Raw genomic sequence first — 140,053 nt, 5'->3', positions numbered from 1 at the left:
AAAAGTCAGGAGAATGGTAAGGAAATGTTTTCTATCAGTTGGCAAGTTGAGCACACAATCCCAGGGTTGTGCAGCTTCCTTCTTCACCTTTCCGATGCTGCCGCTCTCTCCGGCTCCCGGAGCCCAAGAAGCGGCTTCTTCGCGCAAAGACGATTGTACCGCTCACAGTGCTCTCTTAGTGCGGCTTCTGCCGAACGACGCCCTGGAGCGGCGATTAGTTCCGGAGAGCATCGTCCCTTTGTCTTTAGCGTCTTTTGTGGTCTACATCCTAGCAGAAAACTTTTCCACTCTGTCGGGCAAGGAAAAGCTGCGGGAGCACTGAAAACATCTCCCATCGTGTTCTGGACGTTGCACGGAGGTCTGCCAAGTGTTTGGCATAAAGAAAAGAAAAGCTGTCCAAAACAGCTTCTTATCGAATATTCATGTGAACAGAAAAGTCAGGAGAATGGTAAGGTAATGTTTTCTATCAGTTGGCAAGCTGCGCACACAATCCCAGTGTTGTACAGCTTCCTTCTTCACCTGAGCCGAAGAAGCGGCTTCTTCGCGCAAGGACGATTGTACCGGTCACAGTGCTCTTAGCGCCGCTTCTGCCGAAAGAAGCCCGGGAGCGGCGCTTAGCTCCGGAGAGCGTCGTCCCTTCGCGTTTGGCGTCTTTTGTAGTCTACATTTTACAGATAGCGTTTCCACTCTGTCTGGCAAGGAAAACCTGCGGGAGCACAGAAAACATCTCCCATCGTGTTCTGGACATTGCACGGATGTCTGCCAAGTGTTTGGCATAAAGAAAGGAAAAGCTGTCCAAAACAGCTTCTTATCGAATATTCATGTGATTAGAAAAGTCAGGAGAATGGTAAGGTACTGTTTTCTATCAGTTGGCAAGTTGAGCACACAATCCCAGTGTTGTACAGCTTCTTTCTGCACCTTTCCCATGCTGCCGCTCTCTCCGGCTCCCGGAGCCGAAGAAGCGGCTTCTTCGCGCAAAGACGATCGTACCGGTCACAGTGCTCTCTTAGCGCGGCTTCTGCCGAAAGACGCCCGGGAGCGGCGCTTAGCTCCGGAGAGCATCGTCCCTTCGTCTTTAGCGTCTTTTGTGGTCTACACCTTAGCAAATAGCGTTTCCAGTCTGTCTGGCAAGAAAAACCTGCGGGAGCACAGAAAACATCTCCCATGGTGTTCTGGACATTGCACGGAGGTCTGCCAAGTGTTTGGCATAAAGAAAGGAAAAGCTGTCCAAAACAGCTTCCTATCGAATATTCTTGAGATTGGAAAAGTCAGGAAAGTGGTAAGGTACTGTTTTCTATCAGTTGGCAAGCTGCGCACACAATCCCAGTGTTGTACAGCTTCCTTCTTCACCTTTCCGATGCTGCCGCTCTCTCCGGCTCCCGGAGCCCAAGAAGCGGCTTCTTCGTGCAAAGACGATTGTACCGGTCATAGTGCTCTCTTAGCGCGGCATCAGCCGAAAGAAGCCCGGGAGCGGCGCTTAGCTCCGGAGAGCATCGTCCCTTCGTCTTTAGCGTCTTTTGTGGTCTACATCCTAGCAGAAAGGTTTTCCACTCTGTCTGGCAAGGAAATCCTGCGGGAGCACAGAAAACATCTCCCATCGTGTTCTGGACGTTGCACGGAGGTCTGCCATGTGTTTGGCATAAAGAAAGGAAAAGCATTCCAAAACAGCTTCTTATCGAATATTCATGTGATTGGAAATGTCAGGAGAATGGTAAGGTACTGTTTTCTATCAGTTGGCAAGTTGAGCACACAATCCCAGTGTTGTACAGCTTCCTTCTTCACCTTTCCCATGCTGCCGCTCTCTCCGGCTCCCGGAGCCGAAGAAGCGGCTTCTTCGCGCAAAGGTGATTGTACCGGTCCCAGTGCTCTCTTAGTGCGGCTTCTGCCGAAAGACGCCCGGGAGCGGCGCTTAGTTCCGGAGAGCATCGTACCTTCGTCTTTAGCGTCTTTTGTGGTCTACATCCTAGCAGAAAGCTTTTCCAGTCTGTCGGGCAAGGAAAACTTGCGGGAGCACAGGAAACATCTCCCATCGTGTTCTAGACATTGCACGGAGGTCTGCCAAGTGTTTGCATGAAGAAATTGATAGTTGTCCAAAATAACTTTCTATCGAATACTCTTGTGATGGGAAAAGTCAGGAAAGTGGTAAGGTAATGTTTTCTATCAGTTGGCGAGCTGCGCACACAATCCCAGTGTTGTACAGCTTCCTTCTTCACCTTTCCGATGCTGCCTCTCTCTCCGGCTCCTGGGGCCGAAGAAATGGCTTCTTCGCGCAAAGACGATTGTACCGCTCACAGTGCTCTCTTAGCGCGGCTTCTGCCGAAAGAAGCCCGGGAGCGACGCTTAGCTCCGGAGAGCATCGTCCCTTCGTCTTTAGCGTCTTTTGTGGTCTACATCCTAGCAGAAAGCTTTTCCACTCTGTCTGGCAAGGAAAACCTGCGGGAGCACAGAAAACATCTCCCATCCTGTTCTGGACGTTGCACGGATGTCTGCCAAGTGTTTGGCATAAAGAAAAGAAAAGCTGTCCAAAACAGCTTCTTATCGAATATTCATGTGATTAGAAAAGTCAGGAGAATGGTAAGGTAATGTTTTCTATCAGTTGGCAAGTTGAGCACACAATCCCAGGGTTGTGCAGCTTCCTTCTTCACCTTTCCGATGCTGCCGCTCTCTCCGGCTCCCTGAGCCGAAGAAACGGCTTCTTCGCGCAAAGACGATTGTACCGGTCACAGTGCTCTCTTAGTGCGGCTTCTGCCGAAAGACGCCCGGGAGCGGCGCTTAGTTCTGGAGAGCATCGTCCCTTCGTCTTTAGCGTCTTTTGTGGTCTACATCCTAGCAGAAAGCTTTTCCACTCTGTCGGGCAAGGAAAACTTGCGGGAGCACAGGAAACATCTCCCATCGTGTTCTGGACGTTGCACGGACGTCTGCCAAGTGTTTGGCATAAAGAAAAGAAAAGCTGTCCAAAACAGCTTCCTATCGAATATTCATGTGAACAGAAAAGTCAGGAGAATGGTAAGGTACTGTTTTCTATCAGTTGGCAAGCTACGCACACAATCTCAGTGTTGTACAACTTCCTTCTTCACCTGAGCCGAAGAAGCGGCTTCTTCGCGCAAAGACGATTGTACCGGTCACAGTGCTCTTAGTGCGGCTTCTGCCGAAAGACGCCCGGGAGCGGCGCTTAGCTCCGGAGGGCATCTTCCCTTCGTCTTTAGCGTCTTTTGTGGTCTACACCTTAGCAAATAGCGTTTCCAGTCTGTCTGGCAAGAAAAACCTGCGGGAGCACAGAAAACATCTCCCATCGTGTTCTGGACATTGCACAGAGATCTGCCAAGTGTTTGGCATAAAGAAAGGAAAAGCTGTCCAAAACAGCTTCCAATCGAATATTCTTGTGATTGGAAAAGTCAGGAAAGTGGTAAGGTAATGTTTTCTATCAGTTGGCAAGCTGCGCACACAATCCCAGTGTTGTACAGCTTCCTTCTTCAGCTTTCCCATGCTGCCGCTCTCTCCGGCTCCCGGAGCCCAAGAAGCGGCTTCTTCGCGCAAAGACGATTGTACCGGTCATAGTGCTCTCTTAGCGCGGCATCGGCCGAAAGAAGCCCGGGAGCGGCGCTTAGCTCCGGAGAGCATCGTCCCTTCGTCTTTAGCGTCTTTTGTGGTCTACATCCTAGCAGAAAGCTTTTCCACTCTGTCGGGCAAGGAAAACCTGCGGGAGCACAGAAAACATCTCCCATCCTGTTCTGGACGTTGCACGGAGGTCTGCCAAGTGTTTGGCATAAAGAAAAGAAATCTGTCCAAAACAGCTTCTTATCGAATATTCATGTGATTAGAAAAGTCAGGAGAATGGTAAGGTACTGTTTTCTATCAGTTGGCAAGTTGAGCACACAATCCCAGTGTTGTACAGCTTCTTTCTTCACCTTTCCGATGCTGCCGCTCTCTCCGGCTCCCGGAGCCGAAGAAGCGGCTTCTTCGCGCAAAGACGATCGTACCGGTCACAGTGCTCTCTTAGTGCGGCTTCTGCCGAAAGACGCCCGGGAGCGGCGCATAGCTCTGGAGAGCATCGTCCCTTCGTCTTTAGCGTCTTTTGTAGTCTACACTTTAGCAAATAGCGTTTCCAGTCTGTCTGGCAAAGAGAACCTGCGGGAGCACAGAAAACATCTCCCATCGTGTTCTAGACATTGCACGGAGGTCTGCCAAGTGTTTGCATGAAGAAATTAATAGTTGTCCAAAATAACTTTCCATCAAATATTCTTTTGATTGGAAATGTAAGGAAAGTGGTAAGGTACTCATTTCTATCAGTTGGCAAGTTGAGCACACAATCCCAGTGTTGTACAGCTTCTTTCTTCACCTTTCCGATGCTGCCGCTCTCTCCTGTTCCCGGAGCCGAAGAAGCGGCTTCTTCGCGCAAAGACGATTGCACCTGTACCAGTGCTCTCTTAGGGCTGCTTCTGCCTAAAGAATCCCGGGAGCGGCGCTTAACTCCGGAGAGCATCGTCCCTTCTTCTTTAGCGTATTTTGTGGTCTACACCCTAGCAGAAAACTTTTCCACTCTGTCTGGCAAGGAAAACCTGCGGGAGCACAGAAAACATCTCCCATCCAGTTCTGGACGTTGCACGGAGGTCTGCCAAGTGTTTGGCATAAAGAAAAGAAAAGCTGTCCAAAACAGGTTCTTATCGAATATTCATGTGATTAGAAAAGTCAGGAGAATGGTAAGGTAATGTTTTCTATCAGTTGGCAAGTTGAGCACACAATCCCAGGGTTGTGCAGCTTCCTCCTTCACCTTTCCGATGCTGCCGCTCTCTCCGGCTCCCGGAGCCGAAGAAGCGGCTTCTTCGCGCAAAGACGATTGTACCGCTCACAGTGCTCTCTTAGTGCGGCTTCTGCCGAACGACGCCCTGGAGCGGCGATTAGTTCCGGAGAGCATCGTCCCTTTGTCTTTAGCGTCTTTTGTGGTCTACATCCTAGCAGAAAACTTTTCCACTCTGTCGGGCAAGGAAAACCTGCGGGAGCACTGAAAACATCTCCCATCGTGTTCTGGACGTTGCACGGAGGTCTGCCAAGTGTTTGGCATAAAGAAAAGAAAAGCTGTCCAAAACAGCTTCTTATCGAATATTCATGTGAACAGAAAAGTCAGGAGAATGGTAAGGTACTGTTTTCTATCAGTTGGCAAGCAACGCACACAATCCCAGTGTTGTACAGCGTCCTTCTTCACCTGAGCCGAAGAAGCGGCTTCTTCGCGCAAGGACGATTGTACCGGTCACAGTGCTCTTAGCGCCGCTTCTGCCGAAAGAAGCCCGGGAGCGGCGCTTAGCTCCGGAGAGCGTCGTCCCTTCGCGTTTGGCGTCTTTTGTAGTCTACATTTTACAGATAGCGTTTCCACTCTGTCTGGCAAGGAAAACCTGCGGGAGCACAGAAAACATCTCCCATCGTGTTCTGGACATTGCACGGAGGTCTGCCAAGTGTTTGGCATAAAGAAAGGGAAAGCTGTCTAAAACAGCTTCTTATCGAATATTCATGTGATTAGAAAAGTCAGGAGAATGGTAAGGTACTGTTTCCTATCACTTGGCAAGTTGAGCACACAATCCCAGTGTTGTAGAGCTTCTTTCTTCACCTTTCCCATGCTGCCGCTCTCTCCGGCTCCCGGAGCCGAAGAAGCGGCTTCTTCGCGCAAAGACGATCGTACCGGTCACAGTGCTCTCTTAGCGCGGCTTCTGCCGAAAGACGCCCGGGAGCGGCGCTTAGCTCCGGAGAGCATCGTCCCTTCGTCTTTAGCGTCTTTTGTGGTCTACACCTTAGCAAATAGCGTTTCCAGTCTGTCTGGCAAGAAAAACCTGCGGGAGCACAGAAAACATCTCCCATCGTGTTCTGGACATTGCACGGAGGTCTGCCAAGTGTTTGGCATAAAGAAAGGAAAAGCTGTCCAAAACAGCTTCCTATCGAATATTCTTGAGATTGGAAAAGTCAGGAAAGTGGTAAGGTACTGTTTTCTATCAGTTGGCAAGCTGCGCACACAATCCCAGTGTTGTACAGCTTCCTTCTTCACCTTTCCGATGCTGCCTCTCTCTCCGGCTCCCGGAGCCGAAGAATTGGCTTCTTCGCGCAAAGACGATTGTACCGGTCCCAGTGCTCTCTTACCGCGGCTTCTGCCGAAAGAAGCCCGGGAGCGGCGCTTAGCTCCGGAGAGCATCGTCCCTTCGTCTGTAGCGTCTTTTGTGGTCTACATCCTAGCAGAAAGCTTTTCCACTCTGTCGGGCAAGGAAAACCTGCGGGAGCACAGAAAACATCTCCCATCCTGTTCTGGACGTTGCACGGAGGTCTGCCAAGTGTTTGGCATAAAGAAAAGAAAAGCTGTCCAAAACAGCTTCTTATCGAATATTCATGTGATTAGAAAAGTCAGGAGAATGGTAAGGTACTGTTATCTATCAGATGGCAAGTTGAGCACACAATCCCAGGGTTGTACAGCTTCCTTCTTCACCTTTCCGATGCTGCCGCTCTCTCCGGCTCCCGGAGCCCAAGAAGCGGCTTCTTCGCGCAAAGACGATTGTACCGGTCCCAGTGCTCTCTTAGTGTGGCTTCTGCCGAAAACGCCCGGGAGCGGCGCTTAGCTCCGGAGAGCATCGTCCCTTCGTCTTTAGCGTCTTTTGTGGTCTACATCCTAGCAGAAAGCTTTTCCACTCTGTCGGGCAAGGAAAACCTGCGGGAGCACAGAAAACATCTCCCATCCTGTTCTGGACGTTGCACGGAGGTCTGCCAAGTGTTTGGCATAAAGAAAAGAAATCTGTCCAAAACAGCTTCTTATCGAATATTCATGTGATTAGAAAAGTCAGGAGAATGGTAAGGTACTGTTTTCTATCAGTTGGCAAGTTGAGCACACAATCCCAGGGTTGTACAGCTTCTTTCTTCACCTTTCCGATGCTGCCGCTCTCTCCGGCTCCCGGAGCCGAAGAAGCGGCTTCTTCGCGCAAAGACGATCGTACCGGTCACAGTGCTCTCTTAGTGCGGCTTCTGCCGAAAGACGCCCGGGAGCGGCGCATAGCTCCGGAGAGCATCGTCCCTTCGTCTTTAGCGTCTTTTGTAGTCTACACCTTAGCAAATAGCATTTCCAGTCTGTCTGGCAAAGAGAACCTGCGGGAGCACAGAAAACATCTCCCATCGTGTTCTAGACATTGCACGGAGGTCTGCCAAGTGTTTGCATGAAGAAATTAATAGTTGTCCAAAATAACTTTCTATCAAATATTCTTGTGATTGGAAAAGTCAGGAAAGTGGTAAGGTACTAATTTCTATCAGTTGGCAAGTTGAGCACACAATCCCAGTGTTGTACAGCTTCCTTCTTCACCTTTGCGATGCTGCCGCTCTGTCCGGCTCCCGGAGCCGAAGAGGCGGCTTCTTCGCGCAAAGACGATCGTACCGGTCACAGTGCTCTCTTAGCGCGGCTTCTGCCGAAAGACGCCCGGGAGCGGCGCATAGCTCTGGAGAGCATCGTCCCGTCGTCTTTAGCGTCTTTTGTGGTCTACACCTTAGCAAATAGCGTTTCCAGTCTGTCTGGCAAAGAAAACCTGCGGGAGCACAGAAAACATCTCCCATCGTGTTCTAGACATTGCACGGAGGTCTGCCAAGTGTTTGGATGAAGAAATTAATAATTGTCCAAAATAACTTTCCATCAAATATTCTTTTGATTGGAAATGTAAGGAAAGTGGTAAGGTACTCATTTCTATCAGTTGGCAAGTTGAGCACACAATCCCAGTGTTGTACAGCTTCTTTCTTCACCTTTCCGATGCTGCCGCTCTCTCCTGTTCCCGGAGCCGAAGAAGCGGCTTCTTCGCGCAAAGACTATTGCACCTGTACCAGTGCTCTCTTAGCGCTGCTTCTGCCGAAAGAAGCCCGGGAGCGGCGCTTAACTCCGGAGAGCATCGTCCCTTCTTCTTTAGCGTATTTTGTGGTCTACATCCTAGCAGAAAGCTTTTCCACTCTGTCTGGCAAGGAAAACCTGCGGGAGCACAGAAAACATCTCCCATCCTGTTCTGGACGTTGCACGGAGGTCTGCCAAGTGTTTGACATAAAGAAAGGAAAAGCTGTCCAAAACAGGTTCTTATCGAATATTCATGTGATTAGAAAAGTCAGGAGAAGGGTAAGGTAATGTTTTCTATCAGTTGGCAAGTTGAGCACACAATCCCAGGGTTGTGCAGCTTCCTTCTTCACCTTTCCCATGGTGCCGCTCTCTCCGGCTCCCGGAGCCAAAGAAGCGGCTTCTTCGCGCAAAGACGATTGTACCGCTCACAGTGCTCTCTTAGTGCGGCTTCTGCCGAACGACGCCCGGGAGCGGCGATTAGTTCCGGAGAGCATCGTCCCTTTGTCTTTAGCGTCATTTGTGGTCTACATCCTAGCAGAAAACTTTTCCACTCTGTCGGGCAAGGAAAACCTGCGGGAGCACAGAAAACATCTCCCATCGTGTTCTGGACGTTGCACGGACGTCTGCCAAGTGTTTGGCATAAAGAAAAGAAAAGCTGTCCAAAACAGCTTCTTATCGAATATTCATGTGAACAGAAAAGTCAGGAGAATGGTAAGGTACTGTTTTCTATCAGTTGGCAAGCTACGCACACAATCCCAGTGTTGTACAGCTTCCTTCTTCACCTGAGCCCAAGAATCGGCTTCTTCGCGCAAGGACGATTGTACCGGTCACAGTGCTCTTAGCGCCGCTTCTGCCGAAAGAAGCCCGGGAGCGGCGCTTAGCTCCGGAGAGCGTCGTCCCTTCGCGTTTGGCGTCTTTTGTAGTCTACATTTTACAGATAGCGTTTCCACTCTGTCTGGCAAGGAAAACCTGCGGGAGCACAGAAAACATCTCCCATCGTGTTCTGGACATTGCACGGAGCTCTGCCAAGTGTTTGGCATAAAGAAAAGAAAAGCTGTCCAAAACAGCTTCCTATCGAAAATTCTTGTGATTGGAAAAGTCAGGAAAGTGGTAAGGTAATGTTTTCTATCAGTTGGCAAGCTGCGCACACAATCCCAGTGTTGTACAGCTTCCTTCTTCAACTTTCCGATGCTGCCGCTCTCTCCGGCTCCCTGAGCCCAAGAAGCGGCTTCTTCGCGCAAAGACGATTGTTCCGGTCATAGTGCTCTCTTACCGCGGCTTCTGCCGAAAGAAGCCCGGGAGCGGGGCTTAGCTCCGGAGAGCATCGTCCCTTCGTCTTTAGCGTCTTTTGTGGTCTACACCTTAGCAAATAGCGTTTCCAGTCTGTCTGGCAAGGAAAACCTGCGGGAGCACAGAAAACATCTCCCATCCTGTTCTGGACGTTGCACGGAGGTCTGCCAAGTGTTTGGCATAAAGAAAAGAAATCTGTCCAAAACAGCTTCTTATCGAATATTCATGTGATTAGAAAAGTCAGGAGAATGGTAAGGTACTGTTTTCTATCAGTTGGCAAGTTGAGCACACAATCACAGTGTTGTACAGCTTCTTTCTTCACCTTTCCCATGCTGCCGCTCTCTCCGGCTCCCGGAGCCGAAGAAGCGGCTTCTTCGCGAAAGACGATCGTACCAGTCACAGTGCTCTCTTAGTGCGGCTTCTGCCGAAAGACGCCCGGGAGCGGCGCTTAGCTCCGGAGAGCATCGTCCCTTCGTCTTTAGCGTCTTTTGTGGTCTACATCCTAGCAGCAAGCTTTTCCACTCTGTCGGGCAAGGAAAACCTGCGGGAGCACAGAAAACATCTCCCATCGTGTTCTGGATGTTGCACGGATTTCTGCCAAGTGTTTGCATGAAGAAATTAATAGTTGTCCAAAATAACTTTCTATCAAATATTCTTGTGATTGGAAAAGTCAGGAAAGTGGTAAGGTACTCATTTCTATCAGTTGGCTAGTTGAGCACACAATCCCAGTGTTGTAGAGCTTCCTTCTTCACCTTTCCGATGCTGCCGCTCTCTCCGGCTCCCGGAGCCGAAGAAGCGGCTTCTTCGCGCAAAGACGATTGTACCGGTCATAGTGCTCTCCTAGCGCGGCATCTGCCGAAAGAAGCCCTGGAGCGGCGCATAGCTCCGGAGAGCATCGTCCCTTCGTCTTTAGCGTCTTTTGTGGTCTACATCCTAGCAGAAAGCTTTTCCACTCTGTCTGGCAAGGAAAACCTGCGGGAGCACAGAAAACATCTCCCATCGTGTTCTCGACGTTGCACCGACGTCTGCCAAGTGTTTGGAAAAGAAAAGAAAAGCTGTCCAAAACAGCTTCTTATCGAATATTCATGTGATTAGAAAAGTCAGGAGAATATAAGTTACTGTTTTCTATCAGTTGGCAAGTTGAGCACACAATCCCAGTGTAGTACAGCTTCCTTCTTCACCTTTCCCATGCTGCCGCTCTCTCCGGCTCCCGGAGCCGAAGAAGCGGCTTCTTCGCGCAAAGACGATCGTACCGGTCACAGTGCTCTCTTAGTGCGGCTTCTGCCGAAAGACGCCCGGGAGCGGCGCTTAGCTCCGGAGAGCATCGTCCCTTCGTCTTTAGCGTCTTTTGTGGTCTACATCCTAGCAGAAAGCTTTTCCACTCTGTCTGGCAAGGAAAACCTGCGGGAGCACAGAAAACATCTCCCATCGTGTTCTGGACGTTGCACGGACGTCTGCCAAGTGTTTGCATGAAGAAATTGATAGTTGTCCAAAATAACTTTCTATCGAATATTCTTGTGGTGGGAAAAGTCAGGAAAGTGGTAAGGTAATGTTTTCTATCAGTTGGCGAGCTGCGCACACAATCCCAGTGTTGTACAGCTTCCTTCTTCACCTTTCCGATGCTGCCTCTCTCTCCGGCTCCCGGAGCCGAAGAATTGGCTTCTTCGCGCAAAGACGATTGTACCGGTCCCAGTGCTCTCTTACCGCGGCTTCTGCCGAAAGAAGCCCGGGAGCGGCGCTTAGCTCCGGAGAGCATCGTCCCTTCGTCTGTAGCGTCTTTTGTGGTCTACATCCTAGCAGAAAGCTTTTCCACTCTGTCGGGCAAGGAAAACCTGCGGGAGCACAGAAAACATCTCCCATCCTGTTCTGGACGTTGCACGGAGGTCTGCCAAGTGTTTGGCATAAAGAAAAGAAAAGCTGTCCAAAACAGCTTCTTATCGAATATTCATGTGATTAGAAAAGTCAGGAGAATGGTAAGGTACTGTTATCTATCAGATGGCAAGTTGAGCACACAATCCCAGGGTTGTACAGCTTCCTTCTTGACCTTTCCGATGCTGCCGCTCTCTCCGGCTCCCGGAGCCGAAGAAACGGCTTCTTCGCGCAAAGACGATTGTACCGGTCCCAGTGCTCTCTTAGTGCGGCTTCTGCCGAAAACGCCCGGGAGCGGCGCTTAGTTCAGGAGAGCATCGTACCTTCGTCTTTAGCGTCTTTTGTGGTCTACATCCTAGCAGAAAGCTTTTCCAGTCTGTCGGGCAAAGAAAACTTGCGGGAGCACAGGAAACATCTCCCATCGTGTTCTGGACGTTTCACGGACGTCTGCCAAGTGTTTGGAATAAAGAAAAGAAAAGCTGTCCAAAACAGCTTCTTATCGAATATTCATGTGATTGGAAAAGTCAGGAGAATGGTAAGGTACTGTTTTCTATCAGTTGGCAAGCTGCGCACACAATCCCAGTGTTGTACAGCTTCCTTATTCACCTGAGCCAAAGAAGCGGCTGCTTCACGCAAAGACGATTGTACCTGTCACAGTGCTCTCTTAGCGCCGCTTCTGCCGAAAGAAGCCCGGGAGCGGCGCTTAGCTCCGGAGAGCATCGTCCCTTCGCGTTTGGCGTCTTTTGTAGTCTACATTTTAGGAGATAGCGTTTCCACTCTGTCTGGCAAGGAAAACATGCGGGAGCACAGAAAACATCGCCCATCGTTTTCTGGACATTGCACGGAGGTCTGCCAAGTGTTTGGCATAAAGAAAGGAAAAGCTGTCCAAAACAGCTTCCTATCGAATAATCTTGTGATTGGAAAAGTCAGGAAAGTGGTAAGGTAATGTTTTCTATCAGTTGGCAAGCTGCGCACACAATCCCAGTGTTGTACAGCTTCCTTCTTCACCTTTCCCATGCTGCCGCTCTCTCCGGCTCCCTGAGCCGAAGAAGCGGCTTCTTCGCACAAAGACGATTGTACCGGTCATAGTGCTCTCTTAGCGCGGCATCTGCCGAAAGAAGCCCGGGAGCGGCGCATAGCTCCGGAGAGCATCGTCCCTTCGTCTTTAGCGTCTTTTGTGGTCTACATCCTAGCAGAAAGCTTTTCCACTCGGTCGGGCAAGGAAAACCTGCGGGAGCACAGGAAACATCTCCCATCGTGTTCTGGACGTTGCACGGAGGTCTGCCAAGTGTTTGGCATAAAGAAAAGAAAAGCTGTCCAAAACAGCTTCTTATCGAATATTCATGTGATTAGAAAAGTCAGGAGAATATAAGGTACTGTTTCCTATCAGTTGGCAAGTTGAGCACACAATCCCAGTGTTGTACAGCTTCTTTCTTCACCTTTCCGATGCTGCCGCTCTCTCCTGTTCCCGGAGCCGAAGAAGCGGCTTCTTCGCGCAAAGACGATTGCACCTGTCCCAGTGCTCTCTTAGCGCGGCTTCTGCCGAAAGAAGCCCGGGAGCGGCGCTTAACTCCGGAGAGCATCGTCCCTTCTTCTTTAGCGTATTTTGTGGTCTACATCCTAGCAGAAAGCTTTTCCACTCTGTCTGGCAAGGAAAACCTGCGGGAGCACAGAAAACATCTCCCATCCTGTTCTGGACGTTGCACGGAGGTCTGCGATGTGTTTGGCATAAAGAAAAGAAAAGCTGTCCAAAACAGCTTCTTATCGAATATTCATGTGATTAGAAAAGTCAGGAGAATGGTAAGGTAATGTTTTCTATCAGTTGGCAAGTTGAGCACACAATCCCAGTGTTGTACAGCTTCCTTCTTCACCTTTCCCATGCTGCCGCCCTCTCCGGCTCCCTGAGCCGAAGATGTGGCTCCTTCGCGCAAAGGTGATTGTACCGGTCCCAGTGCTCTCTTAGTGCGGCTTCTGCCGAAAGACGCCCAGGAGCGGCGCTTAGTTCCGGAGAGCATCGTCCCTTCGTCTTTAGCGTCTTTTGTGGTCTACATCCTAGCAGAAAGCTTTTCCACTCTGTCTGGCAAGGAAAACTTGCGGGAGCACAGGAAACATCTCCCATCGTGTTCTAGACATTGCACGGAGGTCTGCCAAGTTTTTGCATGAAGAAATTGATAGTTGTCCAAAATAACTTTCTATCGAATACTCTTGTGATGGGAAAAGTCAGGAAAGTGGTAAGGTAAGGTTTTCTATCAGTTGGCGAGCTGCGCACACAATCCCAGTGTTGTACAGCTTCCTTCTTCACCTTTCCGATGCTGCCTCTCTCTCCGGCTCCCGGAGCCGAAGAAACGGCTTCTTCGCGCAAAGACGATTGTACCGGTCACAGTGCTCTCTTAGCGCGGCTTCTGCCGAAAGAAGCCCGGGAGCGACGCTTAGCTCCGGAGAGCATCGTCCCTTCGTCTTTAGCGTCTTTTGTGGTCTACATCCTAGCAGAAAGCTTTTCCACTCTGTCTGGCAAGGAAAACCTGCGGGAGCACAGAAAACATCTCCCAACCTGTTCTGGACGTTGCACGGAGGTCTGCCAAGTGTTTGGCATAAAGAAAAGAAAAGCTGTCCAAAACAGGTTCTTATCGAATATTCATGTGATTAGAAAAGTCAGGAGAATGGTAAGGTAATGTTTTCTATCAGTTGGCAAGTTGAGCACACAATCCCAGGGTTGTGCAGCTTCCTTCTTCACCTTTCCGATGCTGCCGCTCTCTCCGGCTCCCGGAGCCGAAGAAACGGCTTCTTCGCGCAAAGACGATTGTACCGGTCCAGTGCTCTCTTAGTGCGGCTTCTGCCGAAAGACGCCCGGGAGTGGCGCTTAGTTCCGGAGAGCATCGTCCCTTCGTCTTTAGAGTCTTTTGTGGTCTACATCCTAGCAGAAAGCTTTTCCAATCTGTCGGGCAAGGAAAACTTGCGGGAGCACAGGAAACATCTCCCATCGTGTTCTGGACGTTGCACGGACGTCTGCCAAGTGTTTGGCATAAAGAAAAGAAAAGCTGTCCAAAACAGCTTCTTATCGAATATTCATGTGACTGGAAAAGTCAGGAGAATGGTAAGGTACTGTTTTCTATCAGTTGGCAAGCTACGCACACAATCCCAGTGTTGTACAGCTTCCTTCTTCACCTGAGCCGAAGAAGCGGCTTCTTCGCGCAAGGACGATTGTACCGGTCACAGTGCTCTTAGCGCCGCTTCTGCCGAAAGAAGCCCGGGAGCGGCGCTTAGCTCCGGAGAGCGTCGTCCCTTCGCGTTTGGTGGCTTTTGTAGTCTACATTTTACAGATAGCGTTTCCACTCTGTCTGGCAAGGAAAACCTGCGGGAGCACAGAAAACATCTCCCATCGTGTTCTGGACATTGCACGGAGCTCTGCCAATGTTTGGCATAAAGAAAGGAAAAGCTGTCCAAAACAGCTTCCTATCGAAAATTCTTGTGATTGGAAAAGTCAGGAAAGTGGTAAGGTAATGTTTTCTATCAGTTGGCAAGCTGCGCACACAATCCCAGTGTTGTACAGCTTCCTTCTTCACCTTTCCGATGCTGCCGCTCTCTCCGGCTCCCTGAGCCCAAGAAGCGGCTTCTTCGCGCAAAGACGATTGTACCGGTCATAGTGCTCTCTTACCGCGGCTTCTGCCGAAAGAAGCCCGGGAGCGGGGCTTAGCTCCGGAGAGCATCGTCCCTTCGTCTTTAGCGTCTTTTGTAGTCTACATCCTAGCAGAAAACTTTTCCACTCTGTCTGGAAAGGAAAACCTGCGGGAGCACAGAAAACATCTCCCATCGTGTTCTGGTTGTTGCACGGAGGTCTGCCAAGTGTTTGGCATAAAGAAAGGAAAAGCTGTCCAAAACAGCTTCTTATCGAATATTCATGTGATTAGAAATGTCAGGAGAATGGTAAGGTACTGTTTTCTATCAGTTGGCAAGTTGAGCACACAATCCCAGTGTTGTACAGCTTCTTTCTTCACCTTTCCGATGCTGCCGTTCTCTCCTGCTCCCGGAGCCGAAGAAGCGGCTTCTTCGCGCAAAGACGATTGTACCTGTCACAGTGCTCTCTTAGCGCCGCTTCTGCCGAAACAAGCCCGGGAGCGGCGCTTAACTCCGGAGAGCATCGTCCCTTCTTCTTTAGCGTATTTTGTGGTCTACATCCTAGCAGAAAGCTTTTCCACTCTGTCTGGCAAGGAAAACCTGCGGGAGCACAGAAAACATCTCCCATCCTGTTCTGGACGTTGCACGGAGGTCTGCGATGTGTTTGGCATAAAGAAAAGAAAAGCTGTCCAAAACAGCTTCTTATCGAATATTCATGTGATTAGAAAAGTCAGGAGAATGGTAAGGTAATGTTTTCTATCAGTTGGCAAGTTGAGCACACAATCCCAGTGTTGTACAGCTTCCTTCTTCACCTTTCCCATGCTGCCGCCCTCTCCGGCTCCCTGAGCCGAAGATGTGGCTCCTTCGCGCAAAGGTGATTGTACCGGTCCCAGTGCTCTCTTAGTGCGGCTTCTGCCGAAAGACTCCCGGGAGCGGCGCTTAGTTCCGGAGAGCATCGTCCCTTCGTCTTTAGCGTCTTTTGTGGTCTACATCCTAGCAGAAAGCTTTTCCAGTCTGTCGGGCAAGGAAAACTTGCGGGAGCACAGGAAACATCTCCCATCGTGTTCTAGACATTGCACGGAGGTCTGCCAAGTGTTTGCATGAAGAAATTGATAGTTGTCCAAAATAACTTTCTATCGAATAGTCTTGTGATGGGAAAAGTCAGGAAAGTGGTAAGGTAAGGTTTTCTATCAGTTGGCGAGCTGCGCACACAATCCCAGTGTTGTACAGCTTCCTTCTTCACCTTTCCGATGCTGCCTCTCTCTCCGGCTCCCGGAGCCGAAGAAACGGCTTCTTCGCGCAAAGACGATTGTACCGGTCACAGTGCTCTCTTAGCGCGGCTTCTGCCGAAAGAAGCCCGGGAGCGACGCTTAGCTCCGGAGAGCATCGTCCCTTCGTCTTTAGCGTCTTTTGTGGTCTACATCCTAGCAGAAAGCTTTTCCACTCTGTCTGGCAAGGAAAACCTGCGGGAGCACAGAAAACATCTCCCAACCTGTTCTGGACGTTGCACGGAGGTCTGCCAAGTGTTTGGCATAAAGAAAAGAAAAGCTGTCCAAAACAGGTTCTTATCGAATATTCATGTGATTAGAAAAGTCAGGAGAATGGTAAGGTAATGTTATCTATCAGTTGGCAAGCTGAGCACACAATCCCAGGGTTGTGCAGCTTCCTTCTTCACCTTTCCGATGCTGCCGCTCTCTCCGGCTCCCGGAGCCGAAGAAACGGCTTCTTCGCGCAAAGACGATTGTACCGGTCCAGTGATCTCTTAGTGCGGCTTCTGCCGAAAGACGCCCGGGAGTGGCGCTTAGTTCCGGAGAGCATCGTACCTTCGTCTTTAGAGTCTTTTGTGGTCTACATCCTAGCAGAAAGCTTTTCCAATCTGTCGGGCAAGGAAAACTTGCGGGAGCACAGAAAACATCTCCCATCGTGTTCTGGACGTTGCAGGGACGTCTGCCAAGTGTTTGGCATAAAGAAAAGAAAAGCTGTCCAAAACAGCTTCTTATCGAATATTCATGTGACTGGAAAAGTCAGGAGAATGGTAAGGTACTGTTTTCTATCAGTTGGCAAGCTACGCACACAATCCCAGTGTTGCACAGCTTCCTTCTTCACCTGAGCCGAAGAAGCGGCTTCTTCGCGCAAGGACGATTGTACCGGTCACAGTGCTCTTAGCGCCGCTTCTGCCGAAAGAAGCCCGGGAGCGGCGCTTAGCTCCGGAGAGCGTCGTCCCTTCGCGTTTGGTGGCTTTTGTAGTCTACATTTTACAGATAGCGTTTCCACTCTGACTGGCAAGGAAAACCTGCGGGAGCACAGAAAACATCTCCCATCGTGTTCTGGACATTGCACGGAGCTCTGCCAATGTTTGGCATAAAGAAAGGAAAAGCTGTCCAAAACAGCTTCCTATCGAAAATTCTTGTGATTGGAAAAGTCAGGAAAGTGGTAAGGTAATGTTTTCTATCAGTTGGCAAGCTGCGCACACAATCCCAGTGTTGTACAGCTTCCTTCTTCACCTTTCCGATGCTGCCGCTCTCTCCGGCTCCCTGAGCCCAAGAAGCGGCTTCTTCGCGCAAAGACGATTGTACCGGTCATAGTGCTCTCTTACCGCGGCTTCTGCCGAAAGAAGCCCGGGAGCGGGGCTTAGCTCCGGAGAGCATCGTCCCTTCGTCTTTAGCGTCTTTTGTAGTCTACATCCTAGCAGAAAACTTTTCCACTCTGTCTGGAAAGGAAAACCTGCGGGAGCACAGAAAACATCTCCCATCGTGTTCTGGACGTTGCACGGAGGTCTGCCAAGTGTTTGGCATAAAGAAAAGAAAAGCTGTCCAAAACAGCTTCTTATCGAATATTCATGTGATTAGAAAAGTCAGGAGAATGGTAAGGTACTGTTTTCTATCAGTTGGCAAGTTGAGCACACAATCCCAGTGTTGTAGAGCTTCTTTCTTCACCTTTCCCATGCTGCCGCTCTCTCCGGCTCCCGGAGCCGAAGAAGCGGCTTCTTCGCGCAAAGACGATTGTACCGGTCACAGTGCTCTCTTAGTGTGGCTTCTGCCGAAAGACGCCCGGGAGTGGCGATTAGTTCCGGAGAGCATCGTCCCTTCGTCTTTAGCGTCTTTTGTGGTCTACATCCTAGCAGAAAGCTTTTCCACTCTGTCGGGCAAGGAAAACTTGCGGGAGCACAGAAAACATCTCCCATCGTGTTCTGGACGTTGCACGGACGTCTGCCAAGTGTTTGGCATAAAGAAAAGAAAAGCTGTCCAAAACAGCTTCTTATCGAATATTCATGTGAACAGAAAAGTCAGGAGAATGGTAAGGTACTGTTTTCTATCAGTTGGCAAGCTACGCACACAATCCCAGTGTTGTACAGCTTCCTTCTTCACCTGAGCCCAAGAACCGGCTTCTTCGCGCAAAGACGATTGTACCGGTCATAGTGCTCTCTTACCGCGGCTTCTGCCGAAAGAAGCCCGGGAGCGGGGCTTAGCTCCGGAGAGCGTCGTCCCTTCGTCTTTAGCGTCTTTTGTGGTCTACATCCTAGCAGAAAGCTTTTCCACTCTGTCGGGCAAGGAAAACCTGCGGGAGCACAGAAAACATCTCCCATCCTGTTCTGGACGTTGCACGGAGGTCTGCCAAGTGTTTGGCATAAAGAAAAGAAAAGCTGTCCAAAACAGCTTCTTATCGAATATTCATGTGATTAGAAAAGTCAGGAGAATGGTAAGGTACTGTTTTCTATCAGTTGGCAAGTTGAGCACACAATCCCAGTGTTGTACAGCTTCTTTCTTCACCTTTCCGATGCTGCCGCTCTCTCCGGCTCCCAGAGCCGAAGAAGCGGCTTCTTCGCGCAAAGACGATCGTACCGGTCACAGTGCTCTCTTAGCGCGGCTTCTGCCGAAAGACGCCCGGGAGCGGCGCTTAGCTCCGGAGAGCATCGTCCCTTCGTCTTTAGCGTCTTTTGTGGTCTACACCTTAGCAAATAGCGTTTCCAGTCTGTCTGGCAAGAAAAACCTGCGGGAGCACAGAAAACATCTCCCATCGTGTTCTGGACATTGCACGGAGGTCTGCCAGGTGTTTGGCATAAAGAAAGGAAAAGCTGTCCAAAACAGCTTCCTATCGAATATTCTTGAGATTGGAAAAGTCAGGAAAGTGGTAAGGTACTGTTTTCTATCATTTGGCAAGCTGCGCACACAATCCCAGTGTTGTACAGCTTCCTTCTTCACCTTTCCCATGCTGCCGCTCTCTCCGGCTCCCGGAGCCGAAGAAGCGGCTTCTTCGCGCAAAGACGATTGTACCGGTCATAGTGCTCTCTTAGCGCGGCATCTGCCGAAAGAAGCCCGGGAGCGGGGCTTAGCTCCGGAGAGCATCGTCCCTTCGTCTTTAGCGTCTTTTGAGGTCTACATCCTAGCAGAAAGCTTTTCCACTCTGTCTGGCAAGGAAAACCTGCGGGAGCACAGAAAACATCTCCCATCCTGTTCTGGACGTTGCACGGATGTCTGCCAAGTGTTTGGCATAAAGAAAAGAAATCTGTCCAAAACAGCTTCTTATCGAATATTCATGTGATTAGAAAAGTCAGGAGAATGGTAAGGTACTGTTTTCTATCAGTTGGCAAGTTGAGCACACAATCCCAGTGTTGTACAGCTTCTTTCTTCACCTTTCCGATGCTGCTGCCCTCCCCGGCTCCCGGAGCCGAAGAAGCGGCTTCTTCGCGCAAAGACGATCGTACCGGTCACAGTGCTCTCTTAGCGCGGCTTCTGCCGAAAGACGCCCGGGAGCGGCGCTTAGCTCCGGAGAGCATCGTCCCTTCGTCTTTAGCGTCTTTTGTGGTCTACATCCTAGCAGAAAGCTTTTCCACTCTGTCGGGCAAGGAAAACCTGCGGGAGCACAGAAAACATCTCCCATCGTGTTCTAGACATTGCACAGAGTTCTGCCAAGTGTTTGCATGAAGAAATTAATAGTTGTCCAAAATAATTTTCTATCAAATATTCATGTGATTGGAAAAGTCAGGAAAGTGGTAAGGTACTCATTTCTATCAGTTGGCTAGTTGAGCACACAATCCCAGTGTTGTAGAGCTTCCTTCTTCACCTTTCCGATGCTGCCGCTCTCTCCGGCTCCCGGAGCCCAAGAAGCGGCTTCTTCGCGCAAAGACGATTGTACCGGTCATAGTGCTCTCCTAGCGCGGCATCTGCCGAAAGAAGCCCGGGAGCGGCGCATAGCTGCGGAGAGCATCGTCCCTTCGTCTTTAGCGTCTTTTGTGGTCTACATCCTAGCAGAAAGCTTTTCCACTCTGTCGGGCAAGGAAAACCTGCGGGAGCACAGAAAACATCTCCCATCGTGTTCTGGACGTTGCACGGAGGTCTGCCAAGTGTTTGGCATAAAGAAAAGAAAAGCTGTCCAAAACAGCTTCTTATCGAATATTCATGTGATTAGAAAAGTCAGGAGAATATAAGGTACTGTTTTCTATCAGTTGGCAAGTTGAGCACACAATCCCAGTGTTGTACAGCTTCTTTCTTCACCTTTCCGATGCTGCCGCTCTCTCCGGCTCCCGGAGCCGAAGAAACGGCTTCTTCGCGCAAAGACGATCGTACCGGTCACAGTGCTCTCTTAGCGCGGCTTCTGCCAAAAGACGCCCGGGAGCGGCGCTTAGCTCCGGAGAGCATCGTCCCTTCGTCTTTAGCGTCTTTTGTGGTCTACATCCTAGCAGAAAGCTTTTCCACTCTGTCTGGCAAGGAAAACCTGCGGGAGCACAGAAAACATCTCCCATCGTGTTCTGGACGTTGCACGGAGGTCTGCCATGTGTTTGGCATAAAGAAAGGAAAGCATTCCAAAACAGCTTCTTATCGAATATTCATGTGATTGGAAAAGTCAGGAGAATGGTAAGGAACTGTTTTCTATCAGTTGGCAAGTTGAGCACACAATCCCAGTGTTGTACAGCTTCCTTCTTCACCTTTCCCATGCTGCCGCTCTCTCCGGCTCCCTGAGCCGAAGATGTGGCTCCTTCGCGCAAAGGTGATTGTACCGGTCCCAGTGCTCTCTTAGTGCGGCTTCTGCCGAAAGACGCCCGGGAGCGGCGCTTAGTTCCGGAGAGCATCGTACCTTCGTCTTTAGCGTCTTTTGTGGTCTACATCCTAGCAGAAAGCTTTTCCACTCTGTCGGGCAAGGAAAACTTGCGGGAGCACAGGAAACATCTCCCATCGTGTTCTAGACATTGCACGGAGGTCTGCCAAGTGTTTGCATGAAGAAATTGATAGTTGTCCAAAATAACTTTCTATCGAATAATCTTGTGATGGGAAAAGTCAGGAAAGTGGTAAGGTAATGTTTTCTATCAGTTGGCGAGCTGCGCACACAATCCCAGTGTTGTACAGCTTCCTTCTTCACCTTTCCGATGCTGCCTCTCTCTCCGGCTCCCGTAGCCGAAGAAACGGCTTCTTCGCGCAAAGACGACTGTACCGGTCCCAGTGCTCTCTTAGTGCGGCTTCTGCCGAAAGAAGCCCGGGAGCGACGCTTAGCTCCGGAGAGCATCGTCCCTTCGTCTTTAGCGTCTTTTGTGGTCTACATCCTAGCAGAAAGCTTTTCCATTCTGTCTGGCAAGGAAAACCTGCGGGAGCACAGAAAACACCTCCCATCCTGTTCTGGACGTTGCACGGATGTCTGCCAAGTGTTTGGCATAAAGAAAAGAAAAGCTGTCCAAAACAGCTTCTTATCGAATATTCATGTGATTAGAAAAGTCAGGAGAATGGTAAGGTAATGTTTTCTATCAGTTGGCAAGTTGAGCACACAATCCCAGGGTTGTGCAGCTTCCTTCTTCACCTTTCCGATGCTGCCTCTCTCTCCGGCTCCCGGAGCCGAAGAAACGGCTTCTTCGCGCAAAGACGATTGTACCGGTCACAGTGCTCTCTTAGTGCGGCTTCTGCCGAAAGACGCCCGGGAGCGGCGATTAGTTCCGGAGAGCACCGTCCCTTCGTCTTTAGCGTCTTTTGTGGTCTACATCCTAGCAGAAAGCTTTTCCACTCTGTCGGGCAAGGAAAACTTGCGGGAGCACAGGAAACATCTCCCATCGTGTTCTGGACGTTGCACGGACGTCTGCCAAGTGTTTGGCATAAAGAAAAGAAAAGCTGTCCAAAACAGCTTCTTATCGAATATTCATGTGAACAGAAAAGTCAGGAGAATGGTAAGGTACTGTTTTCTATCAGTTGGCAAGCTACGCACACAATCCCAGTGTTGTACAGCTTCCTTCTTCACCTGAGCCGAAGAAGCGGCTTCTTCGCGCAAAGACGATTGTACCGGTCCCAGTGCTCTCTTAGCGCGGCTTCTGCCGAAAGAAGCCCGGGAGCGGCGCTTAGCTCCGGAGAGCATCGTCCCTTCGTCTTTAGCGTCTTTTGTGGTCTACATCCTAGCAGAAAGCTTTTCCACTCTGTCTGGCAAGGAAAACCTGCGGGAGTACAGAAAACATCTCCCATCGTGATCTGGACATTGCACGGAGGTCTGCCAAGTGTTTCCATAAAGAAAAGAAAAGTTGTCCAAAATAACTTCCTATCGAATATTCATGTGATTAGAAAAGTCAGGAGAATGGTAAGGTACTGTTTTCTATCAGTTGGCAAGCTGCGCACACAATCCCAGTGTTGTACAGCTTCTTTCTTCACCTTTCCGATGCTGCCGCTCTCTCCGGCTCCCGGAGCCGAAGAAACGGCTTCTTCGCGCAAAGACGATTGTACCGGTCCCAGTGCTCTCTTAGTGCGGCTTCTGCCGAAAGACGCCCGGGAGCGGCTCTTAGTTCCGGAGAGCATCGTCCCTTCGTCTTTAGCGTCTTTTGTGGTCTACATCCTAGCAGAAAGCTTTTCCAGTCTGTCGGGCAAGGAAAACTTGCGGGAGCACAGGAAACATCTCCCATCGTGTTCTGGACGTTGCACGGACGTCTGCCAAGTGTTTGGCATAAAGAAAAGAAAAGCTGTCCAAAACAGCTTCTTATCGAATATTCATGTGATTGGAAAAGTCAGGAGAATGGTAAGGTACTGTTTTCTATCAGTTGGCAAGCTGCGCACACAATCACAGTGTTGTACAGCTTCTTTCTCCACCTTTCCGATGCTGCCGCTCTCTCCGGCTCCCGGAGCCGAAGAAGCAGCTTCTTCGCGCAAAGACGATTGTACCGGTCACAGTGCTCTCTTAGCGCGGCTTCTGCCGAAAGACGCCCGGGAGCGGCGCTTAGTTCCGGAGAGCATCGTCCCTTCGTCTTTAGCGTCTTTTGTTGTCTACATCCTAGCAGAAAGCTTTTCCAGTCTGTCTGGCAAGGAAAACTTGCGGGAGCACAGAAAACATCTCCCATCGTGTTCTGGACGTTGCACGGAGGTCTGCCAAGTGTTTGGAATAAAGAAAAGAAAAGCTGTCCAAAACAGCTTCTTATCGATTATTCATGTGAATAGAAATATCAGGAGAATGGTAAGGTAATGTTTTCTATCAGTTGGCAAGCTGCGCACCCAATCCCAGTGTTGTACAGCTTCCTTCTTCTCCTGAACCGAAGAAGCGGCTTCTTCGCGCAAAGACGATTGTACCGGTCACAGTGCTCTCTTAGCGCCGCTTCTGCCGAAAGAAGCCCGGGAGCGGCGCTTAGCTCCGGAGAGCATCGTCCCTTCGCGTTTAGCGTCTTTTGTAGTCTACAATTTAGCAGATAGCCTTTCCACTCTGTCTGGCAAGGAAAACCTGCGGGAGCACAGAAAACATCTCCCATCGTGTTCTGGACATTGCACGGAGCTCTGCCAAGTGTTTGGCATAAAGAAAGTAAAAGCTGTCCAAAACAGCTTCCTATCGAATATTCTTGTGATTGGAAAAGTCAGGAAAGTGGTAAGGTACTGTTTTCTATCAGTTGGTAAGCTGCGCACACAATCCCAGTGTTGTACAGCTTCCTTCTTCACCTTTCCGATGCTGCCGCTCTCTCCGGCTCCCGGAGCCGAAGAAGCGGCTTCTTCGCGCAAAGACGATTGTACCGGTCATAGTGCTCTCTATTACCGCCGCATCTGCCGAAAGAAGCCCGGGAGCGGCGCATAGCTCCGGAGAGCATCGTACCTTCGTCTTTAGCGTCTTTTGTGGTCTACATCCTAGCAGAAAGCTTTTCCACTCTGTCGGGCAAGGAAAACCTGCGGGAGCACAGAAAACATCTCCCATCGTGTTCTGGACGTTGCACGGAGGTCTGCCAAGTGTTTGCATGAAAAAATTAATAGTTGTCCAAAATAACTTTCTATCAAATATTCTTGTGATGGGAAAAGTCAGGAAAGTGGTCAGGTACTCATTTCTATAAGTTGGCTAGTTGAGCACACAATCCCAGTGTTGTACAGCTTCCTTCTTCACCTTTCCGATGGTGCCTCTCTCCCCGGCTCCCGGAGCCGAAGATGCGGCTTCTTCGCGCAAAGACAATTGTACCGGTCACAGTGCTCTCTTAGCGCGTCTTCTGCCGAAAGACGCCCGGGAGCGGCGCATAGCTCCGGAGAGCATCGTACCTTCGTCTTTAGCGTCTTTTGTGGTCTACACCTTAGCAGAAAGCTTTTCCACTCTGTCTGGCAAGGAAAACGTGCGCCAGCACAGAAAACATCTCCCATCGTGTTCTGGACGTTGCACGGAGCTCTGCCAAGTGTTTGGCATAAAGAAAAGAAAAGCTGTCCAAAACAGCTTCTTATCGAATATTCATGTGATTGGAAAAGTCAGGAAAGTGGTAAGGTAATGTTTTCTATCAGTTGGCAAGCTGCGCACACAATCCCAGGGTTGTACAGCTTCCTTCTTCACCTTTCCGATGCTGCCGCTCTCTCCGGCTCCCGGAGCCCAAGAAGCGGCTTCTTCGCGCAAAGACGATTGTACCGGTCCCAGTGCTCTCTTAGCGCGGCTTCTGCCGAAAGACGCCCGGGAGCGGCGCTTAGCTCCGGAGAGAATCGTCCCTTCGTCTTTAGCGTCTTTTGTGGTCTACATCCTAGCAGAAAGCTTTTCCACTCTGTCTGGCAAGGAAAACCTGCGGGAGCACAGAAAACATCTCCCATCCTGTTCTGGACGTTGCACGGAGGTCTGCCAAGTGTTTGCATGAAGAAATTGATAGTTGTCCAAAATAACTTTCTATCGAATATTCTTGTGGTGGGAAAAGTCAGGAAAGTGGTAAGGTACTGTTTTCTATCAGTTTGCGAGCTGCGCACACAATCCCAGTGTTGTACAGCTTCCTTCTTCACCTTTCCCATGCTGCCTCTCTCTCCGGCTCCCGGAGCCGAAGAAACGGCTTCTTCGCGCAAAGACGATTGCACCGGTCCCAGTGCTCTCTTAGCGCGGCTTCTGCCGAAAGACGCCCGGGAGCGGCGCTTAGCTCCGGAGAGCATCGTCCCTTCGTCTGTAGCGTCTTTTGTGGTCTACATCCTAGCAGAAAGCTTTTCCACTCTGTCTGGCAAGGAAAACCTGCGGGAGCACAGAAAACATCTCCATCGTGTTCTGGACGTTGCACGGAGGTCTGCCAAGTGCTTGGCATAAAGAAAAGAAAAGCTGTCCAAAACAGCTTCTAATCGAATATTCATGTGAACAGAAAAGTCAGGAGAATGGTAAGGTACTGTTTTCTATCAGATGGCAAGTTGAGCACACAATCCCAGTGTTGTACAGCTTCCTTCTTCACCTTTCCGATGCTGCCGCTCTCTCCGGCTCCCGGAGCCCAAGAAGCGGCTTCTTCGCGCAAAGACGATCGTACCGGTCCCAGTGCTCTCTTAGTGCGGCTTCTGCCGAAAGACGCCCGGGAGCGGCGCATAGCTCCGGAGAGCATCGTCCCTTCGTCTTTAGCGTCTTTTGTGGTCTACAATTTAGCAGATAGCCTTTCCACTCTGTCTGGCAAAGAAAACCTGCGGAAGCACAGAAAACATCTCCCATCGTGTTCTAGACATTGCACGGAGGTCTGCCAAGTGTTTGCTTGAAGAAATTAATAGTTGTCCAAAATAACTTTCTATCAAATATTCTTGTGATTGGAAAAGTCAGGAAAGTGGTAAGGTAATGTTTTCTATCAGTTGGCAAGTTGAGCACACAATCCCAGTGTTGGACAGTTTCCTTCTTCACCTTTCCGATGTTGCCGCTCTCTCCGGGTCCCTGAGCCCAAGAAGCGGCTTCTTCGCGCAAAGACGATTGTACCGGTCATAGTGCTCTCTTAGCGCCGCTTCTGCCGAAAGAAGCCCGGGAGCGGCGCTTAGCTCCGGAGAGCATCGTATCTTCGTCTTTAGCGTCTTTTGTGGTCTATATCCTAGCAGAAAGCTTTTCCACTCTGTCTGGCAAGAAAAACCTGCGGGAGCACAGAAAACATCTCCCATCGTGTTCTGGACGTTGCAAGGAGCTCTGCCAAGTGTTTGGCATAAAGAAAGGAAAGGCTGTCCAAAACAGCTTCCTGTCGAATATTCATGTGACTGGAAAAGTCAGGAGAATGGTAAGGTACTGTTTTCTATCAGTTGGCAAGTTCAGCACACAATCCCAGTGTTGTAGAGCTTCTTTCTTCACCTTTCCCATGTTGCCGCTCTCTCCGGCTCCCGGAGCCGAAGAAGCGGCTTCTTCGCGCAAAGACGATTGTACTGGTCACAGTGCTCTCTTAGCGCGGCTTCTGCTGAAAGACGCCCGGGAGCGGCGCATAGCTCCGGAGAGCATCGTCCCTTCGTCTTTAGCGTCTTTTGTGGTCTACACCTTAGCAAATAGCCTTTCCAGTCTGTCTGGCAAAGAAAACCTGCGGGAGCACAGTAAAATCTCCCATCGTGTTCTAGACATTGCACGGAGGTCTGCCAAGTGTTTGCATGAAGAAATTAATAGTTGTCCAAAATAACTTTCTATCAAATATTCTTGTGATTGGAAAAGTCAGGAAAGTGGTAAGGTAATGTTTTCTATCAGTTGGCAAGTTGAGCGCACAATCCCAGTGTTGTACAGCTTCCTTCTTCACCTTTCCCATGCTGCCGCTCTCTCCGGCTCCCGGAGCCGAAGAAGCGGCTTCTTCGTGCAAAGACGATTGTACCGGTCACAGTGCTCTCTTAGCGCGGCTTCTGCCGAAAGACGCCCGGGAGCGGCGCATAGCTCCGGAGAGCATCGTCCCTTCGTCTTTAGCGTCTTTTGTGGTCTACACCGCAGCAAATAGCGTTTCCAGTCTGTCGGTCAAAGAAAACCTGCGAAAGCACAGTAAACATCTCCCATCGTGTTCTAGACATTGCACGGAAGTCTGCCAAGTGTTTGCTTGAAGAAATTAATAGTTGTCCAAAATAACTTTCTATCAAATATTCTTGTGATTGGAAAAATCAGGAAAGTGGTAAGGTAATGTTCTCTATCAGTTGGCAAGTTGAGCACACAATCCCAGTGTTGGACAGCTTCTTTCTTCACCTTTCCGATACTGCCGCTCCCTCCGGCTCCCGGAGCCCAAGAAGCGGCTTCTTCGCGCAAAGACGATTGTACCGGTCATAGTGCTCTCTTAGCGCGGCATCTGCCGAAAGAAGCCCGGGAGCGGCGCATAGCTCCGGAGAGCATCGTCCCTTCGTCTTTAGCGTCTTTTGTGGTCTACATCCTAGCAGAAAGCTTTTCCACTCTGTCTGGCAAGGAAAACCTGCGGGAGCACAGAAAACATCTCCCATCTTGTTCTGGACGTTGCACGGAGGTCTGCCAGGTGTTTGGAATGAAGAAAAGAAAAGCTGTCCAAAACAGCTTCTTATCGAATATTCATGTGATTAGAAAAGTCAGGAGAATGGTAAGGTACTGTTTTCTATCAGTTGGCAAGTTGAGCACACAATCCCAGTGTTGTACAGCTTCTTTCTTCACCTTTCCGATGCTGCCGCTCTCTCCGGCTCCCGGAGCCGAAGAAGCGGCTTCTTCGCGCAAAGACGATTGTACCGGTTCCAGTGCTCTCTTAGCGCGGCTTCTGCCGAAAGATGCCCGGGAGCGGCGCTTAGCTCCGGAGAGCATCGTCCCTTCGTCTTTAGCGTCTTTTGTGGTCTACATCCTAGCAGAAAGCTTTTCCACTCTGTCTGGCAAGGAAAACCTGCGGGAGCACAGAAAACATCTCCCATCGTGTTCTGGACGTTGCACGGAGGTCTGCCAAGTGTTTGCATGACGAAATTGATAGTTGTCCAAAATAACTTTCTATCGAATATTCTTGTGGTGGGAAAAGTCAGGAAAGTGGTAAGGTAATGTTTTCTATCAGTTGGCGAGCTGCGCAAACAATCCCAGTGTTGTACATCTTCCTTCTTCACCTTTCCGATGCTGCCTCTCTCTCCGCCTCCCGGAGCCGAAGAAACAGCTTCTTCGCGCAAAGACGATTGTACCGCTCACAGTGCTCTCTTAGCGCGGCTTCTGCCGAAAGAAGCCCGGGAGCGGCGCTTAGTTCCGGAGAGCATCGTCCCTTCGTCTTTAGCGTCTTTTGTGGTCTACATCCTAGCAGAAAGCTTTTCCACTCTGTCTGGCAAGGAAAACCTGCGGGAGCACAGAAAACATCTCCCATCCTGCTCTGGACGTTGCACGGAGGTCTGCCAAGTGTTTGGCATAAAGAAAAGAAAAGCATTCCAAAACAGCTTCTTATCGAATATTCATGTGATTAGAAAAGTCAGGAGAATGGTAAGGTACTGTTTTCTATCAGTTGGCAAGCTGCGCACACAATCCCAGTGTTGTACGGCTTCCTTCTTCACCTGAGCCGAAGAAGCGGCTTCTTCGCGCAAAGACGATTGTACCGGTCACAGTGCTCTCTTAGCGCCGCTTCTGCCGAAAGAAGCCCGGGTGCGGCGCTTAGCTCCGGAGAGCATCGTACCTTCGCGTTTAGCGTCTTTTGTAGTCTACATTTTAGCAGAGAGCGTTTCCACTCTGTCTGGCCAGCAAAACCTGTGGGAGCACAGAAAACATCTCCCATCGTGTTCTGGACATTGCACGGAGGTCTGCCAAGTGTTTGGCATAAAGAAAGGAAAAGCTGTCCAAAACAGCTTCCTATCGAATATTCTGGTGATTGGAAAAGTCCGGAACGTGGTAAGGTATGGTTTTCTATCAGTTGGCAAGTTGAGCACACAATCCCTGTGTTGTACAGCTTCCTTCTTCACCTTTCCGATGGTGCCGCTCTCTCCGGCTCCCGGAGTCCAAGAAGCGGCTTCTTCGCGCAAAGACGATTGTACCGGTCATAGTGATCTCTTAGCGCGGAATCTGCCGAAAGAAGCCCGGGAGCGGCGCATAGCTCCGGAGAGCATCGTACCTTCGTCTTTAGCGTCTTTTGTGGTCTACATCCTAGCAGAAAGCTTTTCCACTCTGTCTGGCAAGAAAAACCTGCGGGAGCACAGAAAACATCTCCCATCGTGTTCTGGACATTGCACGGAGGTCTGCCAAGTGTTTGGCATAAAGAAAAGAAAAACAGTCCAAAACAGCTTCTTATCGAATATTCATGTGACTGGAAAAGTCAGGAGAATGGTAAGGTACTGTTTTCTATCAGTTGGCAAGTTGAGCACACAATCCCAGTGTTGTACAGCTTCCTTCTTCACCTTTCCCATGTTGCCGCTCTCTCCGGGTCCCGGAGCCGAAGAAGCGGCTTCTTCGCGCAAAGACGATTGTACCGGTCACAGTGCTCTCTTAGCGCGGCTTCTGCCGAAAGACGCCCGGGAGCGGCGTTTAGCTCCGGAGAGCATCGTCCCTTCGTCTTTAGCGTCTTTTGTGGTCTACACCGCAGCAAATAGCGTTTCCAGTCTGTCTGGCAAAGAAAACCTGCGGGAGCACAGTAAACATCTCCCATCGTGTTGTAGACATTGCACGGAGGTCTGCCAAGTGTTTGCTTGAAGAAATTAATAGTTGTCCAAAATAACTTTCTATCAAATATTCTTGTGATTGGAAAAGTCAGGAAAGTGGTAAGGTAATGTTTTCTATCAGTTGGCAAGTTGAGCACACAATCCCAGGGTTGGACAGTTTCCTTCTTCACCTTTCCGATGTTGCCGCTCTCTCCGGCTCCCTGAGCCCAAGAAGCGGCTTCTTCGCGCAAAGACGATTGTACCGGTCATAGTGCTCTCTTAGCGCCGCTTCTGCCGAAAGAAGCCCGGGAGCGGCGCTTAGCTCCGGAGAGCATCGTATCTTCGTCTTTAGCGTCTTTTGTGGTCTACATCCTAGCAGAAAGCTTTTCCACTCTGTCTGGCAAGAAAAACCTGCGGGAGCACAGAAAACATCTCCCATCGTGTTCTGGACGTTGCAAGGAGCTCTGCCAAGTGTTTGGCATAAAGAAAGGAAAGGCTGTCCAAAACAGCTTCCTGTCGAATATTCTTGTGATTGGAAAAGTCAGGAAAGTGGTAAGGTAATGTTTTCTATCAGTTGGCAAGCTGCGCACACAATCCCAGTGTTGTACAGCTTCCTTCTTCACCTTTCCGATACTGCCGCTCTCTCCGGCTCCCGGAGCCCAAGAAGCGGCTTCTTCGCGCAAAGACGATTGTACCGGTCATAGTGCTCTCTTAGCGCGGCATCAGCCGAAAGAAGCCAGGGAGCGGCGCATAGCTCCGGAGAGCATCGTCCCTTCGTCTTTAGTGTCTTTTGTGGTCTACATCCTAGCAGAAAGCTTTTCCACTCTGTCTGGCAAGGAAAACCTGCGGGAGCACAGAAAACATCTCCCATCCTGTTCTGGACGTTGCACAGAGGTCTGCCAAGTGTTTGGCATGAAGAAAAGAAAAGCTGTCCAAAACAGCTTCTTATCGAATATTCATGTGATTAGAAAAGTCAGGAGAATATAAGGTACTGTTTTCTATCAGTTGGCAAGTTGAGCACAAAATCCCAGTGTTGTACAGCTTCTTTCTTCACCTTTCCGATGCTGCCGCTCTCTCCGGCTCCCGGAGCCGAAGAAGCGGCTTCTTCCCGCACAGACGATCGTACCGGTTCCAGTGCTCTCTTAGCGCGGCTTCTGCCGAAAGACGCCCGGGAGCGGCGCTTAGCTCCGGAGAGCATCGTCCCTTCGTCTTTAGCGTCTTTTGTGGTCTACATCCTAGCAGAAAGCTTTTCCAGTCTGTCGGGCAAGGAAAACTTGCGGGAGCACAGGAAATATCTCCCATCGTGTTCTGGACGTTGCACGGACGTCTGCCAAGTGTTTGGCATAAAGAAAAGAAAAGCTGTCCAAAACAGCTTCTTATCGAATATTCATGTGATTAGAAAAGTAAGGAGAATGCTAAGGTACTGTTTTCTATCAGTTGGCAAGCTGCGCACACAATCCCAGTGTTGTACAGCTTCCTTCTTCACCTGAGCCGAAGAAGCGGCTTCTTCGCGCAAAGACGATTGTACCGGTAACAGTGCCCTCTTAGCGCCGCTTCTGCCGAAAGAAGCCCGAGAGCGGTGCTTAGCTCCGGAGACCATCGTCCCTTCGCGTTTAGCGTCTTTTGTAATCTACATTTTAGCAGATAGCGTTTCCACTCTGTCTGGCAAGGAAAACCTGCGGGAGCACAGAAACATCTCCCATCGTGTTCTGGACATTGCACGGAGGTCTGCCAAGTGTTTGGCATAAAGAAAGGAAAAGCTGACCAAAACAGCTTCCTATCGAATATTCTTGTGATTGGAAAATCAGGAAAGTGGTAAGGTGATGTTTTCTATCAGTTGGCAAGCTGCGCACTCAATCCCAGTGTTGTACAGCTTCCTTCTTCACCTTTCCCATGCTGCCGCTCTCTCCGGCTCCCGGAGCCGAAGAAGCGGCTTCTTCGCGCAAAGACGATTGTACCGGTCCCAGTGCTCTCTTAGCGCGGCTTCTGCCGAAAGACGCCCGGGAGCGGCGCTTAGCTCCGGAGAGCATCGTCCCTTCGTCTTTAGCGTCTTTTGTGGTCTACTTCCTAGCAGAAAGCTTTTCCACTCTGTCTGGCAAGGAAAACCTGCGGGAGCACAGAAAACATCTCCCATCGTGTTCTGGACGTTGCACGGAGGTCTGCCAAGTGTTTGCATGAAGAAATTGATAGTTGTCCAAAATAACTTTCTATCGAATACTCTTGTGGTGGGAAAAGTCAGGAAAGTGGTAAGGTAATGTTTTCTATCAGTTGGCGAGCTGCGCACACAATCCCAGTGTTGTACAGCTTCCTTCTTCACCTTTCCGATGCTGCCGCTCTCTCCGGCTCCCGGAGCCGAAGAAACGGCTTCTTCGCGCAAAGACGATTGTACCGGTCCCAGTGCTCTCTTAGCGCGGCTTCTGCCGAAAGAAGCCCGGGAGCGGCGCTTAGCTCCGGAGAGCATCGTCCCTTCGTCTTTAGCGTCTTTTGTGGTCTACATCCTAGCAGAAAGCTTTTCCACTCTGTCTGGCAAGGAAAACCTGCGGGAGCACAGAAAACATCTCCCATCGTGTTCTGGACGTTGCACGGACGTCTGCCAAGTGTTTGGCATAAAGAAAAGAAAAGCTGTCCAAAACAGCTTCTTATCGAATATTCATGTGATTAGAAAAGTCAGGAGAATGGTAAGGTACTGTTTTCTATCAGATGGCAAGTTGAGCACACAATCCCAGGGTTGTACAGCTTCCTTCTTGACCTTTCCCATGCTGCCGCTCTCTCCGGCTCCCGGAGCCGAAGAAACGGCTTCTTCGCGCAAAGACGATCGTACCGGTCCCAGTGCTCTCTTAGCGCGGCTTCTGCCGAAAGACGCCCGGGAGCGGCGCTTAGCTCCGGAGAGCATCGTCCCTTCGTCTTTAGCGTCTTTTGTGGTCTACATCCTAGCAGAAATCTTTTCCATTCTGTCGGGCAAGGAAAACTTGCGGGAGCACAGGAAATATCTCCCATCGTGTTCTGGACGTTGCACGGACGTCTGCCAAGTGTTTGGCATAAAGAAAAGAAAAGCTGTCCAAAACAGCTTCTTATCGAATATTCATGTGATTAGAAAAGTCAGGAGAATGGTAAGGTACTGTTTTCTATCAGTTGGCAAGCTGCGCACACAATCCCAGTGTTGTACAGCTTCCTTCTTCAGCTGAGCCGAAGAAGCGGCTTCTTCATGCAAGGACGATTGTACCGGTCATAGTGCTCTCTTAGCGCGGCATCTGCCGAAAGAAGCCCGGGAGCGGCGCATAGCTCCGGAGAGCATCGTCCCTTCGTCTTTAGCGTCTTTTGTGGTCCACATCCTAGCAGAAAGCTTTTCCACTCTGTCTGGCAAGGAAAACCTGCGGGAGCACAGAAAACATCTCCCATCCTGTTCTGGACGTTGCACGGAGGTCTGCCAAGTGTTTGCATGAAGAAATTAATAGTTGTCCAAAATACCTTTGTATCGAATATTCTTGTGGTGGGAAAAGTCAGGAAAGTGGTAAGGTAATGTTTTCTATCAGTTGGCGAGCTGCGCACACAATCCCAGTGTTGTACAACTTCCTTCTTCACCTTTCCGATGCTGCCTCTCTCTCCGGCTCCCGGAGCCGAAGAAACGGCTTCTTCGCGCAAAGACAATTGTACCGGTCCCAGTGCTCTCTTAGCGCGGCTTCTGCCGAAAGAAGCCCGGGAGCAGCTCTTAGCTCCGGAGAGCATCGTCCCTTCGTCTTTAGCGTCTTTTGTGGTCTACATCCTAGCAGAAAGCTTTTCCAGTCCGTCGGGCAAGGGAAACGTGCGGGAGCACAGGAAATATCTCCCATCGTGTTCTGGACGTTGCACGGACGTCTGCCAAGTGTTTGGCATAAAGAAAAGAAAAGCTGTCCAAAACAGCTTCTTATCGAATATTCATGTGATTAGAAAAGTAAGGAGAATGCTAAGGTACTGTTTTCTATCAGTTGGCAAGCTGCGCACACAATCCCAGTGTTGTACAGCTTCCTTCTTCACCTGAGCCGAAGAAGCGGCTTCTTCGCGCAAAGACGATTGTACCGGTAACAGTGCCCTCTTAGCGCCGCTTCTGCCGAAAGAAGCCCGGGAGCGGCGCTTAGCTCCGGAGAGCATCGTCCATTCGCGTTTAGCGTCTTTTGTAGTCTACATTTTAGCAGATAGCGTTTCCACTCTGTCTGGCAAGGAAAACCTGCGGGAGCACAGAAAACATCTCCCATCGTGTTCTGGACATTGCACGGAGGTCTGCCAAGTGTTTGGCATAAAGAAAGGAAAAGCTGACCAAAACAGCTTCCTATCGAATATTCTTGTGATTGGAAAATCAGGAAAGTGGTAAGGTGATGTTTTCTATCAGTTGGCAAGCTGCGCACTCAATCCCAGTGTTGTACAGCTTCCTTCTTCACCTTTCCCATGCTGACGCTCTCTCCGGCTCCCGGAGCCGAAGAAGCGGCTTCTTCGCGCAAAGACGATTGTACCGCTCACAGTGCTCTCTTAGTGCGGCTTCTGCCGAAAGACGCCCGGGAGCGGCGCTTAGCTCCGGAGAGCATCGTACCTTCGTCTTTAGCGTCTTTTGTGGTCTACATCCTAGCAGAAAGCTTTTCCACTCTGTCTGGCAAGGAAAACCTGCGGGAGCACAGAAAACATCTCCCATCGTGTTCTGGACGTTGCACGGAGGTCTGCCAAGTGTTTGCATGAAGAAATTGATAGTTGTCCAAAATAACTTTCTATCGAATACTCTTGTGGTGGGAAAAGTCAGGAAAGTGGTAAGGTAATGTTTTCTATCAGTTGGCGAGCTGCGCACACAATCCCAGTGTTGTACAGCTTCCTTCTTCACCTTTCCGATGCTGCCGCTCTCTCCGGCTCCCGGAGCCGAAGAAACGGCTTCTTCGCGCAAAGACGATTGTACCGGTCCCAGTGCTCTCTTAGCGCGGCTTCTGCCGAAAGTAACCCGGAAGCGGCGCTTAGCTCCGGAGAGCATCGTCCCTTCGTCTTTAGCGTCTTTTGTGGTCTACATCCTAGCAGAAAGCTTTTCCCCTCTGTCTGGCAAGGAAAACCTGCGGGAGCACAGAAAACATCTCCCATCGTGTTCTAGACGTTGCACGGACGTCTGCCAAGTTTTTGGCATAAAGAAAAGAAAAGCTGTCCAAAACAGCTTCTTATCGAATATTCATGTGATTAGAAAAGTCAGGAGAATGGTAAGGTACTGTTTTCTATCAGATGGCAAGTTGAGCACACAATCCCAGTGTTGTACAGCTTCCTTCTTCAGCTGAGCCGAAGAAGCGGCTTCTTCGCGCAAAGACGATTGTACCGGTCACAGTGCTCTCTTAGTGCCGCTTCTGCCGAAAGAAGCCCGGGAGCGGCGCTTAGCTCCGGAGAGCACCGTCCCTTCGCGTTTAGCGTCTTTTGTAGTCTACATTTTAGCAGATAGCGTTTCCACTCTGTCTGGCAAGGAAAACCTGCGGGAGCACAGAAAACATCTCCCATCGTGTTCTGGACGTTGCACGGAGGTCTGCCAATTGTTTGGCATAAAGAAAAGAAAAGCTGTCCAAAACAGCTTCCTATCGAATATTCTTGTGATTGGAAAAGTCAGGAAAGTAGTAAGGTAATGTTTTCTATCAGTTGGAAAGCTGCGCACACAATCCCAGTGTTGTACAGCTTCCTTCTTCACCTTTCCGATGCTGCCGCTCTCTCCCGCTCCCGGAGCCCAAGAAGCGGCTTCTTCGTGCAAGGACGATTGTACCCGTCATAGTGCTCTCTTAGCGCGGCATCTGCCGAAAGACGCCCGGGAGCGGCGCTTAGCTCCGGAGAGCATCGTCCCTTCGTCTTTAGCGTCTTTTGTGGTCTACACCTTACCAAATAGCGTTTCCAGTCTGTCTGGCAAAGAAAAGCTGCGGGAGCACAGAAAACGTCTCCCATCCTGTTCTGGACGTTGCACGGAGGTCTGCCAAGTGTTTGGCATAAAGAAAGGAAAAGCTGTCCAAAACAGCTTCTTATCGAATATTCATGTGATTAGAAAAGTCAGGAGAATGGTAAGGTACTGTTTTCTATCAGTTGGCATGTTGAGCACACAATCCCAGTGTTGTACAGCTTCTTTCTTCACCTTTCCGATGCTGCCGTTCTCTCCTGCTCCCGGAGCCGAAGAAGCGGCTTCTTCGCGCAAAGACGATTGTACCTGTCACAGTGCTCTCTTAGCGCCGCTTCTGCCGAAAGAAGCCCGGGAGCGGCGCTTAACTCCGGAGAGCATCGTACCTTCGTCTTTAGCGTCTTTTGTGGTCTACATCCTAGCAGAAAGCTTTTCCACTCTGTCTGGCAAGGAAAACCTGCGGGAGCACAGAAAACATCTCCCATCGTGTTCTCGACGTTGCACGGACGTCTGCCAAGTGTTTGGCATAAAGAAAAGGAAAGCTGTCCAAAACAGCTTCTTATCGAATATTCATGTGATTAGAAAAGTCAGGAGAATATAAGGTACTGTTTTCTATCAGTTGGCAAGTTGAGCACACAATCCCAGGGTTGTACAGCTTCCTTCTTAACCTTTCCCATGTTGCCGCTCTCTCCGGCTCCCGGAGCCGAAGAAGCGGCTTCTTCGCGCAAAGACGATTGCACCGCTCGCAGTGCTCTCTTAGCGCGGCTTCTGCCGAAAGACGCCCGGGAGCGGCGCATAGCTCCGGAGAGCATCGTCCCTTCGTCTTTAGCGTCTTTTGTGGTCTACACCTTAGCAAATTGTGTTTCCAGTCTGTCTGGCAAGGAAAACCTGCGGGTGCAGAGTAAACATCTCCCATGGTGTTCTAGACATTGCACGGAGGTCTGCCAAGTGTTTGCATGAAGAAATTAATAGTTGTCCAAAATAAATTTCTATCAAATATTCTTGTGATTGGAAATGTCAGGAAAGTGGTAAGGTAATGTTTTCTATCAGTTGGCAAGCTGCACACACAATCACAGTGTTGTACAGCTTCCTTCTTCAGCTGAGCCGAAGAAGCGGCTTCTTCGCGCAAAGACGATTGTACCGGTCACAGTGCTCTCTTAGTGCGGCTTCTGCCGAAAGAAGCCCGGGAGCGGCGCTTAGTTCTGGAGAGCATCGTACCTTCGTCTTTAGCGTCTTTAGTGGTCTACATCCTAGCAGAAAGCTTTTCCAGTCTGTCGGGCAAGGAAAACTTGCGGGAGCACAGGAAACATCTCCCATCGTGTTCTGGTCGTTGCACGGACGTCTGCCAAGTGTTTGGCATAAAGAAAAGAAAAGCTGTCCAAAACAGCTTCTTATCGAATATTCATGTGAATAGAAAAGTCAGGAGAATGGTAAGGTACTGTTTTCTATCAGTTGGCAAGTTGAGCACACAATCCCAGTGTTGTACAGCTTCCTTCTTCAGCTGAGCCGAAGAAGCGGCTTCTTCGCGCAAAGACGATTGTACCGGTCACAGTGCTCTCTTAGCGCCGCTTCTGCCGAAAGAAGCCCGGGAGCGGCGCTTAGCTCCGGAGAGCACCGTCCCTTCGCGTTTAGCGTCTTTTGTAGTCTACATTTTAGCAGATAGCGTTTCCACTCTGTCTGGCAAGGAAAACCTGCGGGAGCACAGAAAACATCTCCCATCGTGTTCTGGACGTTGCACGGAGGTCTGCCAATTGTTTGGCATAAAGAAAAGAAAAGCTGTCCAAAACAGCTTCCTATCGAATATTCTTGTGATTGGAAAAGTCAGGAAAGTAGTAAGGTAATGTTTTCTATCAGTTGGAAAGCTGCGCACACAATCCCAGTGTTGTACAGCTTCCTTCTTCACCTTTCCGATGCTGCCGCTCTCTCCGGCTCCCGGAGCCCAAGAAGCGGCTTCTTCGTGCAAGGACGATTGTACCCGTCATAGTGCTCTCTTAGCGCGGCATCTGCCGAAAGACGCCCGGGAGCGGCGCTTAGCTCCGGAGAGCATCGTCCCTTCGTCTTTAGCGTCTTTTGTGGTCTACACCTTACCAAATAGCGTTTCCAGTCTGTCTGGCAAAGAAAAGCTGCGGGAGCACAGTAAACATCTCCCATCGTGTTCTAGACATTGCACGGAGGTCTGCCTAGTGTTTGCATGAAGAAATTAATAGTTGTCCAAAATAACTTTCTATCGAATATTCTTGCGGTGGGAAAAGTCAGGAAAGTGGTAAGGTAATGTTTTCTATCAGTTGGAGAGCTGCGCACACAATCCCAGTGTTGTACAGCTTCCTTCTTCACCTTTCCGATACTGCCTCTCTCTCCGGCTCCCGGAGCCGAGGAAACGGCTTCTTCGCGCAAAGACGATTGTACCGCTCACAGTGCTCTCTTAGCGCGGCTTCTGCCGAAAGACGCCCGGGAGCGGCGCTTAGCTCCGGAGAGCATCGTCCCTTCGTCTTTAGTGTCTTTTGTAGTCTACATCCTAGCAGAAAGCTTTTCCACTCTGTCTGGCAAGGAAAACCTGCGGGAGCACAGAAAACGTCTCCCATCGTGTTCTGGACGTTGCACGGAGGTCTGCCAAGTGTTTGCCATAAAGAAAGGAAAAGCTGTCCAAAACAGCTTCTTATCGAATATTCATGTGATTAGAAAAGTCAGGAGAATGGTAAGGTACTGTTTTCTATCAGTTGGCAAGTTGAGCACACAATCCCAGTGTTGTACAGCTTCTTTCTTCACCTTTCCGATGCTGCCGTTCTCTCCTGCTCCCGGAGCCGAAGAAGCGGCTTCTTCGCGCAAAGACGATTGTACCTGTCACAGTGCTCTCTTAGCGCCGCTTCTGCCGAAAGAAGCCCGGGAGCGGCGCTTAACTCCGGAGAGCATCATACCTTCGTCTTTAGCGTCTTTTGTGGTCTACATCCTAGCAGAAAGCTTTTCCACTCTGTCTGGCAAGGAAAACCTGCGGGAGCACAGAAAACATCTCCCATCGTGTTCTGGACGTTGCACGGAGGTCTGCCAAGTGTTTGGCATAAAGAAAAGGAAAGCTGTCCAAAACAGCTTCTTATCGAATATTCATGTGACTGGAAAAGTCAGGAGAATGGTAAGGTACTGTTTTCTATCATTTGGCAAGTTGAGCACACAATCCCAGTGTTGTACAGCTTCCTTCTTAACCTTTCCCATGTTGCCGCTCTCTCCGGCTCCCGGAGCCGAAGAAGCGGCTTCTTCGCGCAAAGACGATTGTACCGGTCACAGTGCTCTCTTAGCGCGGCTTCTGCCGAAAGACGCCCGGGAGCGGCGCATAGCTCCGGAGAGCATCGTCCGTTCGTCTTTAGCGTCTTTTGTGGTCTACACCTTAGCAAATTGTGTTTCCAGTCTGTCTGGCAAGGAAAACCTGCGGGTGCACAGTAAACATCTCCCATGGTGTTGTAGACATTGCACGGAGGTCTGCCAAGTGTTTGCATGAAGAAATTAATAGTTGTCCAAAATAAATTTCTATCAAATATTCTTGTGATTGGAAAAGTCAGGAAAGTGGTAAGGTAATGTTTTCTATCAGTTGGCAAGCTGCGCACACAATCCCAGTGTTGTACAGCTTCCTTCTTCACCTTTCCGATGCTGCCGCTCTCTCCGGCTCCCGGAGCCCAAGAAGCGGCTTCTTCGCGCAAAGACGATTGTACCGGTCCCAGTGCTCTCTTAGCGCGGCTTCTGCCAAAAGACGCCCGGGAGCGGCGCTTAGCTCCGGAGAGCATCGTCCCTTCGTCTTTAGCGTCTTTTGTGGTCTACATCCTAGCAGAAAGCTTTTCCCCTCTGTCTGGCAAGGAAAACCTGCGGGAGCACAGAAAATATCTCCCATCGTGTTCTGGACGTTGCACGGAGGTCTGCCAAGTGTTTGGCATAAATAAATTAAAGCTGTCCAAAACAGCTTCCAATCGAATATTCATGTGATTGGAAAAGTCAGGAAAATGGTAAGGTACTTTTTTCTATCAGTTGGCAAGTTGAGAACACAATCCCAGTGTTGTACAGCTTCCTTCTTCACCTTTCCGATGCTGCCGCTCTCTCCGGCTCCCGGAGCCGAAGAAACGGCTTCTTCGCGCAAAGACGATCGTACCGGTCACAGTGCTCTCTTAGCGCCGCTTCTGCCGAAAGAAGCCGGGGAGCGGCGCTTAGCTCCGGAGAGCACCGTCCCTTCGCGTTTAGCGTCTTTTGTAGTCTACATTTTAGCAGATAGCGTTTCCACTCTGTCTGGCAAGGAAAACCTGCGGGAGCACAGAAAACATCTCCCATCGTGTTCTGGACGTTGCACGGAGGTCTGCCAATTGTTTGGCATAAAGAAAAGAAAAGCTGTCCAAAACAGCTTCCTATCGAATATTCTTGTGATTGGAAAAGTCAGGAAAGTAGTAAGGTAATGTTTTCTATCAGTTGGAAAGCTGCGCACACAATCCCAGTGTTGTACAGCTTCCTTCTTCACCTTTCCGATGCTGCCGCTCTCTCCGGCTCCCGGAGCCGAAGAAGCGGCTTCTTCGTGCAAGGACGATTGTACCCGTCATAGTGCTCTCTTAGCGCGGCATGTGCTGAAAGAAGCCCGGGAGCGGCGCATAGCTCCGGAGAGCATCGTCCCTTCGTCTTTAGCGTCTTTTGTGGTCTACATCCTAGCAGAAAGCTTTTCCACTCTGTCGGGCAAGGAAAACCTGCGGGAGCACAGAAAACATCTCCCATCCAGTTCTGGACGTTGCACGGAAGTCTGCCAAGTGTTTGGCATAAAGAAAAGAAAAGCTGTCCAAAACAGCTTCTTATCGAATATTCATGTGATTAGAAAAGTCAGGAGAATGGTAAGGTACTGTTTTCTATCAGTTGGCAAGTTGAGCACACAATCCCAGTGTTGTAGAGCTTCTTTCTTCACCTTTCCCATGCTGCCGCTCTCTCCGGCTCCCGGTGCCGAAGAAGCGGCTTCTTCGCGCAAAGACAATCGTACCGGTCACAGTGCTCTCTTAGCGCGGCTTCTGCCGAAAAAGCCCGGGAGCGGCGCTTAGCTCCGGAGAGCATCGTCCCTTCGTCTTTAGCGTCTTTTGTGGTCTACATCCTAGCAGAAAGCTTTTCCCCTCTGTCTGGCAAGGAAAACCTGCGGGAGCACAGAAAACATCTCCCATCGTGTTCTGGACGTTGCACGGAGGTCTGCCAAGTGTTTGGCATAAAGAAAGGAAAAGCTGTCCAAAACAGCTTCTTATCGAATATTCACGTGATTAGAAAAGTCAGGACAATGGTAAGGTACTGTTTTCTATCAGTTGGCAAGCTGCGCACACAATCACAGTGTTGTAGAGCTTCTTTCTTCACCTTTCCGATGCTGCTGCTCTCTCCGGCTCCCGGAGCCGAAGAAGCGGCTTCTTCGCGCAAAGACGATTGTACCGGTCACAGTGCTCTCTTAGTGCGGCTTCTGCCGAAAGACGCCCGGGAGCGGCGCTTAGCTCCGGAGAGCATCGTCCCTTCGTCTTTAGCGTCTTTTGTGGTCTACACCTTACCAAATAGCGTTTCCAGTCTGTCTGGCAAAGAAAAGCTGCGGGAGCACAGTAAACATCTCCCATCGTGTTCTAGACATTGCACGGAGGTCTGCCAAGTGTTTGCATGAAGAAATTGATAGTTGTCCAAAATAACTTTCTATCGAATATTCTTGCGGTGGGAAAAGTCAGGAAAGTGGTAAGGTAATGTTTTCTATCAGTTGGAGAGCTGCGCACACAATCCCAGTGTTGTACAGCTTCCTTCTTCACCTTTCCGATACTGCCTCTCTCTCCGGCTCCCGGAGCCGAAGAAACGGCTTCTTCGCGCAAAGACGATTGTACCGCTCACAGTGCTCTCTTAGCGCGGCTTCTGCCGAAAGACGCCCGAGAGCGGCGCTTAGCTCCGGAGAGCATCGTCCCTTCGTCTTTAGCGTCTTTTGCAGTCCACATCCTAGCAGAAAGCTTTTCCACTCTGTCTGGCAAGGAAAACCTGCGGGAGCACAGAAAACGTCTCCCATCCTGTTCTGGACGTTGCACGGAGGTCTGCCAAGTGTTTGGCATAAAGAAAGGAAAAGCTGTCCAAAACAGCTTCTTATCGAATATTCATGTGATTAGAAAAGTCAGGAGAATGGTAAGGTACTGTTTTCTATCAGTTGGCAAGTTGAGCACACAATCCCAGTGTTGTACAGCTTCTTTCTTCACCTTTCCGATGCTGCCGCTCTCTCCGGCTCCCGGAGCCGAAGAAGCGGCTTCTTCGCGCAAAGACGATCGTACCGGTCACAGTGCTCTTTTAGCGCGGCTTCTGCCGAAAAAGCCCGGGAGCGGCGCTTAGCTCCGGAGAGCATCGTCCCTTCGTCTTTAGCGTCTTTTGTGGTCTACACCTTAGCAAATAGCGTTTCCAGTCTGTCTGGCAAAGAAAAGCTGCGGGAGCACAGTAAACATCTCCCATCGTGTTCTAGACTTTGCACGGAGGTCTGCCAAGTGTTTGCATGAAGAAATTAGTAGTTGTCCAAAATAAGTTTCTATCGAATATTCTTGCGGTGGGAAAAGTCAGGAAAGTGGTAAGGTAATGTTTTATATCAGTTGGAGAGCTGCGCAACAAAATCCCAGTGTTGTACAGCTTCCTTCTTCACCTTTCCGATACAGCCTCTCTCTCCGGCTCCCGGAGCCGAAGAAACGGCTTATTCGCGCAAAGACGATTGTACCGCTCACAGTGCTCTCTTAGCGCGGCTTCTGCCGAAAGACGCCCGGGAGCGGCGCTTAGCTCCGGAGAGCATCGTCCCTTCGTCTTTAGCGTCTTTTGTAGTCTACATCCTAGCAGAAAGCTTTTCCACTCTGTCTGGCAAGGAAAACCTGCGGGAGCACAGAAAACGTCTCCCATCCTGTTCTGGACATTGCACGGAGGTCTGCCAAGTGTTTGGCATAAAGAAAGGAAAAGCTGTCCAAAACAGCTTCTTATCGAATATTCATGTGATTAGAAAAGTCAGGAGAATGGTAAGGTACTGTTTTCTATCAGTTGGCAAGTTGAGCACACAATCCCAGTGTTGTACATCTTCTTTCTTCACTTTCCGATGCTGCCGTTCTCTCCTGCTCCCGGAGCCGAAGAAGCGTTTTCTTCGTGCAAAGACGATTGTACCTGTCACAGTGCTCTCTTAGCGCCGCTTCTGCCGAAAGAAGCCCGGGAGCGGCGCTTAACTCCGGAGAGCATCGTACCTTCGTCTTTAGCGTCTTTTGTGGTCTACATCCTAGCAGAAAGCTTTTCCACTCTGTCTGGCAAGGAAAACCTGCGGGAGCACAGAAAACATCTCCCATCGTGTTCTGGACGTTTCACGGAGGTCTGCCAAGTGTTTGGCATAAAGAAAAGGAAAGCTGTCCAAAACAGCTTCTTATCGAATATTCATGTGACTGGAAAAGTCTGGAGAATGGTAAGGTACTGTTTTCGCTCATTTGGCAAGTTGAGCACACAATCCCAGGGTTGTACAGCTTCCTTCTTAACCTTTCCCATGTTGCCGCTCTCTCCGGCTCCCGGAGCCGAAGAAGCGGCTTCTTCGCGCAAAGACGATTGTACCGCTCGCAGTGCTCTCTTAGCGCGGCTTCTGCCGAAAGACGCCCGGGAGCGGCGCATAGCTCCGGAGAGCATCGTCCCTTCGTCTTTAGCGTCTTTTGTGGTCTACATCCTAGCAGAAAGCTTTTCCCCTCTGTCTGGCAAGGAAAACCTGCGGGAGCACAGAAAACATCTCCCATCGTGTTCTGGACGTTGCACGGAGGTCCGCCAAGTTTTTGGCATAAAGAAAGTAAAAGCTGTCCAAAACAGCTTCTTATCGAATATTCATGTGATTAGAAAAGTCAGGAGAATGGTAAGGTACTGTTTTCTATCAGTTGGCAAGCTGCGCACACAATCACAGTGTTGTAGAGATTCTTTCTTCACCTTTCCGATGCTGCTGCTCTCTCCGGCTCCCGGAGCCGAAGAAGCGGCTTCTTCGCGCAAAGACGATTGTACCGGTCACAGTGCTCTCTTAGTGCGGCTTCTGCCGAAAGACGCCCGGGAGCGGCGCTTAACTCCGGAGAGCATCGTCCCTTCGTCTTTAGCGTCTTTTGTGGTCTACACCTTAGCAAATAGCGTTTCCAGTCTGTCTGGCAAAGAAAACCTGCGGGAGCACAGTAAACATCTCCCATCGTGTTCTAGATATTGCACGGAGGTCTGCCAAGTGTTTGCATGAAGAAATTAATAGTTGTCCAAAATAACTTTCTATCGAATATTCTTGCGGTGGGAAAAGTCAGGAAAGTGGTAAGGTAATGCTTTCTATCAGTTGGCAAGCTGCGCACACAATCCCAGTGTTGTACAGCTTCCTTCTTCACCTTTCCGATACTGCCTCTCTCTCCGGCTCCCGGAGCCGAAGAAACGGCGTCTTCGCGCAAAGACGATTGTACCGCTCACAGTGCTCTCTTAGCGCGGCTTCTGCCGAAAGACGCCCGGGAGCGGCGCTTTGCTCCGGAGAGCATCGTCCCTTCGTCTTTAGCGTCTTTTGTAGTCTACATCCTAGCAGAAAGCTTTTCCACTCTGTCTGGCAAGGAAAACCTGCGGGAGCACAGAAAACGTCTCCCATCCTGTTCTGGACGTTGCACGGAGGTCTGCCAAGTGTTTGGCATAAAGAAAGGAAAAGCTGTCCAAAACAGCTTCTTATCGAATATTCATGTGATTAGAAAAGTCAGGAGAATGGTAAGGTACTGTTTTCTATCAGTTGGCAAGTTGAGCACACAATCCCAGGGTTGTACAGCTTCTTTCTTCACCTTTCCGATGCTGCCGTTCTCTCCTGCTCCCGGAGCCGAAGAAGCGGCTTCTTCGCGCAAAGACGATTGTACCTGTCCCAGTGCTCTCTTAGCGCCGCTTCTGCCGAAAGAAGCCCGGGAGCGGCGCTTAACTCCGGAGAGCATCGTACTTTCGTCTTTAGCGTCTTTTGTGGTCTACATCCTAGCAGAAAGCTTTTCCACTCTGTCTGGCAAGGAAAACCTGCGGGAGCACAGAAAACATCTCCCATCGTGTTCTGGACGTTGCACGGAGGTCTGCCAAGTGTTTGGCATAAAGAAAAGGAAAGCTGTCCAAAACAGCTTCTTATCGAATATTCATGTGACTGGAAAAGTCAGGAGAATGGTAAGGTACTGTTTTCTATCATTTGGCAAGTTGAGCACACAATCCCAGGGTTGTACAGCTTCCTTCTTAACCTTTCCCATGCTGCCGCTCTCTCCGGCTCCCGGAGCCGAAGAAGCGGCTTCTTCGCGCAAAGACGATTGTACCGCTCGCAGTGCTCTCTTAGCGCGGCTTCTGCCGAAAGACGCCCGGGAGCGGCGCATAGCTCCGGAGAGCATCGTCCCTTCGTCTTTAGCGTCTTTTGTGGTCTACACCTTAGCAAATTGTGTTTCCAGTCTGTCTGGCAAGGAAAACCTGCGGGAGCACAGTAAACATCTCCCATGGTGTTGTAGACATTGCACGGAGGTCTGCCAAGTGTCTGCATGAAGAAATTAATAGTTGTCCAAAATAAATTTCTATCAAATATTCTTGTGATTGGAAAAGTCAGGAAAGTGGTAAGGTAATGTTTTCTATCAGTTGGCAAGCTGCGCACACAATCCCAGTGTTGTACAGCTTCCTTCTTCACCTTTCCGATGCTGCCGCTCCCTCCGGTTCCCGGAGCCCAAGAAGCGGCTTCTTCGCGCAAAGACGATTGTACCGGTCCCAGTGATCTCTTAGCGCGGCTTCTGCCTAAAGACGCCCGGGAGCGGCGCTTAGCTCCGGAGAGCATCGTCCCTTCGTCTTTAGCGTCTTTTGTGGTCTACATCCTAGCAGAAAGCTTTTCCACTCTGTCTGGCAAGGAAAACCTGCGGGAGCACAGAAAATATCTCCCATCGTGTTCTGGACATTGCACGGAGGTGTGCCAAGTGTTTGGCATAAATAAAAGTAAAGCTGTCCAAAACAGCTTCCAATCGAATATTCATGTGATTGGAAAAGTCAGGAAAATGGTAAGGTACTTTTTTCTATCAGTTGGCAAGTTGAGAACACAATATCAGTGTTGTACAACTTCCTTCTTCACCTTTCCGATGCTGCCGCTCTCTCCGGCTCCCGGAGCCGAAGAAACGGCTTCTTCGCGCAAAGACGATCGTACCGGTCACAGTGCTCTCTTAGTGCAGCTTCTGCCGAAAGACGCCCGGGAGCGGCGCTTAGTTCTGGAGAGCATCGTACCTTCGTCTTTAGCGTCTTTAGTGGTCTACATCCTAGCAGAAAGCTTTTCCAGTCTGTCGGGCAAGGAAAACTTGCGGGAGCACAGGAAACATCTCCCATCGTGTTCTGGTCGTTGCACGGACGTCTGCCAAGTGTTTGGCATAAAGAAAAAAAAGCTGTCCAAAACAGCTTCTTATCGAATATTCATGTGAATAGAAAAGTCAGGAGAATGGTAAGGTACTGTTTTCTATCAGTTGGCAAGTTGAGCACACAATCCCAGTGTTGTACAGCTTCCTTCTTCAGCTGAGCCGAAGAAGCGGCTTCTTCGCGCAAAGACGATTGTACCGGTCACAGTGCTCTCTTAGCGCCGCTTCTGCCGAAAGAAGCCCGGGAGCGGCGCTTAGCTCCTGAGAGCATCGTTCCTTCGCGTTTAGCGTCTTTTGTAGTCTACATTTTAGCAGATAGCGTTTCCACTCTGTCTGGCAAGGAAAACCTGCGGGAGCACAGAAAACATCTCCCATCGTGTTCTGGACGTTGCACGGAGGTCTGCCAATTGTTTGGCATAAAGAAAAGAAAAGCTGTCCAAAACAGCCTCCTATCGAATATTCTTGTGATTGGAAAAGTCAGGAAAGTAGTAAGGTAATGTTTTCTATCAGTTGGCAAGCTGCGCACACAATCCCAGTGTTGTACAGCTTCCTTCTTCACCTTTCCGATGCTGCCGCTCTCTCCGGCTCCCGGAGCCCAAGAAGCGGCTTCTTCGTGCAAGGACGATTGTACCGGTCATAGTGCTCTCTTAGCGCGGCATCTGCCGAAAGAAGCCCGGGAGCGGCGCATAGCTCCGGAGAGCATCGTCCCTTCGTCTTTAGCGTCTTTTGTGGTCTACATCCTAGCAGAAAGCTTTTCCACTCTGTCGGGCAAGGAAAACCTGCGGGAGCACAGAAAACATCTCCCATCCAGTTCTGGACGTTGCACGGAAGTCTGCCAAGTGTTTGGCATAAAGAAAAGAAAAGCTGTCCAAAACAGCTTCTTATCGAATATTCATGTGATTGGAAAAGTCAGGAGAATGGTAAGGTACTGTTTTCTATCAGTTGGCAAGTTGAGCACACAATCCCAGTGTTGTAGAGCTTCTTTCTTCACCTTTCCCATGCTGCCGCTCTCTCCGGCTCCCGGAGCCGAAGAAGCGGCTTCTTCGCGCAAAGACGATCGTACCGGTCACAGTGCTCTCTTAGCGCGGCTTCTGCCGAAAAAGCCCGGGAGCGGCGCTTAGCTCCGGAGAGCATCGTCCCTTCGTCTTTAGCGTCTTCTGTGGTCTACATCCTAGCAGAAAGCTTTTCCACTCTGTCTGGCAAGGAAAACCTGAGGGAGCACAGAAAACATCTCCCATCGTGTTCTGGACGTTGCACGGAGGTCTGCCAAGTGTTTGGCATAAATAAAGGAAAAGCTGTCCAAAACAGCTTCTTATCGAATATTCATGTGATTAGAAAAGTCAGGAGAATGGTAAGGTACTGTTTTCTATCAGTTGGCAAGCTGCGCACACAATCACAGTGTTGTAGAGCTTCTTTCTTCACCTTTCCGATGCTGCTGCTCTCTCCGGCTCCCGGAGCCGAAGAAGCGGCTTCTTCGCGCAAAGACGATTGTACCGGTCACAGTGCTCTCTTAGTGCGGCTTCTGCCGAAAGACGCCCGGGAGCGGCGCTTAGCTCCGGAGAGCATCGTCCCTTTCTCTTTAGCGTCTTTTGTGGTCTACACCTTAGCAAATAGCGTTTCCAGTCTGTCTGGCAAAGAAAAGCTGCGGGAGCACAGTAAACATCTCCCATCGTGTTCTAGACATTGCACGGAGGTCGGCCAAGTGTTTGCATGAAGAAATTAGTAGTTGTCCAAAATAACTTTCTATCGAATATTCTTGCGGTGGGAAAAGTCAGGAAAGTGGTAAGGTAATGTTTTCTATCAGTTGGAGAGCTGCGCACACAATCCCAGTGTTGTACAGCTTCCTTCTTCACCTTTCCGATACTGCCTCTCTCTCCGGCTCCCGGAGCCGAAGAAACGGCTTCTTCGCGCAAAGATGATTGTACCGCTCACAGTGCTCTCTTAGCGCGGCTTCTGCCGAAAGACGCCCGGGAGCGGCGCTTAGCTCCGGAGAGCATCGTCCCTTCGTCTTTAGCGTCTTTTGCAGTCCACATCCTAGCAGAAAGCTTTTCCACTCTGTCTGGCAAGGAAAACCTGCGGGAGCACAGAAAACGTCTCCCATCGTGTTCTGGACGTTTCACGGAGGTCTGCCAAGTGTTTGGCATAAAGAAAAGGAAAGCTGTCCAAAACAGCTTCTTATCGAATATTCATGTGACTGGAAAAGTCAGGAGAATGGTAAGGTACTGTTTTCGCTCATTTGGCAAGTTGAGCACACAATCCCAGGGTTGTACAGCTTCCTTCTTAACCTTTCCCATGCTGCCGCTCTCTCCGGCTCCCGGAGCCGAAGAAGCGGCTTCTTCGCGCAAAGACGATTGTACCCCTCGCAGTGCTCTCTTAGCGCGGCTTCTGCCGAAAGAAGCCCGGGAGCGGCGCATAGCTCCGGAGAGCATCGTCCCTTCGTCTTTAGCGTCTTTTGTGGTCTACACCTTAGCAAATTGTGTTTCCAGTCTGTCTGGCAAGGAAAACCTGCGGGAGCACAGTAAACATCTCCCATGGTGTTGTAGACATTGCACGGAGGTCTGCCAAGTGTTTGCATGAAGAAATTAATAGTTGTCCAAAATAAATTTCTATCAAATATTCTTGTGATTGGAAAAGTCAGGAAAGTGGTAAGGTAATGTTTTCTATCAGTTGGCAAGCTGCGCACACAATCCCAGTGTTGTACAGCTTCCTTCTTCACCTTTCCGATGCTGCCGCTCCCTCCGGTTCCCGGAGCCCAAGAAGCGGCTTCTTCGCGCAAAGACGATTGTACCGGTCCCAGTGCTCTCTTAGCGCGGCTTCTGCCGAAAGACGCCCGGGAGCGGCGCTTAGCTCCGGAGAGCATCGTCCCTTCGTCTTTAGCGTCTTTTGTGGTCTACATCCTAGCAGAAAGCTTTTCCCCTCTGTCTGGCAAGGAAAACCTGCGGGAGCACAGAAAATATCTCCCATCGTGTTCTGGACATTGCACGGAGGTCTGCCAAGTGTTTGGCATAAATAAAAGTAAAGCTGTCCGAAACAGCTTCCAATCGAATATTCATGTGATTGGAAAAGTCAGGAAAGTAGTAAGGTAATGTTTTCTATCAGTTGGCAAGCTGCGCACACAATCCCAGTGTTGTACAGCTTCCTTCTTCACCTTTCCGATGCTGCCGCTCTCTCCGGCTCCCGGAGCCCAAGAAGCGGCTTCTTCGTGCAAGGACGATTGTACCGGTCATAGTGCTCTCTTAGCGCGGCATCTGCCGAAAGAAGCCCGGGAGCGGCGCATAGCTCCGGAGAGCATCGTCCCTTCGTCTTTAGCGTCTTTTGTGGTCTACATCCTAGCAGAAAGCTTTTCCACTCTGTCGGGCAAGGAAAACCTGCGGGAGCACAGAAAACATCTCCCATCCAGTTCTGGACGTTGCACGGAAGTCTGCCAAGTGTTTGGCATAAAGAAAAGAAAAGCTGTCCAAAACAGCTTCTTATCGAATATTCATGTGATTGGAAAAGTCAGGAGAATGGTAAGGTACTGTTTTCTATCAGTTGGCAAGTTGAGCACACAATCCCAGTGTTGTAGAGCTTCTTTCTTCACCTTTCCCATGCTGCCGCTCTCTCCGGCTCCCGGAGCCGAAGAAGCGGCTTCTTCGCGCAAAGACGATCGTACCGGTCACAGTGCTCTCTTAGCGCGGCTTCTGCCGAAAAAGCCCGGGAGCGGCGCTTAGCTCCGGAGAGCATCGTCCCTTCGTCTTCAGCGTCTTCTGTGGTCTACATCCTAGCAGAAAGCTTTTCCACTCTGTCTGGCAAGGAAAACCTGAGGGAGCACAGAAAACATCTCCCATCGTGTTCTGGACGTTGCACGGAGGTCTGCCAAGTGTTTGGCATAAATAAAGGAAAAGCTGTCCAAAACAGCTTCTTATCGAATATTCATGTGATTAGAAAAGTCAGGAGAATGGTAAGGTACTGTTTTCTATCAGTTGGCAAGCTGCGCACACAATCACAGTGTTGTAGAGCTTCTTTCTTCACCTTTCCGATGCTGCTGCTCTCTCCGGCTCCCGGAGCCGAAGAAGCGGCTTCTTCGCGCAAAGACGATTGTACCGGTCACAGTGCTCTCTTAGTGCGGCTTCTGCCGAAAGACGCCCGGGAGCGGCGCTTAGCTCCGGAGAGCATCGTCCCTTTCTCTTTAGCGTCTTTTGTGGTCTACACCTTAGCAAATAGCGTTTCCAGTCTGTCTGGCAAAGAAAAGCTGCGGGAGCACAGTAAACATCTCCCATCGTGTTCTAGACATTGCACGGAGGTCGGCCAAGTGTTTGCATGAAGAAATTAGTAGTTGTCCAAAATAACTTTCTATCGAATATTCTTGCGGTGGGAAAAGTCAGGAAAGTGGTAAGGTAATGTTTTCTATCAGTTGGAGAGCTGCGCACACAATCCCAGTGTTGTACAGCTTCCTTCTTCACCTTTCCGATACTGCCTCTCTCTCCGGCTCCCGGAGCCGAAGAAACGGCTTCTTCGCGCAAAGATGATTGTACCGCTCACAGTGCTCTCTTAGCGCGGCTTCTGCCGAAAGACGCCCGGGAGCGGCGCTTAGCTCCGGAGAGCATCGTCCCTTCGTCTTTAGCGTCTTTTGCAGTCCACATCCTAGCAGAAAGCTTTTCCACTCTGTCTGGCAAGGAAAACCTGCGGGAGCACAGAAAACGTCTCCCATCGTGTTCTGGACGTTTCACGGAGGTCTGCCAAGTGTTTGGCATAAAGAAAAGGAAAGCTGTCCAAAACAGCTTCTTATCGAATATTCATGTGACTGGAAAAGTCAGGAGAATGGTAAGGTACTGTTTTCGCTCATTTGGCAAGTTGAGCACACAATCCCAGGGTTGTACAGCTTCCTTCTTAACCTTTCCCATGCTGCCGCTCTCTCCGGCTCCCGGAGCCGAAGAAGCGGCTTCTTCGCGCAAAGACGATTGTACCCCTCGCAGTGCTCTCTTAGCGCGGCTTCTGCCGAAAGAAGCCCGGGAGCGGCGCATAGCTCCGGAGAGCATCGTCCCTTCGTCTTTAGCGTCTTTTGTGGTCTACACCTTAGCAAATTGTGTTTCCAGTCTGTCTGGCAAGGAAAACCTGCGGGAGCACAGTAAACATCTCCCATGGTGTTGTAGACATTGCACGGAGGTCTGCCAAGTGTTTGCATGAAGAAATTAATAGTTGTCCAAAATAAATTTCTATCAAATATTCTTGTGATTGGAAAAGTCAGGAAAGTGGTAAGGTAATGTTTTCTATCAGTTGGCAAGCTGCGCACACAATCCCAGTGTTGTACAGCTTCCTTCTTCACCTTTCCGATGCTGCCGCTCCCTCCGGTTCCCGGAGCCCAAGAAGCGGCTTCTTCGCGCAAAGACGATTGTACCGGTCCCAGTGCTCTCTTAGCGCGGCTTCTGCCGAAAGACGCCCGGGAGCGGCGCTTAGCTCCGGAGAGCATCGTCCCTTCGTCTTTAGCGTCTTTTGTGGTCTACATCCTAGCAGAAAGCTTTTCCCCTCTGTCTGGCAAGGAAAACCTGCGGGAGCACAGAAAATATCTCCCATCGTGTTCTGGACATTGCACGGAGGTCTGCCAAGTGTTTGGCATAAATAAAAGTAAAGCTGTCCGAAACAGCTTCCAATCGAATATTCATGTGATTGGAAAAGTCAGGAAAATGGTAAGGTACTTTTTTCTATCAGTTGGCAAGTTGAGAACACAATATCAGTGTTGTACAACTTCCTTCTTCACCTTTCCGATGCTGCCGCTCTCTCCGGCTCCCGGAGCCGAAGAAACGGCTTCTTCGCGCAAAGACGATCGTACCGGTCACAGTGCTCTCTTAGTGCAGCTTCTGCCGAAAGACGCCCGGGAGCGGCGCTTAGTTCTGGAGAGCATCGTACCTTCGTCTTTAGCGTCTTTAGTGGTCTACATCCTAGCAGAAAGCTTTTCCAGTCTGTCGGGCAAGGAAAACTTGCGGGAGCACAGGAAACATCTCCCATCGTGTTCTGGTCGTTGCACGGACGTCTGCCAAGTGTTTGGCATAAAGAAAAAAAAGCTGTCCAAAACAGCTTCTTATCGAATATTCATGTGAATAGAAAAGTCAGGAGAATGGTAAGGTACTGTTTTCTATCAGTTGGCAAGTTGAGCACACAATCCCAGTGTTGTACAGCTTCCTTCTTCAGCTGAGCCGAAGAAGCGGCTTCTTCGCGCAAAGACGATTGTACCGGTTACAGTGCTCTCTTAGCGCCGCTTCTGCCGAAAGAAGCCCGGGAGCGGCGCTTAGCTCCTGAGAGCATCGTTCCTTCGCGTTTAGCGTCTTTTGTAGTCTACATCCTAGCAGATAGCGTTTCCACTCTGTCTGGCAAGGAAAACCTGCGGGAGCACAGAAAACATCTCCCATCGTGTTCTGGACATTGCACGGAGCTCTGCCAAGTGTTTGTATGAAGAAATTGATTGTTGTCCAAAATAACTTTCTATCGAATACTCTTGTGATGGGAAAAGTCAGGAAAGTGGTAAGGTAATGTTTTCTATCAGTTGGCGAGCTGCGCACACAATCCCAGTGTTGTAGAGCTTCTTTCTTCACCTTTCCCATGCTGCCGCTCTCTCCGGCTCCCGGAGCCGAAGAAGCGGCTTCTTCGCGCAAAGACGATCGTACCGGTCACAGTGCTCTCTTAGCGCGGCTCCTGCCGAAAAAGCCCGGGAGCGGCGCTTAGCTCCGGAGAGCATCGTCCCTTCGTCTTTAGCGTCTTTTGTGGTCTACATCCTAGCAGAAAGCTTTTCCCCTCTGTCTGGCAAGGAAAACCTGCGGGAGCACAGAAAACATCTCCCATCCTGTTCTGGACGTTGCACGGAGGTCTGCCAAGTGTTTGGCATAAAGAAAGGAAGAGCTGTCCAAAACAGCTTCTTATCGAATATTCATGTGATTAGAAAAGACAGGAGAATGGTAAGGTACTGTTTTCTATCAGTTGGCAAGCTGCGCACACAATCACAGTGTTGTAGAGCTTCTTTCTTCACCTTTCCGATGCTGCTGCTCTCTCCGGCTCCCGGAGCCGAAGAAGCGGCTTCTTCGCGCAAAGACGATTGTACCGGTCACAGTGCTCTCTTAGTGCGGCCTCTGCCGAAAGACGCCCGGGAGCGGCGCTTAGCTCCGGAGAGAATCGTCCCTTCGTCTTTAGCGTCTTTTGTGGTCTACACCTTACCAAATAGCGTTTCCAGTCTGTCTGGCAAAGAAAAGCTGCGGGAGCACAGTAAACATCTCCCATCGTGTTCTAGACATTGCACGGAGGTCTGCCACGTGTTTGCATGAAGAAATTAGTAGTTGTCCAAAATAACTTTCTATCGAATATTCTTGCGGTGGGAAAAGTCAGGAAAGTGGTAAGGTAATGTTTTCTATCAGTTGGAGAGCTGCGCACACAATCCCAGTGTTGTACAGCTTCCTTCTTCACCTTTCCGATACTGCCTCTCTCTCCGGCTCCCGGAGCCGAAGAAACGGCTTCTTCGCGCAAAGACGATTGTACCGCTCACAGTGCTCTCTTAGCGCGGCTTCTGCCGAAAGACGCCCGGGAGCGGCGCTTAGCTCCGGAGAGCATCGTCCCTTCGTCTTTAGCGTCTTTTGCAGTCCAAATCCTAGCAGAAAGCTTTTCCTCTCTGTCTGGCAAGGAAAACCTGCGGGAGCACAGAAAACGTCTCCCATCGTGTTCTGGACGTTGCACGGAGGTCTGCCAAGTGTTTGGCATAAAGAAAGGAAAAGCTGTCCAAAACAGCTTCTTATGGAATATTCATGTGATTAGAAAAGTCAGGAGAATGGTAAGGTACTGTTTTCTATCAGTTGGCAAGTTGAGCACACAATCCCAGTGTTGTAGAGCTTCTTTCTTCACCTTTCCCATGCTGCCGCTCTCTCCGGCTCCCGGAGCCGAAGAAGCGGCTTCTTCGCGCAAAGACGATCGTACCGGTCACAGTGCTCTCTTAGCGTGGCTTCTGCCAAAAAAGCCGGGGAGCGGCGCTTAGCTCCGGAGAGCATCGTCCCTTCGTCTTTAGCGTCTTTTGTGGTCTACATCCTAGCAGAAAGCTTTTCCCCTCTGTCTGGCAAGGAAAACCTGCGGGAGCACAGAAAACATCTCCCATCGTGTTCTGGACGTTGCACGGAGGTCTGCCAAGTGTTTGGCATAAAGAAAAGAAAAGCTGTCCAAAACAGCTTCTTATCGAATATTCATGTGATTAGAAAAGTCAGGAGAATGGTAAGGTACTGTTTTCTATCAGTTGGCAAGTTGAGCACACAATCCCAGTGTTGTACAGCTTCTTTCTTCACCTTTCCGATGCTGCCGTTCTCACCTGCTCCCGGAGCCGAAGAAGCGGCTTCTTTGCGCAAAGACGATTGTACCTGTCACAGTGCTCTCTTAGCGCCGCTTCTGCCGAAAGAAGCCCGGGAGCGGCGCTTAACTCCGGAGAGCATCGTACTTTCGTCTTTAGCGTCTTTTGTGGTCTACATCCTAGCAGAAAGCTTTTCCACTCTGTCTGGCAAGGAAAACCTGCGGGAGCACAGAAAACATCTCCCATCGTGTTCTGGACGTTGCACGGAGGTCTGCCAAGTGTTTGGCATAAAGAAAAGGAAAGCTGTCCAAAACAGCTTCTTATCGAATATTCATGTGACTGGAAAAGTCAGGAGAATGGTAAGGTACTGTTTTCTATCATTTGGCAAGTTGAGCACACAATCCCAGGGTTGTACAGCTTCCTTCTTAACCTTTCCCATGCTGCCGCTCTCTCCGGCTCCCGGAGCCGAAGAAGCGGCTTCTTCGCGCAAAGACGATTGTACCGCTCGCAGTGCTCTCTTAGCGCGGCTTCTGCCGAAAGACGCCCGGGAGCGGCGCATAGCTCCGGAGAGCATCGTCCCTTCGTCTTTAGCGTCTTTTGTGGTCTACACCTTAGCAAATTGGGTTTCCAGTCTGTCTGGCAAGGAAAACCTGCGGGAGCACAGTAAACATCTCCCATCGTGTTCTAGACATTGCACGGAGGTCTGCCAAGTGTTTGCATGAAGAAATTAATAGTTGTCAAAAATAACTTTCTATCAAATATTCTTGTGATTGGAAAAGTCAGGAAAGTGGTAAGGTAATGTTTTCTATCAGTTGGCAAGCTGCGCACACAATCCCAGTGTTGTACAGCTTCCTTCTTCACCTGAGCCGAAGAAGCGGCTTCTTCGCGCAAAGACGATTGTACCGCTCACAGTGCTCTCTTAGCGCGGCTTCTGCCGAAAGAAGCCCGGGAGCGGCGCTTAGCTCCGGAGAGCATCGTCCCTTCGTCTTTAGCGTCTTTTGTGGTCTACATCCTAGCAGAAAGCTTTTCCACTCTGTCTGGCAAGGAAAACCTGCGGGAGCACAGAAAACATCTCCCATCGTGTTCTGGACGTTGCACGGAGGTCTGCCAAGTGTTTGGCATAAAGAAAGGAAAAGCTGTCCAAAACAGCTTCTTATCGAATATTCATGTGATTAGAAAAGTCAGGAGAATGGTAAGGTACTGTTTTCTATCAGTTGGCAAGTTGAGCACACAATCCCAGGGTTGTACAGCTTCCTTCTTCACCTTTCCGATGCTGCCGCTCTCGCCTGCTCCCCGAGCCGAAGAAATGGCTTCTTCGCGCAAAGACGATTGTACCTGTCCCAGTGCTCTCTTAGTGCGGCTTCTGCCGAAAGACGCCGGGGAGCGGCGCTTAGTTCCGGAGAGCATCGTACCTTCGTCTTTAGCGTCTTTTGTGGTCTACACCTTAGCAGAAAGCTTTTCCAGTCTGTCGGGCAAGGAAAACTTGCGGGAGCACAGGAAACATCTCCCATCCTGTTCTGGACGTTGAACGGAAGTCTGCCAAGTGTTTGGCATAAAGAAAAGAAAATCTGTCCAAAACAGCTTCTTATCGAATATTCATGTGAATAGAAAACACAGGAGAATGGTAAGGTACTGTTTTCTATCAGTTGGCAAGCTGCGCACACAATCCCAGTGTTGTACAGCTTCCTTCTTCACCTTTCCGATGCTGCCGCTCTCTCCGGCTCCCTGAGCCCAAGATGCGGCTTCTTCGCGCAAAGACGATTTTACCAGTCATAGTGCTCTCTTAGCGCGGCATCTGCCGAAAGAAGCCCGGGAGCGGCGATTAGCTCCGGAGAGCATCGTCCCTTCGTCTTTAGCGTCTTTTGTGGTCTACATCCTAGCAGAAAGCTTTTCCACTCTGTCGGGCAAGGAAAACCTGCGGGAGCAAAGAAAACATCTCCCATTGTGTTCTGGACGTTGCACGGAGGTCTGCCAAGTGTTTGGCATAAAGAAAGGAAAAGCTGTCCAAAACAGCTTCTTATCGAATATTCATGTGATTATAAACGTCAGGAGAATGGTAAGGTACTGTTTTATATCAGTTGGCAAGCTGTGCACAAAATCACAGGGTTGTAGAGCTTCTTTCTTCACCTTTCCGATGCTGCCGCTCTCTCCGGCTCCCGGAGCCGAAGAAACGGCTTCTTCGCGCAAAGACGATCGTACCGGTCCCAGTGCTCTCTTAGCGCGGCTTCTGTCGAAAGAAGCCCGGGAGCGGCGCTTAGTTCCGGAGAGCATCGTACCTTCTTCTTTAGCGTATTTTGTGGTCTACATCCTAGCAGAAAGCTTTTCCACTCTGTCTGGCAAGGAAAACCTGCGGGAGCACAGAATACATCTCCCATCGTGTTCTGGACGTTGCACGGAGGTCTGCCAAGTGTTTGGCATAAAGAAAAGAAAAACTGTCCAAAACAGCTTCTTATCGAATATTCATGTGACTGGAAAAGTCAGGAGAATGGTAAGGTACTGTTTTCTATCAGTTGGCAAGTTGAGCACACAATCCCAGTGTTGTACAGCTTCCTTCTTCACCTTTCCCATGTTGCCGCTCTCTCCGGCTCCCGGAGCCGAAGAAGCGGCTTCTTCGCGCAAAGACGATTGTACCGGTCACAGTGCTCTCTTAGCGCGGCTTCTGCCGAAAGAAGCCCGGGAGCGGCGCATAGCTCCGGAGGGCATCGTCCCTTCGTCTTTAGCGTCTTTTGTGGTCTACACCTTAGCAAATAGCGTTTCCAGTCTGTCATGCAATGAAAACCTGCAGGAGCACAGTAAAATCTCCCATGGTGTTCTAGACATTGCACGGAGGTCTGCCAAGTGTTTGCATGAAGAAATTAATAGTTGTCCAAAATAACTTTCTATCAAATATTCTTGTGATTGGAAAAGTCAGGAAAGTGGTAAGGTAATGTTTTCTATCAGTTGGCAAGCTGCGCACACAATCCCAGTGTTGTACAGCTTCCTTCTTCACCTTTCCCATGCTGCCGCTCTCTCCGGCTCCCGGAGCCGAAGAAGTAGCTTCTTCGCGCAAAGACGATTGTACCGGTCCCAGTGCTCTCTTAGTGCGGCTTCTGCCGAAAGACGCCCGGGAGCGGCGCTTATCTCCGGAGAGCATCGTCCCTTCGTCTTTAGCGTCTTTTGTGATCTACATCCTAGCAGAAAGCTTTTCCAGTCTGTCGGGCAAGGAAAACTTGCGGGAGCACAGGAAACATCTCCCATCGTGTTCTGGACTTTGCACGGAGTTCTGACAAGTGTTTGGCATACAGAAAAGAAAAGCTGTCCAAAACAGCTTCTTATCGAATATTCATGTGATTAGAAAAGTCAGGAGAATGGTAAGGTACTGTTTTCTATCTGTTGGCAAGCTGCGCACACAATCCCAGTGTTGTACAGCTTCCTTCTTCACCTGAGCCCAAGAAGCGGCTTCTTCGCGCAAAGACGATTGTACCGGTCCCAGTGCTCTCTTAGTGCCGCTTCTGCCGAAAGAAGCCCGGGTGCGGCGCTTAGCTCCGGAGAGCATCGTCCCTTCGCGTTTAGCGTCTCTTGTAGTCTACATTTTAGCAGATAGCGTTTCCACTCTGTCTGGCAAGGAAAACCTGCGGGAGCACAGAAAACATCTCCCATCGTGTTCTGGACATTGAACGGAGCTCTGCCAAGTGTTTGGCATAATGAAAGGAAAAGCTGTCCAAAACAGCTTCCTATCGAATATTCTTGTGATTGGAAAAGTCAGGAAAGTGGTACGGTACTGTTTTCTATCAGTTGGCAAGCTGTACAACACAATCCCAGTGTTGTACAGCTTCCTTCTTCACCTTTCCGATGCTGCCGCTCTCTTCTGCTCCCGGAGCCCAAGAAGCGGCTTCTTCGCGCAAAGACGATTGTACCGGTCACAGTGCTCTCTTAGTGCGGCTTCTGCCGAAAGACGCCCGGGAGCGGCGCTTAGCTCCGGAGAGCATCTTCCCTTCGTCTTTAGCGTCTTTTGTGGTCTACACCTTAGCAAATAGCGTTTCCAGTCTGTCTGGCAAAGAAAACCTGCGGGAGCACAGTAAACATCTCCCATCGTGTTCTAGACATTGCACGGAGGTCTGACAAGTGTTTGCATGAAGAAATTAATAGTTGTCCAAAATAATTTCTATCAAATATTCTTGTGATTGGAAAAGTCAGGAAAGTGGTAATGTACTCATTTCAAACTGTTGGCTAGTTGAGCACACAATCCCAGTGTAGTACAGCTTCCTTCTTCACCTTTCCCATGCTGCCGCTCTCTCCGGCTCCCGGAGCCGAAGAAGCGGCTTCTTCGCGCAAAGACGATTGTACCGGTCCCAGTGCTCTCTTAGCGCGGCTTCTGCCGAAAGAAGCCCGGGAGCGGCGCTTAGCTCCGGAGAGCATCGTACCTTCGTCTTTAGCGTCTTTTGTGGTCTACATGCTAGCAGAAAGCTTTTCCACTCTGTCTGGCAAGAAAAACCTGCGGGAGCACAGAAAACATCTCCCATCGTGTTCTGGACATTGCACGGAGGTCTGCCAAGTGTTTGCATGAAGAAATTGATAGTTGTCCAATATAACTTTCTATCGAATATACTTGTGATGGGAAAAGTCAGGAAAGTGGTAAGGTAATGTTTTCTATCAGTTGGCGAGCTGCGCACACAATCCCAGTGTTGTACAGCTTCCTTCTTCACCTTTCCCATGCGGCCTCTCTCTCCGGCTCCCGGAGCCGAAGAAACGGCTTCTTCGCGCAAAGACAATTGTACCGGTCCCAGTGCTCTCTTAGCGCGGCTTCTGCCGAAAGAAGCCCGGGAGCGGCGCTTAGCTCCGGAGAGCATCGTCCCTTCGTCTTTAGCGTCTTTTGTGGTCTACATCCTAGCAGAAAGCTTTTCCACTCTGTCGGGCAAGGAAAACCTGCGGGAGCACAGTAAACATCTCCCATCGTGTTCTGGACGTTGCACGGAGGTCTGCCAAGTGTTTGGCATAAAGAAAAGAAAAGCTGTCCAAAACAGCTTCTTATCGAATATTCTTGTGATTAGAAAAGTCAGGAGAATGGTAAGGTACTGTTTTCTATCAGTTGGCAAGCTGCGCACACAATCCCAGTGTTGTACAGCTTCTTTCTTCACCTTTCCGATGCTGCCGCTCTCTCCTGCTCCCGGAGCCGAAGAAGCGGCTACTTCGCGCAAAGACGATTGTACCTGTCCCAGTACTCTCTTAGCGCGGCTTCTGCCGAAAGAAGCCCGGGAGCGGCGCTTAGCTCCGGAGAGCATCATACCTTCGTCTTTAGCGTCTTTTGTGGTCTACATCCTAGCAGAAAGCTTTTCCACTCTGTCTGGCAAGGAAAACCTGCGGGAGCACAGAAAACATCTCCCATCGTGTTCTGGACATTGCACGGAGGTCTTCCAAGTGTTTGGCATAAAGAAAAGAAAAGCTGTCCAAAACAGCTTCTTATCGAATATTCATGTGACTGGAAAAGTCAGGAGAATGGTAAGGTACTGTTTTCTATCAGTTGGCAAGTTGAGCACACAATCCCAGTGTTGTACAGCTTCCTTCTTAACCTTTCCCATGTTGCCGCTCTCTCCGGCTCCCGGCGCCGAAGAAGCGGCTTCTTCGCGCAAAGACGATTGTACCGCTCACAGTGCTCTCTTAGCGCGGCTTGTGCCGAAAGACGCCTGGGAGTGGCGCATAGCTCCGGAGAGAATCGTCCCTTCGTCTTTAGCGTCTTTTGTGGTCTACACCTTAGCAAATAGCGTTTCCAATCTGTCTGGCAAAGAAAACCTGCGGGAGCACAGTAAACATCTCCCATCGTGTTGTAGACATTGCACGGAGGTTTGCCAAGTGTTTGCATGAAGAAATTAATAGTTGTCCAAAATAACTTTCTATCAAATATTCTTGTGGTTGGAAAAGTCAGGACAGTGGTAAGGTAATGTTTTCTATCAGTTGGCAAGCTGCGCACACAATCCCAGTGTTGTACAGCTTCCTTCTTCACCTTTCCGATGCTGCCGCTCTCTCCTGCTCCCGGAGCCGAAGAAGCGGCTTCTTCGCGCAAAGACGATTGTACCGGTCACAGTGCTCTCTTAGCGCGGCTTCTGCCGAAAAAGCCCGGGAGCGGCGCTTAGCTCCGGAGAGCATCGTCCCTTCGTCTTTAGCGTCTTTTGCGGTCTACATCCTAGCAGAAAGCTTTTCCACTCTGTCTGGCAAGGAAAACTTGCGGGAGCACAGAAAACATCTCCCATCCTGTTCTGGACGTTGCACAGAGGTCTGCCAAGTGTTTGGCATAAAGAAAAGAAAAGCTGTCCAAAACAGCTTCTTATCGAATATTCATGTGATTAGAAAAGTCAGGAGAATGGTAAGGTACTGTTTTCTATCAGTTGGCAAGCTGCGCACGCAATCCCAGGGTTGTACAGCTTCCTTCTTCTCCTGAACCGATGAAGCGGCTTCTTCGCGCAAAGACGATTGTACCGGCCACAGTGCTCTCTTAGCGCCGCTACTGCCGAAAGAAGCACGGGAGCGGCGCTTAGCTCCGGAAAGCATCGTCCCTTCGCGTTTAGCGTCTTTTGTAGTCTACATTTTAGCAGATAGCGTTTCCACTCTGTCTGGCAAGGAAAACCTGCGGGAGCAAAGAAAACATATCCCATCGTGTTCTGGACATTGCACGGAGGTCTGCCAAGTGTTTGGCATAAAGAAAGGAAAAGCTGTCCAAAACAGATTCTTATCGAATATTCTTGTGATTGGAAAAGTCCGGAAAGTGGTAAGGAAATGTTTTCTATCAGTTGGCAAGCTGCGCACACAATCCCCGTGTTGTACAGCTTCCTTCTTCACCTTTCCGATGCTGCCGCTCTCTCCGGCTCCCGGAGCCCAAGACGCGGCTTCTTCGCGCAAAGACGATTGTACCGGTCACAGTGCTCTTTTAGCGCGGCTTCTGCCGAAAGAAGCCCGGGAGCGGCGCTTAGCTCCGGAGTCCATCGTCCCTTCGTCTTTAGCGTCTTTTGTGGTCTACATCCTAGCAGAAAGCTTTTCCACTCTGTCTGGCAAGGAAAACCTGCGGGAGCACAGAAAACATCTCCCATCGTGTTCTGGACGTTGCACGGAGGTCAGCCAAGTGTTTGGCATAAAGAAAGGAAAAGCTGTCCAAAACAGCTTCTTATCGAATATTCATGTGATTAGAAAAGTGAGGACAGTGGTAAGGTAATGTTTTCTATCAGTTGGCAAGCTGCGCACACAATCCCAGTGTTGTACAGCTTCCTTCTTCACCTTTCCGATGCTGCCGCTCTCTCCGGCTCCCGGAGCCGAAGAAGTGGCTTCTTCGCGCAAAGACGATTGTACCGGTCACAGTGCTCTCTTAGTGCGGCTTCTGCCGAAAGACGCCCGGGAGCGGCGCATAGCTCCGGAGAGCATCGTCCCTTCGTCTTTAGCGTCTTTTGTGGTCTACACCTTAGCAAATAGCGTTTCCAGTCTGTCATGCAATGAAAACCTGCGGGAGCACAGTAAACATCTCCCATCGTGTTCTAGACATTGCACGGAGGTCTGCCAAGTGTTTGCATGAAGAAATTAATAGTTGTCCAAAATAACTTCCTATCGAATATTCTTGAGTTTGGAAACGTCAGGAAAGCGGTAAGGTAATGTTTTCTATCAGTTGGCAAGCTGCGCACACAATCCCAGTGTTGTACAGACTCCTTCTTCACCTTTCCCATGCTGCCGCTCTCTCCGGCTCCCGGAGCCCAAGAAGCGGCTTCTTCGCGCAAAGACGATTGTACCGGTCATAGTGCACTCTTAGCGCGGCTTCTGCCGAAAGAAGCCCGGGAGCAGCGCTTAGCTCCGGAGAGCATCGTGCCTTCGTCTTTAGCATCTTTTGTGGTCTACATCCTAGCAGAAAGCTTTTCCACTCTGTCTGGCAAGGAAAACCTGCGGGAGCACAGAAAACATCTCCCATCGTGTTCTGGACGTTTCAGGTAGGTCTGCCAAGGTTTTCGCATAAAGAAAAGAAAAGCTGTCCAAAACAGCTTCTTAGCGAATATTCATGTCATTGGAAAAGGCCGGAGAATGGTAAGGTACTGTTTTCTGTCAGTTGGCAAGCTGCGCACACAATCCCAGTGTTGTACAGCTTCTTTCTTCACCTTTCTGATGCTGCCGCTCTCTCCGGCTCCCGGAGCCGAAGAAGCGGCTTCTTCGCGCAAAGACGATTGTACCGGTCACAGTGCTCTTTTAGCGCGGCTTCTGCCGAAAGAAGCCCGGGAGTGGCGCTTAGTTCCGGAGAGCATCGTACCTTCGTCTTTAGCGTCTTTTGTGGTCTACATCCTAGCAGAAAGCTTTTCCACTCTGTCTGGCAAGGAAAACCTGCGGGAGCACAGAAAACATCTCCCATCCTGTTCTGGACGTTGCACGGATGTCAGCAAAGTGTTTGGCATAAAGAAAGGAAAAGCTGTCCAAAACAGCTTCTTATCGAATATTCATGTGATTAGAAAAGTCAGGACAGTGGTAAGGTACTGTTTTCTATCAGTTGTCAAGTTGAGCACACAATCCCAGTGTTGTACAGCTTCTTTCTTCACCTTTCCCATGCTTCCGCTCTCTCCGGCTCCCAGAGCCGAAGAAGCGGCTTCTTCGCGCAAAGACGATCATAACGGTCACAGTGCCCTCTTAGCGCCGCTTCTGCCGAAAGAAGCCCGGGAGCGGCGCTTAGCTCCGGAGAGCATCGTCCCTTCGTCTTTAGCGTCTTTTGTGGTCTACATCCTAGCAGAAAGCTTTTCCACTCTGTCTGGCAAGGAAAACCTGCGGGAGCACAGAAAACATCTCCCATCGTGTTCTGGACGTTGCACGGAGGCCTGCCAAGTGTTTGGCATAAAGAAAGGAAAAGCTGTCCAAAACAGCTTCTTATCGAATATTCATGTGATTAGAAAAGTCAGGAGAATGGTAAGGTACTGTTTTCTATCAGTTGGCAAGTTGAGCACACAATCCCAGGGTTGTACAGCTTCCTTCTTCACCTTTCCGATGCTGCCGCTCTCGCCTGCTCCCCGAGCCGAAGAAATGGCTTCTTCGCGCAAAGACGATTGTACCTGTCCCAGTGCTCTCTTAGTGCGGCTTCTGCCGATAGACGCCGGGGAGCGGCGCTTAGTTCCGGAGAGCATCGTACCTTCGTCTTTAGCGTCTTTTGTGGTCTACACCTTAGCAGAAAGCTTTTCCAGTCTGTCGGGCAAGGAAAACTTGCGGGAGCACAGGAAACATCTCCCATCGTGTTCTGGACGTTGCACGGAGGTCTGCCAAGTGTTTGGCATAAAGAAAAGAAAAGCAGTCCAAAACAGCTTCTTATCGAATATTCATGTGACTGGAAAAGTCAGGAGAATGGTAAGGTACTGTTTTCTATCAGTTGGCAAGTTGAGCACACAATCCCAGTGTTGTACAGCTTCCTTCTTCACCTTTCCCATGTTGCCGCTCTCTCCGGCTCCCGGAGCCGAAGAAGCGGCTTCTTCGCGCAAAGACGATTGTACCGGTCACAGTGCTCTCTTAGCGCGGCTTCTGCCGAAAGAAGCCCGGGAGCGGCGCATAGCTCCGGAGGGCATCGTCCCTTCGTCTTTAGCGTCTTTTGTGGTCTACACCTTAGCAAATAGCGTTTCCAGTCTGTCTGGCAAAGAAAACCTGCGGGAGCACAGTAAAATCTCCCATCGTGTTCTAGACATTGCACGGAGGTCTGCCAAGTGTTTGCATGAAGAAATTAATAGTTGTCCAAAATAACTTTCTATCAAATATTCTTGTGATTGGAAAAGTCAGGAAAGTGGTAAGGTAATGTTTTCTATCAGTTGGCAAGCTGCGCACACAATCACAGTGTTGTACAGCTTCCTTCTTCACCTTTCCCATGCTGCCGCTCTCTCCGGCTCCCGGAGCCGAAGAAGTGGCTTCTTCGCGCAAAGACGATTGTACCGGTCCCAGTGCTCTCTTAGTGCGGCTTCTGCCGAAAGACGCCCGGGAGCGGCGCTTATCTCCGGAGAGCATCGTCCCTTCGTCTTTAGCGTCTTTTGTGATCTACATCCTAGCAGAAAGCTTTTCCAGTCTGTCGGGCAAGGAAAACTTGCGGGAGCACAGGAAATATCTCCCATCGTGTTCTGGACGTTGCACGGAGTTCTGCCAAGTGTTTGGCATAAAGAAAAGAAAAGCTGTCCAAAACAGCTTCTTATCGAATATTCATGTGATTAGAAAAGTCAGGAGAATGGTAAGGTACTGTTTTCTATCTGTTGGCAAGCTGCGCACACAATCCCAGTGTTGTACAGCTTCCTTCTTCACCTGAGCCCAAGAAGCGGCTTCTTCGCGCAAAGCCGATTGTACCGGTCACAGTGCTCTCTTAGTGCCGCTTCTGCCGAAAGAAGCCCGGGAGCGGCGCTTAGCTCCGGAGAGCATCGTCCCTTCGCGTTTAGCGTCTCTTGTAGTCTACATTTTAGCAGATAGCGTTTCCACTCTGTCTGGCAAGGAAAACCTGCGGGAGCACAGAAAGCATCTCCCATCGTGTTCTGGACATTGAACGGAGCTCTGCCAAGTGTTTGGCATAATGAAAGGGAAAGCTGTCCAAAACAGCTTCCTATCGAATATTCTTGTGATTGGAAAAGTCAGGAAAGTGGTAAGGTACTGTTTTCTATCAGTTGGCAAGCTGTACAACACAATCCCAGTGTTGTACAGCTTCCTTCTTCACCTTTCCGATGCTGCCGCTCTCTTCTGCTCCCAGGGCCCAAGAAGCGGCTTCTTCGCGCAAAGACGATTGTACCGGTCCCAGTGCTCTCTTAGTGCGGCTTCTGCCGAAAGACGCCCGGGAGCGGCGCTTAGCTCCGGAGAGCATTGTCCCTTCGTCTTTAGCGTCTTTTGTGGTCTACACCTTAGCAAATAGCGTTTCCAGTCTGTCTGGAAAAGAAAACCTGCGGGAGCACAGTAAACATCTCCCATCGTGTTCTGGACGTTGCACGGAGATCTGACAAGTGTTTGCATGAAGAAATTAATAGTTGTCCAAAATAACTTTCTATCAAATATTCTTGTGATTGGAAAAGTCAGGAAAGTGGTAATGTACTCATTTCAATCTGTTGGCTAGTTGAGCACACAATCCCAGTGTAGTACAGCTTCCTTCTTCACCTTTCCCATGCTGCCGCTCTCTCCTGCTCCCGGAGCCGAAGAAGCGGCTTCTTCGCGCAAAGACGATTGTACCGGTCCCAGTGCTCTCTTAGCGCGGCTTCTGCCGAAAGAAGCCCGGGAGCGGCGCTTAGCTCCGGAGAGCATCGTGCCTTCGTCTTTAGCGTCTTTTGTGGTCTACATCCTAGCAGAAAGCTTTTCCACTCTGTCTGGCAAGAAAAACCTGCGGGAGCACAGAAAACATCTCCCATCGTGTTCTGGACATTGCACGGAGGTCTGCCAAGTGTTTGCATGAAGAAATTGATAGTTGTCCAATATAACTTTCTATCGAAAATACTTGCGATGGGAAAAGTCAGGAAAGTGGTAAGGTAATGTTTTCTATCAGTTGGCGAGCTGCGCACACAATCCCAGTGTTGTACAGCTTCCTTCTTCACCTTTCCCATGCGGCCTCTCTCTCCGGCTCCCGGAGCCGAAGAAACGGCTTCTTCGCGCAAAGACGATTGTACCGGTCCCAGTGCTCTCTTAGCGCGGCTTCTGCCGAAAGAAGCCCGGGAGCGGCGCTTAGCTCCGGAGAGCATCGTCCCTTCGTCTTTAGCGTCTTTTGTGGTCTACATCCTAGCAGAAAGCTTTTCCACTCTGTCGGGCAAGGAAAACCTGCGGGAGCACAGTAAACATCTCCCATCGTGTTCTGGACGTTGCACGGAGGTCTGCCAAGTGTTTGGCATAAAGAAAAGAAAAGCTGTCCAAAACAGCTTCTTATCGAATATTCATGTGACTGGAAAAGTCAGGAGAATGGTAAGGTACTGTTTTCTATCAGTTGGCAAGTTGAGCACACAATCCCAGTGTTGTACAGCTTCCTTCTTAACCTTTCCCATGTTGCCGCTCTCTCCGGCTCCCGGCGCCGAAGAAGCGGCTTCTTCGCGCAAAGACGATTGTACCGCTCACAGTGCTCTCTTAGCGCGGCTTGTGCCGAAAGACGCCTGGGAGTGGCGCATAGCTCCGGAGAGCATCGTCCCTTCGTCTTTAGCGTCTTTTGTGGTCTACACCTTAGCAAATAGCGTTTCCAATCTGTCTGGCAAAGAAAACCTGCGGGAGCACAGTAAACATCTCCCATCCTGTTCTGGACGTTGCACAGAGGTCTGCCAAGTGTTTGCATGAAGAAATTAATAGTTGTCCAAAATAACTTTTTATCGAATATTCTTGAGTTTGGAAAAGTCAGGAAAGCGGTAAGGTAATGTTTTCTATCAGTTTGCAAGCTGCGCACACAATCCCAGTGTTGTACAGCCTCCTTCTTCACCTTTCCGATGCTGCCGCTCTCTCCGGCTCCCGGAGCCCAAGAAGCGGCTTCTTCGCGCAAAGACGATTGTACCGGTCATAGTGCACTCTTAGCGCGGCTTCTGCCGAAAGAAGCCCGGGAGCGGCGCTTAGCTCCGGAGAGCATCGTGCCTTCGTCTTTAGCATCTTTTGTGGTCTACATCCTAGCAGAAAGCTTTTCCACTCTGTCTGGCAAGGAAAACCTGCGGGAGCACAGAAAACATCTCCCATCGTGTTCTGGACGTTTCAGATAGGTCTGCCAAGGTTTTCGCATAAAGAAAAGAAAAGCTGTCCAAAACAGCTTCTTATCGAATATTCATGTCATTGGAAAAGGCCGGAGAATGGTAAGGTACTGTTTTCTGTCAGTTGGCAAGCTGCGCACACAATCCCAGTGTTGTACAGCTTCTTTCTTCACCTTTCTGATGCTGCCGCTCTCTCGGGCTCCCGGAGCCGAAGAAGCGGCTTCTTCACGCAAAGACGATTGTACCGGTCACAGTGCTCTTTTAGCGCGGCTTCTGCCGAAAGAAGCCCGGGAGCGGCGCTTAGTTCCGGAGAGCATCGTACCTTCGTCTTTAGCGTCTTTTGTGGTCTACATCCTAGCAGAAAGCTTTTCCACTCTGTCTGGCAAGGAAAACCTGCGGGAGCACAGAAAACATCTCCCATCCTGTTCTGGACGTTGCACGGATGTCAGCAAAGTGTTTGGCATAAAGAAAGGAAAAGCTGTCCAAAACAGCTTCTTATCGAATATTCATGTGATTAGAAAAGTCAGGACAGTGGTAAGGTACTGTTTTCTATCAGTTGGCAAGTTGAGCACACAATCCCAGGGTTGTACAGCTTCTTTCTTCACCTTTCCCATGCTTCCGCTCTCTCCGGCTCCCGGAGCCGAAGAAGCGGCTTCTTCGCGCAAAGACGATCATAACGGTCACAGTGCCCTCTTAGCGCCGCTTCTGCCGAAAGAAGCCCGGGAGCGGCGCTTAGCTCCGGAGAGCATCGTCCCTTCGTCTTTAGCGTCTTTTGTGGTCTACATCCTAGCAGAAAGCTTTTCCACTCTGTCGGGCAAGGAAAACTTGCGGGAGCACAGGAAACGTCTCCCATCGTGTTCTGGACATTGCACGGAGGTCTGCCAAGTGTTTGGCATAAAGAAAAGAAAAGCTGTCCAAAACAGCTTCTTATCGAATATTCATGTGAATAGAAAAGTCAGGAGAATGGTAAGGTACTGTTTTCTATCAGTTGGCAAGCTGCGCACACAATCCCAGTGTTGTACAGCTTCCTTCTTCACCGGAGCCGAAGAAGCGGCTTCTTCGCGCAAAGACGATTGTACCAGTCACAGTGCTCTCTTCGCGCGGATTCTGCCGAAAGAAGCCCGGGAGCGGCGCTTAGCTCCGGAGAGCATCGTCCCTTCGTCTTTAGCGTCTTTTGTAATCTACATTTTAGCAGATAGCGTTTCCACTCTGTCGTGCAAGGAAAACCTGCGGGAGCACAGAAAACATCTCCCATCGTGTTCTGGACATTGCACGGAGCTCTGCCAAGTGTTTGGCATAAAGAAAGGAAAAGCTGTCCAAAACAGCTTCCTGTCGAATATTCTTGTGATTGGAAAAGTCAGGAAAGTGGTAAGGTAATGTTTTCTATCAGTTGGCAAGCTGCGCACACAATCACAGTGTTGTACAGCTTCCTTCTTCACCTTTCCGATGCTGCCGCTCTCTCCGGCTCCCGGAGCCGAAGAAGCGGCTTCTTCGCGCAAAGACGATTGTACCGGTCACAGTGCTCTTTTAGCGCGGCTTCTGCCGAAAGAAGCCCGGGAGCGGCGCTTAGCTCCGGAGAGCATCGTCCCTTCGTCTTTAGCGTCTTTTGTGGTCTACATCCTAGCAGAAAGCTTTTCCACTCTGTCGGGCAAGGAAAACCTGCGGGAGCAAAGAAAACATCTCCCATTGTGTTCTGGACGTTGCACGGAGGTCTGCCAAGTGTTTGGCATAAAGAAAAGAAAAGCTGTCCAAAACAGCTTCTTATCGAATATTCATGTGATTGGAAAAGTCAGGAGAATGGTAAGGTACTGTTTTCTATCAGTTGGCAAGTTGAGCGCACAATCCCAGTGTTGCACAGCTTCTTTCTTCACCTTTCCGATGCTGCCGCTCTCTCCGGCTCCCGGAGCCGAAGAAGCGGCTTCTTCGCGCAAAGACGATTGTACCTGTCCCAGTGCTCTCTTAGCGCGGCATCTGCCGAAAGAAGCCCGGGAGCGGCGCTTAGTTCCGGAGAGCATCGTACCTTCTTCTTTAGCGTATTTTGTGGTCTACATCCTAGCAGAAAGCTTTTCCACTCTGTCTGGCAAGGAAAACCTGCGGGAGCGCAGAATACATCTCCCATCGTGTTCTGGACGTTGCACGGAGGTCTGCCAAGTGTTTGGCATAAAGAAAAGAAAAGCAGTCCAAAACAGCTTCTTATCGAATATTCATGTGACTGGAAAAGTCAGGAGAATGGTAAGGTACTGTTTTCTATCAGTTGGCAAGTTGAGCACACAATCCCAGTGTTGTACAGCTTCCTTCTTCACCTTTCCCATGTTGCCGCTCTCTCCGGCTCCCGGAGCCGAAGAAGCGGCTTCTTCGCGCAAAGACGATTGTACCGGTCACAGTGCTCTCTTAGCGCGGCTTCTGCCGAAAGAAGCCCGGGAGCGGCGCATAGCTCCGGAGAGCATCGTCCCTTCGTCTTTAGCGTCTTTTGTGGTCTACACCTTAGCAAATAGCGTTTCCAGTCTGTCTGGCAATGAAAACCTGCGGGAGCACAGTAAAATCTCCCATCGTGTTCTAGACATTGCACGGAGGTCTGCCAAGTGTTTGCATGAAGAAATTAATAGTTGTCCAAAATAACTTTCTATCAAATATTCTTGTGATTGGAAAAGTCAGGAAAGTGGTAAGGTAATGTTTTCTATCAGTTGGCAAGCTGCGCACACAATCCCAGTGTTGTACAGCTTCCTTCTTCACCTTTCCCATGCTGCCGCTCTCTCCGGCTCCCGGAGCCGAAGAAGTGGCTTCTTCGCGCAAAGACGATTGTACCGGTCCCAGTGCTCTCTTAGTGCGGCTTCTGCCGAAAGACGCCCGGGAGCGGCGCTTCGTTCCGGAGAGCATCGTCCCTTCGTCTTTAGCGTCTTTTGTGATCTACATCCTAGCAGAAAGCTTTTCCAGTCTGTCGGGCAAGGAAAACTTGCGGGAGCACAGGAAACATCTCCCATCGTGTTCTGGACGTTGCACGGAGTTCTGCCAAGTGTTTGGCATAAAGAAAAGAAAAGCTGTCCAAAACAGCTTCTTATCGAATATTCATGTGATTAGAAAAGTCAGGAGAATGGTAAGGTACTGTTTTCTATCTGTAGGCAAGCTGCGCACACAATCCCAGTGTTGTACAGCTTCCTTCTTCACCTGAGCCCAAGAAGCGGCTTCTTCGCGCAAAGACGATTGTACCGGTCACAGTGCTCTCTTAGTGCCGCTTCTGCCGAAAGAAGCCCGGGAACGGCGCTTATCTCCGGAGAGCATCGTCCCTTCGCGTTTAGCGTCTCTTGTAGTCTACATTTTAGCAGATAGCGTTTCCACTCTGTCTGGCAAGGAAAACCTGCGGGAGCACAGAAAACATCTCCCATCGTGTTCTGGACATTGAACGGAGCTCTGCCAAGTGTTTGGCATAATGAAAGGGAAAGCTGTCCAAAACAGCTTCCTATCGAATATTCTTGTGATTGGAAAAGTCAGGAAAGTGGTAAGGTACTGTTTTCTATCAGTTGGCAAGCTGTACAACTCAATCCCAGTGTTGTACAGCTTCCTTCTTCACCTTTCCGATGCTGCCGCTCTCTTCTGCTCCCAGAGCCCAAGAAGCGGCTTCTTCGCGCAAAGACGATTGTACCGGTCCCAGAGCTCTCTTAGTGCGGCTTCTGCCGAAAGACGCCCGGGAGCGGCGCTTAGCTCCGGAGAGCATCGTCCCTTCGTCTTTAGCGTCTTTTGTGGTCTACACCTTAGCAAATAGCGTTTCCAGTCTGTCTGGAAAAGAAAACCTGCGGGAGCACAGTAAACATCTCCCATCGTGTTCTGGACGTTGCACGGAGGTCTGCCAAGTGTTTGCATGAATAAATTAATAGTTGTCCAAAATAACTTTCTGTCAAATATTCTTGTGATTGGAAAAGTCAGGAAAGTGGTAATGTACTCATTTCAATCTGTTGGCTAGTTGAGCACACAATCCCAGTGTAGTACAGCTTCCTTCTTCACCTTTCCCATGCTGCCGCTCTCTCCTGCTCCCGGAGCCGAAGAAGCGGCTTCTTCGCGCAAAGACGATTGTACCGGTCCCAGTGCTCTCTTAGCGCGGCTTCTGCCGAAAGAAGCCCGGGAGCGGCGCTTAGCTCCGGAGAGCATCGTGCCTTCGTCTTTAGCGTCTTTTGTGGTCTACATCCTAGCAGAAAGCTTTTCCACTCTGTCTGGCAAGAAAAACCTGCGGGAGCACAGAAAACATCTCCCATCGTGTTCTGGACATTGCACGGAGGTCTGCCAAGTGTTTGCATTAAGAAATTGATAGTTGTCCAATATAACTTTCTATCGAATATACTTGTGATGGGAAAAGTCAGGAAAGTGGTAAGGTAATGTTTTCTATCAGTTGGCGAGCTGCGCACACAATCCCAGTGTTGTACAGCTTCCTTCTTCACCTTTCCCATGCGGCCTCTCTCTCCGGCTCCCGGAGCCGAAGAAACGGCTTCTTCGCGCAAAGACAATTGTACCGGTCCCAGTGCTCTCTTAGCGCGGCTTCTGCCGAAAGAAGCCCGGGAGCGGCGCTTAGCTCCGGAGAGCATCGTCCCTTCGTCTTTAGCGTCTTTTGTGGTCTACATCCTAGCAGAAAGCTTTTCCACTCTGTCGGGCAAGGAAAACCTGCGGGAGCACAGTAAACATCTCCCATCGTGTTCTGGACGTTGCACGGAGGTCTGCCAAGTGTTTGGCATAAAGAAAAGAAAAGCTGTCCAAAACAGCTTCTTATCGAATATTCTTGTGATTAGAAAAGTCAGGAGAATGGTAAGGTACTGTTTTCTATCAGTTGGCAAGCTGCGCACACAATCCCAGTGTTGTACAGCTTCTTTCTTCACCTTTCCGATGCTGCCGCTCTCTCCTGCTCCCGGAGCCGAAGAAGCGGCTACTTCGTGCAAAGACGATTGTACCTGTCCCAGTGCTCTCTTAGCGCGGCTTCTGCCGAAAGAAGCCCGGGAGAGGCGCTTAGCTCCGGAGAGCATCATACCTTCGTCTTTAGCGTCTTTTGTGGTCTACATCCTAGCAGAAAGCTTTTCCACTCTGTCTGGCAAGGAAAACCTGCGCGAGCACAGAAAACATCTCCCATCGTGTTCTGGACGTTGCACGGATGTCTGCCAAGTGTTTGGCATAAAGAAAAGAAAAGCTGTCCAAAACAGCTTCTTATCGAATATTCATGTGACTGGAAAAGTCAGGAGAATGGTAAGGTACTGTTTTCTATCAGTTGGCAAGTTGAGCACACAATCCCAGTGTTGTACAGCTTCCTTCTTAACCTTTCCCATGTTGCCACTCTCTCCGGCTCCCGGCGCCGAAGAAGCGGCTTCTTCGCGCAAAGACGATTGTACCGCTCACAGTGCTCTCTTAGCGCGGCTTGTGCCGAAAGACGCCTGGGAGTGGCGCATAGCTCCGGAGAGCATCGTCCCTTCGTCTTTAGCGTCTTTTGTGGTCTACACCTTAGCAAATAGCGTTTCCAATCTGTCTGGCAAAGAAAACCTGCGGGAGCACAGTAAACATCTCCCATCGTGTTCTAGACATTGCACGGAGGTTTGCCAAGTGTTTGCATGAAGAAATTAATAGTTGTCCAAAATAACTTTCTATCAAATATTCTTGTGGTTGGAAAAGACAGGACAGTGGTAAGGTAATGTTTTCTATCAGTTGGCAAGCTGCGCACACAATCCCAGTGTTGTACAGCTTCCTTCTTCACCTTTCCGATGCTGCCGCTCTCTCCTGCTCCCGGAGCCGAAGAAGCGGCTTCTTCGCGCAAAGACGATTGTACCGGTCACAGTGCTCTCTTAGCGCCGCTTCTGCCGAAAAAGCCCGGGAGCGGCGCTTAGCTCCGGAGAGCATCGTCCCTTCGTCTTTAGCGTCTTTTGTGGTCTACATCCTAGCAGAAAGCTTTTCCACTCTGTCTGGCGAGGAAAACTTGCGGGAGCACAGAAAACATCTCCCATCCTGTTCTGGACGTTGCACAGAGGTCTGCCAAGTGTTTGGCATAAAGAAAAGAAAAGCTGTCCAAAACAGCTTCTTATCGAATATTCATGTGATTAGAAAAGTCAGGAGAATGGTAAGGTACTGTTTTCTATCAGTTGGCAAGCTGCGCACGCAATCCCAGGGTTGTACAGCTTCCTTCTTCACCTGAGCCGATGAAGCGGCTTCTTCGCGCAAAGACGATTGTACCGGCCACAGTGCTCTCTTAGCGCCGCTTCTGCCGAAAGAAGCCCGGGAGCGGCGCTTAGCTCCGGAAAGCATCGTCCCTTCGCGTTTAGCGTCTTTTGTAGTCTACATTTTAGCAGATAGCGTTTCCACTCTATCTGGCAAGGAAAACCTGCGGGAGCAAAGAAAACATATCCCATCGTGTTCTGGACATTGCACGGAGGTCTGCCAAGTGTTTGGCATAAGGAATGGAAAAGCTGTCCAAAACAGCTTCCTATCGAATATTCTTGTGATTGGAAAAGTCCGGAAAGTGGTAAGGAAATGTTTTCTATCAGTTGGCAAGCTGCGCACACAATCCCCGTGTTGTACAGCTTCCTACTTCACCTTTCCGATGCTGCCGCTCTCTCCGGCTCCCGGAGCCCAAGACGCGGCTTCTTCGCGCAAAGACGATTGTACCGGTCACAGTGCTCTTTTAGCGCGGCTTCTGCCGAAAGAAGCCCGGGAGCGGCGCTTAGCTCCGGAGTCCATCGTCCCTTCGTCTTTAGCGTCTTTTGTGGTCTACATCCTAGCAGAAAGCTTTTCCACTCTGTCGGGCAAGGAAAACCTGCGGGAGCACAGAAAACATCTCCCATCGTGTTCTGGACGTTGCACGGAGGTCAGCCAAGTGTGTGGCATAAAGAAAGGAAAAGCTGTCCAAAACAGCTTCTTATCGAATATTCATGTGATTAGAAAAGTCAGGACAGTGGTAAGGTACTGTTTTCTATCAGTTGGCAAGTTGAGCACACAATCCCAGTGTTGTACAGCTTCTTTCTTCACCTTTCCGATGCTGCCGCTCTCTCCGGCTCCCGGAGCCGAAGGAGTGGCTTCTTCGCGCAAAGACGATTGTACCGGTCACAGTGCTCTCTTAGTGCGGCTTCTGCCGAAAGACGCCCGGGAGCGGCGCATAGCTCCGGAGAGCATCGTCCCTTCGTCTTTAGCGTCTTTGGTGGTCTACACCTTAGCAAATAGCGTTTCCAGTCTGTCTGGCAAATAAAACCTGTGGGAGCACAGTAAACATCTCCCATCGTGTTCTAGACATTGCACGGAGGTCTGCCAAGTGTTTGCATGAAGAAATTAATAGTTGTCCAAAATAACTTCCTATCGAATATTCTTGAGTTTGGAAAAGTCAGGAAAGCGGTAAGGTAATGTTTTCTATCAGTTTGCAAGCTGCGCACACAATGCCAGTGTTGTACAGCTTCCTTCTTCATCTTTCCGATGCTGCCGCTCTCTCCGGCTCCCTGAGCCCAAGAAGCGGCTTCTTCGCGCAAAGACGATTGTACCGGTCACAGTGCTCTCTTAGCGCGTCTTCTGCCGAAAGAAGCCCGGGAGCGGCGCTTAGCTCCGGAGAGCATCGTGCCTTCGTCTTTAGCATCTTTTGTGGTCTACATCCTAGCAGAAATCTTTTCCACTCTGTCTGGCAAGGAAAACCTGCGGGAGCACAGAAAACATCTCCCATCGTGTTCTGGACGTTTCAGATAGGTCTGCCAAGGTTTTCGCATAAAGAAAAGAAAAGCTGTCCAAAACAGCTTCTTATCGAATATTCATGTCATTGGAAAAGGCCGGAGAATGGTAAGGTACTGTTTTCTGTCAGTTGGCAAGCTGCGCACACAATCCCAGTGTTGTACAGCTTCTTTCTTCACCTTTCTGATGCTGCCGCTCTCTCCGGCTCCCGGAGCCGAAGAAGCGGCTTCTTCGCGCAAAGACGATTGTACCGGTCACAGTGCTCTCTTAGCGCGGCTTCTGCCGAAAGAAGCCCGGGAGCGGCGCTTAGTTCCGGAGAGCATCGTACCTTCGTCTTTAGCGTCTTTTGTGGTCTACATCCTAGCAGAAAGCTTTTCCACTCTGTCTGGCAAGGAAAACCTGCGGGAGCACAGAAAACATCTCCCATCCTGTTATGGACGTTGCACGGATGTCAGCAAAGTATTTGGCATAAAGAAAAGAAAAGCTGTCCAAAACAGCTTCTTATCGAATATTCATGTGATTAGAAAAGTCAGGACAGTGGTAAGGTACTGTTTTCTATCAGTTGGCAAGTTGAGCACACAATCCCAGGGTTGTACAGCTTCTTTCTTCACCTTTCCCATGCTTCCGCTCTCTCCGGCTCCCGGAGCCGAAGAAGCGGCTTCTTCGCGCAAAGACGATCATAACGGTCACAGTGCCCTCTTAGCGCCGCTTCGGCCGAAAGAAGCCCGGGAGCGGCGCTTAGCTCCGGAGAGCATCGTCCCTTCGTCTTTAGAGTCTTTTGTGGTCTACATCCTAGCAGAAAGCTTTTCCACTCTGTCGGGCAAGGAAAACTTGCGGGAGCACAGGAAACATCTCCCATCGTGTTCTGGACATTGCACGGAGGTCTGCCAAGTGTTTGGCATAAAGAAAGGAAAAGCTGTCCAAAACAGCTTCTTATCGAATATTCATGTGAATAGAAAAGTCAGGAGAATGGTAAGGTACTGTTTTCTATCAGTTGGCAAGCTGCGCACACAATCCCAGTGTTGTACAGCTTCCTTCTTCACCGGAGCCGAAGAAGCGGCTTCTTCGCGCAAAGACGATTGTACCGGTCACAGTGCTCTCTTCGCGCGGATTCTGCCGAAAGAAGCCCGGGAGCGGCGCTTAGCTCCGGAGAGCATCGTCCCTTCGTCTTTAGCGTCTTTTGTAATCTACATTTTAGCAGATAGCGTTTCCACTCTGTCGTGCAAGGAAAACCTGCGGGAGCACAGAAAACATCTCCCATCGTGTTCTGGACATTGCACGGAGCTCTGCCAAGTGTTTGGCATAAAGAAAGGAAAAGCTGTCCAAAACAGCTTCCTGTCGAATATTCTTGTGATTGCAAAAGTCAGGAAAGTGGTAAGGTAATGTTTTCTATCAGTTGGCAAGCTGCGCACACAATCCCAGTGTTGTACAGCTTCCTTCTTCACCTTTCCGATGCTGCCGCTCTCTCCGGCTCCCGGAGCCCAAGAAGCGGCTTCTTCGCGCAAAGACGATTGTACCGGTCACAGTGCTCTCTTAGCGTGGCTTCTGCCGAAAGAAGCCCGGTAGCGGCGCTTAGCTCCGGAGAGCATCGTCCCTTCGCGTTTAGCGTCTTTTGTAGTCTACATTTTAGCATATAGCGTTTCCACTCTGTCTGGCAAGGAAAACCTGCGGGAGCACAGAAAACATCTCCCATCGTGTTCTGGACATTGCACGGAGGTCTGCCAAGTGTTTGGCATAAAGAAAGGAAAAGCTGTCCAAAACAGCTTCTTATCGAATATTCATGTGATTAGAAAAGTCAGGAGAATGGTAAGGTAATGTTTTCTATCAGTTGGCAAATTGAGCACACAATCCCAGGGTTGTACTGCTTCCTTCTTCACCTTTCCGATGCTGCCGCTCTCTCCGGCTCCCGGAGCCGAAGAAACGGCTTCTTCGCGCAAAGACGATTGTACCGGTCACAGTGCTCTTAGTGCGGCTTCTGCCGAAAGACGCCGGGGAGCGGCGCTTAGTTCCGGAGAGCATCGTACCTTCGTCTTTAGCGTCTTTTGTGGTCTACACCTTAGCAGAAAGCTTTTCCAGTCTGTCGGGCAAGGAAAACTTGCGGGAGCACAGGAAACATCTCCCATCGTGTTCTGGACGTTGCACGGAGGTCTGCCAAGTGTTTGACATAAAGAAAAGAAAAGCTGTCCAAAACAGCTTCTTATCGAATATTCATGTGAATAGAAAAGTCAGGAGAATGGTAAGGTACTGTTTTCTATCAGTTGGCAAGCTGCGCACACAATCCCAGTGTTGTAGAGCTTCTTTCTTCACCTTTCCGATGCTGCCGCTCTCTCCGGCTCCCGGAGCCGAAGAAGCGGCTTCTTCGCGCAAAGACGATTGTAACGGTCACAGTGCTCTCTTAGTGCGGCTTCTGCCGAAAGACGCCCGGGAGCGGCGCATAGCTCCGGAGAGCATCGTCCCTTCGTCTTTAGCGTCTTTTGTGGTCTACACCTTAGCAAATAGCGTTTCCAGTCTGTCTGGCAAAGAAAACCTGCGGGAGCACAGTAAAAATCTCCCATCGTGTTCTAGACATTGCACGGATGTCTGCCAAGTGTTTGCATGAAGAAATTAATAGTTGTCCAAAATAACTTTCTATCAAATATTCTTGTGATTGGAAAAGTCAGGAAAGTGGTAAGGTACTCATTTCTATCTGTTGGCTAGTTGAGAACACAATCCCAGTGTTGTACAGCTTCCTTCTTCACCTTTCCCATGCTGCCGCTCTCTCCGGCTCCCGGAGCCGAAGAAGTGGCTTCTTTGCGCAAAGACGATTGTACCGGTCCCAGTGCTCTCTTAGTGCGGCTTCTACCGAAGGACGCCCGGGAGCGGCGCTTATCTCCGGAGAGCATCGTCCCTTCGTCTTTAGCGTCTTTTGTGGTCTACATCCTAGCAGAAAGCTTTTCCACTCTCTCTGGCAAGGAAAACCTGCGGGAGCACAGAAAACATCTCCCATCGTGTTCTGGACATTGCACGGCGGTCAGCCAAGTGTTTGCATGAAGAAATTATAGTTCTCCAAAATAATTTCCTATCGATTATTCTTGTGATTGGAAAAGTCAGGAAAGTGGTAAGGTAATGTTTTCTATAAGTTGGCAAGCTGCGCGCACAATCCCAGTGTTGTACAGCTTCCTTCTTCACCTTTCCCATGCTGCCGCTCTCTCCGGCTGCCGGAGCCGAAGATGCGGTTTCTGCGCGCAAAGACGATTGTACCGCTCACAGTGCTCTCTTAGCGCGGCTTCTGCCGAAAGAAGCCCGGGAGCTGCGCTTAGCTCCGGAGAGCATCGTCCCTTCGTCTTTAGCGTCTTTTGTGGTCTACATCCTAGCAGAAAGCTTTCCACTCTGTCTGGCAAGGAAAACCTGCGGGAGCACAGAAAACATCTCCCATTGTGTTCTGGACATTGCACGGAGGTCTGCCAAGTGTTTGCATGAAGAAATTATAGTTCTCCAAAACAGCTTCTTATCGAATATTCATGTCATTGGAAAAGTCAGGAAAGTTGTAAGGTAATGTTTTATACCAGTTGGCAAGCTGCGCACACAATTCCAGTGTTGTACAGCTTCTTTCTTCACCTTTCCGATGCTGCCGCTCTCTCCGGCTCCCGGAGCCGAAGAAACAGCTTCTTCGCGCAAAGACGATTGTACCGGTCACAGTGCTCTCTTAGTGCGGCTTCTGCCGAAAGACGCCCGGGAGCGGCGCTTAGTTCCGGAGAGCATCGTCCCTTCATCTTTAGCGTCTTTTGTGGTCTACATCCTAGCAGAAAGCTTTTCCACTCTGTCGGGCAAGGAAAACTTGTGGGAGCACAGGAAACATCTCCCATCGTGTTCTGGACGTTGCACGGAGGTCTGCCAAGTGTTTGGCATAAAGAAAAGAAAAGCTGTCCAAAACAGCTTCTTATCGAATATTCATGTGAATAGAAAAGTCTGGAGAATGGTAAGGTACTGTTTTCTATCAGTTGGCAAGCTGCGCACACAATCCCAGTGTTGTACAGCTTCTTTCTTCACCTTTCCGATGCTGCCGCTCTCTCCTGCTCCCGGAGCCGAAGAAGCGGCTACTTCGCGCAAAGACGATTGTACCTGTCCCAGGGCTCTCTTAGCGCGGCTTCTGCCGAAAGAAGCCCGGGAGAGGCGCTTAGCTCCGGAGAGCATCATACCTTCGTCTTTAGCGTCTTTTGTGGTCTACATCCTAGCAGAAAGCTTTTCCACTCTGTCTGGCAAGGAAAACCTGCGGGAGCACAGAAAACATCTCCCATCGTGTTCTGGACGTTGCACGGAGGTCTGCCAAGTGTTTGGCATAAAGAAAAGAAAAGCTGTCCAAAACAGCTTCTTATCGAATATTCATGTGACTGGAAAAGTCAGGAGAATGGTAAGGTACTGTTTTCTATCAGTTGGCAAGTTGAGCACACAATCCCAGTGTTGTACAGCTTCCTTCTTAACCTTTCCCATGTTGCCGCTCTCTCCGGCTCCCGGAGCCGAAGAAGCGGCTTCTTCGCGCAAAGACGATTGTACCGCTCACAGTGCTCTCTTAGCGCGGCTTGTGCCGAAAGATGCCTGGGAGTGGCGCATAGCTCCGGAGAGCATCGTCCCTTCGTCTTTAGCGTCTTTTGTGGTCTACACCTTAGCAAATAGCGTTTCCAATCTGTCTGGCAAAGAAAACCTGCGGGAGCACAGTAAACATCTCCCATCGTGTTCTAGACATTGCACGGAGGTTTGCCAAGTGTTTGCATGAAGAAATTAATAGTTGTCCAAAATAACTTTCTATCAAATATTCTTGTGGTTGGAAAAGTCAGGACAGTGGTAAGGTAATGTTTTCTATCAGTTGGCAAGCTGCGCACACAATCCCAGTGTTGTACAGCTTCCTTCTTCACCTTTCCGATGGTGCCGCTCTCTCCTGCTCCCGGAGCCGAAGAAGCGGCTTCTTCGCGCAAAGACGATTGTACCGGTCACAGTGCTCTCTTAGCGCCGCTTCTGCCGAAAAAGCCCGGGAGCGGCGCTTAGCTCCGGAGAGCATCGTCCCTTCGTCTTTAGCGTCTTTTGTGGTCTACATCCTAGCAGAAAGCTTTTCCACTCTGTCTGGCGAGGAAAACTTGCGGGAGCACAGAAAACATCTCCCATCCTGTTCTGGACGTTGCACAGAGGTCTGCCAAGTGTTTGGCATAAAGAAAAGAAAAGCTGTCCAAAACAGCTTCTTATCGAATATTCATGTGATTAGAAAAGTCAGGAGAATGGTAAGGTACTGTTTTCTATCAGTTGGCAAGCTGCGCACGCAATCCCAGGGTTGTACAGCTTCCTTCTTCACCTGAGCCGATGAAGCGGCTTCTTCGCGCAAAGACGATTGTACCGGCCACAGTGCTCTCTTAGCGCCGCTTCTGCCGAAAGAAGCCCGGGAGCGGCGCTTAGCTCCGGAAAGCATCGTCCCTTCGCGTTTAGCGTCTTTTGTAGTCTACATTTTAGCAGATAGCGTTTCCACTCTGTCTGGCAAGGAAAACCTGCGGGAGCACAGAAAACATATCCCATCGTGTTCTGGACATTGCACGGAGGTCTGCCAAGTGTTTGGCATAAAGAAAGGAAAAGCTGTCCAAAACAGCTTCCTATCGAATATTCTTGTGATTGGAAAAGTCCGGAAAGTGGTAAGGAAAATTTCTATCAGTTGGCAAGCTGCGCACACAATCCCAGGGTTGTGCAGCTTCCTTCTTCACCTTTCCGATGCTGCCGCTCTCTCCGGCTCCCGGAGCCGAAGAAGCGGCTTCTTCGCGCAAAGACGATTGTACCGGTCACAGTGCTCTTAGCGCCGCTTCTGCCGAAAGAAGCCCGGGAGCGGCGCTCAGCTCCGGAGAGCATCGTCCCTTCGTCTTTAGCGTCTTTTGTGGTCTACATCCTAGCAGAAAGCTTTTCCACTCTGTCGGGCAAGGAAAACCTGCGGGAGCACAGAATACATCTCCCATCGTGTTCTGGACGTTGCACGGAGGTCTGCCAAGTGTTTGGCATAAAGAAAAGAAAAGCTGTCCAAAACAGCTTCTTATCGAATATTCATGTGATTATAAAAGTCAGGAGAATATAAGGTACTGTTTTCTATCAGTTGGCATGTTGAGCACACAATCCCAGTGTTGTACAGCTTCTTTCTTCACCTTTCCGATGCTGCCGCTCTCTCCGGCTCCCGGAGCCCAAGAAGCGGCTTCTTCGCGCAAAGACGATCGTACCGGTCACAGTGCTCTCTTAGCGCGGCTTCTGCCGAAAGACGCCCGGGAGCGGCGCTTAGCTCCGGAGAGCATCGTCCCTTCGTCTTTAGCGTCTTTTGTGGTCTACATCCTAGCAGAAAGCTTTTCCACTCTGTCTGGCAAGGAAAACCTGCGGGAGCACAGAAAACATCTCCCATCGTGTTCTGGACATTGCACGGATGTCTGCCAAGTGTTTGTATGAAGAAATTGATAGTTGTCCAAAATAACTTTCTATCGAATACTCTTGTGATGGGAAAAGTCAGGAAAGTGGTAAGGTAATGTTTTCTATCAGTTGGCGAGCTGCGCACACAATCACAGTGTTGTAGAGCTTCTTTCTTCACCTTTCCGATGCTGCCGCCCTCTCCGGCTCCCTGAGCCGAAGAAACGGCTTCTTCGCGCAAAGACGATTGTACCGGTCCCAGTGCTCTCTTAGCGCGGCTTCTGCCGAAAGAAGCCCGGGAGCGGCGCTTAGCTCCGGAGAGCATCGTCCCTTCGTCTTTAGCGTCTTTTGGTGTCTACATCCTAGCGGAAAGCTTTTCCACTCTGTCTGGCAAGGAAAACCTGCGGGAGCACAGAAAACATCTCCCATCATGTTCTGGACGTTGCACGGACGTCTGCCAAGTGTTTGGCATAAAGAAAAGAAAAGCTGTCCAAAACAGCTTCTTATCGAATATTCATGTGATTAGAAAAGTCAGGAGAATGCTAAGGTACTGTTTTCTATCAGTTGGCAATCTGCGCACACAATCCCAGTGTTGTACAGCTTCCTTCTTCACCTGAGCCGAAGAAGCGGCTTCTTCGCGCAAAGACGATTGTACCGGTCCCAGTGCTCTCTTAGCGCGGCTTCTGCCGAAAGACGCCCGGGAGCGGCGCTTAGCTCCGGAGAGCATCGTCCCTTCGTCTTCAGCGTCTTTTGTGGTCTACATCCTAGCGGAAAGCTTTTCCTCTCTGTCTGGCACGGAAAACCTGCGGGAGCACAGAAAACATCTCCCATCGTGTTCTGGACGTTGCACGGAGGTCTGCCAAGTGTTTGGCATAAAGAAAAGAAAAGCTGTCCAAAACAGCTTCTTATCGAATATTCATGTGTTTAGAAAAGTCAGGAGAATGGTAAGGTAATATTTTCTATCAGTTGGCAAGTTGAGCACACAATCCCAGGGTTGTGCAGCTTCCCTCTTCACCTTTCCGATGCTGCCGCTCTCTCCGGCTCCCGGAGCCGAAGAAGCGGCTTCTTCGCGCAAAGACGATTGTACCGCTCACAGTGCTCTTAGCGCCGCTTCTGCCGAAAGAAGCCCGGGAGCGGCGCTTAGCTCCGGAGAGCATCGTCCCTTCGTCTTTAGCGTCTTTTGTGGTCTACATCCTAGCAGAAAGCTTTTCCATTCTGTCTGGCAAGGAAAACCTGCGGGAGCACAGAAAACATCTCCCATCGTGTTCTGGACGTTGCACGGAGGTCTGCCAAGTGTTTGGCATAAAGAAAAGAAAAGCTGTCCAAAGCAGCTTCTTATCTAATATTCATGTGATTATAAAAGTCAGGAGAATATAAGGTACTGTTTTCTATCAGTTGGCAAGTTGAGCACACAATCCCAGTGTTGTACAGCTTCCTTCTTCACCTGTGCAGAAGAAGCGGCTTCTTCGCGCAAAGACGATTGTACCGGTCACAGTGCTCTCTTAGCGCCGCTTCTGCCGAAAGAAGCCCGGGAGCGGCGCTTAGCTCCGGAGAGCATCGTCCCTTCGTCTTTAGCGTCTTTTGTGGTCTACACCTTAGCAAATAGCGTTTCCAGTCTGTCTGGCAAAGAAAACCTGCGGGAGCACAGAAAACATCTCCCATCGTGTTCTGGACATTGCACGGAGCTCTGCCAAGTGTTTGCAAGAAGAAATTAATAGTTGTCCAAAAAAACTTTCTATCAAATATTCTTGTGATTGGAAAAGTCAGGAAAGTGGTAAGGTACTCATTTCTATCAGTTGGCAAGTTGAGCACACAATCCCAGGGTTGTGCAGCTTCCCTCTTCACCTTTCCGATGCTGCCGCTCTCTCCGGCTCCCGGAGCCGAAGAAGCGGCTTCTTCGCGCAAAGACGATTGTACCGCTCACAGTGCTCTCTTAGTGCCGCTTCTGCCGAAAGAAGCCCGGGAGCGGCGCATAGCTCCGGAGAGCATCGTCCCTTCGCGTTTGGCGTCTTTTGTAGTCTACATTTTAGCAGATAGCGTTTCCACTCTGTCTGGCAAGGAAAACCTGCGGGAGCACAGAAAACATCTCCCATCGTGTTCTGGACGTTGCACGGAGCTCTGCCAAGTGTTTGGCATAAAGAAAGGGAAAGCTGTCCAAAACAGCTTCCTATCGAAAATTCTTGTGATTGGAAAAATCAGGAAAGTGGTAAGGTAATGTTTTCTATCAGTTGGCAAGCTGCGCACACAATCCCAGTGTTGTACAGCTTCCTTCTTCACCTTTCCGATGCTGCCGCTCTCTCCGGCTCCCTGAGCCCAAGAAGCGGCTTCTTCGCGCAAAGACGATTGTACCGCTCACAGTGCTCTCTTAGTGCGGCTTCTGCCGAAAGAAGCCCGGGAGCGGCGCTTAGCTCCGGAGAGCATCGTCCCTTCGTCTTTAGCGTCTTTTGTGGTCTACATCCTGGCAGAAAGCTTTTCCACTCTGTCTGGCAAGGAAAACCTGCGGGAGCACAGAAAACATCTCCCATCGTGTTCTGGACGTTGCACGGAGGTCTGCCATGTGTTTGGCATAAAGAAAAGAAAAGCTGTCCAAAACAGCTTCTTATCGAATATTCATGTGATTAGAAAAGTCAGGAGAATTGTAAGGTAATATTTTCTATCAGTTGGCAAGTTGAGCACACAATCCCAGGGTTGTGCAGCTTCCTTCTTCACCTTTCCGATGCTGCCGCTCTCTCCGGCTCCCGGAGCCGAAGAAGCGGCTTCTTCGCGCAAAGACGATTGTACCGCTCACAGTGCTCTTAGCGCCGCTTCTGCCGAAAGAAGCCCGGGAGCGGCGCTTAGCTCTGGAGAGCATCGTCCCTTCGTCTTTAGCGTCTTTTGTGGTCTACATCCTAGCAGAAAGCTTTTCCACTCTGTCGGGCAAGGAAAACCTGCGGGAGCACAGAAAACATCTCCCATCATGTTCTGGACGTTGCACGGACGTCTGCCAAGTGTTTGGCATAAAGAAAAGAAAAGCTGTCCAAAACAGCTTCTTATCGAATATTCATGTGATTAGAAAAGTCAGGAGAATGGTAAGGTACTGTTTTCTATCAGTTGGCAAGCTGCGCACACAATCCCAGAGTTGTACAGCTTCCTTCTTCACCTGAGCCGAAGAAGCAGCTTCTTCGCGCAAAGACGATTGTACCGGTCACAGTGCTCTCTTAGCGCCGCTTCTGCCGAAAGAAGCCCGTGAGCGGCGCTTAGCTCCGGAGAGCATCGTCCCTTCGCGTTTAGCGTCTTTTGTAGTCTACATTTTAGCAGATAGCGTTTCCACTCTGTCTGGCAAGGAAAACCTGCGGGAGCACAGAAAACATCTCCCATCGTGTTCTGGACATTGCACGGAGGTCTGCCAAGTGTTTGTATGAAGAAATTGATAGCAGCCCAAAATAACTTTCTATCGAATACTCTTGTGATGGGAAAAGTCAGGAAAGTGGTAAGGTAATGTTTTCTATCAGTTGGCGAGCTGCGCACACAATCCCAGTGTTGTACAGCTTCCTTCTTCACCTTTCCGATGCTGCCTCTCTCTCCGGCTCCCGGAGCCGAAGAAACGGCTTCTACGCGCAAAGACGATTGTACCGGTCCCAGTGCTCTCTTAGCGCGGCTTCTGCCGAAAGAAGCCCGGGAGCGGCGCTTAGCTCCGGAGAGCATCGTCCCTTCGTCTTTAGCGTCTTTTGCGGTCTACATCCTAGCAGAAAGCTTTTCCTCTCTGTCTGGCAAGGAAAACCTGCGGGAGCACAGAAAACATCTCCCATCGTGTTCTGGACGTTGCACGGACGTCTGCCAAGTGTTTGGCATAAAGAAAAGAAAAGCTGTCCAAAACAGCTTCTTATCGAATATTCATGTGATTAGAAAAGTCAGGAGAATGGTAAGGTACTGTTTTCTATCAGTTGGCAAGTTGAGCACAAAATCCCAGTGTTGTACAGCTTCTTTCTTCACCTTTCCGATGCTGCCGCTCTCTCCGGCTCCCGGAGCCGAAGAAGCGGCTTCTTCGCTCAAAGACGATCGTACCGGTCACAGTGCTCTCTTAGCGCGGCTTCTGCCGAAAGAAGCCCGGGAGCGGCGATTAGCTCCGGAGAGCGTCGTCCCTTCGTCTTTAGCGTCTTTTGTGGTCTACATCCTAGCAGAAATCTTTTCCACTCTGTCTGGCAAGGAAAACCTGCGGGAGCACAGAAAACATCTCCCATCGTGTTCTGGACATTGCACGGAGGTCTGCCAAGTGTTTGTATGAAGAAATTGATAGTTGTCCAAAATAACTTTCTATCGAATACTCCTGTGATGGGAAAAGTCAGGAAAGTGGTAAGGTAATGTTTTCTATCAGTTGGCGAGCTGCGCACACAATCCCAGTGTTGTACAGCTTCCTTCTTCACCTTTCCGATGCTGCCTCTCTCTCCGGCTCCCGGAGCCGAAGAAACGGCTTCTTCGCGCAAAGACGATTGTACCGGTCACAGTGCTCTCTTAGCGCGGCTTCTGCCGAAAGACGCCCGGGAGCGGCGCTTAGCTCCGGAGAGCATCGTCCCTTCGTCTTTAGCGTCTTTTGCGGTCTACATCCTAGCAGAAAGCTTTTCCACTCTGTCGGGAAAGGAAAACCTGCGGGAGCACAGAAAACATCTCCCATCGTGTTCTGGACATTGCACGGAGGTCTGCCAAGTGTTTGGCATAAAGAAAAGAAAAACTGTCCAAAACAGCTTCTTATCGAATATTCATGTGATTAGAAAAGTCAGGAGAATGGTAAGGTAATGTTTTCTATCAGTTGGCAAGTTGAGCGCACAATCCCAGGGTTGTGCAGCTTTCTTCTTCACCTTTCCGATGCTGCCGCTCTCTCCGGCTCCCGGAGCCGAAGAAACGGCTTCTTCGCGCAAAGACGATTGTACCGGTCCCAGTGCTCTCTTAGCGCGGCTTCTGCCGAAAGAAGCCCGGGAGCGGCGCTTAGCTCCGGAGAGCATCGTCCCTTCGCGTTTGGCGTCTTTTGTAGTCTACATTTTAGCAGATAGCGTTTCCACTCTGTCTGGCAAGGAAAACCTGCGGGAGCACAGAAAACATCTCCCATCGTGTTCTGGACATTGCACGGAGCTCTGCCAAGTGTTTGGCATAAAGAAAGGGAAAGCTGTCCAAAACAGCTTCCTATCGAAAATTCTTGTGATTGGAAAAATCAGGAAAGTGGTAAGGTAATGTTTTCTATCAGTTGGCAAGCTGCGCACACAATCCCAGTGTTGTACAGCTTCTTTCTTCACCTTTCCGATGCTGCCGCTCTCTCCGGCTCCCGGAGCCCAAGAAGCGGCTTCTTCGCGCAAAGACGATTGTACCGCTCACAGTGCTCTCTTAGCGCGGCTTCTGCCGAAAGAAGCCCGGGAGCGGCGCTTAGCTCCGGAGAGCATCGTCCCTTCGTCTTTAGCGTCTTTTGTGGTCTACATCCTAGCAGAAAGCTTTTCCACTCTGTCTGGCAAGGAAAACCTGCGGGAGCACAGAAAACATCTCCCATCGTGTTCTGGACATTGCACGGAGGTCTACCAAGTGTTTGTATGAAGAAATTGATAGTTGTCCAAAATAACTTTCTATCGAATACTCTTGTGATGGGAAAATTCAGGAAAGTGGTAAGGTAATGTTTTCTATCAGTTGGCAAGCTGCGCACACAATCACAGTGTTGTAGAGCTTCTTTCTTCACCTTTCCGATGCTGCCTCTCTCTCCGGCTCCCGGAGCCGAAGAAACGGCTTCTTCGCGCAAAGACGATTGTACCGGTCCCAGTGCTCTCTTAGCGCGGCTTCTGCCGAAAGAAGCCCGGGAGCGGCGCTTAGCTCCGGAGAGCATCGTCCCTTCGTCTTTAGCGTCTTTTGCGGTCTACATCCTAGCAGAAAGCTTTTCCTCTCTGTCTGGCAAGGAAAACCTGCGGGAGCACAGAAAACATCTCCCATCCTGTTCTGGACGTTGCACGGAGGTCTGCCAAGTGTTTGGCATAAAGAAAAGAAAAGCTGTCCAAAACAGCTTCTTATCGAATATTCATGTGATTAGAAAAGTCAGGAGAATGGTAAGGTAATGTTTTCTATCAGTTGGCAAGTTGAGCACACAATCCCAGGGTTGTGCAGCTTCCTTCTTCACCTTTCCGATGCTGCCGCTCTCTCCGGCTCCCGGAGCCGAAGAAGCGGCTTCTTCGCGCAAAGACGATTGTACCGCTCACAGTGCTCTTAGCGCCGCTTCTGCCGAAAGAAGCCCGGGAGCGGCGCTCAGCTCCGGAGAGCATCGTCCCTTCGTCTTTAGCGTCTTTTGTGGTCTACATCCTAGCAGAAAGCTTTTCCACTCTGTCGGGCAAGGAAAACCTGCGGGAGCACAGAATACATCTCCCATCGTGTTCTGGACGTTGCACGGAGGTCTGCCAAGTGTTTGGCATAAAGAAAAGAAAAGCTGTCCAAAACAGCTTCTTATCGAATATTCATGTGATTATAAAAGTCAGGAGAATATAAGGTACTGTTTTCTATCAGTTGGCAAGTTGAGCACACAATCCCAGTGTTGTACAGCTTCTTTCTTCACCTTTCCGATGCTGCCGCTCTCTCCGGCTCCCGGAGCCGAAGAAGCGGCTTCTTCGCGCAAAGACGATCGTACCGGTCACAGTGCTCTCTTAGCGCGGCTTCTGCCGAAAGACGCCCGGGAGCGGCGCTTAGCTCCGGAGAGCATCGTACCTTCGTCTTTAGCGTCTTTTGTGGTCTACATCCTAGCAGAAAGCTTTTCCACTCTGTCTGGCAAGGAAAACCTGCGGGAGCACAGAAAACATCTCCCATCGTGTTCTGGACATTGCACGGAGGTCTGCCAAGTGTTTGTATGAAGAAATTGATAGTTGTCCAAAATAACTTTCTATCGAATACTCTTGTGATGGGAAAAGTCAGGAAAGTGGTAAGGTAATGTTTTCTATCAGTTGGCGAGCTGCGCACACAATCACAGTGTTGTAGAGCATCTTTCTTCACCTTTCCGATGCTGCCGCCCTCTCCGGCTCCCGGAGCCGAAGAAACGGCTTCTTCGCGCAAAGACGATTGTACCGGTCCCAGTGCTCTCTTAGCGCGGCTTCTGCCGAAAGAAGCCCGGGAGCGGCGCTTAGCTCCGGAGAGCATCGTCCCTTCGTCTTTAGCGTCTTTTGGTGTCTACATCCTAGCGGAAAGCTTTTCCACTCTGTCTGGCAAGGAAAACCTGCGGGAGCACAGAAAACATCTCCCATCATGTTCTGGACGTTGCACAGACGTCTGCCAAGTGTTTGGCATAAAGAAAAGAAAAGCTGTCCAAAACAGCTTCTTATCGAATATTCATGTGATTAGAAAAGTCAGGAGAATGCTAAGGTACTGTTTTCTATCAGTTGGCAATCTGCGCACACAATCCCAGTGTTGTACAGCTTCCTTCTTCACCTGAGCCGAAGAAGCGGCTTCTTCGCGCAAAGACGATTGTACCGGTCCCAGTGCTCTCTTAGCGCGGCTTCTGCCGAAAGACGCCCGGGAGCGGCGCTTAGCTCCGGAGAGCATCGTCCCTTCGTCTTCAGCGTCTTTTGTGGTCTACATCCTAGCGGAAAGCTTTTCCTCTCTGTCTGGCACGGAAAACCTGCGGGAGCACAGAAAACATCTCCCATCGTGTTCTGGACGTTGCACGGAGGTCTGCCAAGTGTTTGGCATAAAGAAAAGAAAAGCTGTCCAAAACAGCTTCTTATCGAATATTCATGTGTTTAGAAAAGTCAGGAGAATGGTAAGGTAATATTTTCTATCAGTTGGCAAGTTGAGCACACAATCCCAGGGTTGTGCAGCTTCCCTCTTCACCTTTCCGATGCTGCCGCTCTCTCCGGCTCCCGGAGCCGAAGAAGCGGCTTCTTCGCGCAAAGACGATTGTACCGCTCACAGTGCTCTTAGCGCCGCTTCTGCCGAAAGAAGCCCGGGAGCGGCGATTAGCTCCGGAGAGCATCGTCCCTTCGCGTTTGGCGTCTTTTGTAGTCTACATTTTAGCAGATAGCGTTTCCACTCTGTCTGGCAAGGAAAACCTGCGGGAGCACAGAAAACATCTCCCATCGTGTTCTGGACATTGCACGGAGCTCTGCCAAGTGTTTGTATGAAGAAATTGATAGCTGCCCAAAATAACTTTCTATCGAATACTCTTGTGATGGGAAAAGTCAGGAAAGTGGTAAGGTATTGTTTTCTATCAGTTGGCGAGCTGCGCACACAATCCCAGTGTTGTACAGCTTCCTTCTTCACCTTTCCGATGCTGCCACTCTCTCCGGCTCCCGGAGCCGAAGAAACGGCTTCTTCGCGCAAAGACGATTGTACCGCTCACAGTGCTCTCTTAGCGCGGCTTCTGCCGAAAGAAGCCCGGGAGCGGCTCTTAGCTCCGGAGAGCATCGTACCTTCGTCGTTAGCGTCTTTTGTGGTCTACATTTTAGCAGATAGCCTTTCCACTCTGTCTGGCAAGGAAAACCTGCGGGAGCACAGAAAACATCTCCCATCGTGTTCTGGACGTTGCACGGATGTCTGCCAAGTGTTTGGCATAAAGAAAAGAAATCTGTCCAACACACCTTCTTATCGAATATTCATGTGATTAGAAAAGTCAGGAGAATGGTAAGGAACTGTTTTCTATCAGTTGGCAAGTTGAGCACACAATCCCAGTGTTGTACAGCTTCTTTCTTCACCTTTCCGATGCTGCCGCTCTCTCCGGCTCCCGGAGCCGAAGAAGCGGCTTCCTCGCTCAAAGACGATTGTACCGCTCACAGTGCTCTCTTAGCGCGGCTTCTGCCGAAAGAAGCCCGGGAGCGGCGATTAGCTCCGGAGAGCGTCGTCCCTTCGTCTTTAGCGTCTTTTGTGGTCTACATCCTAGCAGAAAGCTTTTCCACTCTGTCTGGCAAGGAAAACCTGCGGGAGCACAGAAAACATCTCCCATCGTGTTCTGGACATTGCACGGAGCTCTGCCAAGTGTTTGGCATAAAGAAAGGGAAAGCTGTCCAAAACAGCTTCCTATCGAAAATTCTTGTGATTGGAAAAATCAGGAAACTGGTAAGGTAATGTTTTCTATCAGTTGGCAAGCTGCGCACACAATCCCAGTGTTGTACAGCTTCCTTCTTCACCTTTCCGACGCTGCCGCTCTCTCCGGCTCCCTGAGCCCAAGAAGCGGCTTCTTCGCGCAAAGACGATTGTACCGCTCACAGTGCTCTCTTAGCGCGGCTTCTGCCGAAAGAAGCCCGGGAGCGGCGATTAGCTCCGGAGAGCGTCGTCCCTTCGTCTTTAGCGTCTTTTGTGGTCTACATCCTAGCAGAAAGCTTTTCCACTCTGTCTGGCAAGGAAAACCTGCGGGAGCACAGAAAACATCTCCCATCGTGTTCTGGACATTGCACGGAGCTCTGCCAAGTGTTTGGCATAAAGAAAGGGAAAGCTGTCCAAAACAGCTTCCTATCGAAAATTCTTGTGATTGGAAAAATCAGGAAACTGGTAAGGTAATGTTTTCTATCAGTTGGCAAGCTGCGCACACAATCCCAGTGTTGTACAGCTTCCTTCTTCACCTTTCCGACGCTGCCGCTCTCTCCGGGTCCCTGAGCCCAAGAAGCGGCTTCTTCGCGCAAAGACGATCGTACCGCTCACAGTGCTCTCTTAGCGCGGCTTCTGCCGAAAGACGCCCGGGAGCGGCGCTTAGCTCCGGAGAGCATCGTGCCTTCGTCTTTAGCGTCTTTTGTAGTCTACATTTTAGCAGAAAGCTTTTCCACTCTGTCTGGCAAGGAAAACCTGCGGGAGCACAGAAAACATCTTCCATCGTGTTCTGGACATTGCACGGAGGTCTGCCAAGTGTTTGTATGAAGAAATTGATAGTTGTCCAAAATAACTTTCTATCGAATATTCTTGTGATGGGAAAAGTCAGGAAAGTGGTAAGGTAATGTTTTCTATCAGTTGGCGAGCTGCGCACACAATCACAGTGTTGTAGAGCTTCTTTCTTCACCTTTCCGATGCTGCCTCTCTCTCCGGCTCCCGGAGCCGAAGAAACGGCTTCTTCGCGCAAAGACGATTGTACCGGTCCCAGTGCTCTCTTAGCGCGGCTTCTGCCGAAAGACGCCCGGGAGCGGCGCTTAGCTCCCGAGAGCATCGTCCCTTCGTCTTTAGCGTCTTTTGTGGTCTACATCCTAGCGGAAAGCTTTTCCTCTCTGTCTGGCAAGGAAAACCTGCGGGAGCACAGAAAACATCTCCCATCGTGTTCTGGACGTTGCACGGAGGTCTGCCAAGTGTTTGGCATAAAGAAAAGAAAAGCTGTCCAAAACAGCTTCTTATCGAATATTCATGTGTTTAGAAAAGTCAGGAGAATGGTAAGGTAATATTTTCTATCAGTTGGCAAGTTGAGCACACAATCCCAGGGTTGTGCAGCTTCCCTCTTCACCTTTCCGATGCTGCCGCTCTCTCCGGCTCCCGGAGCCGAAGAAGCGGCTTCTTCGCGCAAAGACGATTGTACCGCTCACAGTGCTCTTAGCGCCGCTTCTGCCGAAAGAAGCCCGGGAGCGGCGATTATCTCCGGAGAGCATCGTCCCTTCGCGTTTGGCGTCTTTTGTAGTCTACATTTTAGCAGATAGCGTTTCCACTCTGTCTGGCAAGGAAAACCTGCGCGAGCACAGAAAACATCTCCCATCGTGTTCTGGACGTTGCACGGACGTCTGCCAAGTGTTTGGCATAAAGAAAAGAAAAGCTGTCCAAAACAGCTTCTTATCGAATATTCATGTGATTAGAAAAGTCAGGAGAATGGTAAGGTACTGTTTTCTATCAGTTGGCAAGCTGCGCACACAATCCCAGTGTTGTACAGCTTCCTTCTTCTCCTGAGCCGAAGAAGCGGCTTCTTCGCGCAAAGACGATTGTACCGGTCACAGTGCTCTCTTAGCGCCGCTTCTGCCGAAAGAAGCCCGGGAGCGGCGCTTAGCTCCGGAGAGCATCGTCCCTTCGCGTTTAGCGTCTTTTGTAGTCTACATTTTAGCAGATAGCGTTTCCACTCTGTCTGGCAAGGAAAACCTGCGGGAGCACAGAAAACATCTCCCATCGTGTTCTGGACATTGCACGGAGCTCTGCCAAGTGTTTGTATGAAGAAATTGATAGCTGCCCAAAATAACTTTCTATCGAAAGTTCTTGTGATTGGAAAAATCAGGAAACTGGTAAGGTATTGTTTTCTATCATTTGGCAAGTTGAGCACACAATCCCAGTGTTGTACAGCTTCTTTCTTCACCTTTCCGATGCTGCCGCTCTCTCCGGCTCCCGGAGCCGAAGAAGCGGCTTCCTCGCTCAAAGACGATTGTACCGGTCACAGTGCTCTCTTAGCGCGGCTTCTGCCGAAAGAAGCCCGGGAGCGGCGATTAGCTCCGGAGAGCGTCGTCCCTTCGTCTTTAGCGTCTTTTGTGGTCTACATCCTAGCAGAAAGCTTTTCCACTCTGTCTGGCAAGGAAAACCTGCGGGAGCACAGAAAACATCTCCCATCGTGTTCTGGTCGTTGCACGGATGTCTGCCAAGTGTTTGGCATAAAGAAAAGAAAAGCTGTCCAAAACAGCTTCTTATCGAATATTCATGTGATTGGAAAAGTCAGGAGAATGGTAAGGTACTGTTTTCTATCAGTTGGCAAGTTGAGCACACAATCCCAGTGTTGTAGAGCTTCTTTCTTCACCTTTGCCATGCTGCCGCTCTCTCCGGCTCCCGGAGCCGTAGAAGCGGCTTCTTCGCGCAAAGACGATCGTACCGGTCACAGTGCTCTCTTAGCGCGGCTTCTGCCGAAAGACGCCCGGGAGCGGCGCATAGCTCCGGAGAGCATCGTCCCTTCGTCTTTAGCGTCTTTTGTGGTCTACACCTTAGCAAATAGCGTTTCCAGTCTGTCTGGCAAGGAAAACCTGCGGGAGCACAGAAAACATCTCCCATTGTGTACTGGACATTGCACGGATGTCTGCCAAGTGTTTGCAAGAAGAAATTAATAGTTGTCCAAAATAACTTTCTATCAAATATTGTTGTGATTGGAAAAGTCAGGAAAGTGGTAAGGTACTCATTTCTATCAGTTGGCTAGTTGAGCACACAATCCCACTGTTGTAGAGCTTCCTTCTTCACCTTTCCGATGCTGCCGCTCTCTCCGGCTCCCTGCGCCCAAGAAGCGGCTTCTTCGCGCAAAGACGATTGTACCGCTCACAGTGCTCTCTTAGCGCTGCTTCTGCCGAAAGAAGCCCGGGAGCGGCGCATAGCTCCGGAGAGCATCGTCCCTTCGCGTTTGGCGTCTTTTGTAGTCTACATTTTAGCAGATAGCGTTTCCACTCTGTCTGGCAAGGAAAACCTGCGGGAGCACAGAAAACATCTCCCATCGTGTTCTGGACATTGCACGGAGCTCTGCCAAGTGTTTGGCATAAAGAAAGGGAAAGCTGTCCATAACAGCTTCCTATCGAAATTTCTTTTGATTGGAAAAATCAGGAGAATGGTAAGGTAATGTTTTCTATCAGTTGGCGAGCTGCGCACACAATCCCAGTGTTGTACAGCTTCCTTCTTCACCTTTCCGATGCTGCCTCTCTCTCCGGCTCCCGGAGCCGAAGAAGCGGCTTCTTCGCGCAAAGACGATTGTACCGCTCACAGTGCTCTCTTAGTGCGGCTTCTGCCGAAAGAAGCCCGGTAGCGGCGCTTAGCTCCGGAGAGCACCGTCGCTTCGTCTTTAGCGTCTTTTGTGGTCTACATCCTAGCAGAAAGCTTTTCCACTCTGTCGGGCAAGGAAAACCTGCGGGAGCACAGAAAACATCTCCCATCCTGTTCTGGACGTTGCACGGACGTCTGCCAAGTGTTTGGCATAAAGAAAAGAAAAGCTGTCCAAAACAGCGTCTTATCGAATATTCATGTGATTAGAAAAGTCAGGAGAATGGTAAGGTAATGTTTTCTACCAGTTGGCAAGTTGAGCACAAAATCCCAGTGTTGTACAGCTTCTTTCTTCACCTTTCCGATGCTGCCGCTCTCTCCGGCTCCCGGAGCCGAAGAAGCGGCTTCTTCGCTCAAAGACGATCGTACCGGTCACAGTGCTCTCTTAGCGCGGCTTTTGCCGAAAGAAGCCCGGGAGCGGCGATTAGCTCCGGAGAGCATCGTCCCTTCGTCTTTAGCGTCTTTTGTGGTCTACATCCTAGCAGAAAGCTTTTCCACTCTGTCTGGCAAGGAAAACCTGCGGGAGCACAGAAAACATCTCCCATCGTGTTCTGGACATTGCACGGAGGTCTGCCAAGTGTTTGTATGAAGAAATTGATAGTTGTCCAAAATAACTTTCTATCGAATACTCCTGTGATGGGAAAAGTCAGGAAAGTGGTAAGGTAATGTTTTCTATCAGTTGGCGAGCTGCGCACACAATCCCAGTGTTGTACAGCTTCCTTCTTCACCTTTCCGATGCTGCCTCTCTCTCCGGCTCCCGGAGCCGAAGAAACGGCTTCTTCGCGCAAAGACGATTGTACCGGTCACAGTGCTCTCTTAGCGCGGCTTCTGCCGAAAGACGCCCGGGAGCGGCGCTTAGCTCCGGAGAGCATCGTCCCTTCGTCTTTAGCGTCTTTTGTGGTCTACATCCTAGCAGAAAGCTTTTCCACTCTGTCGGGCAAGGAAAACCTGCGGGAGCACAGAAAACATCTCCCATCGTGTTCTGGAAATTGCACGGAGGTCTGCCAAGTGTTTGGCATAAAGAAAAGGAAAACTGTCCAAAACAGCTTCTTATCGAATATTCACGTGATTAGAAAAGTCAGGAGAATGGTAAGGTAATGTTTTCTATCAGTTGGCAAGTTGAGCGCACAATCCCAGGGTTGTGCAGCTTTCTTCTTCACCTTTCCGATGCTGCCGCTCTCTCCGGCTCCCGGAGCCGAAGAAGCGGCTTCTTCGCGCAAAGACGATCGTACCGGTCACAGTGCTCTCTTAGCGCGGCTTCTGCCGAAAGACGCCCGGGAGCGGCGCTTAGCTCCGGAGAGCATCGTACCTTCGTCTTTAGCGTCTTTTGTGGTCTACTTCCTAGCAGAAAGCTTTTCCGCTCTGTCTGGCAAGGAAAACCTGCGGGAGCACAGAAAACATCTCCCATCGTGTTCTGGACATTGCACGGAGGTCTGCCAAGTGTTTGTATGAAGAAATTGATAGTTGTCCAAAATAACTTTCTATCGAATACTCTTGTGATGGGAAAAGTCAGGAAAGTGGTAAGGTAATGTTTTCTATCAGTTGGCGAGCTGCGCACACAATCACAGTGTTGTACAGCTTCTTTCTTCACCTTTCCGATGCTGCCGCCCTCTCCGGCTCCCTGAGCCGAAGAAACGGCTTCTTCGCGCAAAGACGATTGTACCGGTCCCAGTGCTCTCTTAGCGCGGCTTCTGCCGAAAGAAGCCCGGGAGCGGCGCTTAGCTCCGGAGAGCATCGTCCCTTCGTCTTTAGCGTCTTTTGGGGTCTACATCCCACCGGAAAGCTTTTCCACTCTGTCTGGCAAGGAAAACCTGCGGGAGCACAGAAAACATCTCCCATCATGTTCTGGACGTTGCACGGACGTCTGCCAAGTGTTTGGCATAAAGAAAAGAAAAGCTGTCCAAAACAGCTTCTTATCGAATATTCATGTGATTAGAAAAGTCAGGAGAATGCTAAGGTACTGTTTTCTATCAGTTGGCAATCTGCGCACACAATCCCAGTGTTGTACAGCTTCCTTCTTCACCTGAGCCGAAGAAGCGGCTTCTTCGCGCAAAGACGATTGTACCGGTCACAGTGCTCTCTTAGCGGCGCTTCTGCTGAAAGAAGCCCGGGAGCGGCGCTTAGCTCCGGAGAGCATCGTCCCTTCGCGTTTAGCGTCTTTTGTAGTCTACATTTTAGCAGATAGCGTTTCCACTCTGTCTGGCTAGGAAAACCTGCGGGAGCACAGAAAACATCTCCCATCGTGTTCTGGACATTGCACGGAGGTCTGCCAAGTGTTTGTATGAAGAAATTGATAGTTGTCCAAAATAACTTTCTATCGAATACTCTTGTGATGGGAAAAGTCAGGAAAGTGGTAAGGTAATGTTTTCTATCAGTTGGCGAGCTGCGCACACAATCCCAGTATTGTACAGCTTCCTTCTTCACCTTTCCGATGCTGCCTCTCTCTCCGGCTCCCTGAGCCGAAGAAACGGCTTCTTCGCGCAAAGACGATCGTACCGCTCACAGTGCTCTCTTAGCGCGGCTTCTGCCGAAAGACGCCCGGGAGCGGCGCTTAGCTCCGGAGAGCATCGTCCCTTCGTCTTTAGCGTCTTTTGTGGTCTACAACCTGGCAGAAAGCTTTTCCACTCTGTCTGGCAAGGAAAACCTGCGGGAGCACAGAAAACATCTCCCATCGTGTTCTGGACATTGCACGGAGGTCTGCCAAGTGTTTGGCATAAAGAAAAGAAAAACTGTCCAAAACAGCTTCTTATCGAATATTCATGTGATTAGAAAAGTCAGGAGAATGGTAAGGTAATGTTTTCTATCAGTTGGCAAGTTGAGCACACAATCCCAGTGTTGTACAGCTTCCTTCTTCACCTGAGCCGAAGAAGCGGCTTCTTCGCGCAAAGACGATTGTACCGGTCACAGTGCTCTCTTAGCGCCGCTTCTGCCGAAAGAAGCCCGGGAGCGGCGCTTAGCTCCGGAGAGCATCGTCCCTTCGTCTTTAGCGTCTTTTGTGGTCTACACCTTAGGAAATAGCGTTTCCAGTCTGTCTGGCAAAGAAAACCTGCGGGAGCACAGAAAACATCTCCCATCATGTTCTGGACATTGCACGGAGCTCTGCCAAGTGTTTGTATCAAGAAATTGATAGCTGCCCAAAATAAATTTCTATCGAAAGTTCTTGTGATTGGAAAAATCAGGAAACTGGTAAGGTAATGTTTTCTATCAGTTGGCAAGCTGCGCACACAATCCCAGTGTTGTACAGCTTCCTTCTTCACCTTTCCGATGCTGCCGCTCTCTCCGGCTCCCTGAGCCCAAGAAGCGGCTTCTTCGCGCAAAGACGATTGTACCGCTCACAGTGCTCTCTTAGCGCGGCTTCTGCCGAAAGACGCCCGGGAGCGGCGCTTAGCTCCGGAGAGCATCGTCCCTTCGTCTTTAGCGTCTTTTGTGGTCTACATCCTAGCAGAAAGCTTTTCCATTCTGTCTGGCAAGGAAAACCTGCGGGAGCACAGAAAACATCTCCCATCGTGTTCTGGACGTTGCACGGAGGTCGGCCAAGTGTTTGGCATAAAGAAAAGAAAAGCTTTCCAAAACAGCTTCTTATCTAATATTCATGTGAATTATAAAAGTCAGGAGAATATAAGGTACTGTTTTCTATCAGTTGGCAAGCTGCGCACACAATCCCAGTGTTGTACAGCTTCTTTCTTCACCTTTCCGATGCTGCCGCTCTCTCCGGCTCCCGGAGCCGAAGAAGCGGCTTCTTCGCGCAAAGACGATTGTACCGGTCACAGTGCTCTCTTAGCGCCGCTTCTGCCGAAAGAAGCCCGGGAGCGGCGCTTAGCTCCGGAGAGCATCGTCCCTTCGTCTTTAGCGTCTTTTGTGGTCTACACCTTAGCAAATAGCGTTTCCAGTCTGTCTGGCAAAGAAAACCTGCGGGAGCACAGAAAACATCTCCCATCGTGTTCTGGACATTGCACGGAGCTCTGCCAAGTGTTTGCAAGAAGAAATTAATAGTTGTCCAAAATAACTTTCTATCAAATATTCTTGTGATTGGAAAAGTCAGGAAAGTGGTAAGGTACTCATTTCTATCAGTTGGCTAGTTGAGCACACAATCCCAGTGTTGTAGAGCTTCCTTCTTCACCTTTCCGATGCTGCCGCTCTCTCCGGCTCCCTGCGCCCAAGAAGCGGCTTCTTCGCGCAAAGACGATTGTACCGGTCCCAGTGCTCTCTTAGCGCGGCTTCTGCCGAAAGAAGCCCGGGAGCGGCGCTTAGCTCCGGAGAGCATCGTCCCTTCGCGTTTGGCGTCTTTTGTAGTCTACATTTTAGCAGATAGCGTTTCCACTCTGTCTGGCAAGGAAAACCTGCGGGAGCACAGAAAACATCTCCCATCGTGTTCTGGACATTGCACGGAGCTCTGCCAAGTGTTTGGCATAAAGAAAAGAAAAGCTGTCCAAAACAGCTTCTTATCGAATATTCATGTGATTAGAAAAGTCAGGAGAATGGTAAGGTACTGTTTTCTATCAGTTGGCAAGCTGCGCACACAATCCCAGTGTTGTACAGCTTCCTTCTTCACCTGAGCCGAAGAAGCGGCTTCTTCGCGCCAAGACGATTGTACCGCTCACAGTGCTCTCTTAGCGCCGCTTCTGCCGAAAGAAGCCCGGGAGCGGCGCTTAGCTCCGGAGAGCATCGTCCCTTCGCGTTTAGCGTCTTTTGTAGTCTACATTTTAGCAGATAGCGTTTCCACTCTGTCTGGCAAGGAAAACCTGCGGGAGCACAGAAAACATCTCCCATCGTGTTCTGGACATTGCACGGAGGTCTGCCAAGTGTTTGTATGAAGAAATTGATAGTTGTCCAAAATAACTTTCTATCGAATACTCTTGTGATGGGAAAATTCAGGAAAGTGGTAAGGTAATGTTTTCTATCAGTTGGCAAGCTGCGCACACAATCCCAGTGTTGTAGAGCTTCTTTCTTCACCTTTCCGATGCTGCCTCTCTCTCCGGCTCCCGGAGCCGAAGAAGCGGCTTCTTCGCGCAAAGACGATTGTACCGGTCACAGTGCTCTCTTAGCGCGGCTTCTGCCGAAAGACGCCCGGGAGCGGCGCTTTGCTCCGGAGAGCATCGTCCCTTCGTCTTTAGCGTCTTTTGTGGTCTACATCCTGGCAGAAAGCTTTTCCACTCTGTCTGGCAAGGAAAACCTGCGGGAGCACAGAAAACATCTCCCATCGTGTTCTGGACTTTGCACGGATGTCTGCCAAGTGTTTGGCATAAAGAAAGGGAAAGCTGTCCAAAACAGCTTCTTATCGAATATTCATGTGATCGGAAAAGTCAGGAGAATGGTAAGGTACTGTTTTCTATCAGTTGGCAAGTTGAGCACACAATCCCAGTGTTGTACAGCTTCCTTCTTCACCTTTCCCATGCTGCCGCTCTCTCCGGCTCCCTGGGCCCAAGAAGCGGCTTCTTCGCGCAAAGACGATTGTACGGCTCACAGTGCTCTCTTAGCGCGGCTTCTGACGAAAGAAGCCCGGGAGCGGCGCTTAGCTCCGGAGAGCATCGTCCCTTCGTCTTTAGCGTCTTTTGTGGTCTACATCCTAGCAGAAAGCGTTTCCACTCTGTCTGGCAAGGAAAACCTGCGGGAGCACAGAAAACATCTCCCATCGTGTTCTGGACGTTGCACGGAGGTCTGCCTAGTGTTTGGCATAAAGAAAAGAAAAGCTGTCCAAAACAGCTTCTTATCGAATATTCATGTGATTAGAAAAGTCAGGAGAATGGTAAGGTAATGTTTTCTATCAGTTGGCAAGTTGAGCACACAATCCCAGAGTTGTACAGCTTCCTTCTTCACCTTTCCCATGCTGCCGCTCTTCCTGGCTCCCTGAGCCGAAGATGCGGCTTCTTCGCGCAAAGACAATTGTACTGCTCACAGTGCTCTCTTAGCGCGGCTTCTGCAGAAAGAAGCCCGGGAGCGGCGCTTAGCTCCGGACAGCAACGTACCTTCGTCTTTAGCGTCTTTTGTGGTCTACATCCTAGCAGAAAGCTTTTCCACTCTGACAAGGAAAACCTGCGGGAGCACAGAAAACATCTCCCATCGTGTTCTGGACTTTGCACGGATGTCTGCCAAGTGTTTGCATGAAGAAAAGAAAAGCTGTCCAAAACAGCTTCTTATCGAATATTCATGTGATCGGAAATGGCAGGAGAATGGTAAGGTACTGTTTACTATCAGTTGGCAAGTTGAGCACACAATCCCAGTGTAGTACAGCTTCCTTCTTCACCTTTCCCATGCTGCCGCTCTCCCCGGCTCCCTGAGCCGAAGATGCGGCTTCTTCGCGCAAAGACAATTGTACTGCTCACAGTGCTCTCTTAGCGCGGCTGCTGCCGAAAGACGCCCTGGAGGGGCGCTTAGCTCCGGAGAGCATCGTCCCTTCGTCTTTAGCGTCTTTTGTGGTCTACATCCTGGCAGAAAGCTTTTCCACTCTCTCTGGCAAGGAAAACCTGCGGGAGCACAGAAAATATCTCCCATCGTGTTCTGGACGTTGCACGGAGGTCTGCCAAGTGTTTGGCATAAAGAAAGGAAAAGCTGTCCAAAACAGCTTCTTATCGAATATTCATGTGATTAGAAATGTCAGGAGAATTGTAAGGTACTGGTTTCTATCAGTTGGCAAGTTGAGCACACAATCCCAGTGTAGTACAGCTTCCTTCTTCACCTTTCCCATGCTGCCGCTCTCCCCGGCTCCCTGAGCCGAAGAAGCGGCTTCTTCGCGCAAAGACGATTGTACCGGTCACAGTGCTCTCTTAGCGCGGCTTCTGCCGAAAGACGCCCGGGAGCGGCGCTTTGCTCCGGAGAGCATCGTCCCTTCGTCTTTAGCGTCTTTTGTGGTCTACATCCTGGCAGAAAGCTTTTCCACTCTGTCTGGCAAGGAAAACCTGCGGGAGCACAGAAAACATCTCCCATCGTGTTCTGGACTTTGCACGGATGTCTGCCAAGTGTTTGGCATAAAGAAAGGGAAAGCTGTCCAAAACAGCTTCTTATCGAATATTCATGTGATCGGAAATGTCAGGAGAATGGTAAGGTACTGTTTTCTATCAGTTGGCAAGTTGAGCACACAATCCCAGTGTTGTACAGCTTCCTTCTTCAGCTTTCCGATGCTGCCGCTCTCTCCGGCTCCCGGAGCCGAAGAAGCGGCTTCTTCGCGCAAAGACGATTGTACCGCTCACAGTGCTCTCTTAGCGCGGCTTCTGCCGAAAGAAGCCCGGGAGCGGCGCTTAGCTCCGGAGAGCATCGTTCCTTCGTCTTTAGCGTCTTTTGTGGTCGACATCCTAGCAGAAAGCTTTTCCACTCTGTCTGGCAAGGAAAACCTGCGGGAGCACAGAAAACATCTCCCATCCTGTTCTGGACGTTGCACGGAGGTCTGCCATGTGTTTGGCATAAAGAAAAGAAAAGCTGTCCAAAACAGCTTCTTATCGAATATTCATGTGATTGGAAAAGTCAGGAGAATGGTAAGGTACTGTTTTCTATCAGTTGGCAAGTTGAGCACACAATCCCAGTGTTGTACAGCTTCCTTCTTCACCTTTCCCATGCTGCCGCTCTCTCCGGCTCCCTGGGCCCAAGAAGCGGCTTCTTCGCGCAAAGACGATTGTACCGCTCACAGTGCTCTCTTAGCGCGGCTTCTGCCGAAAGACGCCCGGGAGCGGCGCTTAGCTCCAGAGAGCATCGTCCCTTCGTCTTCAGCGTCTTTTGTGGTCTACATCCTGGCAGAAAGCTTTTCCACTCTGTCTGGCAAGGAAAACCTGCGGGAGCACAGAAAACATCTCCCATCGTGTTCTGGACGTTGCACGGAGGTCTGCCAAGTGTTTGGCATAAAGAAAAGAAAAGCTGTCCAAAACAGCTTCTTATCGAATATTCATGTGATTAGAAAAGTCAGGAGGTTGGTAAGGTACTGTTTACTATCAGTTGGCAAGTTGAGCACACAATCCCAGTGTTGTACAGCTTCCTTCTTCACCTTTCCCATGCTGCCGCTCTCTCCGGCTCCCTGGGCCCAAGAAGCGGCTTCTTCGCGCAAAGACGATTGTACGGCTCACAGTGCTCTCTTAGCGCGGCTTCTGACGAAAGAAGCCCGGGAGCGGCGCTTAGCTCCGGAGAGCATCGTCCCTTCGTCTTTAGCGTCTTTTGTGGTCTACATCCTAGCAGAAAGCGTTTCCACTCTGTCTGGCAAGGAAAACCTGCGGGAGCACAGAAAACATCTCCCATCGTGTTCTAGACGTTGCACGGAGGTCTGCCTAGTGTTTGGCATAAAGAAAAGAAAAGCTGTCCAAAACAGCTTCTTATCGAATATTCATGTGATTAGAAAAGTCAGGAGAATGGTAAGGTAATGTTTTCTATCAGTTGGCAAGTTGAGCACACAATCCCAGAGTTGTACAGCTTCCTTCTTCACCTTTCCCATGCTGCCGCTCTTCCTGGCTCCCTGAGCCGAAGATGCGGCTTCTTCGCGCAAAGACAATTGTACTGCTCACAGTGCTCTCTTAGCGCGGCTTCTGCAGAAAGAAGCCCGGGAGCGGCGCTTAGCTCCGGACAGCAACGTACCTTCGTCTTTAGCGTCTTTTGTGGTCTACATCCTAGCAGAAAGCTTTTCCACTCTGACAAGGAAAACCTGCGGGAGCACAGAAAACATCTCCCATCGTGTTCTGGACTTTGCACGGATGTCTGCCAAGTGTTTGCATGAAGAAAAGAAAAGCTGTCCAAAACAGCTTCTTATCGAATATTCATGTGATCGGAAATGGCAGGAGAATGGTAAGGTACTGTTTACTATCAGTTGGCAAGTTGAGCACACAATCCCAGTGTAGTACAGCTTCCTTCTTCACCTTTCCCATGCTGCCGCTCTCCCCGGCTCCCTGAGCCCAAGAAGCGGCTTCTTCGCGCAAAGACGATTGTACCGCTCACAGTGCTCTCTTAGCGCGGCTTCTGCCGAAAGACGCCCGGGAGCGGCGCTTTGCTCCGGAGAGCATCGTCCCTTCGTCTTTAGCGTCTTTTGTGGTCTACATCCTGGCAGAAAGCTTTTCCACTCTCTCTGGCAAGGAAAACCTGCGGGAGCACAGAAAACATCTCCCATCGTGTTCTGGACTTTGCACGGAGGTCTGCCAAGTGTTTGGCATAAAGAAAGGGAAAGCTGTCCAAAACAGCTTCTTATCGAATATTCATGTGATCGGAAAAGTCAGGAGAATGGTAAGGTACTGTTTTCTATCAGTTGGCAAGTTGAGCACACAATCCCAGTGTTGTACAGCTTCCTTCTTCAGCTTTCCGATGCTGCCGCTCTCTCCGGCTCCCGGAGACGAAGAAGCGGCTTCTTCGCGCAAAGACGATTGTACCGCTCACAGTGCTCTCTTAGCGCGGCTTCTGCCGAAAGAAGCCCGGGAGCGGCGCTTAGCTCCGGAGAGCATTGTTCCTTCGTCTTTAGCGTATTTTGTGGTCGACATCCTAGCAGAAAGCTTTTCCACTCTGTCTGGCAAGGAAAACCTGCGGGAGCACAGAAAACATCTCCCATCCTGTTCTGGACGTTGCACGGAGGTCTGCCATGTGTTTGGCATAAAGAAAAGAAAAGCTGTCCAAAACAGCTTCTTTTTGAATATTCATGTGATTGGAAAAGTCAGGAGAATGGTAAGGTACTGTTTTCTATCAGTTGGCAAGTTGAGCACACAATCCCAGTGTTGTACAGCTTCCTTCTTCACCTTTCCCATGCTGCCGCTCTCTCCGGCTCCCTGGGCCCAAGAAGCGGCTTCTTCGCGCAAAGACGATTGTACCGCTCACAGTGCTCTCTTAGCGCGGCTTCTGCCGAAAGACGCCCGGGAGCGGCGCTTAGCTCCGGAGAGCATCGTCCCTTCGTCTTTAGCGTCTTTTGTGGTCTACATCCTGGCAGAAAGCTTTTCCACTCTGTCTGGCAAGGAAAACCTGCGGGAGCACAGAAAACATCTCCCATCGTGTTCTGGACGTTGCACGGAGGTCTGCCAAGTGTTTGGCATAAAGAAAAGAAAAGCTGTCCTAAACAGCTTCTTATCGAATATTCATGTGATTAGAAAAGTCAGGAGGTTGGTAAGGTACTGTTTACTATCAGTTGGCAAGTTGAGCACACAATCCCAGTGTTGTACAGCTTCCTTCTTCACCTTTCCCATGCTGCCGCTCTCTCCGGCTCCCTGGGCCCAAGAAGCGGCTTCTTCGCGCAAAGACGATTGTACGGCTCACAGTGCTCTCTTAGCGCGGCTTCTGACGAAAGAAGCCCGGGAGCGGCGCTTAGCTCCGGAGAGCATCGTCCCTTCGTCTTTAGCGTCTTTTGTGGTCTACATCCTAGCAGAAAGCGTTTCCACTCTGTCTGGCAAGGAAAACCTGCGGGAGCACAGAAAACATCTCCCATCGTGTTCTAGACGTTGCACGGCGGTCTGCCTAGTGTTTGGCATAAAGAAAAGAAAAGCTGTCCAAAACAGCTTCTTATCGAATATTCATGTGATTAGAAAAGTCAGGAGAATGGTAAGGTACTGTTTTCTATCAGTTGGCAAGTTGAGCACACAATCCCAGTGTTGTACAGCTTCCTTCTTCACCTTTCCGATGCTGCCGCTCTCCCCGGGTCCCTGAGCCCAAGAAGCGGCATCTTCGCGCAAAGACGATTGTACCGCTCACAGTGCTCTCTTAGCGCGGCTTCTGCCGAAAGACGCCCGGGAGCGGCGCTTAGCTCCGGAGAGCATCGTCCCTTCGTCTTTAGCGTCTTTTGTGGTCTACATCCTAGCAGAAAGCGTTTCCACTCTCTCTGACAAGGAAAACCTGCGGGAGCACAGAAAACATCTCCCATCGTGTTCTGGACGTTGCACGGATGTCTGCCAATTGTTTGGCTTACAGAAAGGAAAAGCTGTCCAAAACAGCTTCTTATCGAATATTCATGTGATTAGAAAAGTCAGGAGAATGGTAAGGTACTGTTTTCTATCAGTTGGCAAGTTGAGCACACAATCCCAATGTTCTACAGCTTCCTTCTTCACCTTTCCGATGCTGCCTCTCTCTCCGGCTCCCGGAGCCCAAGAAGCGGCTTCTTCGCGCAAAGACGATTGTACCGCTCACAGTGCTCTCTTAGCTCGGCTTCTGCCGGAAGAAGCCCGGGAGCGGCGCTTAGCTCCGGAGAGCATCGTGCCTTCGTCTTTAGCGTCTTTTGTGGTCTACATCCTGGCAGAAAGCGTTTCCACTCTCTCTGGCAAGGAAAACCTGCGGGAGCACAGAAAACATCTCCCATCGTGTTCTGGACGTTGCACGGAGGTCTGCCATGTGTTTGGCTTAAAGAAAGGGAAAGCTGTCCAAAACAGCTTCTTATCGAATATTCATGTGATTAGAAAAGTCAGGAGAATGGTAAGGTACTGTTTTCTATCAGTTGGCAAGTTGAGCACACAATCCCAGTGTTGTACAGCTTCCTTCTTCACCTTTCCCATGCTGCCGCTCTCTCCGGCTCCTGGAGACGAAGAAGCGGCTTCTTCGCGCAAAGACGATTGTACCGCTCACAGTGCCCTCTTAGCGCGGCTTCTGCCGAAAGAAGCCCGGGAGCGGCGCTTAGCTCCGGAGAGCATCGTCCCTTCGTCTTTAGCGTCTTTTGTGGTCTACATCCTAGCAGAAAGCTTTTCCACTCTGTCTGGCAAGGAAAACCTGCGGGAGCACAGAAAACATCTCCCATCGTGTTCAGGACATTGCACGGATGTCTGCCAAGTGTTTGGCATAAAGAAAGGGAAAGCTGTCCAAAACAGCTTCTTATCGAATATTCATGTGATTGGAAATGTCAGGAGAATGGTAAGGTACTGTTTTCTATCAGTTGGCAAGTTGAGCACACAATCCCAGTGTTGTACAGCTTCCTTCTTCACCTTTCCCATGCTGCCGCTCTCCCCGGCTCCCTGAGCCCAAGAAGCGGCTTCTTCGCGCAAAGACGATTGTACCGCTCACAGTGCTCTCTTAGCGCGGCTTCTGCCGAAAGACGCCCGGGAGCGGCGCTTAGCTCCGGAGAGCATCGTCCCTTCGTCTTTAGCGTCTTTTGTGGTCTACATCCTAGCAGAAAGCGTTTCCACTCTCTCTGACAAGAAAAACCTGCGGGAGCACAGAAAACATCTCCCATCCTGTTCTGGACGTTGCACGGATGTCTGCCAATTGTTAGGCTTAAAGAAAGGAAAAGCTGTCCAAAACAGCTTCTTATCGAATATTCATGTGATTAGAAAAGTCAGGAGAATGGTAAGGTACTGTTTTCTATCAGTTGGCAAGTTGAGCACACAATCCCAGTGTTCTACAGTTTCCTTCTTCACCTTTCCCATGCTGCCGCTCTCTCCGGCTCCCGGAGCCCAAGAAGCGGCTTCTTCGCGCAAAGACGATTGTACCGGTCACAGTGCTCTCTTAGCGCGGCTTCTGCCGAAAGAAGCCCGGGAGCGGCGCTTAGCTCCGGAGAGCATCGTACCTTCGTCTTTAGCGTCTTTTGTGGTCTACATCCTGGCAGAAAGCGTTTCCACTCTCTCTGACAAGGAAAACCCGCGGGAGCACAGGAAACATCTCCCATCGTGTTCTGGACGTTGCACGGAGGTCTGCCATGTGTTTGGATAAAGAAAGGAAAAGCTGTCCAAAACAGCTTCTTATCGAATATTCATGTGATTAGAAAAGTCAGGAGAATGGTAAGGTACTGTTTTCTATCAGTTGGCAAGTTGAGCACATAATCCCAGTGTTCTACAGCTTCCTTCTTCACCTTTCCGATGCTGCCGCTCTCTCCGGCTCCCGGAGCCCAAGAAGCGGCTTCTTCGCGCAAAGACGATTGTACCGCTCACAGTGCTCTCTTAGCGCGGCTTCTGCCGAAAGAAGCCCGGGAGCGGCGCTTAGCTCCGGAGAGCATCGTCCCTTCGTCTTTAGCGTCTTTTGTGGTCTACATCCTAGCAGAAAGCTTTTCCACTCTGTCTGGCAAGGAAAACCTGCGGGAGCACAGAAAACATCTCCCATCGTGTTCTGGACGTTGCACGGAGGTCTGCCATGTCTTTGGCATAAAGAAAAGAAAAGCTGTCCAAAACAGCTTCTTATCTAATATTCATGTGATTAGAAAAGTCAGGAGAATTGTAAGGTACTGTTTTCTATCAGTTGGCAAGTTGAGCACACAATCCCAGTGTAGTACAGCCTCCTTCTTCACCTTTCCCATGCTGACGCTCTCTCCGGCTCCCGGAGCCCAAGAAGCGGCTTCTTCGCGCAAAGACGATTGTACCGCTCACAGTGGTCTCTTAGCGCGGCTCCTGCTGAAAGAAGCCCGGGAGCGGCGCTTAGCTCCGGAGAGCATCGTCCCTTCGTCTTTAGCGTCTTTTGTGGTCTACATCCTAGCAGAAAGCTTTTCCACTCTGTCTGGCAAGGAAAACCTGCGGGAGCACAGAAAACATCTCCCATCGTGTTCTGGACGTTGCACGGAGGTCTGCCAAGTGTTTGGCATAAAGAAAAGAAAAGCTGTCCAAAACAGCTTCTTATCGAATATTCATGTGATTGGAAAAGTCAGGAGAATGGTAAGGTACTGTTTTCTATCAGTTGGCAAGTTGAGCACACAATCCCAGTGTTGTACAGCTTCCTTCTTCACCTTTCCCATGCTGCCGCTCTCTCCGGCTCCCGGAGCCCAAGAAGCGGCTTCTTCGCGCAAAGACGATTGTACCGCTCACAGTGCTCTCTTAGCGCGGCTTCTGCCGAAAGAAGCCCGGGAGCGGCGATTAGCTCCGGAGAGCATCGTCCCTTCGTCTTTAGCGTCTTTTGTGGTCTACATCCTAGCAGAAACCTTTCCACTCTGTCTGGCAAGGAAAACCTGTGGGAGCGCAGAAAACATCTCCCATCGTGTTCTGGACGTTGCACGGATGTCTGCCAAGTGTTTGGCATAAAGAAAAGAAAAGCTATCCAAAACAGCTTCTTATCGAATATTCATGTGATTAGAAAAGTCAGGAGAATGGTAAGGTACTGTTTACTATCAGTTGGCAAGTTGAGCACACAATCCCAGTGTTGTACAGCTTCCTTCTTCACCTTTCCCATGCTGCCGCTCTCCCTGGCTCCCTGAGCCGAAGATGCGGCTTCTTCGCGCAAATACAATTGTACCGCTCACAGTGCTCTCTTAGCGCGGCTTATGCCGAAAGAAGCCCGGGAGCGGCGCTTAGCTCCGGAGAGCATCGTACCTTCGTCTTTAGCGTCTTTTGTGGTCTACATCCTAGCAGAAAGCTTTTCCACTCTGTCTGGCAAGGAAAACCTGCGGGAGCGCAGAAAACATCTCCCATCGTGTTCTAGACGTTGCACGGATGTCTGCCAAGTGTTTGGCATAGAGAAAGGAAAAGCTGTCCAAAACAGCTTCTTATCGAATATTCATGTGATTAGAAAAGTCAGGAGAATGGTAAGGTAATGTTTTCTATCAGTTGGCAAGTTGAGCACACAATCCCAGTGTTGTACAGCTTCCTTCTTCACCTTTCCCATGCTGCCGCTCTTCCTGGCTCCCTGAGCCGAAGATGCGGCTTCTTCGCGCAAAGACAATTGTACTGCTCACAGTGCTCTCTTAGCGCGGCTGCTGCCGAAAGAAGCCCGGGAGCGGCGCTTAGCTCCGGAGAGCATCGTACCTTCGTCTTTAGCGTCTTTTGTGGTCTACATCCTAGCAGAAAGCTTTTCCACTCTGTCTGGCAAGGAAAACCTGCGGGAGCACAGAAAACATCTCCTATCGTGTTCTGGACGTTGCACGGATGTCTGCCAAGTGTTTGGCATAAAGAAAGGAAAAGCTGTCCAAAACAGCTTCTTATCGAATATTCATGTGATTAGAAAAGTCAGGAGAATGGTAAGGTACTGTTTTCTATCAGTTGGCAAGTTGAGCACACAATCCCAGTGTTGTACAGCTTCCTTCTTCACCTTTCCGATGCTGCCGCTCTCTCCGGCTCCCTGAGCCGAAGAAGCGGCTTCTTCGCGCAAAGACGATTGTACCGCTAACAGTGCTCTCTTAGCGCGGCTTCTGCCGAAAGAAGCGCGGGAGCGGCGCTTAGCTTCCGAGAGCATCGTCCCTTCGTCTTTAGCGTCTTTTGTGGTCTACATCCTAGCAGAAAGCGTTTCCACTCTGTCTGGCAAGGAAAACGTGCGGGAGCACAGAAAACATCTCCCATCGTGTTCAGGACGTTGCACGGAGGTCTGCCTAGTGTTTGGCATAAAGAAAGGAAAAGCTGTCCAAAACAGCTTCTTATCGAATACACATTTGATTAGAAAAGTCAGGAGAATTGTAAGGTACTGGTTTCTATCAGTTGGCAAGTTGAGCACACAATCCCAGTGTAGTACAGCTTCCTTCTTCACCTTTCCCATGCTGCCGCTCTCCCCGGCTCCCTGAGCCCAAGAAGCGGCTTCTTCGCGCAAAGACGATTGTACCGGTCACAGTGCTCTCTTAGCGCGGCTTCTGCCGAAAGACGCCCAGGAGCGGCGCTTTGCTCCGGAGAGCATCGTCCCTTCGTCTTTAGCGTCTTTTGTGGTCTACATCCTGGCAGAAAGCTTTTCCACTCTGTCTGGCAAGGAAAACCTGCGGGAGCACAGAAAACATCTCCCATCGTGTTCTGGACTTTGCACGGATGTCTGCCAAGTGTTTGGCATAAAGAAAGGAAAAGCTGTCTAAAACAGCTTCTTATCGAATATTCATGTGATCGGAAAAGTCAGGAGAATGGTAAGGTACTGTTTTCTATCAGTTGGCAAGTTGAGCACACAATCCCAGTGTTGTACAGCTTCCTTCTTCAGCTTTCCCATGCTGCCGCTCTCTCCGGCTCCCGGAGCCGAAGAAGCGGCTTCTTCGCGCAAAGACGATTGTACCGCTCACAGTGCTCTCTTAGCGCGGCTTCTGCCGAAAGAAGCCCGGGAGCGGCGCTTAGCTCCGGAGAGCATCGTTCCTTCGTCTTTAGCGTCTTTTGTGGTCGACATCCTAGCAGAAAGCTTTTCCACTCAGTCTGGCAAGGAAAACCTGCGGGAGCACAGAAAACATCTCCCATCCTGTTCTGGACGTTGCACGGAGGTCTGCCATGTGTTTGGCATAAAGAAAAGAAAAGCTGTCCAAAACAGCTTCTTATCGAATATTCATGTGATTGGAAAAGTCAGGAGAATGGTAAGGTACTGTTTTCTATCAGTTGGCAAGTTGAGCACACAATCCCAGTGTAGTACAGCTTCCTTCTTCACCTTTCCCATGCTGCCGCTCTCCCCGGCTCCCTGAGACCAAGAAACGGCTTCTTCGCGCAAAGACGATTGTAACGCTCACAGTGCTCTCTTAGCGCGGCTTCTGCCGAAAGACGCCCGGGAGCGTCGCTTTGCTCCGGAGAGCATCGTACCTTCGTCTTTAGCGTCTTTTGTGGTCTACATCCTGGCAGAAAGCTTTTCCACTCTGTCTGGCAAGGAAAACCTGCGGGAGCACAGAAAACATCTCCCATCGTGTTCAGGACGTTGCACGGATGTCTGCCAAGTGTTTGGCAAAAGAAAAGAAAAGCTGTCCAAAACAGCTTCTTATCGAATATTCATGTGATCGGAAAAGGCAGGAGAATGGTAAGGTACTGTTTTCTATCAGTTGGCAAGTTGAGCACACAATCCCAGTGTTGTACAGCTTCCTTCTTGAGCTTTCCGATGCTGTCGCTCTCTCCGGCTCCCGGAGCCCAAGAAGCGGCTTCTTCGCGCAAAGACGATTGTACCGCTCACAGTGCTCTCTTAGCGCGGCTTCTGCCGGAAGAAGCCCGGGAGCGGCGCTTAGCTCCGGAGAGCATCGTCCCTTCGTCTTTAGCGTCTTTTGTGGTCTACATCCTGGCAGAAAGCTTTTCCACTCTGTCTGGCAAGGAAAACCTGCGGGAGCACAGAAAACATCTCCCATCGTGTTCTAGACGTTGCACGGAGGTCTGCCTAGTGTTTGGCATAAAGAAAAGAAAAGCTGTCCAAAACAGCTTCTTATCGAATATTCATGTGATTAGAAAAGTCAGGAGAATGGTAAGGTACTGTTTTCTATCAGTTGGCAAGTTGAGCACACAATCCCAGTGTAGTACAGCTTCCTTCTTCACCTTTCCCATGCTGCCGCTCTCCCCGGCTTCCTGAGACCAAGAAACGGCTTCTTCGCGCAAAGACGATTGTAACGCTCACAGTGCTCTCTTAGCGCGGCTTCTGCCGAAAGACGCCCGGGAGCGGCGCTTTGCTCCGGAGAGCATCGTACCTTCGTCTTTAGCGTCTTTTGTGGTCTACATCCTGGCAGAAAGCTTTTCCACTCTGTCTGGCAAGGAAAACCTGCGGGAGCACAGAAAACATCTCCCATCGTGTTCAGGACGTTGCACGGATGTCTGCCAAGTGTTTGGCAAAAGAAAAGAAAAGCTGTCCAAAACAGCTTCTTATCGAATATTCATGTGATCGGAAAAGGCAGGAGAATGGTAAGGTACTGTTTTCTATCAGTTGGCAAGTTGAGCACACAATCCCAGTGTTGTACAGCTTCCTTCTTCAGCTTTCCGATGCTGCCGCTCTCTCCGGCTCCCGGAGCCCAAGAAGCGGCTTCTTCGCGCAAAGACGATTGTACCGCTCACAGTGCTCTCTTAGCGCGGCTTCTGCCGGAAGAAGCCCGGGAGCGGCGCTTAGCTCCGGAGAGCATCGTACCTTCGTCTTTAGCGTCTTTTGTGGTCTACGTCCTAGCAGAAAGCTTTTCCACTCTGTCTGGCAAGGAAAACCTGCGGGAGCACAGAAAACATCTCCCATCGTGTTCTGGTCGTTGCACGGAGGTCTGACATTTGTTTGGCATAAAGAAAAGAAAAGATGTCCAAAACAGCTTCTAATCGTATATTCATGTGATTGGAAAAGTCAGGAGAATGGTAAGGTACTGTTTTCTATCAGTTGGCAAGTTGAGCACAAAATCCCAGTGTAGTACAGCTTCCTTCTTCACCTTTCCCATGCTGCCGCTCTCTCCAGCTCCCTGAGCCGAAGATGCGGCTTCTTCGCGCAAAGACGATTGTACCGGTCACAGTGCTCTCTTAGCGCGGCTTCTGCCGAAAGAAGCCCGGGAGCGGCGCTTAGCTCCGGACAGCATCGTCCCTTCGTGTTTAGCGTCTTTTGTGGTCTACATCCTAGCAGAAAGCGTTTCCGCTCTCTCTGACAAGTAAAACCTGCGGGAGCACAGAAAATATCTCCCATCGTGTTCTAGACGCTGCACGGAGGTCTGCCATGTGTTTGGCTTAAAGAAAGGAAAAGCTGTCCAAAACAGCTTCTTATCGAATATTCATGTGATTAGAAAAGTCAGGAGAATGGTAAGGTACTGTTTTCTATCAGTTGGCAAGTTGAGCACACAATCCCAGTGTTCTACAGCTTCCTTCTTCACCTTTCCGATGCTGCCGCTCTCTCCGGCTCCCGGAGCCCAAGAAGCGGCTTCTTCGCGCAAAGACGATTGTACCGCTCACAGTGCTCTCTTAGCGCGGCTTCTGCCGAAAGAAGCCCGGGAGCGGCGATTAGCTCCGGAGAGCATCGTACCTTCGTCTTTAGCGTCTTTTGTGGTCTACATCCTGGCAGAAAGCGTTTCCACTCTGTCTGGCAAGGAAAACCTGCGGGAGCACAGAAAACATCTCCCATCGTGCTCGGGACATTGCACGGAGGTCTGCCATGTGTTTGGCATAAAGGAATGAAAAGCTGTCCAAAACAGCTTCTTATCGAATATTCATGTGATTAGAAAAGTCAGGAGAATGGTAAGGTACTGTTTTCTATCAGTTGGCAAGTTGAGCACACAATCCCAGTGTTCTACAGCTTCCTTCTTCACCTTTCCCATGCTGCCGCTCTCTCCGGCTCCCGGAGCCCAAGAAGCGGCTTCTTCGCGCAAAGACGATTGTACCGGTCACAGTGCTCTCTTAGCGCGGCTTCTGACGAAAGACGCCCGGGAGCGGCGCTTGGCTCCGGAGAGCATCGTCCCTTCGTCTTTAGCGTCTTTGTGGTCTATATTACTGGCAGAAAGCTTTTCCACTCTGTCTGGCAAGGAAAACCTGCGGGAGCACAGAAAACATCTCCCATCGTGTTCTGGTCGTTGCACGGAGGTCTGCCATGTGTTTGGCATAAAGAAAAGAAAAGCTGTCCAAAACAGCTTCTTATCGAATATTCATGTGATCGGAAAAGGCAGGAGAATGGTAAGGTACTGTTTTCTATCAGTTGGCAAGTTGAGCACACAATCCCAGTGTTGTACAGCTTCCTTCTTCAGCTTTCCGATGCTGCCGCTCTCTCCGGCTCCCGGAGCCCAAGAAGCGGCTTCTTCGCGCAAAGACGATTGTACCACTCACAGTGCTCTCTTAGCGCGGCTTCTGCCGGAAGAAGCCCGGGAGCGGCGCTTAGCTCCGGAGAGCATCGTACCTTCGTCTTTAGCGTCTTTTGTGGTCTACGTCCTAGCAGAAAGCTTTTCCACTCTGTCTGGCAAGGAAAACCTGCGGGAGCACAGAAAACATCTCCCATCGTGTTCTGGTCGTTGCACGGAGGTCTGACATTTGTTTGGCATAAAGAAAAGAAAAGATGTCCAAAACAGCTTCTAATCGTATATTCATGTGATTGGAAAAGTCAGGAGAATGGTAAGGTACTGTTTTCTATCAGTTGGCAAGTTGAGCACAAAATCCCAGTGTTGTACAGCTTCCTTCTTCACCTTTCCCATGCTGCCGCTCTCTCCGGCTCCCTGAGCCGAAGATGCGGCTTCTTCGCGCAAAGACGATTGTACCGGTCACAGTGCTCTCTTAGCGCGGCTTCTGCCGAAAGAAGCCCGGGAGCAGCGCTTTGCTCCGGACAGCATCGTCCCTTCGTGTTTAGCGTCTTTTGTGGTCTACATCCTAGCAGAAAGCGTTTCCACTCTCTCTGACAAGTAAAACCTGCGGGAGCACAGAAAATATCTCCCATCGTGTTCTAGACGCTGCACGGAGGTCTGCCATGTGTTTGGCTTAAAGAAAGGAAAAGCTGTCCAAAACAGCTTCTTATCGAATATTCATGTGATTAGAAAAGTCAGGAGAATGGTAAGGTACTGTTTTCTATCAGTTGGCAAGTTGAGCACACAATCCCAGTGTTCTACAGCTTCCTTCTTCACCTTTCCCATGCTGCCGCTATCTCCGGCTCCCGGAGCCCAAGAAGCGGCTTCTTCGCGCAAAGACGATTGTACCGCTCACAGTGCTCTCTTAGCGCGGCTTCTGCCGAAAGAAGCCCGGGAGCGGCGATTAGCTCCGGAGAGCATCATACCTTCGTCTTTAGCGTCTTTTGTGGTCTACATCCTAGCAGAAAGCGTTTCCACTCTGTCTGGCAAGGAAAACCTGCGGGAGCACAGAAAACATCTCCCATCGTGCTCGGGACATTGCACGGAGGTCTGCCATGTGTTTGGCATAAAGGAATGAAAAGCTGTCCAAAACAGCTTCTTATCGAATATTCATGTGATTAGAAAAGTCAGGAGAATGGTAAGGTACTGTTTTCTATCAGTTGGCAAGTTGAGCACACAATCCCAGTGTTCTACAGCTTCCTTCTTCACCTTTCCCATGCTGCCGCTCTCTCCGGCTCCCGGAGCCCAAGAAGCGGCTTCTTCGCGCAAAGACGATTGTACCGCTCACAGTGCTCTCTTAGCGCGGCTTCTGACGAAAGACGCCCGGGAGCGGCGCTTGGCTCCGGAGAGCATCGTCCCTTCGTCTTTAGCGTCTTTGTGGTCTATATTACTGGCAGAAAGCTTTTCCACTCTGTCTGGCAAGGAAAACCTGCGGGAGCACAGAAAACATCTCCCATCGTGTTCTGGTCGTTGCACGGAGGTCTGCCATGTGTTTGGCATAAAGAAAAGAAAAGCTGTCCAAAACAGCTTCTTATCGAATATTCATGTGATTAGAAAAGTCAGGAGAATGGTAAGGTACTGTTTTCTATCAGTTGGCAAGTTGAGCACACAATCCCAGTGTTGTACAGCTTATTTCTTCACCTTTCCCATGCTGCCGCTCTCTCCGGCTCCCTGAGCCGAAGATGCGGCTTCTTCGCGCAAAGACGATTGTACCGCTCACAGTGCTCTCTTAGCGCGGCTTCTGCCGAAAGAAGCCCGGGAGCGGCGCTTAGCTCCGGACAGCATCGTACCTTCGTCTTTAGCGTCTTTTGTAGTCTACATTTTAGTAGATAGCTTTTCCACTCTGTCTGGCAAGGAAAACCTGCGGGAGCACAGAAAACATCTCCCATCGTGTTCTGGACGTTGCACGGACGTCTGCCTAGTGTTTCCATGAAGAAAAGAAAAGCTGTCCAAAACAGCTTCTTATCGAATATTCATGTGATTAGAAAAGTCAGGAGAATGGTAAGGTACTGTTTTCTATCAGTTGGCAAGTTGAGCACACAATCCCAGTGTTGTACAGCTTCCTTCTTCACCTTTCCCATGCTGCCGCTCTCTCCGGCTCCCTGAGCCCAAGAAGCGGCTTCTTCGCGCAAAGACGATTGTACCGGTCACAGTGCTCTCTTAGCGCGGCTTCTGCCGAAAGAAGCCCGGGAGCGGCGCTTAGCACCGGAGAGCATCGTCCCTTCGTCTTTAGCGTCTTTTGTGGTCTACATCCTAGCAGAAAGCTTTTCCACTCTGTCTGGCAAGGAAAACCTGCGGGAGCACAGAAAACATCTCCCATCGTGTTCTGGACGTTGCACGGATGTCTGCCAAGTGTTTGGCATAAAGAAAGGGAAAGCTGTCCAAAACAGCTTCTTATCGAATATTCATGTGATTGGAAATGTCAGGAGAATGGTAAGGTACTGTTTTCTATCAGTTGGCAAGTTGAGCACACAATCCCAGTGTTGTACAGCTTCCTTCTTCACCTTTCCCATGCTGCCGCTCTCCCCGGCTCCCTGAGCCCAAGAAGCGGCTTCTTCGCGCAAAAACGATTGTAAGGCTCACAGTGCTCTCTTAGCGCGGCTTCTGCCGAAAGAAGCCCGGGAGCGGCGCTTTGCTCCGGAGAGCATCGTCCCTTCGTCTTTAGCGTCTTTTGTGGTCTACATCCTGGCAGAAAGCTTTTCCACTCTGTCTGGCAAGGAAAACCCGCAGGAGCACAGAAAACATCTCCCATCGTGTTCTGGACATTGCACGGAGGTCTGCCATGTGTTTGGCATAAAGAAAAGAAAAGCTGTCAAAAACACCTTCTTATCGAATATTCATGTGATTGGAAACGTCAGGAGAATAGTAAGGTACTGTTTTCTATCAGTTGGCAAGTCGAGCACACAATCCCAGTGTTGTACAGTTTCTTTCTTCACCTTTCCGATGCTGCCGCTCTCTCCGGCTCCCGGAGCCGAAGAACCGGCTTCTTCGCGCAAAGACGATTGTACCGCTCACAGTGCTCTCTTAGCGCGGCTTCTGCCGAAAGAAGCCCGGGAGCAGCGCTTAGTTCCGGAGAGCATCGTACCTTCGTCTTTAGCGTCTTTTGTGGTCTACATCCTAATAGAAAGCTTTTCGACTCTGTCTGCCAAGGAAAACCTGCGGGAGCACAGAAAACATCTCCCATCGTGTTCTGGACGTTGCACAGAGGTATGCCAAGTGTTTGGCATAAAGAAAAGAAAAGTTGTCCAAAACAGCGTCTTATCGAATATTCATGTGATTGGAAAAGTCAGGAGAATGGTAAGGTACTGTTTTCTATCAGTTGGCAAGTTGAGCACACAATCCCAGTGTTGTACAGCTTCCTTCTTCACCTTTCCCATGCTGCCGCTCTCTCCGGCTCCCTGAGCCCAAGAAGCGGCTTCTTCGCGCAAAGATGATTGTACCGCTCACAGTGCTCTCTTAGCGCGTCTTCTGCTGAAAGAAGCCCGGGAGCGGCGATTAGCTCCGGAGAGCATCGTACCTTCGTCTTTAGCGTCTTTTGTGGTCTACATCCTAGCAGAAACCTTTCCACTCTGTCTGGCAAGGAAAACCTGCGGGAGCGCAGAAAACATCTCCCATCGTGTTCTAGACGTTGCACGGAGGTCTGCCAAGTGTTTGGCATAGAGAAAGGAAAAGCTGTCCAAAACAGCTTCTTATCGAATATTCATGTGATTAGAAAAGTCAGGAGAATGGTAAGGTAATGTTTTCTATCAGTTGGCAAGTTGAGCACACAATCCTAGTGTTGTACAGCTTCCTTCTTCACCTTTCCCATGCTGCCGCTCTTCCTGGCTCCCTGAGCCGAAGATGCGGCTTCTTCGCGCAAAGACAATTGTACTGCTCACAGTGCTCTCTTAGCGCGGCTGCTGCCGAAAGAAGCCCGGGAGCGGCGCTTAGCTCCGGAGAGCATCGTCCCTTCGTCTTTAGCGTCTTTTGTGGTCTACATCCTAGCAGAAAGCTTTTCCACTCTGTCTGGCAAGGAAAACCTGCGGGAGCACAGAAAACATCTCCCATCGTGTTCTGGACGTTGCACGGATGTCTGCCAATTGTTTGGCATAAAGAAAAGAAAAGCTGTCCAAAACAGCTTCTTATCGAATATTCATGTGATTAGAAAAGTCAGGAGAATGGTAAGGTACTGTTTTCTATCAGTTGGCAAGTTGAGCACACAATCCCAGTGTTCTACAGCTTCCTTCTTCACCTTTCCCATGCTGCCGCTCTCTCCGGCTCCCGGAGCAGAAGAAGCGGCTTCTTCGCGCAAAGACGATTGTACCGCTCACAGTGCTCTCTTAGCGCGGCTTCTGCCGAAAGAAGCCCGGGAGCGGCGCTTAGCTTCCGAGAGCATCGTCCCTTCGTCTTTAGCGTCTTTTGTGGTCTACATCCTGGCAGAAAGCTTTTCCACTCTGTCTGGCAAGGAAAACCTGCGGGAGCACAGAAAACATCTCCCATCGTGTTCTAGACGCTGCACGGAGGTCTGCCTAGTGTTTGGCATAAAGAAAAGAAAAGCTGTCCAAAACAGCTTCTTATCGAATATTCATGTGATTAGAAAAGTCAGGAGAATTGTAAGGTACTGTTTTCTATCAGTTGGCAAGTTGAGCACACAATCCCAGTGTAGTACAGCTTCCTTCTTCACCTTTCCCATGCTGCCGCTCTCCCCGGCTCCCTGAGCCCAAGAAGCGGCTTCTTCGCGCAAAGACGATTGTAACGCTCACAGTGCTCTCTTAGCGCGGCTTCTGCCGAAAGACGCCCGGGAGCGGCGCTTAGCTCCGGAGAGCATCGTCCCTTCTTCTTTAGCGTCTTTTGTGGTCTACATCCTGGCAGAAAGCTTTTCCAGTCTGTCTGGCAAGGAAAACCTGCGGGAGCACAGAAAACATCTCCCATCGTGTTCAGGACGTTGCACGGAGGTCTGCCTAGTGTTTGGCAAAAGAAAAGAAAAGCTGTCCAAAACAGCTTCTTATCGAATATTCACGTGATCGGAAAAGGCAGGAGAATGGTAAGGTACTGTTTTCTATCAGTTTGCAAGTTGAGCACACAATCCCAGTGTTGTACAGCTTCCTTCTTCACCTTTCCCATGCTGCCGCTCTCTCCGGCTCCCGGAACCGAAGAAGCGGCTTCTTCGCGCAAAGACGATTGTACCGCTCACAGTGCTCTCTTAGCGCGGCTTCTGCCGAAAGAAGCCCGGGAGCGGCGCTTATCTCCCGAGAGCATCGTCCCTTCGTCTTTAGCGTCTTTTGTGGTCTACATTCTAGCAGAAAGCTTTTTTACTCTGTCTGGCAAGGAAAACCTGCGGGAGCACAGAAAACATCTCCCATCGTGTTCTGGACGTTGCGCGGAGGTCTGACATTTGTTTGGCATAAAGAAAAGAAAAGATGTCCAAAACAGCTTCTAATCGTATATTCATGTGATTGGAAAAGTCAGGAGAATGGTAAGGTACTGTTTTCTATCAGTTGGCAAGTTGAGCACAAAATCCCAGTGTTGTACAGCTTCCTTCTTCACCTTTCCCATGCTGCCGCTCTCTCCGGCTCCCTGAGCCGAAGATGCGGCTTCTTCGCGCAAAGACGATTGTACCGGTCACAGTGCTCTCTTAGCGCGGCTTCTGCCGAAAGAAGCCCGGGAGCGGCGCTTAGCTCCGGACAGCATCGTCCCTTCGTGTTTAGCGTCTTTTGTGGTCTACATCCTAGCAGAAAGCGTTTCCGCTCTCTCTGACAAGTAAAACCTGCGGGAGCACAGAAAATATCTCCCATCGTGTTCTAGACGCTGCACGGAGGTCTGCCATGTGTTTGGCTTAAAGAAAGGAAAAGCTGTCCAAAACAGCTTCTTATCGAATATTCATGTGATTAGAAAAGTCAGGAGAATGGTAAGGTACTGTTTTCTATCAGTTGGCAAGTTGAGCACACAATCCCAGTGTTCTACAGCTTCCTTCTTCACCTTTCCCATGCTGCCGCTCTCTCCGGCTCCCGGAGCCCAAGAAGCGGCTTCTTCGCGCAAAGACGATTGTACCGCTCACAGTGCTCTCTTAGCGCGGCTTCTGCCGAAAGAAGCCCGGGAGCGGCGATTAGCTCCGGAGAGCATCGTACCTTCGTCTTTAGCGTCTTTTGTGGTCTACATCCTGGCAGAAAGCGTTTCCACTCTGTCTGGCAAGGAAAACCTGCGGGAGCACAGAAAACATCTCCCATCGTGCTCGGGACATTGCACGGAGGTCTGCCATGTGTTTGGCATAAAGGAATGAAAAGCTGTCCAAAACAGCTTCTTATCGAATATTCATGTGATTAGAAAAGTCAGGAGAATGGTAAGGTACTGTTTTCTATCAGTTGGCAAGTTGAGCACACAATCCCAGTGTTGTACAGCTTCCTTCTTCACCTTTCCCATGCTGCCGCTCTCTCCGGCTCCCGGAGCCGAAGAAGCGGCTTCTTCGCGCAAAGACGATTGTACCGGTCACAGTGCTCTCTTAGCGCGGCTTCTGACGAAAGACGCCCGGGAGCGGCGCTTGGCTCCGGAGAGCATCGTCCCTTCGTCTTTAGCGTCTTTGTGGTCTATATTACTGGCAGAAAGCTTTTCCACTCTGTCTGGCAAGGAAAACCTGCGGGAGCACAGAAAACATCTCCCATCGTGTTCTGGTCGTTGCACGGAGGTCTGCCATGTGTTTGGCATAAAGAAAAGAAAAGCTGTCCAAAACAGCTTCTTATCGAATATTCATGTGATCGGAAAAGGCAGGAGAATGGTAAGGTACTGTTTTCTATCAGTTGGCAAGTTGAGCACACAATCCCAGTGTTGTACAGCTTCCTTCTTCAGCTTTCCGATGCTGCCGCTCTCTCCGGCTCCCGGAGCCCAAGAAGCGGCTTCTTCGCGCAAAGACGATTGTACCGCTCACAGTGCTCTCTTAGCGCGGCTTCTGCCGGAAGAAGCCCGGGAGCGGCGCTTAGCTCCGGAGAGCATCGTACCTTCGTCTTTAGCGTCTTTTGTGGTCTACGTCCTAGCAGAAAGCTTTTCCACTCTGTCTGGCAAGGAAAACCTGCGGGAGCACAGAAAACATCTCCCATCGTGTTCTGGTCGTTGCACGGAGGTCTGACATTTGTTTGGCATAAAGAAAAGAAAAGATGTCCAAAACAGCTTCTAATCGTATATTCATGTGATTGGAAAAGTCAGGAGAATGGTAAGGTACTGTTTTCTATCAGTTGGCAAGTTGAGCACAAAATCCCAGTGTTGTACAGCTTCCTTCTTCACCTTTCCCATGCTGCCGCTCTCTCCGGCTCCCTGAGCCGAAGATGCGGCTTCTTCGCGCAAAGACGATTGTACCGGTCACAGTGCTCTCTTAGCGCGGCTTCTGCCGAAAGAAGCCCGGGAGCGGCGCTTTGCTCCGGACAGCATCGTCCCTTCGTGTTTAGCGTCTTTTGTGGTCTACATCCTAGCAGAAAGCGTTTCCACTCTCTCTGACAAGTAAAACCTGCGGGAGCACAGAAAATATCTCCCATCGTGTTCTAGACGCTGCACGGAGGTCTGCCATGTGTTTGGCTTAAAGAAAGGAAAAGCTGTCCAAAACAGCTTCTTATCGAATATTCATGTGATTAGAAAAGTCAGGAGAATGGTAAGGTACTGTTTTCTATCAGTTGGCAAGTTGAGCACACAATCCCAGTGTTCTACAGCTTCCTTCTTCACCTTTCCGATGCTGCCGCTCTCTCCGGCTCCCGGAGCCCAAGAAGCGGCTTCTTCGCGCAAAGACGATTGTACCGCTCACAGTGCTCTCTTAGCGCGGCTTCTGCCGAAAGAAGCCCGGGAGCGGCGATTAGCTCCGGAGAGCATCATACCTTCGTCTTTAGCGTCTTTTGTGGTCTACATCCTAGCAGAAAGCGTTTCCACTCTGTCTGGCAAGGAAAACCTGCGGGAGCACAGAAAACATCTCCCATCGTGCTCGGGACATTGCACGGAGGTCTGCCATGTGTTTGGCATAAAGGAATGAAAAGCTGTCCAAAACAGCTTCTTATCGAATATTCATGTGATTAGAAAAGTCAGGAGAATGGTAAGGTACTGTTTTCTATCAGTTGGCAAGTTGAGCACACAATCCCAGTGTTCTACAGCTTCCTTCTTCACCTTTCCCATGCTGCCGCTCTCTCCGGCTCCCTGAGCCCAAGAAGCGGCTTCTTCGCGCAAAGACGATTGTACCGCTCACAGTGCTCTCTTAGCGCGGCTTCTGACGAAAGACGCCCGGGAGCGGCGCTTGGCTCCGGAGAGCATCGTCCCTTCGTCTTTAGCGTCTTTGTGGTCTATATTACTGGCAGAAAGCTTTTCCACTCTGTCTGGCAAGGAAAACCTGCGGGAGCACAGAAAACATCTCCCATCGTGTTCTGGTCGTTGCACGGAGGTCTGCCATGTGTTTGGCATAAAGAAAAGAAAAGCTGTCCAAAACAGCTTCTTATCGAATATTCATGTGATTAGAAAAGTCAGGAGAATGGTAAGGTACTGTTTTCTATCAGTTGGCAAGTTGAGCACACAATCCCAGTGTTGTACAGCTTCCTTCTTCACCTTTCCCATGCTGCCGCTCTCTCCGGCTCCCTGAGCCGAAGATGCGGCTTCTTCGCGCAAAGACGATTGTACCGCTCACAGTGCTCTCTTAGCGCGGCTTCTGCCGAAAGAAGCCCGGGAGCGGCGCTTAGCTCCGGAGAGCATCATACCTTCGTCTTTAGCGTCTTTTGTAGTCTACATTTTAGTAGATAGCTTTTCCACTCTGTCTGGCAAGGAAAACCTGCGGGAGCACAGAAAACATCTCCCATCGTGTTCTGGACGTTGCACGGACCTCTGCCAAGTGTTTCCATGAAGAAAAGAAAAGCTGTCCAAAACAGCTTCTTATCGAATATTCATGTGATTAGAAAAGTCAGGAGAATGGTAAGGTACTGTTTTCTATCAGTTGGCAAGTTGAGCACACAATCCCAGTGTTGTACAGCTTCCTTCTTCACCTTTCCCATGCTGCCGCTCTCTCCGGCTCCCTGAGCCCAAGAAGCGGCTTCTTCGCGCAAAGACGATTGTACCGGTCACAGTGCTCTCTTAGCGCGGCTTCTGCCGAAAGAAGCCCGGGAGCGGCGCTTAGCACCGGAGAGCATCGTCCCTTCGTCTTTAGCGTCTTTTGTGGTCTACATCCTAGCAGAAAGCTTTTCCACTCTGTCTGGCAAGGAAAACCTGCGGGAGCACAGAAAACATCTCCCATCGTGTTCTGGACGTTGCACGGATGTCTGCCAAGTGTTTGGCATAAAGAAAGGGAAAGCTGTCCAAAACAGCTTCTTATCGAATATTCATGTGATTGGAAATGTCAGGAGAATGGTAAGGTACTGTTTTCTATCAGTTGGCAAGTTGAGCACACAATCCCAGTGTTGTACAGCTTCCTTCTTCACCTTTCCCATGCTGCCGCTCTCCCCGGCTCCCTGAGCCCAAGAAGCGGCTTCTTCGCGCAAAAACGATTGTAAGGCTCACAGTGCTCTCTTAGCGCGGCTTCTGCCGAAAGAAGCCCGGGAGCGGCGCTTTGCTCCGGAGAGCATCGTCCCTTCGTCTTTAGCGTCTTTTGTGGTCTACATCCTGGCAGAAAGCTTTTCCACTCTGTCTGGCAAGGAAAACCCGCAGGAGCACAGAAAACATCTCCCATCGTGTTCTGGACATTGCACGGAGGTCTGCCATGTGTTTGGCATAAAGAAAAGAAAAGCTATCAAAAACACCTTCTTATCGAATATTCATGTGATTGGAAACGTCAGGAGAATAGTAAGGTACTGTTTTCTATCAGTTGGCAAGTCGAGCACACAATCCCAGTGTTGTACAGCTTCTTTCTTCACCTTTCCGATGCTGCCGCTCTCTCCGGCTCCCGGAGCCGAAGAAACGGCTTCTTCGCGCAAAGACGATTGTACCGCTCACAGTGCTCTCTTAGCGCGGCTTCTGCCGAAAGAAGCCCGGGAGCAGCGCTTAGTTCCGGAGAGCATCGTACCTTCGTCTTTAGCGTCTTTTGTGGTCTACATCCTAATAGAAAGCTTTTCGACTCTGTCTGCCAAGGAAAACCTGCGGGAGCACAGAAAACATCTCCCATCGTGTTCTGGACGTTGCACAGAGGTATGCCAAGTGTTTGGCATAAAGAAAAGAAAAGTTGTCCAAAACAGCGTCTTATCGAATATTCATGTGATTGGAAAAGTCAGGAGAATGGTAAGGTACTGTTTTCTATCAGTTGGCAAGTTGAGCACACAATCCCAGTGTTCTACAGCTTCCTTCTTCACCTTTCCCATGCTGCCGCTCTCTCCGGCTCCCTGAGCCCAAGAAGCGGCTTCTTCGCGCAAAGACGATTGTACCGCTCACAGTGCTCTCTTAGCGCGTCTTCTGCTGAAAGAAGCCCGGGAGCGGCGATTAGCTCCGGAGAGCATCGTACCTTCGTCTTTAGCGTCTTTTGTGGTCTACATCCTAGCAGAAACCTTTCCACTCTGTCTGGCAAGGAAAACCTGCGGGAGCGCAGAAAACATCTCCCATCGTGTTCTAGACGTTGCACGGAGGTCTGCCAAGTGTTTGGCATAGAGAAAGGAAAAGCTGTCCAAAACAGCTTCTTATCGAATATTCATGTGATTAGAAAAGTCAGGAGAATGGTAAGGTAATGTTTTCTATCAGTTGGCAAGTTGAGCACACAATCCTAGTGTTGTACAGCTTCCTTCTTCACCTTTCCCATGCTGCCGCTCTTCCTGGCTCCCTGAGCCGAAGATGCGGCTTCTTCGCGCAAAGACAATTGTACTGCTCACAGTGCTCTCTTAGCGCGGCTGCTGCCGAAAGAAGCCCGGGAGCGGCGCTTAGCTCCGGAGAGCATCGTCCCTTCGTCTTTAGCGTCTTTTGTGGTCTACATCCTAGCAGAAAGCTTTTCCACTCTGTCTGGCAAGGAAAACCTGCGGGAGCACAGAAAACATCTCCCATCGTGTTCTGGACGTTGCACGGAGGTCTGCCTAGTGTTTGGCATAAAGAAAAGAAAAGCTGTCCAAAACAGCTTCTTATCGAATATTCATGTGATTAGAAAAGTCAGGAGAATTGTAAGGTACTGTTTTCTATCAGTTGGCAAGTTGAGCACACAATCCCAATGTTCTACAGCTTCCTTCTTCACCTTTCCCATGCTGCCGCTCTCCCCGGCTCCCTGAGCCCAAGAAGCGGCTTCTTCGCGCAAAGACGATTGTAACGCTCACAGTGCTCTCTTAGCGCGGCTTCTGCCGAAGGACGCCCGGGAGCGGCGCTTAGCTCCGGAGAGCATCGTCCCTTCTTCTTTAGCGTCTTTTGTGGTCTACATCCTGGCAGAAAGCTTTTCCAGTCTGTCTGGCAAGGAAAACCTGCGGGAGCACAGAAAACATCTCCCATCGTGTTCAGGACGTTGCACGGAGGTCTGCCTAGTGTTTGGCAAAAGAAAAGAAAAGCTGTCCAAAACAGCTTCTTATCGAATATTCACGTGATCGGAAAAGGCAGGAGAATGGTAAGGTACTGTTTTCTATCAGTTTGCAAGTTGAGCACACAATCCCAGTGTTGTACAGCTTCCTTCTTCACCTTTCCCATGCTGCCGCTCTCTCCGGCTCCCGGAACCGAAGAAGCGGCTTCTTCGCGCAAAGACGATTGTACCGCTCACAGTGCTCTCTTAGCGCGGCTTCTGCCGAAAGAAGCCCGGGAGCGGCGCTTATCTCCCGAGAGCATCGTCCCTTCGTCTTTAGCGTCTTTTGTGGTCTACATCCTAGCAGAAAGCTTTTTTACTCTGTCTGGCAAGGAAAACCTGCGGGAGCACAGAAAACATCTCCCATCGTGTTCTGGACGTTGCGCGGAGGTCTGCCAAGAGTTTGGCATAAAGAAAAGAAAAGCTGTCCAAAACAGCTTCTTATGGAATATTCATGTGATTAGAAAAGTCAGGAGAATGGTAAGGTACTGTTTTCTATCAGTTGGCAAGTTGAGCACACAATCCCAGTGTTGTACAGCTTCCTTCTTCACCTTTCCCATGCTGCCGCTCTCCCCGGCTCCATGAGCCCAAGAAGCGGCTTCTTCGCGCAAAGACGATTGTAACGCTCACAGTGCTCTCTTAGCGCGGCTTCTGCCGAAAGACGCCCGGGAGCGGCGCTTTGCTCCGGAGAGCATCGTCCCTTCGTCTTTAGCGTCTTTTGTGGTCTACATCCTGGCAGAAAGCTTTTCCACTCTGTCTGGCAAGGAAAACCTGCGGGAGCACAGAAAACATCTCCCATCGTTTTCAGGACGTTGCACGGAGGTCTGCCATGTGTTTGGCATAAAGAAAAGAAAAGCTGTCCAAAACAGCTTCTTATCGAATATTCATGTGATTAGAAAAGTCAGGAGAATTGTAAGGTACTGTTTTCTATCAGTTGGCAAGTTGAGCACACAATCCCAGGTAGTACAGCTTCTTTCTTCACCTTTCCCATGCTGCCGCTCTTCCAGGCTCCCTGAGCCGAAGATGCGGCTTCTTCGCGCAAATACAATTGTACTGCTCACAGTGCTCTCTTAGCGCGGCTTCTGCCGAAAGAAGCCCGGGAGCGGCGCTTAGCTCCGGAGAGCATCGTACCTTCGTCTTTAGCGTCTTTTGTGGTCTACATCCTAGCAGAAAGCTTTTCCACTCTGTGTGGCAAGGAAACCTGCGGGAGCACAGAAAACATCTCCCACCGTGTTCTGGACTTTGCACGGATGTCTGCCAAGTGTTTGGCATAAAGAAAGGAAAAGCTGTCCAAAACAGCTTCTTATCGAATATTCATGTGATCGGAAAAGTCAGGAGAATGGTAAGGTACTGTTTTCTATCAGTTGGCAAGTTGAGCACACAATCCCAGTGTTGTACAGCTTCCTTCTTCACCTTTCCCATGCTGCCGCTCTCTCCGGCTCCCTGAGCCCAAGAAGCGGCTTCTTCGCGCAAAGACGATTGTACCGCTCACAGTGCTCTCTTAGCGCGGCTTCTGCCGAAAGAAGCGCGGGAGCGGCGCTTAGCTTCCGAGAGCATCGTCCCTTCGTCTTTAGCGTCTTTTGTGGTCTACATCCTAGCAGAAAGCTTTTCCACTCTGTCTGGCAAGGAAAACGTGCGGGAGCACAGAAAACATCTCCCATCGTGTTCAGGACGTTGCACGGAGGTCTGCCTAGTGTTTGGCATAAAGAAAAGAAAAGCTGTCCAAAACAGCTTCTTATCGAATATTCATGTGATTAGAAAAGTCAGGAGAATTGTAAGGTACTGGTTTCTATCAGTTGGCAAGTTGAGCACACAATCCCAGTGTTGTACAGCTTCCTTCTTCAGCTTTCCCATGCTGCCGCTCTCCCCGGCTCCCTGAGCCCAAGAAGCGGCTTCTTCGCGCAAAGACGATTGTACCGGTCACAGTGCTCTCTTAGCGCGGCTTCTGCCGAAAGACGCCCGGGAGCGGCGCTTTGCTCCGGAGAGCATCGTCCCTTCGTCTTTAGCGTCTTTTGTGGTCTACATCCTGGCAGAAAGCTTTTCCACTCTGTCTGGCAAGGAAAACCTGCGGGAGCACAGAAAACATCTCCCATCGTGTTCTGGACTTTGCACGGATGTCTGCCAAGTGTTTGGCATAAAGAAAGGAAAAGCTGTCCAAAACAGCTTCTTATCGAATATTCATGTGATCGGAAAAGTCAGGAGAATGGTAAGGTACTGTTTTCTATCAGTTGGCAAGTTGAGCACACAATCCCAGTGTTGTACAGCTTCCTTCTTCAGCTTTCCGATGCTGCCGCTCTCTCCGGCTCCCGGACCCGAAGAAGCGGCTTCTTCGCGCAAAGACGATTGTACCGCTCACAGTGCTCTCTTAGCGCGGCTTCTGCCGAAAGAAGCCCGGGAGCGGCGCTTAGCTCCGGAGAGCATCGTTCCTTCGTCTTTAGCGTCTTTTGTGGTCTACATCCTAGCAGAAAGCTTTTCCACTCTGTCTGGCAAGGAAAACCTGCGGGAGCACAGAAAAAATCTCCCATCCTGTTCTGGACGTTGCACGGAGGTCTGCCATGTGTTTGGCATAAAGAAAAGAAAAGCTGTCCAAAACAGCTTCTTATCGAATATTCATGTGATTGGAAAAGTCAGGAGAATGGTAAGGTACTGTTTTCTATCAGTTGGCAAGTTGAGCACACAATCCCAGTGTTGTACAGCTTCCTTCTTCACCTTTCCCATGCTGCCGCTCTCTCCGGCTCCCTGGGCCCAAGAAGCGGCTTCTTCGCGCAAAGACGATTGTACCGCTCACAGTGCTCTCTTAGCGCGGCTTCTGACGAAAGAAGCCCGGGAGCGGCGCTTAGCTCCGGAGAGCATCGTCCCTTCGTCTTTAGCGTCTTTTGTGGTCTACATCCTAGCAGAAAGCTTTTCCACTCTGTCTGGCAAGGAAAACCTGCGGGAGCACAGAAAACATCTCCCATCGTGTTCTGGACATTGCACGGATGTCTGCCAAGTGTTTGGCATAAAGAAAGGGAAAGCTGTCCTAAACAGCTTCTTATCGAATATTCATGTGATTAGAAATGTCAGGAGAATGGTAAGGTACTGTTTTCTATCAGTTGGCAAGTTGAGCACACAATCCCAGTGTTGTACAGCTTCCTTCTTCACCTTTCCCATGCTGCCGCTCTCCCCGGCTCCCTGAGCCCAAGAAGCGGCTTCTTCGCGCAAAGACGATTGTACCGCTCACAGTGCTCTCTTAGCGCGGCTTCTGCCGAAAGACGCCCGGGAGCGGCGCTTAGCTCCAGAGAGCATCGTCCCTTCGTCTTTAGCGTCTTTTGTGGTCTACATCCTAGCAGAAAGCGTTTGCACTCTGTCTGACAAGGAAAACCTGCGGGAGCACAGAAAACATCTCCCATCGTGTTCTGGACGTTGCACGGATGTCTGCCAATTGTTAGGCTTAAAGAAAGGAAAAGCTGTCCAAAACAGCTTCTTATCGAATATTCATGTGATTAGAAAAGTCAGGAGAATGGTAAGGTACTGTTTTCTATCAGTTGGCAAGTTGAGCACACAATCCCAGTGTTCTACAGCTTCCTTCTTCACCTTTCCCATGCTGCCGCTCTCTCCGGCTCCCGGAGCCCAAGAAGCGGCTTCTTCGCGCAAAGACGATTGTACCGGTCACAGTGCTCTCTTAGCGCGGCTTCTGCCGGAAGAAGCCCGGGAGCGGCGCTTAGCTCCGGAGAGCATCGTACCTTCGTCTTTAGCGTCTTTTGTGGTCTACATCCTGGCAGAAAGCGTTTCCACTCTCTCTGACAAGGAAAACCTGCGGGAGCACAGGAAACATCTCCCATCGTGTTCTGGACGTTGCACGGAGGTCTGCCATGTGTTTGGCATAAAGAAAGGAAAAGCTGTCCAAAACAGCTTCTTATCGAATATTCATGTGATTAGAAAAGTCTGGAGAATGGTAAGGTACTGTTTTCTATCAGTTGGCAAGTTGAGCACACAATCCCAGTGTTCTACAGCTTCCTTCTTCACCTTTCCCATGCTGCCGCTCTCTCCGGCTCCCGGAGCCCAAGAAGCGGCTTCTTCGCGCAAAGACGATTGTACCGCTCACAGTGGTCTCTTAGCGCGGCTTCTGCCGAAAGACGCCCGGGAGCGGCGCTTAGCTCCGGAGAGCATCGTCCCTTCGTCTTTAGCGTCTTTTGTGGTCTACATCCTAGCAGAAAGCTTTTCCACTCTGTCTGGCAAGGAAAACCTGCGGGAGCACAGAAAACATCTCCCATCGTGTTCTGGACTTTGCACGGATGTCTGCCAAGTGTTTGGCATAAAGAAAGGAAAAGCTGTCCAAAACACCTTCTTATCGAATATTCATGTGATTAGAAAAGTCAGGAGAATGGTAAGGTACTGTTTTCTATCAGTTGGCAAGTTGAGCACACAATCCCAGTGTTGTACAGCTTCCTTCTTCACCTTTCCGATTATGCCGCTCTCTCCGGCTCCCGGAGCAGAAGAAGCGCCTTCTTCGCGCAAAGACGATTGTACCGCTCACAGTGCTCTCTTAGCGCGGCTTCTGCCAAAAGAAGCCCGGGAGCGGCGCTTAGCTTCCGAGAGCATCGTCCCTTCGTCTTTAGCGTCTTTTGTGGTCTACATCCTGGCAGAAAGCTTTTCCACTCTGTCTGGCAAGGAAAACCTGCGGGAGCACAGAAAACATCTCCCATCGTGTTCTAGACGTTGCACGGAGGTCTGCCTAGTGTTTGGCATAAAGAAAAGAAAAGCTGTCCAAAACAGCTTCTTATCGAATATTCATGTGATTAGAAAAGTCAGGAGAATGGTAAGGTACTGTTTTCTATCAGTTGGCAAGTTGAGCACACAATCCCAGTGTAGTACAGCTTCCTTCTTCACCTTTCCCATGCTGCCGCTCTCCCCGGCTCCCTGAGACCAAGAAACGGCTTCTTTGCGCAAAGACGATTGTAACGCTCACAGTGCTCTCTTAGCGCGGCTTCTGCCGAAAGACGCCCGGGAGCGGCGCTTTGCTCCGGAGAGCATCGTCCCTTCGTCTTTAGCGTCTTTTGTGGTCTACATCCTAGCAGAAAGCTTTTCCACTCTGTCTGGCAAGGAAAACCTGCGGGAGCACAGAAAACATCTCCCATCGTGTTCAGGACGTTGCACGGAGATCTGCCTAGTGTTTGGCAAAAGAAAAGAAAAGCTGTCCAAAACAGCTTCTTATCGAATATTCATGTGATCGGAAAAGGCAGGAGAATGGTAAGGTACTGTTTTCTATCAGTTGGCAAGTTGAGCACACAATCCCAGTGTTGTACAGCTTCCTTCTTCAGCTTTCCGATGCTGCCGCTCTCTCCGGCTCCCGGAGCCCAAGAAGCGGCTTCTTCGCGCAAAGACGATTGTACCGCTCACAGTGCTCTCTTAGCGCGGCTTCTGCCGGAAGAAGCCCGGGAGCGGCGCTTAGCTCCGGAGAGCATCGTACCTTCGTCTTTAGCGTCTTTTGTGGTCTACGTCCTAGCAGAAAGCTTTTCCACTCTGTCTGGCAAGGAAAACCTGCGGGAGCACAGAAAACATCTCCCATCGTGTTCTGGTCGTTGCACGGAGGTCTGACATTTGTTTGGCATAAAGAAAAGAAAAGATGTCCAAAACAGCTTCTAATCGTATATTCATGTGATTGGAAAAGCCAGGAGAATGGTAAGGTACTGTTTTCTATCTGTTGGCAAGTTGAGCACACAATCCCAGTGTTGTACAGCTTCCTTCTTCACCTTTCCCATGCTGCCGCTCTCTCCGGCTCCCGGAGCCGAAGAAGCGGCTTCTTCGCGCAAAGACGATTGTACCGCTCACAGTGCTCTCTTAGCGCGGCTTCTGACGAAAGACGCCCGGGAGCGGCGCTTGGCTCCGGAGAGCATCGTCCCTTCGTCTTTAGCGTCTTTGTGGTCTATATTACTGGCAGAAAGCTTTTCCACTCTGTCTGGCAAGGAAAACCTGCGGGAGCACAGAAAACATCTCCCATCGTGTTCTGGTCGTTGCACGGAGGTCTGCCATGTGTTTGGCATAAAGAAAAGAAAAGCTGTCCAAAACAGCTTCTAATCGAATATTCATGTGATTAGAAAAGTCAGGAGAATGGTAAGGTACTGTTTTCTATCAGTTGGCAAGTTGAGCACACAATCCCAGTGTTGTACAGCTTCCTTCTTCACCTTTCCGATGCTGCCGCTCTCTCCGGCTCCCTGAGCCGAAGATGCGGCTTCTTCGCGCAAAGACGATTGTACCGCTCACAGTGCTCTCTTAGCGCGGCTTCTGCCGAAAGAAGCCCGGGAGCGGCGCTTAGCTCCGGACAGCATCGTACCTTCGTCTTTAGCGTCTTTTGTGGTCTACATCCTGGCAGAAAGCTTTTCCACTCTGTCTGGCAAGGAAAACCTGCGGGAGCACAGAAAACATCTCCCATCGTGTTCTGGACGTTGCACGGACGTCTGCCAAGTGTTTCCATGAAGAAAAGAAAAGCTGTCCAAAACAGCTTCTTATCGAATATTCATGTGATTAGAAAAGTCAGGAGAATGGTAAGGTACTGTTTTCTATCAGTTGGCAAGTTGAGCACACAATCCCAGTGTTGTACAGCTTCCTTCTTCACCTTTCCCATGCTGCCGCTCTCTCCGGCTCCCTGAGCCCAAGAAGCGGCTTCTTCGCGCAAAGACGATTGTACCGGTCACAGTGCTCTCTTAGCGCGGCTTCTGCCGAAAGAAGCCCGGGAGCGGCGCATAGCACCGGAGAGCATCGTCCCTTCGTCTTTAGCGTCTTTTGTGGTCTACATCCTAGCAGAAAGCTTTTCCACTCTGTCTGGCATGGAAAACCTGCGGGAGCACAGAAAACATCTCCCATCGTGTTCTGGACGTTGCACGGATGTCTGCCAAGTGTTTGGCATAAAGAAAGGGAAAGCTGTCCAAAACAGCTTCTTATCGAATATTCATGTGATTGGAAATGTCAGGAGAATGGTAAGGTACTGTTTTCTATCAGTTGGCAAGTTGAGCACACAATCCCAGTGTAGTACAGCTTCCTTCTTCACCTTTCCCATGCTGCCGCTCTCTCCGGCTCCCTGAGCCCAAGAAGCGGCTTCTTCGCGCAAAGACGATTGTAAGGCTCACAGTGCTCTCTTAGCGCGGCTTCTGCCGAAAGAAGCCCGGGAGCGGCGCTTTGCTCCGGAGAGCATCGTCCCTTCGTCTTTAGCGTCTTTTGTGGTCTACATCCTGGCAGAAAGCTTTTCCACTCTGTCTGGCAAGGAAAACCTGCGGGAGCACAGAAAACATCTCCCATCGTGTTCTGGACGTTGCACGGAGGTCTGCCAATTGTTTGGCATAAAGAAAAGAAAAGCTGTCCAAAACAGCTTCTTATGGAATATTCATGTGATTAGAAAAGTCAGGAGAATGGTAAGGTACTGTTTTCTATCAGTTGGCAAGTTGAGCACACAATCCCAGTGTTCTACAGCTTCCTTCTTCACCTTTCCCATGCTGCCGCTCTCTCCGGCTCCCGGAGCAGAAGAAGCGGCTTCTTCGCGCAAAGACGATTGTACCGCTCACAGTGCTCTCTTAGCGCGGCTTCTGCCGAAAGAAGCCCGGGAGCGGCGCTTAGCTTCCGAGAGCATCGTCCCTTCGTCTTTAGCGTCTTTTGTGGTCTACATCCTGGCAGAAAGCTTTTCCACTCTGTCTGGCAAGGAAAACCTGCGGGAGCACAGAAAACATCTCCCATCGTGTTCTAGACGCTGCACGGAGGTCTGCCTAGTGTTTGGCATAAAGAAAAGAAAAGCTGTCCAAAACAGCTTCTTATCGAATATTCATGTGATTAGAAAAGTCAGGAGAATTGTAAGGTACTGTTTTCTATCAGTTGGCAAGTTGAGCACACAATCCCAGTGTTGTACAGCTTCCTTCTTCACCTTTCCCATGCTGCCGCTCTCCCCGGCTCCCTGAGCCCAAGAAGCGGCTTCTTCGCGCAAAGACGATTGTAACGCTCACAGTACTCTCTTAGCGCGGCTTCTGCCGAAAGACGCCCGGGAGCGGCGCTTTGCTCCGGAGAGCATCGTCCCTTCGTCTTTAGCGTCTTTTGTGGTCTACATCCTGGCAGAAAGCTTTTCCACTCTGTCTGGCAAGGAAAACCTGCGGGAGCACAGAAAACATCTCCCATCGTGTTCAGGACGTTGCACGGAGGTCTGCCTAGTGTTTGGCAAAAGAAAAGAAAAGCTGTCCAAAACAGCCTCTTATCGAATATTCACGTGATCGGAAAAGGCAGGAGAATGGTAAGGTACTGTTTTCTATCAGTTTGCAAGTTGAGCACACAATCCCAGTGTTGTACAGATTCCTTCTTCACCTTTCCCATGCTGCCGCTCTCTCCGGCTCCCGGAACCGAAGAAGCGGCTTCTTCGCGCAAAGACGATTGTAACGCTCACAGTGCTCTCTTAGCGCGGCTTCTGCCGAAAGAAGCCCGGGAGCGGCGCTTATCTCCCGAGAGCATCGTCCCTTCGTCTTTAGCGTCTTTTGTGGTCTACATCCTAGCAGAAAGCTTTTTTACTCTGTCTGGCAAGGAAAACCTGCGGGAGCACAGAAAACATCTCCCATCGTGTTCTGGACGTTGCGCGGAGGTCTGCCAAGTGTTTGGCATAAAGAAAAGAAAAGCTGTCCAAAACAGCTTCTTATGGAATATTCATGTGATTAGAAAAGTCAGGAGAATGGTAAGGTACTGTTTTCTATCAGTTGGCAAGTTGAGCACACAATCCCAGTGTTGTACAGCTTCCTTCTTCACCTTTCCCATGCTGCCGCTCTCCCCGGCTCCCTGAGCCCAAGAAGCGGCTTCTTCGCGCAAAGACGATTGTAACGCTCCCAGTGCTCTCTTAGCGCGGCTTCTGCCGAAAGACGCCCGGGAGCGGCGCTTTGCTCCGGAGAGCATCGTCCCTTCGTCTTTAGCGTCTTTTGTGGTCTACATCCTGGCAGAAAGCTTTTCCACTCTGTCTGGCAAGGAAAACCTGCGGGAGCACAGAAAACATCTCCCATCGTTTTCAGGACGTTGCACGGAGGTCTGCCATGTGTTTGGCATAAAGAAAAGAAAAGCTGTCCAAAACAGCTTCTTATCGAATATTCATGTGATTAGAAAAGTCAGGAGAATTGTAAGGTACTGTTTTCTATCAGTTGGCAAGTTGAGCACACAATCCCAGGTAGTACAGCTTCTTTCTTCACCTTTCCCATGCTGCCGCTCTTCCTGGCTCCCTGAGCCGAAGATGCGGCTTCTTCGCGCAAATACAATTGTACTGCTCACAGTGCTCTCTTAGGGCGTCTTCTGCCGAAAGAAGCCCGGGAGCGGCGCTTAGCTCCGGAGAGCATCGTACCTTCGTCTTTAGCGTCTTTTGTGGTCTACATCCTAGCAGAAAGCTTTTCCACTCTGTCTGGCAAGGAAAACCTGCGGGAGCACAGAAAACATCTCCCACCGTGTTCTGGACTTTGCACGGATGTCTGCCAAGTGTTTGGCATAAAGAAAGGAAAAGCTGTCCAAAACAGCTTCTTATCGAATATTCATGTGATCGGAAAAGTCAGGAGAATGGTAAGGTACTGTTTTCTATCAGTTGGCAAGTTGAGCACACAATCCCAGTGTTGTACAGCTTCCTTCTTCACCTTTCCCATGCTGCCGCTCTCTCCGGCTCCCGGAGCCGAAGAAGCGGCTTCTTCGCGCAACGACGATTGTACCGCTCACAGTGCTCTCTTAGCGCGGCTTCTGCCGAAAGAAGCCCAGGAGGGGCGCTTAGCTTCCGAGAGCATCGTACCTTCGTCTTTAGCGTCTTTTGTGGTCTACATCCTAGCAGAAAGCGTTTCCACTCTATCTGGCAAGGAAAACCTGCGGGAACACAGAAAACATCTCCCATCCTGTTCTGGACGTTGCACGGAGGTCTGCCATGTGTTTGGCATAAAGAAAAGAAAAGCTGTCCAAAACAGCTTCTTATCGAATATTCATGTGATTGGAAAAGTCAGGAGAATGGTAAGGTACTGTTTTCTATCAGTTGGCAAGTTGAGCACACAATCCCAGTGTTGTACAGCTTCCTTCTTCACCTTTCCCATGCTGCCGCTCTCTCCGGCTCCCTGGGCCCAAGAAGCGGCTTCTTCGCGCAAAGACGATTGTAACGCTCACAGTGCTCTCTTAGCGCGGCTTCTGCCGGAAGACCCCCGGGAGCGGCGCTTAGCTCCGGAGAGCATCGTACCTTCGCCTTTAGCGGCTTTTGTGGTCTACATCCTGGCAGAAATCTTTTCCCTCTATCTGGCAAGGAAAACCTGCGGGAGCACAGAAAACATCTCTCATCGTGTTCTTGACTTTGCACGGAGGTCTGCCTAGTGTTTGGCATAAAGAAAAGAAAAGCTGTTTAAAACAGCTTCTTATCGAATATTCATGTGATTAGAAAAGTCAGGAGAATGGTAAGGTACTGTTTTCTATCAGTTGGCAAGTTGAGCACACAATCCCAGTGTTGTACAGCTTCCTTCTTCACCTTTCCCATGCTGCCGCTCTCCCCGGCTCCCGGAGCCGAAGAAGCGGCTTCTTCGCGCAAAGACGATTGTACCGGTCACAGTGCCCTCTTAGCGCGGCTTCTGCCGAAAGAAGCCCGGGAGCGGCGCTTAGCACCGGAGAGCATCGTCCCTTCGTCATTAGCGTCTTTTGTGGTCTACATCCTAGCAGAAAGCTTTTCCACTCAGTCTGGCAAGGAAAACCTGCGGGAGCACAGAAAACATCTCCCATCGTGTTCTGGACGTTGCACGGATGTCTGCCAAGTGTTTGGCATAAAGAAAGGGAAAGCTGTCCAAAACAGCTTCTTATCGAATATTCATGTGATTGGAAATGTCAGGAGAATGGTAAGGTACTGTTTTCGAACAGTTGGCAAGTTGAGCACACAATCCCAGTGTTCTACAGCTTCCTTTTTCAACTTTCCCATGCTGCCGCTCTCTCCGGCTCCCGGAGCTGAAGATGCGCCTTCTTCGCGCAATGACTATTGTACCGCTCAGAGTGCTCTCTTAGCGCGGCTTCTGCCGAAAGACGCCCGGGAGCGGCGCTTAGCTCCGGAGAGCATCGTCCCTTCGTCTTTAGCGTCTTTTGTGGTCTACATCCTAGCAGAAAGCGTTTCCACTCTCTCTGACAAGGAAAACCTGCGGGAGCACAGAAAACATCTCCCATCGTGTTCTGGACGTTGCACGGACGTCTGCCAAGTGTTTGGCATAAAGAAAGGGAAAGCTGTCCAAAACAGCTTCTTATCGAATATTCATGTGATTAGAAAAGTCAGGAGAATGGTAAGGTACTGTTTTCTATCAGTTGGCAAGTTGAGCACACAATCCCAGTGTTGTACAGCTTCCTTCTTCAGCTTTCCGATGCTGCCGCTCTCTCCGGCTCCCGGAGCCGAAGAAGCGGCTTCTTCGCGCAAAGACGATTGTACCGCTCACAGTGCTCTCTTAGCGCGGCTTCTGCCGGAAGAAGCCCGGGAGCGGCGCTTAGCTCCGGGGAGCATCGTCCCTTCGTCTTTAGCGTCTTTTGTGGTCTACATCCTGGCAAAAAGCTTTTCCACTCTGTCTGGCAAGGAAAACCTGCGGGAGCACAGAAAACATCTCCCATCGTGTTCTGGACTTTGCACGGAGGTCTGCCAAGTGTTTGCATGAAGAAAAGAAAAGATGTCCAAAACAGCTTCTTATCGAATATTCATGTGATTAGAAAAGTCAGGAGGATGGTAAGGTACTGTTTACTATCAGTTGGCAAGTTGAGCACACAATCCCAGTGTTGTACAGCTTCCTTCTTCACCTTTCCCATGCTGCCGCTCTCTCCGGCTCCCTGAGCCGAAGAAGCGGCTTCTTCGCGCAAAGACGATTGTACCGCTCACAGTGCTCTCTTAGCGCGGCTTCTGCCGAAAGACGCCCGGGAGCGGCGCTTAGCTCCGGAGAGCATCGTCCCTTCGTCTTTAGCGTCTTTTGTGGTCTACATCCTAGCAGAAAGCGTTTCCACTCTGTCTGGCAAGGAAAACCTGCGGGAGCACAGAAAACATCTCCCATCGTGTTCTAGACGTTGCACGGAGGTCTGCCTAGTGTTTGGCATAAAGAAAAGAAAAGCTGTCCAAAACAGCTTCTTATCGAATATTCATGTGATTAGAAAAGTCAGGAGAATGGTAAGGTACTGTTTTCTATCAGTTGGCAAGTTGAGCACACAATCCCAGTGTTGTACAGCTTCCTTCTTCACCTTTCCAATGCTGCCGCTCTCCCCGGCTCCCTGAGCCCAAGAAGCGGCTTCTTCGCGCAAATACGATTGTACCGGTCACAGTGCTCTCTTAGCGCGGCTTCTGCCGGAAGAAGCCCGGGAGCGGCGCTTAGCTCCGGAGAGCATCGTACCTTCGTCTTTAGCGTCTTTTGTGGTCTACATCCTAGCAGAAAGCGTTTCCACTCTCTCTGACAAGTAAAACCTGCGGGAGCACAGAAAACATCTCCCATCGTGTTCTAGACGCTGCACGGAGGTCTGCCATGTGTTTGGCTTAAAGAAATGAAAAGCTGTCCAAAACAGCTTCTTATCGAATATTCATGTGATTAGAAAAGTCAGGAGAATGGTAAGGTACTGTTTTCTATCAGTTGGCAAGTTGAGCACACAATCCCAGTGTTCTACAGCTTCCTTCTTCACCTTTCCGATGCTGCCGCTCTCTCCGGCTCCCGGAGCCCAAGAAGCGGCTTCTTCGTGCAAAGACGATTGTACCGGTCACAGTGCTCTCTTAGCGCGGCTTCTGCCGAAAGAAGCCCGGGAGCGGCGATTAGCTCCGGAGAGCATCGTACCTTCGTCTTTAGCGTCTTTTGTGGTCTACATCCTAGCAGAAAGCGTTTCCACTCTGTCTGGCAAGGAAAACCTGCGGGAGCACAGAAAACATCTCCCATCGTGCTCGGGACATTGCACGGAGGTCTGCCATGTGTTTGGCATAAAGGAATGAAAAGCTGTCCAAAACAGCTTCTTATCGAATATTCATGTGATTAGAAAAGTCAGGAGAATGGTAAGGTACTGTTTTCTATCAGTTGGCAAGTTGAGCACACAATCCCAGTGTAGTACAGCTTCCTTCTTCACCTTTCCCATGCTGCCGCTCTCTCCGGCTCCCGGAGCCCAAGAAGCGGCTTCTTCGCGCAAAGACGATTGTACCGCTCACAGTGCTCTCTTAGCGCGGCTTCTGCCGAAAGACGCCCGGGAGCGGCGCTTGGCTCCGGAGAGCATCGTCCCTTCGTCTTTAGCGTCTTTGTGGTCTATATTACTGGCAGAAAGCTTTTCCACTCTGTCTGGCAAGGAAAACCTGCGGGAGCACAGAAAACATCTCCCATCGTGTTCTGGACGTTGCACGGATGTCTGCCAATTGTTTGGCATAAAGAAAAGAAAACCTGTCCAAAACAGCTTCTAATCGAATATTCATGTGATTAGAAAAGTCAGGAGAATGGTAAGGTACTGTTTTCTATCAGTTGGCAAGTTGAGCACACAATCCCAGTGTAGTACAGCTTCCTTCTTCACCTTTCCCATGCTGCCGCTCTCTCCGGCTCCCTGAGCCGAAGATGCGGCTTCTTCGCGCAAAGACGATTGTACCGCTCACAGTGCTCTCTTAGCGCGGCTTCTGCCGAAAGAAGCCCGGGAGCGGCGCTTAGCTCCGGACAGCATCGTACCTTCGTCTTTAGCGTCTTTTGTAGTCTACATTTTAGTAGATAGCTTTTCCACTCTGTCTGGCAAGGAAAACCTGCGGGAGCACAGAAAACATCTCCCATCGTGCTCGGGACATTGCACGGAGGTCTGCCATGTGTTTGGCATAAAGGAATGAAAAGCTGTCCAAAACAGCTTCTTATCGAATATTCATGTGATTAGAAAAGTCAGGAGAATGGTAAGGTACTGTTTTCTATCAGTTGGCAAGCTGCGCACACAATCCCAGTGTTCTACAGCTTCCTTCTTCACCTTTCCCATGCTGCCGCTCTCTCCGGCTCCCGGAGCCCAAGAAGCGGCTTCTTCGCGCAAAGACGATTGTACCGCTCACAGTGCTCTCTTAGCGCGGCTTCTGACGAAAGACGCCCGGGAGCGGCGCTTGGCTCCGGAGAGCATCGTCCCTTCGTCTTTAGCGTCTTTGTGGTCTATATTACTGGCAGAAAGCTTTTCCACTCTGTCTGGCAAGGAAAACCTGCGGGAGCACAGAAAACATCTCCCATCGTGTTCTGGTCGTTGCACGGAGGTCTGCCATGTGTTTGGCATAAAGAAAAGAAAAGCTGTCCAAAACAGCTTCTAATCGAATATTCATGTGATTAGAAAAGTCAGGAGAATGGTAAGGTACTGTTTTCTATCAGTTGGCAAGTTGAGCACACAATCCCAGTGTTGTACAGCTTCCTTCTTCACCTTTCCGATGCTGCCGCTCTCTCCGGCTCCCTGAGCCGAAGATGCGGCTTCTTCGCGCAAAGACGATTGTACCGCTCACAGTGCTCTCTTAGCGCGGCTTCTGCCGAAAGAAGCCCGGGAGCGGCGCTTAGCTCCGGACAGCATCGTACCTTCGTCTTTAGCGTCTTTTGTAGTCTACATTTTAGTAGATAGCTTTTCCACTCTGTCTGGCAAGGAAAACCTGCGGGAGCACAGAAAACATCTCCCATCGTGTTCTGGACGTTGCACGGACGGCTGCCAAGTGTTTCCATGAAGAAAAGAAAAGCTGTCCAAAACAGCTTCTTATCGAATATTCATGTGATTAGAAAAGTCAGGAGAATGGTAAGGTACTGTTTTCTATCAGTTGGCAAGTTGAGCACACAATCCCAGTGTTGTACAGCTTCCTTCTTCACCTTTCCCATGCTGCCGCTCTCTCCGGCTCCCTGAGCCCAAGAAGCGGCTTCTTCGCGCAAAGACGATTGTACCGGTCACAGTGCTCTCTTAGCGCGGCTTCTGCCGAAAGAAGCCCGGGAGCGGCGCTTAGCACCGGAGAGCATCGTCCCTTCGTCTTTAGCGTCTTTTGTGGTCTACATCCTAGCAGAAAGCTTTTCCACTCTGTCTGGCAAGGAAAACCTGCGGGAGCACAGAAAACATCTCCCATCGTGTTCTGGACGTTGCACGGATGTCTGCCAAGTGTTTGGCATAAAGAAAGGGAAAGCTGTCCAAAACAGCTTCTTATCGAATATTCATGTGATTGGAAATGTCAGGAGAATGGTAAGGTACTGTTTTCTATCAGTTGGCAAGTTGAGCACACAATCCCAGTGTAGTACAGCTTCCTTCTTCACCTTTCCCATGCTGCCGCTCTCCCCGGCTCCCTGAGCCCAAGAAGCGGCTTCTTCGCGCAAAGACGATTGTAAGGCTCACAGTGCTCTCTTAGCGCGGCTTCTGCCGAAAGAAGCCCGGGAGCGGCGCTTTGCTCCGGAGAGCATCGTCCCTTCGTCTTTAGCGTCTTTTGTGGTCTACATCCTGGCAGAAAGCTTTTCCACTCTGTCTGGCAAGGAAAACCTGCGGGAGCACAGAAAACATCTCCCATCGTGTTCTGGACGTTGCACGGATGTCTGCCAATTGTTTGGCATAAAGAAAAGAAAAGCTGTCCAAAACAGCTTCTTATCGAATATTCATGTGATTAGAAAAGTCAGGAGAATGGTAAGGTACTGTTTTCTATCAGTTGGCAAGTTGAGCACACAATCCCAGTGTTCTACAGCTTCCTTCTTCACCTTTCCCATGCTGCCGCTCTCTCCGGCTCCCGGAGCAGAAGAAGCGGCTTCTTCGCGCAAAGACGATTGTACCGCTCACAGTGCTCTCTTAGCGCGGCTTCTGCCGAAAGAAGCCCGGGAGCGGCGCTTAGCTCCGGACAGCATCGTCCCTTCGTCTTTAGCGTCTTTTGTGGTCTACATCCTGGCAGAAAGCTTTTCCACTCTGTCTGGCAAGGAAAACCTGCGGGAGCACAGAAAACATCTCCCATCGTGTTCTAGACGCTGCACGGAGGTCTGCCAAGTGTTTGGCATAAAGAAAAGAAAAGCTGTCCAAAACAGCTTCTTATCGAATATTCATGTGATTAGAAAAGTCAGGAGAATGGTAAGGTACTGTTTTCTATCAGTTGG

This window comes from Ammospiza caudacuta, chromosome 4 (assembly GCF_027887145.1).
Source record: "Ammospiza caudacuta isolate bAmmCau1 chromosome 4, bAmmCau1.pri, whole genome shotgun sequence".
NCBI classification, from domain to species: domain Eukaryota; kingdom Metazoa; phylum Chordata; class Aves; order Passeriformes; family Passerellidae; genus Ammospiza; species Ammospiza caudacuta.
Note: the sequence above shows the minus strand (reverse complement) of the source record.